General features: G+C 36.1%; 5 protein-coding genes across 9 annotated transcripts; 2 read left to right on the forward strand and 3 right to left on the reverse strand.

Annotated features, from left to right (window-relative positions):
- The first annotated feature begins 249 nt into the window (after positions 1–249).
- Positions 250–22,239, forward strand: LOC112050500 (sensory neuron membrane protein 1). Its single transcript, XM_024088777.2, has 10 exons — positions 250–319; positions 7,884–7,978; positions 9,715–9,878; positions 10,459–10,606; positions 11,479–11,679; positions 11,912–12,036; positions 14,055–14,323; positions 16,920–17,038; positions 17,479–17,604; positions 18,459–22,239. Exons 1-10 carry the CDS (start codon positions 271–273, stop codon positions 18,738–18,740), a joined length of 1,578 nt encoding a protein of 525 aa, XP_023944545.1. The 5' UTR covers positions 250–270; the 3' UTR covers positions 18,741–22,239.
- Positions 22,240–24,643: 2,404 nt separating this feature from the next.
- Positions 24,644–26,444, reverse strand: LOC112050701 (uncharacterized). The gene is made up of 2 exons (XM_024089031.2): positions 26,317–26,444; positions 24,644–25,723 (listed from the first exon to the last, which is right to left on the reverse strand). Exons 1-2 carry the CDS (start codon positions 26,323–26,325, stop codon positions 24,644–24,646), a joined length of 1,089 nt encoding a protein of 362 aa, XP_023944799.1. The 5' UTR covers positions 26,326–26,444.
- Positions 26,445–31,631: 5,187 nt separating this feature from the next.
- LOC112050693 (uncharacterized) lies at positions 31,632–32,596 on the reverse strand. Its single transcript, XM_024089019.2, has one exon. It carries the CDS (start codon positions 32,511–32,513, stop codon positions 31,689–31,691), a length of 825 nt encoding a protein of 274 aa, XP_023944787.2. The 5' UTR covers positions 32,514–32,596; the 3' UTR covers positions 31,632–31,688.
- A 4,051-nt stretch (positions 32,597–36,647) lies between these two features.
- Positions 36,648–80,498, forward strand: LOC112050485 (mitogen-activated protein kinase kinase kinase 4). Of its 5 annotated transcripts, none has more exons than XM_052883822.1 (33): positions 36,650–36,967; positions 43,522–43,628; positions 43,747–43,884; positions 48,215–48,300; positions 49,538–49,668; positions 50,308–50,484; positions 51,303–51,463; positions 51,656–51,771; positions 52,285–52,469; positions 53,263–53,396; positions 53,904–54,157; positions 55,318–55,522; positions 56,491–56,605; positions 57,562–57,674; positions 58,791–58,950; positions 60,073–60,240; positions 61,230–61,366; positions 61,843–61,956; positions 62,610–62,751; positions 63,276–63,443; positions 64,049–64,222; positions 65,174–65,353; positions 66,200–66,390; positions 67,201–67,282; positions 68,056–68,163; positions 69,615–69,723; positions 71,111–71,295; positions 72,578–72,745; positions 73,501–73,666; positions 74,307–74,429; positions 75,138–75,238; positions 76,724–76,903; positions 77,467–80,498. In XM_052883822.1, exons 3-33 carry the CDS (start codon positions 43,766–43,768, stop codon positions 77,515–77,517), a joined length of 4,503 nt encoding a protein of 1,500 aa, XP_052739782.1. In that variant the 5' UTR covers positions 36,650–36,967; positions 43,522–43,628; positions 43,747–43,765; the 3' UTR covers positions 77,518–80,498. The 5 variants fall into 5 exon arrangements, with proteins under 5 accessions (XP_052739781.1, XP_052739782.1, XP_023944524.1 ...); XM_052883823.1 differs by having other exon boundaries at positions 36,690–36,792; XM_052883821.1 differs by lacking the exon at positions 43,522–43,628 and having other exon boundaries at positions 36,648–36,792.
- Positions 80,499–81,619: 1,121 nt separating this feature from the next.
- LOC112050460 (choline O-acetyltransferase) lies at positions 81,620–108,531 on the reverse strand. The gene is made up of 11 exons (XM_024088732.2): positions 108,462–108,531; positions 107,871–108,062; positions 95,448–95,620; positions 94,526–94,712; positions 93,062–93,239; positions 92,138–92,316; positions 91,342–91,562; positions 90,382–90,504; positions 89,410–89,596; positions 88,180–88,380; positions 81,620–87,845 (listed from the first exon to the last, which is right to left on the reverse strand). Exons 1-11 carry the CDS (start codon positions 108,522–108,524, stop codon positions 87,630–87,632), a joined length of 1,920 nt encoding a protein of 639 aa, XP_023944500.1. The 5' UTR covers positions 108,525–108,531; the 3' UTR covers positions 81,620–87,629.
- Positions 108,532–121,387: the final 12,856 nt, after the last annotated feature.

Genomic DNA, 121,387 nt, shown 5'->3' on the forward strand with positions numbered 1-121,387 from the left:
TCATAATATTGTGGTGATCTTGGCACTTGTGTCAGCCTTATAATTGTATAATTACCTACTGATAACAAATTATACGTTATAATTATACGAATGATTATACGTTTATAATTCATCAATGACAAGTTTCATCATTGTCAACAAAGATGTAGTCAATAGTCAATAGTCAATGGTCAATATACATTTATTTCAATTATCACGGCAGAAGCCTCCAATCAGCCTTTCAAAATTTAATTATTAATTCATATTTTTAGGCACTGGTAAAGAACAGCTATGAAGCCGAAGACGAAAAACGATAAGGATTCAGAAAACCCTGTAACAAGTAAGTACTTAGTAACAATATAACCCGTATTAGAGATACCTCATTCGTACGAGAGTTAAAAAAGCGATGCGTTAGAACCCAGCGTCGGCAGGCGTAGTTAGCAAGTTACATTTTATTACATAATGCAAGTTATGGATACCCAGTTTGGGCGTAGCCTTTTGTCGAGTGAGTGATAGGGAGACCGATTTTATTTTTTGTTTTATTTATTATTCATGTAGTCATTTACCGTGTAATAGCACTTTTCGACTAGCGTATAGGTATGAAGTTGAAAGGTCTATTCCAACGCCCAAAATTGAAAATGCAACAACGATAAAAAAGTGTCGTGGTTTTAAAAACGCTGTCATAAACATAATTATACTTGGGGATGTATTTGTTATATTTGAACGCTTTATTAACGCATTTTTGGATTTTCTATTTAGGGTGTTGGAAATAGATCTTCATTTAAATTCTTACTGTGTTTGAACGGATTTTTAACATCCGTTCAAAAAGCTCTCGTGCGAATGAGGTCCCATCGCTAAGCGCAAAGAGTATATAAATATGAGTAGAGAAATATGAATTAATTTATCAATACATAAATAATGTATGTCTGTAATTTCAATATAACTGTGTTAATTGCATCTATATAGTTATTTACATGGTATTAAAACACGCACAAATTTCAACAGTCTGTCTGTCTGTTTGCGCGAATCACTAGAATGGCTAAACTTGTTTCACTGGATGATAGAGGTTGTTAGACTGGTTTGAGGGTTTCGTAGTGCACAAGAACCCTAGAAAGGCTAGAAATTGTTTTTTAGGGTTCCTCCGCTACGCGTAAATGAATTTTATTTACTCGTTTATCTCATAGTGTGGGTTATCGTTGGACAGGTATTTAAAAGAAAGGGGTCTTCTAATACTATTTTCGATTTATGTAACATAAAAGTTTTGATCCGTATGTAACATAAAAGGTTTTAAATGCTAAATTTGTTAGTCAAGTGTCCCTCCCCCCTTTACCAGCTAAACGGTTATTAATTAGGGATACGTGAAAAATATCACAGAAGAAGGATATATTATGAAATTAGAAAAAAAACTACAGCTAAGTAATAATTGCGATTAAATAGTTTTAGTCGACCAACTTAAAAAAACGTACTCTGAGCACTAAAATTGCGTACAAATTCCGTTTTAATTAGATAAAGTTGTCAGCAAAATAACTTAAGATTTTGTTAGAAGTAGAAAGCTGAAGTTTGGCATATTAATTACGTCTTTAAAGTGGTAAATGAAAATAAATAAAAGAACTTTTTGGGCTTCCTTACATGCAAAGTGAGGATGATGGGCTTTATATCGTCTATCTGATGGTGGGTATCGTTATCGGTATTTTTGTGCATTAAACAAGGGTTTAAAGTGCTAATTAAATCTACGGAATCCTACACTGCGCGTGGCCCGACATGCATTTGGCCGGTTTCATCAACACCATCACCATTATCAACCTATATTCGGCTCATTGCTGAGCTTGAGTCTCCTCTCAGAAAGAGAGGGGTTAGACCAATAGTCCATCACGCTGCGGATTGGCAGACTTCAAACACGCAGAGAATTAAGAAAATTCTCTGGTATGCAGGTTTCCTCACGATGTTTTCCCTTCACCGATTGAGACTCATGATATTTAAATTCTCGTGGAAGGATTTGAAAAGAACACGTGGACGTAGTCGCGCTAATTTTTACTTTTTACACGTAAGGGGCCCCTGTAGTCCGGGGGCCCCGTATCATAGATACTAATAATAATAATAATAATAATTGTTTATTTGCAAGAATACAACATTCCACTAAATTCCAATAGTGTGCAAATATATAAAAATACAAATAGTCACAATTACCAAATTAAATGAAATGAGATTAAGAAAAAGATAAATACAGTCACAATTACTAAATTAAATTAAATGAAATTACAAATAAAAAAGAAAAAATAACACCAATAGTCATAATTACCAAATTAAATTAAAAATAAAAAAACAAACTACAAAATTCATTATTTTTACAATTAACATTTTTACAATTATTATTTTAATAGTTCTTTGACATTATAGTAGGTTTTACTTATCAACAAGTCGTATAATTTTCTTTTAAATTGTGCCATAGGTAACGCTTTAGTATCTTTCGGAATGCGGTTAAATATTTTGATACACATCCCAGGACAATTCTTTAAGTATAATTTAGTTCTACTTCTAGATACGGTAACTATACGCCTCTGTATGACCCCTATTAGTAGTCTAAACAATATCTTCATTTGCGATTTGTTTATCAAGTTCTCATTATATACTTGTACATATGTATTCTGTGTCGTTACATAAAAAAGACGTGTGAAGTTGAGATAAGGATTTTTAAATAACAAAAACAAATCGCAAATACTAATAGGGATCATAGACCAGGCGCTGTGAGGATGTAAGTATGCAAAAATCGAGATTAAAAAACCACGCAGATTATGATTGTGCGTGTTGTTCCATTCTTATGTTTTACCCTACTTACATTTTGGGGCAGATTGTGGATTGTAAAATGCAAACGAGTAAGATTTATTATCTAATAAGAAATGTTGCAATATAATAATTATTACAAAATTAAATTTTAACTAACTATAACTAAAGATTGAATCGAGATCGGAGATTGATCTAAATTCATAAATTATAACTAAGATCGGTAATCGATCTGTTACATACTGTTACATAAGTTAAACCTAAACCTAATCTATACCTAAATAACAACCGATCGACGATCGACCAAGTGATGATCATCGCTAGCTCCTAACTTTAGAGCAATCCGCGGTTGACGTCAGTCAATGTACGCCGATGCTGCTAGGCTATTCTGTAACGATATTTTTAACTCGCAAGTGCGAGTTTCGGATTCGCCTCTATCTCTCTCTGTTTAACACGATACTTTAGAATGAGAAAGATAGTGGTGAATTTGGAACTCGCACTTGCGAGTTATACATCGTTAGATCTGTGCCGTGCTGATCTTGCACCTCGCGCAGACTCGGGGGCGCCCGGACTGATACACTCAGGCCAAAACACCCTTCCCGAACGGCCCTCTAAGTCGAGGCCCGAGTCTCTGAGGAGACGCCCTTAGAGAGTCGTTCCGCCCACTACTTTCTTCTGCCTTCGGGCCCCATCAGGCGATGCTTCTGCGCTCGCCCAAACCCCCCGGTGACGCCGCTGAGGTCCCATAAGGAGCCTACGGCACTTACACAATCAGAAAAAAAAAAAAAAAAAAACCTCGCGCAGATGGTACCATGTCCGAGGTTTATAGGCCAACTGTTACACGGCAGCTTCTGAGTTATGGTTGGACGTAATACCCTAGTCCCTACTCCCATCGAGTCAAGTTGTATGGTCAGTCCATAAAACAAACGATAAAAGATATAATAATAAATAAAAATAATAAATGTTTTTTTTTTCGACACCAAAGGGGATAGTTTAGTTTGCATACTCATATCCTCGCAGCGCCTGGTCTATCATGGTCAGAGAGTCTGACGATTACGCGTAATCTCTAAAATTATACCCACTTAATATTTTTTTATACATCATTGTTTCAAAACAACATCAGTGTGGGTAATTGTTATTATAATTTCCCACTGCTTGATGAATTATTTACTTGATAAATGAGTATATTACTAAATTATTTTAAAATTTATGTTCATATAATAATTGAAGAAAATAAAAATCTGTTGTTTTCCGCGGAAAATCTTTGCAGCAATTCTGTATCGATATCAGAATACCTATTTGATGCACTATAAAGCCTTGTTATTTGTCATAGGCTCTATTTTATCCCCGTATTCTCACAGGAACGGGAACTACGCTGGTGAAACCGCGTAGCGTCGGTTAGTTATTAGTTTTTCGCGGTTTCACCTCCGTGTTTCCCATTCCCGTAGAAATACGGGGATAATATATAGCCTATAGCCTTCCTCAACAAATGGGCTATCTTACACTGAAAGAATTTTTCAAATCAGACCAGTAATTCCCGAGATTAGCGCGATCAAGCAACCAAACTAACAAACAAACTCTTCAGCTTTATAATATTAGTAGGATTAATAAAATACAAGTAAATTTATGGAAAACCTAATAAAACGAATGTAATTCGATAAATTATCATTATTACAGATGTTATTACATGCCTTACAATGTAATACCAATTTAAAATTTGTATTAAGTTAAGATAACCAAGTCGAATTGACCTCTGTGATTTGTTCATTAATGATGTAATGTTTCCTATGAAACACTAGCAGACGCCCGTGACTTGGTCTCCACTCAAAAGATGAAAACTTAACTTTTTCCGAAACTTCTAACCATATTCATTTAAAAATCTTAATCATTCTGTATATTAGTGAAAGGTACAAGTTTTCGTGTTTCTTCCACTGAAATTCCTATTAATATCAGTTCAGAGTCAGTCTGAGCTGATACTAAATTACGGGTTTAAATATTTATTTATGCCACTGTCATGTAATGGGTCATTGTAGCACAGGTGTTTTTGTACAATTCTTCTCCTCGCTTCAATACAGCGAGTGCTACAATAACTAATTACGTACAGTACACAATCCTTTCTACGACCATGATAAAAAAACTAAAAGACTCAACAAAACTTGGTAAATATTATACATACGAGTTTATTTTTACTAATTGACGTTGGGCATGGCCTCCTTGAATTTTGTAGCAGCGTGGAAGAAATAGGGAAGCCTGCGTATTGTATGTAGCCAATGGACATGGAACTATTAAAAAAAAGAAAAAAACATTGTAGCACGGTTTACCCGTGTGGTAATGAACATTACCAAACGACCTGTAGGAATGAATAGCTTTGTGATATAGTTTAAGGTTTTTTAGCAGACTCAAAAGTGATTACAAAAATAAGAAAACTAATGTCGAACAAAGGTTATGATTCAAAACATTTGTTTGAACAACTTAATTAACAAATCAAACTGTAACCAAAATAAGACCCTAGAACGGCAGAGAATGACCTTGAGTGAAGTCACGCACTTGTGAACGATGTGTGTAGGGTTAAAGTTTTCCACTCAAGTCACTCTTCCCGCCTTTCCCAAGTTACCCATAAAGAATTAAACAACAAGAGATGTGGACTGCTCGAACGCCACGAGCACACTGAAGCCGTCCGTACCGGAAGTCGTTGCAACGCGCCGATAACAGGTTTTATATTAGACCAGAGGCCAGACGGTGATCAGTCCTAACTAGAGACCATTCCACCCAATTCCCGTGGTATAGGACACAGGTTCAATGGTGTCTCGACAGTGTTCCCCCCTCAAACTTTCCTGTAGCCTTCGTGAACCTGACAATATGCCCTATAGTGAGATCTGTCAGGTTCACTTCATTTAATGTATCCTAGAAACTCCCATCTTACCAGAGCGTACACGGGACACTCAGCTATAAAGTGATAGCTGGTCTCCTCCTCACCGCAACCTGGACATGATGGATCTTCTATGACTTTCATTATCTTCAAGTGTCTATTAGGCAGACAATGTCCAGTTGTCATGCCTGCTACCAGTGCTATGTTGGATTTGCAATGTAACAGGACTTGTTTTGTTTTCTTCTTGTCGAATGACTTTAGGAACATTTTCGACTGTCTGTATTTTGTCGAGCTGTTCCATCGTTTTATATTGACTAGATTACAAAAAGGGAGTAGAAAAATGATGTTTGTGTTTTATTAATTATCATGTAAAAACTTTAAAAACTTGAGAAAACACAGTTATTTGGAAATCACAGACAGATACTTTTATATATTACGAGTAATGATGTACTACATAATGGAATAATAAAAAAAAACTTGTTCTAAGTTATTAATAATAATTAATTTGTTATTACGCGGACTCGAATCGTTAGCTTTTGTTTTAAGTTCTTTGTAATTGTAATTAGTTATCTACATAGTACTTATTCATTTAAAATATTTTTTAAAAATATATATACATGCGGCGTCAGCTAGTTATATACATATATAACTAGCTGACGCCGCGCGGTTTTACCCGCGTGGTTCCCGTTCCCGTAGGAATACGTGAATAATATATAGCCTTTCTCGATAAATGGGCTATCTTACACTGAAAGAATTTTTCAAATCGGACCAGTAGTTCCTGAGATTGGCGCATTCAATCAAACAAACAAACTCTTCAGCATTATAATATTAGTATAGATTCAAATAATCAAAACCTCCACTGCATTTAAAAGACCAAAATAATATTGAAAATAGAAAACTAGGTATAAACAAATTAAAGGATTTTTTATTAGGTACGTTTTAATATTGAGACTTTTCCCCCCATATTGCACGTAGGTAAGGAACCCGATTTTTTTTATTTCCTTTTTACACATATAGACGTATTTAATATACAAACCGTTACCAAATCTCGTCTTTCTAGTTTCAACAGACTCTGAGTTATCGTACTGAAGACTTTATCTTTTTGATTAACAACGGAATTAGTATGCAATTTTAGATTTCCAATTACGTTTTTTAAGTTGGTCGACTATTACATTTTAAATAGCAATTTTTAGTTGGCCGTTATAGTTTTTTTTTGTAATTTCATTATATATATTTCGTGATTTTTTTCACGCATCTATAAATAACCGTTTAGCCGGTAGAGGGTAGAGGGCTGGAACACTTGCCTCTAACAAAAATTATCTCTTATAAGCTTATATTTTACAAACGGATCCCTAAATCAAATATGGTGGTAGAAGACCCTTCACAATTTTTTAAGACCTATCCAACAATACTGCATATTAAATAAATGAGCAAAAATAAATTCATCCCCACTTTACATTTAGGGGAGGTACCCTAAAAAAATATTTTTCAAAATTTTATTTTACGACTTTGTTCACATTTTAAATTTACATAGTTTTGCTAATTTACAGTTTTCTAGTAGTTATAGTATCTGCGCTAAACCGCGGACGAACTGACGGACATGACGAAACTATAAGGGTTCCTTGTGGACTACGGAACCCTTTTTTTTTGGAACCCGGAACACTGAATAAAACCCTTTTTTCCAGATGGGGAAAAATGCACATAGGAAATCTTAAAGTTAAACTTTTTTAAGCTAACCCCACGTCATATCCAAACTTCATCGTTCTCGGTTCATTTGTATTTCTAAGCCGAATTTTCCGACCGTGTGTGTTTATAATCTGTGATAGCCCAACTCACCTCATTATAGAAAGGCTGCGACTTTAATAAAAAAAAAAATATTCTTTACAAGTTAGCCCTTGATTGCAATCTCACCTGATGGTAAGTGATCATGCAATCTAAGATAGAAACGGGCTAATTTGTTAAAAGGAGGATGAAAATCCACACACACCTTTCGGTTTTTACACGACATCGTACCAGAACGATAAAAACTTGGGGTACGTTTTTGTCAGTAGGGTGGTAACTAGCCACGGCCAAAGCCTCCCACCAGCCAGACCTGGACCAACCGAAAACCTCAATGGGCCCATCTAGGGTTCGAACCCAGGACCTCCGTCTTATAATTCCACCGCGCACACCACAGCGCCACAGAGGCCGTTAAAATGTGGCCGTGATGCTGCTAATGATTGTGAAAAAATTACAATGATTCTCATCTTTTCAGTTAAGATCTACATATTGATTGCTGTCGGGTTTCTGTTAGTGATTCTTCCGCTGATATCGTTATTGATGGACACTCGACAACTTTTTATAAAATATGTAAGTAACTTTTAGTCATATCACCGCGTACATAATAGTAGGGGAACCGAAGAGGGGATTTTGCAGTTACTCGAGCGCGGCAGATGAGCATAAGGGAGTATACCTTGCACGTTGTTTAGTACCTTCAACAACCGTGAGCTCTTAATATTGGTGGGTACGTTTAGGGCAACCAAAACGCAAGAGTGTATAGTGTTGGAGTACTAAAATATATTTCACTAAAGAACGGTGTATTTTTACCCAAAATTTCAATTGAAACTTTCATGATTTTGTAGCCACCAGCAATTTGTGGTCAACATAAAGGTTAACTGGATTGTTTTCCAGGAGATTTGAAAGTGGATAGTTTGAGATGATCATTTCGAATTTCCATTACCTCGTATTTTTGCCGTTTGAGGCGCTAGTGGCGTCACTAAATGGCGTCTAAAACCCAACTAAAACCTGATATTTGAGTATGGATGATATCGCCTTACGGAGTAATTATACAAACCAATTATATCATAAAACATGTATAGACAAATTAAACTATTTTTTTCTATAATTTATGATGTTATATTTTTTCCGTAAAATGTATAATATCGGCCATAAAATTTTAGTTCACACGTGTTTTCGCTGAATAACTCGTTTACACACAACCTTGAGGCGGGCATAGAAGCCTATTGTTAATTTATACTAACACGTGTTTTTTTTCGTTTTACCTCTTAGAATGAGCAGTTCTTAAAAAAGGGGTTGATTTTGTATGCATTTTTCAATTCCCCATTTAAAAAAAAATGAAAAAAAAAATGCCCAAAAATTTGGCAAAATGTAAATTCGAAAAGAGCATCTCAAAATCAATAAATATTACCATGTAAAAATTTTTCGAAACTTCCGGAAATCTTTTTTATGAACCAGTTGATTGTACTATTATCTGCCAGTTTCAGGCTAAATCTATACTGACTTACTTACTTAAATATTAATATCAACGATCATAAAAACAATATAGTTTCCACACATTTTTGACAGGATTCGTTGAGCGCGAGTCTATTTTAATTTACAGATTTTCAAAAAACGGGATCTTTGTACTTCTAAAACTGAAGTTATATTTTGTAGTATTTATCTTATATGTCGGCTAAAGTTTCTGTTTGTCGTCGATAGCTTATTGGTTGCTTGCGTAACCGCAATAGGTAAAGTCGTCAAGTTTAATAAGTTTAAGGAAAGCATGGTTGAGTCTGCTAGTCATAATATATTTGGTTCAGGTTCAGAAAATCAGTTAGTGGTTTAAATTTACGTGTTTTAGAAAGAAATAAAGTAAAATTAGTCTGTACGCCGTAGAAGTAGGTGCGAGAGGATTGCAAGCAAAATCTCTCTATAACTTGCTTAAAGACCTTGGCCTCTCTAGAAGTGCAGCTAGTTCTATATAAAAACGAGTTTCTAAAGCTGCTCTAATAGGATCTTACCAAATTTGGATAGGCAGGGAGAACAAAACGAGCAGAGAACAGGGAGTATTGGTCGATCGACAAGGAATTCCTTAACCCTAGTCCCTACATCCAGTAGTCACAAGTCCTGGACTTTGCTCGGTGTTTTTCTCTCTACAACGCGATGGACCCGGCACCTGCACGATAAATTCATGGAATTCTAAGATATTCGTCTCAAATAATTTATTGAACACACAAAAAATATTATTTAAAATAAATAAAACTAAATTTAAAAGTTATAAAATAAACCAAAAGATGATTGAAGTGACCTTGATGGTATCTTTACAGACAACAAGGATTACGAAGGGGTCCGAAATATACAAGATGTTACACCAGGAGTTTCCTGGCGCATTTATACATGTATACGTGTTCAACGTCACCAACAGCGATGCCTTTATTGCTGGCGATGACAACAAGCTGAAGGTGGAAGAAGTTGGACCTTTTATATACCAGTGAGTTGATAAGCCTCTTCTTTATTTGTTTACATTTTTTTTTTACACAACCGTGAAAATGTTTGAAATGAAATTTATTTTTCTCTACATTATGAATGTTACTAGTTCCTCGATTACAGGTGGTATTTATTATTTATGTTATTGTAGAGGGGAGATATCAGTGTTGGTATAAATAAGAGGGTATTTGATGACTTAAGCTCAGTTGTTTGTGAGGCAGCGTAGACGTCATCACGCTGCTAGTCGCGTTAGTGATTTTGTGCAATAACGTTTTGTGTTGTAATTATTGATAGTGTTTTGTGTTGTGTTTATTGTTTATCATACATTGTTTAGTGTGGGCATGGAGAACTAGTCGAGCAGGGATGGTGAGTGTTTCTTTCTAAAGGGATTCCTCTTCTCAGAATGAGAGGGGTTAGGCTAATAGTCCACCACGCTGGCTCAATGCGGATTGGCAGACTTTAAACACGTAGAGAATTAAGAAAACTCTCAGGTATGCAGGTTTCCTCACGACGGCTTTCCTTCATCGTTTCTAGACACGTGATATTTTAATACAATGCAATGTAATAAATGCTTTGTAATTTAGGGAGTATCGAAGAAATGGGGACTTGCAAGTGGACGAGGAGGCGGGAGTCATGCGGTACACGCCTCAGTTGTGGACGAAGTTCGTCCCAGAAGGTTCTATTGGGGATCCTCATCTGGTCAACGTCACCGTGCCTAATTCTGCATTACTGGTAAAACGTCTGTTAAATATTTGATTATAAATAGTAGATAGTGTGTAAATTATACTTCACATCAAATGTCCGTGTTGGTTTGACGATCAAGTGACCAATGGTAGATTTAAATGATTAATGATATAGTATGGTAACCATCTACCGGTCCTTTCGGCACAGCATAGTACACGCGCTCCCGTGTTTGATGTTCGGAGTTCGTTTTTACTGGAGGACATCTACGAAATCAACGCTTGCTTTTTCTTAGTCACTTACACAAAGAAGCTGAAATCAAGTCGCCGATCACCATGTCCACCTAGCGCATATGTAGACTGAAATCGGTAAATGGAAACCATCCCCATGAGCTATGCTCGGAGTATCTCTGAGTGATTGAATCAGAAATAAGGAGATCCGCAGAAGTAACAAAGTCACCGACATAGCTAGACGAGTTGCGAAGCTGAAGTGGCAATGGACGAGGCACATAGTTCGAAGAGCCGATAGCTGTTCAGGAATCAAGAAGCTGGAATGGTGACCCCACACTAGAAAGCGCAGTGTTGGTCGATCCTCCACTAGGTGGACCGCAGACCGAAGAGCCGCTAGATGCTGGTGGCTCGAGACCGTGGTGTTTGAAAGTCTATGCAAGATGCCCATGTTCAATGTCCAGCAGTGGACGTCCATTAGCTGTCAATGATGAAGATGAAATTATAAAAGCAGCAAACATCTATAGACTTACGGCCAGTTTCTTCATCGTAAGTAACAGTCAAAGTAACGTCATAAAGCAAAAATGACGGTCTTATTCATAGAATAATAAAGTCTTCTTTACTTACTACTTTTACTGTTACTTTAGCTTTATATGAAGAAACTGGCTGTTATACTATCAATATTCTGTGCTTCAGGCAATGGCATCCATGCTCTCCGACCATCCGTTCTTCGCAAAGACCGGCTTCAATCTCCTCGTGAGTCGAATGCGACCCACCGCTCTGATGAACATGGACGTGCACAGCTTCCTTTGGGGCTATGAGGAACCACTCATCACCTTCGGCAACACCGTCCTGCCTGGATGGATCACTTTCAGCAAAATGGGGGTTTTAGATAGGGTAAGTCTATTGAGTCTATACCTATCAGTCTATTGAGCGTAGCGATAGGGCATACGAATTGAGGCGGCAACAAAGCGCCACGTTTCGAAAAACGAGATGTTTTGAATACTGCAATATGGGTATCAAATTGTTTTAATTTGATACCCATATTGCAGCTCATCATGAGGATTAATGGTAATGGTATGACCATGTAAAAAAATTACAATTATAAAAACGTTATTATTTTTCTCAGCTGTACGACCAGTCAAGAATTCCTCGAATAGAGTCTGGAATTACGAATGAGGACAAATTCAGAATAAAAAGCTTGAACGGCGTTGGAGGACTGGATGTGTGGGACTACGACAATCCAAGTAAACGGTAATTTTAATTTTTTTACAAGTTAGTTACTACAATCTCACCTGATGGTAAGTGATGATGCAATCTAAGATGGAAGCGGGCTAACCCCTTTCGGTTTCTACATGATATCGTACCGGAATGCGAAATCCTTTGGCGGTACCTATGTCTTTGCCGGTAGGGCGGTAGCCAGCCACGGCCGAAGCCTCCCACCAGTCACAACTCACAAATAATCACAAGTAAATCATACCACATTAAAAAAATTAAAGTGTCTGTTTGTAATTTTAAAACTAAAACGTAACTGTCTTTTCTCAAGTGCTTATAGCTAAATTCGATTCTAAAATGCAAATTAGCGAAATATTAAACTTATAGTTAAACAAATTTAATATAACTGTGTGACTGTATTTCTGTCTGTGTCAGGGCTAATCTCTAGAACGGCTGATCAGATTTTATTATTATTATTGATTACTTTTATCTCGGAAAATTACTAGGTTCCTGCGGGATTTGTGTAAAACTGAATCTCACCCTGACGAAGTCGCGTTAGTTATCGGGCTTTAAGATGTTGACTTTAATGATATAGATAATGTAACAACCTGGTCTGTAGGCGTAACACAGTGGCGTGCACAGGATGTTTAACTAGGGTAATCACTATCCTACTAATATTATAAACTCGAAAGTTTGTATGTTTTAGATGTTTGTTACTCTTTAAGGCCGCAACTACTGAACTGATTTGGCTGTAATTTAGAATGGAAATAGATTTTACTCTGGATTAACACATAGGCTACTTTTTATCCCGAAAAAAATCCACGTTTTCCCGAGATATGCGAAAACCTGATGATTTTGATGGTATAATGTTTGTTTCTCATTCTCGCCTCGGCTACTGAACCGAATCGCTTGAAATTTGAAGTAGAGATAGATTATAGTCTGGATTAACACATAGGCTACTTTATATCCCGGAAAAATTTGTGAATAACTAAATTCCACGCAGACGAAGTCGCGGGCGATTGTGATGTGGAAATTTCCTCTTTTGAGCGTCTCATTTTTCATGACCTAGTAACACATCTAACAGTATTTAACATCATTGTCCACTGGGCTGTCACTGACTCTTGAAGTAAACATACGTAATTTACTAAATATAACTAAGGATGCATGAGCGAAATTAACACCATGAATTTGACACCTTTGTTTATTCGTGTTAAATTTATATCTCCATCGCTAATGGAGTAGATTATGATTTATAATTTACTTAAAGTTGATCACAAAACATTCTAAAGTGATAATAAAAAACATAAATATTATTCTGCACAAAATTAGAAAATCATTTATTTTTAACCAACCAACCCACTTCAAAAAAGGAGGTTTGTGTTTATTGTTTTTAACTCCCGACGCATAAAGAGGGTTGTAATAAGTTTGACGTGTCTGTCTGTCTGTCAGTCTGTCTGTGGTACCATAGCTCCCGAATAGCTGAAGCGATTTTAATTTAGTTTGTTTTGAATGAAAGGTGACTTATGTGCGAGTGTTTATATATATGTTTGATGAAAATCGGTTGAGCCGTTTAAAAGTTGTGGAGGTAAAATTGGGGAAAAATAACCGAATATCTGCAAATATACTCGAGTGGGGTCTCAAACGAAGACGCACTGAAAGAGAATATTGATGCAAGTCATCGAGAGTGTAAAAATAATAATTTCATGACCTTCGGGGGTTTTTAAAAATATTGAATTTTTATTTTATTTTATTCACTGACGACGCATTCGAAGACGACGGTTTCTACGCGGTATCGCTTTTTTGACGGCATCCGTAACGCAATGGTATACGTATAATTTCAAGAAATTAAATATGACGTGTCTCAAACGGTGAAGGAAAACTATCGTGAGGAAACCTGCATACCTGAGAATTTTCTTAATACTCTAATGAAGTCTGCCAATCCGCATTGAGCCAGCGTGGTGGACTAAGGCCTAACCCCTCTCATTCTGAGAGGAGACTCGTGCTCAAAAGTGAGCTGAATATGGGTTGTTAATGATGACGGTGAATTTATTTCACAGTACACGTTGCAACACCCTGGAAGATACATACGAAGGGATAGCATACCCCCCAGGCTTGACAAGCAAAACTAAACTGAGAGTGTATCGCAATGTCTTCTGCCGGATGCTGGACTTGGAGCTGACAGGCTCTACTGCCATGGAGTACACCCCAGAAGCCTTCGTCTACAGGTTCAGTAACGACACCTTCAGGAGTGGGCCCAGTACTGAGTGCCTTTGTGGATCGAAGGGTTGCAGGAATGGCATATCGGATTTATCCCCATGTTTATACAGTTAGTATGATTCTACGTTCTTCCATTTTTTTTTTTTATTCTTTACAAGTTAGCCCTTGACTACAATCTCACCTGATGGTAAGTGATGTTGCAATCTAAGATGGAAGCGGGCTAGTTTGGTAGGAGGAGGATGTAAATCCACATCCCTTTACGGTTTCTACACGACATCGTACCGGAACGCTAAATCGCTTGGCGGTACGTCTTTGCCGGTAGGGTGGTAACTAGCCACGGCCGAAGCCTCCCACCAGCCAACCATTGAGTTTGTTTTGTTTGTTTTTGTTTTCAGAATGTTTGCCATATTTGCCATGTCTTTTAAATATGACCAATATTCCCATTCCCGTCCAACTAGTCGGGAAAGACTGTATTAGGAGTGGGTACGACAATAGACCAACGAGGTGGAGATCGAACCACCACCCCTCGGTGATGAGACCGACCGCTCTTACTGTTGAGCTATTGAGGCTATGAAATGAAAATGAAATCCATAGCTCAAAAGGAAAAAACGGCTGCCTTTACAGCGATCTCACCTAATGGTAAGTGACGATGCAGTCTAAGATGGAAGCGTTCTACGCGGCATCGTACTGGAACGCTAAATCACTTACCGGTACGTCTTTGCCGGTAGGGTGGTAACCACGGCTAAAGCCAGACCAGAATACTAATGTGTATTATTTGATGCTTCTCTGTTTCATCATCATCATCATCATCATCATTATCAACCCATATTCGGCTCACTGCTGAGATCGAGTCCCCTCTCAGAATGAGAGGGGTTAGGCCAAAAGTCCACCACACTGGCCCAATGCGGATTGGCAGACTTCACACACGCAGAAAATTACGAAAATTCTCTGGTATGCAGGTTTCTTCACGATGTTTTTCCTTCACCGTTTGAGACGCGTGATATTTAATTTCTTAAAATGCACACAACTGAAAAGTTGGAGGTGCTTGCCACGGACCGGATTCGAACACCCTCCGGAATCGGAGGCAGAGGTCGTCCACTGGGCTATCACGGCTCTTATTATCTCTTCTCTGTTTACGAAGTACTAAATACTAAAACAATACAAAGAGTGCCCGTTCATAATAACGCATATTTCGACTCTCTCATAGGCATCAAAACGTACCTACTTCTCGTTGACTACCTGGAAACGACTACAAGCTACGAGACTAGACTAGACTACCTACGAAAACCGGATAAAGTTTTTTATATACTTGATTCCTTTTAAAATCCAATCTATTTTTCATGACCCATTAAAATTCCAGGCTTATTAATATAATAACATAATTTATCGTCATATTTCTATCAATTTACATAAAACCTTGACATCACATCATAATGAATCACTTTGATATTAATTGGTTAAAAACCGGCCAAATGCGTGTTGGGCCACGCGCAGAGTAGGGTTCCGTAGATTAAGTTAGCACTTTAATGTAAAAAATACCGATAGACGGTGAAAAATTCATCCTCACTGTGTATGTAAGAAAGATACCCAAAACAAATTTTTTTCAAACTTTTTTTTTTTTTCATTTTATAGACGAAATTAATATAGATATACTTACTAATTTTACCTTTCTAGTTTTAACAAACTCTGAGTTCTTATCTTACTGACAACTTTATCTTTTTAATTAACACGGAATTTGTATGCAATTTTCGTTTACCAACTACGTTTTTGATAGCGATTGTAGAATTAGCCGTTTTTCCGTAATTTATATTTTGTGACTTTTTTACTACTTTGTTCACATTTGCAATATACATATTCATGTCAATTTACAGCTTTCTAGTAGACAGACATGACGAAACTATAAGTTCCTTGTGGACTACGGAACCCTAAAACCACTTAAATTCATTTGGTAGTAGGTAGGTAGTTAGGTAGGTACTTAGCGAATTTATCGCTAACAGACATACAGACAGAAGAGGCGAACTTTGATTTTATTATGTATATTTTCGAGATAGATAATCCCAGCTAATTTGAATGCATATAAATAAAGACATGATAGCCCAGTGGATATGACCTTTGCCTCTGATTTGGAGGGCGTAAGTTCGAATTCGGACCGGGGCATGCACCTCAAACTTGTTAATTGTATTCTTTTAAGAAATTAAATATGACGTGTCTCAAACGGTGAAGGAAAACATTGTGAGGAAACCTACATACTAGAGAATTATCTTAATTCTCTACGTGTGTGAAGTCTGCCAATCCGCATTGGGCCAGCGTGGTGGACTTACTAGTCCACCACGTAACCCCTTTCATTCTGAGGAAGCTAGTGCTCATCAGTGAGCCGTATTATGAGCATTTTACCGGCATTGCTCATGTAACCGTCATTGCACTGAATTAATATTGGACTGGGAACAAAAAATTCATAATAATTTTCACAATAGGTATCCAATATATAGAGGTACCTATACCATCAGCAAATTTTATATTTAAATTTTTGGTTTTTTGCGCAAAGGATCAGTCTAAGGATCAGTCTGTCCAGCGTGGAAATGCAGCCAGTATTCTTGCCCCATTCCACGATGATGTGGGCATGATTTGTATAAGGAATAGTTATTTTGATAAGTTAGCATAAGTTCGTATGTATTATTTCTCAATAAAAAAAAAATTGCTTTCAGATCTTCCTATGGTGTTATCTCAAGCCCACTTTTTGGACGCAGACCCTGAGCTCTACGAACGTATTGAAGGCATACATCCCAACCGACAGATACACGGCAGTCAGTTTATAGTTGACCGAGTAAGATTTATTTTATCTCAAGACCGTTCCTGTAGGAATACGAGGATAATATAATAGCATAGCCTTACTCAATAAATGGGCTATCTAACACTGAAAGAATTTTTCAAATCGGACCAGTAGTTCCTGAGATAAGCACGTTCAAGCAAACAAACTCTTCAGCTTCATAATATTATAAGTTGGTAAACAAAAAAATACACCTTCACTGAGTTTGTTATGGGCTCTTCTCGGAGCATGGCGCATTTGGAACCCTCGTAACTTTAATTTTAAGTTTTCTACTTTACTTACCACCATCCAATAATGACTTGACGTATCAAAAGTGCTTGTAAACTAAGCTTAGGTGAAAGAAATTAATTAATTAATTTTGAATTATGTCCACGCGGTAAACTTACTAAAAAAAAAAAAAGAAAAGCCATGCTTAAGTTATTCTATTATATTTTCAGATGATAGGCGCAGTTCTGAATACACATTTCACGCTTCAAATCAACGTGGATTTGCAAGACGTCAGTTTCAATTCAAAAGCTCGACCGTTCTCGAATATGGTGGTGCCTCTCGCTTATTTCAAAATTGTAAGTACCAATTAACTCCTCATCTACATGATTCCCAAATCAGGTTTGGACCTACCAATGCATCACATCATTAACGACTCATATTCGGCCCACTGTCGAGCACGAGTCTCATCTCGGAATGAGGTTTCCTCACGATGTTTTTTCTTCGCCGTTTGAGGTACGTTTTTAATTTATTAAAATTCGCAATATATAACTGTAAAATTGGAGGTATGCACCTCCAACTTCACGGACCGGATTCAATTAACGCCCACCGAATCGGAGACAGAAATTATATCCACTGGGCTATCACGGCTCTCCCAATTACTTAAAAAATCTTTTTAACAAAAAAATTAAACCGACTTTAAAATAACAAAACTAACTTAACTGCTACCTTTTGATCATTTTGAAGGTGGTGCCAAGCCGGTGACGTATCAATTAAAGCCGTCTCTGAAAGAACCACAGGAAAGAACTGTCTTTAAATCCCAAAACTGTATGATTAAGTTAATGCATCACTGTGTTGGCACCGCCTTGAAAGCGATCAGAAGTTAGCACGTACGATGTTATTTTTCGCTTTATAGTTTTGTTATTTTAATTCGGTTCAATTTTTTTTTGTTAAAAAGATTTTATTTTTCAGTTTTTAGTGAGTCCTAGCATAGTGAACGATACAGTACGGGAAATTTCGTTATTTTAATTTTAACTCAGAATTACTGAACTGATTTTCATTAAAATTAAATGGAACCAATCTGGAACTGTACTTTTTCAAACAAAAAGAATTTTCACAATCGGTTTAGTAATGACGAAGTTCGAGGTCATCAGCTTCCACCATCCACTTACACACATGAAGTTAGAGAAATTCGTATATTTTTTTATTCTAGATGCAAGCGGATATACCAGAGGAGGGAAAGGCGGTATTCAAAATGATATACTTCAAAGTTTTCTACATCATTCGAGCTATTGAAATAAGCAGTTTCGTGCTAAGCTTAATAATCTTAATGTATGCCGCTAAGTCGATGTACTGGAGCGTGGTTTGCTGTAGAGGAATAGGATATAATATATCTAAGAAAAATAACACTTTGAACATTGTACAGATTGAAGAGCCTCTGATGGATGAGAAGAGTTTAGGACAGATACGCGTTTTAGATTCTGATCATTATTAGTTAAAAAAATATAGTGTATTTCAAAATACGAGTAAGTAGCGTTGAATTCTGTAATGATATTCTTAAGCTGTGTACGGATAGCGCGTTCATCTGCGGATCTCCTTATTTCTGATTCGATCGTGCAAATGCATATAAATCGCTCCATCGCATCGAAACGCAATATACACATGTGTAATTTTTACACAGAGTATTCGATAACGAGATCGATGTTTTGCTGTTCCGGCTAAACAATCGATTATTTTTAGACATTGTTTTCATTACCAAGATTTATATAATATATTAAAAATACTTACAAATCGTTTAGTAAAGTAGATGTTGTTAACCGTTTAAAAACCATTGAACTACACAAAAAAGCACTCTTTACAAGACGAAAACGATTACAACTATGAAACATCGGTTCTTTTTAGAGACAGTTTTTATAAACGCGTTAGATCGTTGATCTTATACTTTGACAGCGAGGCCGGTCCCTATGTAATTATACTAATAGCATTAACAACTGAGTCTTAGGGCCATAAATCATTTCTCTATATCTATCTCGCTTGCACTTATGGGTCTTATGGAGCCGTCTAGTGAAGGGTGTAACAATGAAAGACATATTATCGATAAGTAAAGTTTATTATCGTATCTTGTTCACAAAATTAAAAAAATTAACAATATTTGATTTAATATAATACATATTTCATATTATATAATTATTAACTAAATAAAATTAATCTTCATCTGAGTCTTCATCATCAGAATCTTCGTCTTCTGCCAAATTTATTATATATTAGTATCCATAGTGCGCAACGAGTAACACATGAATGTATTTATTTAATTGCAGTAAACACATTTATAGCAAAAAAAATACGCAATGCAATTACATTAGAAACCGACCAATCAGAATCGTCCAAATCATTATTGACTCATCATTAGCACGTGCGCAGGTAGCCGTTTATCGATAATTAGGGTGCGCAGGTAGGCGCGCTGCACATTCCTATCTTTTTTGACTTTTATGACCGGACGACTCAGATGATAATGCGCATACTATAGTCGGAGCGTAAAATACGCGACTGAGTCGCGAATTGGTCTCTCTAGAGCAATAGTACTCAATCTTTTTCATCAAGGGGCCATTAACACATGTTAGTCATGGTGTCGCGGGCGGCAAACAATAAATAAATTATTTCTTAGGTTTTCGCAATAAAAATAATAATAGTTTTTTTTAAATATATATTTAATATTATAAAGCTGAAGAGTTTGTTTGTTTGTTTGTGTTGAAACTGAGGGAGACAAAAGTCTTAATTTCATTTAGTCGCACTGTAAACAACGAAAGTTATTTAAACAATACCTAAATATTGTCTACAATGTCGAGTTGTGTATTCAGGAGATGTAAAAACTATGTAGGTATTGAACATAAATATATAACGTAAGCAAACACAAAAAGGTGCATGTGTGAGCTCAGTGGAGTAGCTAAATTCGGATCACTTTTTGCGGTGATTTTGTAGGCAAGTAACTTATCTATGGTAGAAAATCTTAGACTATACCATTAGAAATACAAAATGCAGGGTCTTTTTTAAAATAATACATATTAAAATATTATATTAAGAGTGATGCATTTCTGGAGATTCATAGATTTGAATAATCAAGAATAGTTTTATAGTTTATGTTATTTTATTTAAATTTGTGTATAAAGGGCATAGGGCATAGGTTTCATTCAATTTTGAAACATATCCTTTATAGAGACTGCTTTTAATATTGATAATAATTATAAATATTGATTATTTATAAGTATAGAAAATTATACTTTATATTTTTTACTAGCAATAAGCCGTAGAGAAAAATATTTATTTCGTTGTAATAACAGTGATTGGTTAAGGATTATAACAGCAAAAGTTCAAAACAATAATTAGTTCTTGGGAAGGTAATTGATCATCATTATTCAGGCACGTAAAAAGATGTAAGTGCAAATAGAGTTTATCTTACGAAGGTTTGGTTAAGTTCATTGGCGTATCTAGGATTATTTCCTAGGGTGGGCCCAGGCCCACCTTAAGGGACCAGCCCCTGACATACCGCTGAACAGAGTTGACACTCATTATAGAAATGTCGTTTACAATGTTTGTGGTCGCTGGCCTCTGGAACGGGTCGACTGATTTTATTAATTTTTTTTTGGATATTTTGTATTTGGCGCCCATCATAGAATTTTAAATCGGTAGCCCAGAATTCTAGAGTGGGCACTGGCCCATTCTAGAGTGGGCACTGGCCCATTCTAGGGTGGGCCCGGCCCACCCGGCAAATCCGCTATATACGCCTATGGTTAAGTTGTGACTTGTGCTAATATGTTGTACTTGTACGTAACAAACGCGTTTATGTGTCTAATGTCTATTGAAAGAGCGTTAGAAATGCATTTTTTAATTTTGTTTTTAATACCAATTTAATAGCGTGGCGTCTAAGTATTTCTAACAACTTATTGTAACACCTATCTACAGGCCAAGTTCCTACAGCGCTACGCTCAAATACGAGTATCTACCAACATAAACTTCTCATCAAAAAAACTGAAACCATCCACAAGTAGGGGAGACTGAGGACACTTAATCCCTCTTTTGATTTTTGTCTCTAGAATTTATATAAACGAATTTTAATACGTTTTTGGACCAAAACAAAAAAAATTTATCTAGCTTCAATGTACTCTAACTTCGACTCAATCAAGTTACTTTTAAAATTACAATTGTCCAAAATTCATCACTCACTCACATCACAGGTCTATGTCATGTGTCCCCAGTATATGGGAGACTCGATCCTACCTGTCGGTTTTTTTACGACTTTGGCATCACATACAAATCAATGCTGCTATGTTAAATTCATCTACAGTAAGTGGAAATCTACAATTTTTTTATGTACCAAATCTCCCAAAAGGATCAATTGTCTTCAGTCTCCCCTGCTGTCTAGGCGCACTGTATCGATATTTTTAATATGTGACCTTGAAAAAGTATTTGGCATAATTATTTAATTTAGATTTTAATTTCTCCGTTTTTTGGAACCACTATGACCACCACGGTTTTGAGTTGTTTTTTCGTTTTGCTTTTTCTAAATAACTTTTTATATCTTAATTTTTTTTTTTTGTATTTCAGTTTTGTTGGAATTTTAGACATACTGTTACGCTACCATATTATCTCAAAATCTACTGAACCCAATGATGAAACACCTTAAGTTGGAGTAAACCTAACACAATTTTTTTTAAAATAGAAACTGATACGAGTAGAATTGATACCTAAAGTACATTTTTGAAGTCTGTATAAAAATATAATTCTAAAACAGCTGAACCAAAAGTTTATTTAAGGCCGTACTTATAAGTAGGTAGAACTTTAGAGTCGCTTTAGATATAAATTAACCAATGGAGTTGAATCAATATGAAAATCTCTGTGAAATTGTAAATATAATATTTAAGTCTAATTTAGTGTTTAATTGCTTTAATAAGTTTATTTTTTATACTTTGGTGGTACGATAAATGAATTTGAAAGCAGTGTTGTTTTTTATTTTTTTTTTTCCTAATTCTGATTATACGAGTATATAGCTAAACATGGTTAAAATAAAGTGAAGTGTAAATTATAAAGTTTGGCTTTTGGCCAAAATAAAAAAAATCGGAGTAAATTCTGAAAATTATAGTGGAATAACTGAGTTAAATAATACTTATTTATAGGTAGTAATTATTCACAAACAAAAAATAATTTAAAGAAATTATGAAAACGCATGTTTTTTTAATTTGTTTAAATGATTTCTCAATTTTGGCGGGCTATTTCAGTATCTACTACTACATTAGCCAGAATCTATCTATTTTTATTGCCATAAAATAACATAAGTATAAGAATAATAATTGTTTATTTGAAAAAACTCGGTACACAAATTGCAATGACGTCCTGACTAAGTAAGTAACTTAAGGTAACTTATCTCAGTAACTGGTACAAAACATGTGGAATGATGGCAAGAAAACTGGCTGCATTCCCGCGTTTAACAGCCAGAATGATGTTTTGCAGACTGCAGTCCAGGTTGTCTGCAGGTTTTGCAGACAGACCAAGATTTCATTTGTGCATATTCCGCCTTCTTGAAAGACGTTGAATTCAAACTATAATAATATACACCAAGTAAGTACCATATAGGTAAGTAGTAAGGCCACAAAGTTCGAAGAGCCGATGGACGTTGGGGTCCCATGGTGCTGGAATGGCGACCCCGCACCGGAAAGCGCAGTGTTGGTCGTCCCCCACTAGGTGGACCGAGGACATCAAGCGGGTTGCAGGAAACAGCTGGATGCTCGCGGCTCGTGACCGTTTTGTTTGGAAGTCCATGCAAGAGGCCTATGTCCAGCAGTGGACGTCCATCGGCTGATAATGATGATGATGATGATGATGATGATGATGATGATGATGATGATGATGATGATGATGATGATGATGATGATGATGATGATGAAAAGGATCATGATCTAAATTCTTATTTAACACACTTGTATTAATACCAGTTAGAATCCGTCTCCGTTTCACTACTACTTGAATACTCGTCGCTGATGCTTGATGAAGAAACCCTTACAAACTTTGGCTTTTTTCTCTTATCCCTTCTAATAATTCTCTTTATTTCATCCAATGGTGGGTGATTATGAACGACTGGTTCAAAAAATGTTCTAGCAGGAACGATTAACGGTGCTGCCATTGGTACAACTGGTGGCATCGGGCATGGATTTGGACACGACAAATTTGTGCAACAATCACTAGTTGAATTTTTTCCAAAAGTCCGTTTGTCCAGTGCATTTGTGTATTGTTCAATTTGCCAATTATACATATTCTGTTGGTTATTGTAACGATTCATTAAAACATCTAGCATCGATTGTCCTTGCATGAAATTTGCATACAACAATTCTCTGCTTATAACAATTAGAAATAGAAAACATCTATGCATTTTTCACACTTGAAACTATGTTATTGAACAGTAAGTTCTACGTGTTTTATACGATTGAGTACGTCATTGTGCATTGTGTTTTAGTAACTATTGTTGCGTGGACATCATAGTCCACTTTGTTTGAACCATAATTACAACTAGTTGCGTCGATTTTATGTAATCTTTGATTGATTGGAGAAATACTCTTAGAAACGTTGTACGTAGTGAATTGATGTCCTTTTTGGCGAAGTTTGTAGTGTCGTGGATTTCAATGAAGTGTCCCTAAATTCGATTCCCACCTAGGTTCAATATACGATTTTATATTTTCTAAATTAACTCAAGCCTGGTCTACCAGCAAAGAGAGAAACGTAGTTGAAACGGAAAATAGTTCTTTTATTGTTTAACTTTTGTATTACGTCAATGGATTTTCTAAAATTGAGATATTTATTAGTCTCATGGCCGTTAGTTTAAGGCCGTGATAACCCAGTGGATATGACCTCTGCCTCCAATTCCGGAGGGTGTGGGTTCGAATCCGGTCCGGGGGACGCATCTGCAACTTTTAAGTTGTGTGCATTTTAAGAAATTAAATATCACGTGTCTCAGGAAAAACATTGTGAGGAAACCTGCATACCAGAGAATTTTCTCAATTATCTGCGTGTGTGAAGTCTTTCAATCCGCATTTGGCCAGCGTGGTGGACTATTGGCCTAACTCCTCTCGTTCTGAGAATAGATTCGAGCTCATCAGTGAACCGAATATGGGTTGATAATGATAATGATGATTAGTCTCATGATGATGATTAGTTTCGCTGTCTCTCTTTGTGATGATGATGATGGACGCGCGACCGTGCTTTTCGATCAAGATGTTTATCACTTAGGTTAAAAGAATTAGAATAGAACACTTATTTTTATATGCTCATGGTAAAAAAATCATGGTAAATATAAACATACCTATAACTGCAATATAAATTAAATAATACGTCTTATATTTATATACAAAATTATATTATTTGAAAAGATACTGACAAATTACTGATTTTCTTTTCACCCGGAGGTCTAAAAATTAACTCTTTCTTGCCACTTTCTAAAACGTGGTGTGACGTTCCTCCTCTTAATAAAACTTTCTTGTAACGCTCAGGTTTTCTTTTTTCACTATTTCTGGAAACGACCACAACATTGGGTCTATTGTTTTCGTCTTCACCGGTTGTCACTTGCACTGTTTCATATTTTTTATCGACGAATTCATTTTCCTCAAGTAACTCTGCAACATCGTCTTCACTAATCTCAGTTTTAAATTTAACATCACCATTCTTAGCAATGTAGCTAAGCATCGGTTTCACTAACTCATTTTCACTGTCTGAATTCCGTAGATTTCTTCTAAATCCGTATCGTTTCCTTTTTTTATATCTTCGTCGTCTAATATAGTCAGATTCGCTGCTGCTACTAGATTCGGTTGAGTCTTCAGAGCATAAGGAACTTTTCCGTCCTCTTTTTGGTCTTTTGTACTTGTCCCGGTTTGGTGACCGTACCGGTACTGGTATTGGAGGAGGGAAAGGGACGACTACAACAGGCGGTGGACCCATAACAGGCATTGGAACAGGCATACCATATGCTGGAACCGGTGCTGGTCTGCTAGGCAAAGGTTCCGGTGCATCTTCTTTACTTCTACATCTACATTTCATATGGCACGGAGAACAGTATGAGAAGAATGATGGCGTACAAGATGGGTTACAAACACACGGCGGGCATGGAGGGCAGTTTTTTGGCCTCGGTGGTGAGCCTTGGCAGTAATTGGGCGGGGCAAATACTGGAACACCCACTGGCACTGGCATTGGCACAGGCACGGCTATAGCAATTCTCTCAGGCTTTTTTGTTGTCGTAGTCGTTGTGGTAGTCTTTGAAGGTAGCATTTCTTCTGGTATCGGACATGGTTGTGCAATTATTGGCATGGGAGCTGGCAATGCTGGTATAGCAAATATTGGCGGCGGGGGTGGTGGATACATTGGCATTGCAAACTGAACGTTAACCGGTTTCATTGCGTCCGCTATTAGAGCTATGAGTGTCCAGGCGTGCTTAAATTTCTGGAACGGAATTAAAATGATGAGATAGGTACGTCTTATTAGGAAAGGTGTTTTTATTTAATACAATATTAACTATATTATTATTATTAATCAATCAATCCATATTTTATGAATTGGATGAAAAGACAATATTTGATAGGTACAAGGGTACAATATAATGTCGTTGAGTTGAACAATGTTTAGTTTATCCTAAATCTGGCATGCAAAATTATTAAAAAGAACAATTACATAATAGGTAACACAATTACTAGTACTAGGTAGTATAATATGAAAAACACATTTTATAGCTTTACAATTAAAAAAATATGAATACCTAATACGTTCGTAATGTTTTTTTGACTTTGAAATTGCAATGTTTTAGTTTTTCTCATCATTACCCTTCCTTTGGCTCTGCCGTAGTCGGGTAAAAAAGTTTACCCGGATAATAATCGATTGCTTACATGTTTACCCGCCAATTGCTGGGGCCTATAATACCTTAAGGTGATGGAACTAATATTTTCGCATATATTTAGAAGTTTTTGTTTATGAATTTTAACTTTATTGAGCTCAATTTATACGTAAGTTCCGTAAGTGTTATAAAATAGGAAACTCACGCAATTCATTTTACTCCTGCCGTGTTATCGCCGTGTTTTCTCGCTCGCTGTTCGTTTATATGCATTTTACCTATTTCTTACACAACATACTCTCATTGTGAGGGAAAAACAACCTTTTGTGACGTGCGGTAAGCGTCTGAAACTGTTGGTGATATCGGTAATAAAATCCGATTTCGAAAGATCGATTTCATGAAAAATCTAATACAAATCTGGTGTCAATACAAATCTGGTGTCCTGGTGTTTGTCGTCGCACTGCTCCTCCTCCGATTTTATTATGTTTTGTGTATTTTGTCTTTTTATAAAGTATGTGAAATAATGTATCCTGTGTTTTTCTACCATTTTTTAATCGCAATTTTAGTATTTTTGTATTAAGGGGTAAATAACAGAACGTATGACGAGTAACCTTAAATTCTAGATTGAGGGCTTTTCTTTCGTAGTTTTATACTTAGATAGAGAATAAAAGTTTATTAATCTATGCTGCTACCAGAGGTGCCATAGGAACTTGAAAGTAATGTAGGCAACTACTGAATTTGGACCGTCCGTTTAATGGTCTATACCAGAGTTTCTCAAACTTTCGGCTCCACGAACCCCTGTAAATTTCCAAGTGACAGCGAACCCCTTACTAGTTAATAATCCCCCCAAGAAAAAATAATCGAGTGTTGAAGAAAATAAGGTTTTTATTTGAATAAAAGGTAACACATAAAGTACCAAAAGAAATGGCTTGTTTCTTGTCGTAAATGGATTCAATGTTAGGAGTAATTTTGCACAATTTTAACCTTAATTTTGACTATATATCAGTTATCAAGCCATCATCACGTCAAATGACGAACCCCTAGGGCTTCGTGTACCCCACATTGAGAAACCCTGGTCTATACTATAATGTAGGATTTTTTTTAACTTTACCTATCTAAGCAGATATACTCGTATTCTTCGTAATCGTAATATATTCGTGCAGAATACACTTCACACATACTCGGTACCATTATGGTCCTTCAGTTGTTTGACAGCGAGATACCGTCTGCCTATTTTATAAATCTAGGTATGTCTAATGACATGCTTATTTTTGCCACCAAGCAGCGCCGCAAGCTGTTTTCCGGATTGAAGCATATCCATAAGTATGAGTAGGTAGGTATAGTAGGTACCTATCTTTAATTGATGATATTACAAGCAGTGTGTCCTTAATGATTAATGAGGGTTAAAATCTATGCCTCAGGTTGGTAGACACAGCACAATGTCGGACGTGTTTCATATAACAAGCTCTGCAAAGTTATATACTTGAAATTTTCTTAGATGTCAATTTTAAACAACAATAATGGCTGACTATGAACCAAAAACAATCAGTAGGGTTGAGAAGTTAACCGCGGGCATCGTAACGATATCAAGTAGGTATCGTTATATCTGAAACAACTAAACTAAAATATCCGTTACTATACGTCATCTTAAAAAACGAATACGTTCCATACTCGTTTCGTTTTCCAACTTTTCAGTTGTGTGCATTTTAGGAAATTAAATATCATTTTAAGAATATATACACCAAGGAGAAGAAGTGAATCATGAAATACATGAAAATGTTGGATATAGTAATAATAATAATAATAATAATAATATAGCCTTTATTTCCAAGTACATAAATTACAAAAATTTTACAGTTTACATTTTTAAAAATTACAAAAGATACAAAAGTTAAAAAACATTAACATTTCATTTCATTTTGTTGGATATAGTAGCGACATTATTTCCGCATACGAATATTTTTGAAATAAAGTCAGTGGCAATTTATAATGGAAATTTTTAATTTTTAAATTGTTGAAGAAAACAATTGAGAAAAACAAAAAAGCGACAAAAATATTTTTCTATTGAATTAAAGATTATTATTTCTTTCTTTTTTTACCTTGGTTATACACCACTAGTCCAAATGACTATGTAGAACATAATTGGAATTAATGTACACTTACTGTCTGTCTCTAATTATAATTCGTAACATTTTTCTAGCTCTAGAACCTACTAAATTTATTACCGCATAATGTCATCTATTCAAAAACCTTTGTACTAAAGTTTCGGCCCCTTGTACATCACTATCTCTCAAACTTCTTTATATAATATCCTAATAACTCTGACTATCACGATTTACGTATACCAGAAAAATAAAAATCTCACCATGTTGCGAAACAAAATAATAAATTTTTTTCCATTAGTATTTCAAATCTTTTATTTATTTTTCTGATCCAGCAATCATAATATTCAAGTCGTATTTGTGTATTGTTTTCTTTATTCTTAATTTAAAAATTTTGCAAGTGGTTGAAGAATCGGTTTATCGGTTTTTTAATAATTTTTGATCGTGCTATATAATTACAAACATTCGGGAGCACTCGCGCCGCGATCGGTTAAGCTCGGTTTAGGATGAGTTAACTGCGAGCAAAAAGTGCCACATTATCGCTTCCATGCTCACAGTGAGGTCGTGTCAATGTTTGTTCCATATCATCATTACTTATTTGTTTCGTTTGCAATTGTTAGTCTTGTTATTTATTTGTTGTTTGGTTGTTATATTATTGCTGATTGCTGAGTAGTGTATGACTAACAATAATATAACTAACCGAAAATTCCGACTTTCAGATGGGTGGATTTTAGGCTGAATTTCATATGGATTGATTTATTTATTAGGTATATTAAAAATATAAAAAAAAAATACTATGAAAAAATACAACCGACTTCAAAATGTTAACGTACCCACGAAACTAAAAAGGGAAAGATAACATTATTATATTTTCTACTTATTGATCATTTTGAAGTCGCTGCCAAGCCCGTCTGATGTTGACTTAAGTCGTTACTGAAAAAAACACATGACAGACAAAAATAATGTCTGAGAAACAAAAATCTTTACGATAGGGTACACCTTGAATTAATAGATTGAATACACTGGCTTGGCAGAAAATATAATGATATTATTTTTCCCTTTTTTAATTTCGTGGCTACGTTAATATTTTGAAGTCGGTTGTATATATTTTTTTAAATTATTATTTGTTTTTTCTCAATTAGGTCCTTCAACTATTTTAAAATCAAAAATCTCCATTTAAAATTGCCACTGACTTTATGAAAAAATATTCGTATGCGGAAATAATGTCGCTGCGATGTCCAACGTTTTCATGTATGTAGATTTACTTCTTCTCCATGGAGTATAATATATTCTTTGGTGCTGTGTTAATAAAGATACACATTTATTTTATTTATAAGCCACAAAGGACACAAATATTAAAATTAAAAAATATGTACATAATTATCGACAAGTTATAATTTCATGTATCTTTCCCGTCTCTTCAATTCATAGACAATCTAGCATTACGAAATGTCAAATTCGCAACATTTTCGTTAATCTGTAGAAATAAAACTTGTTGTGATTTCGTTTTTAGTGAAATAAATGTGATATAATAGTTAATTACAAGCAGTTTTTATGTAATTCGCGGTGTGCGCGTTAAATGAAGTGATGTGTATATAAATGATTTAGTTTAAACGGACGGTTTGTGAGAAATATGTGAATGTCGTGACGACGGATCTTTGTTTACCTTTTTTGCCATGTAAGGAAAAAAATACTATAGACATTAATACACTTAAGACATGGCTGTACGGTGTAATACTTTTGCCTTTTCCCTACGGGATAGAATAACGAAAAAGAAATAAAGACATCAAATGGGATAATGATGCAATCTAAGATGCCAGCGGGCTAACTTCTTAGGAAGAGGATGAAATACCACACCCCTTTCAGTTTCTACACGACATCGTACCGGAACGCTAAATCGCTTGGCGGTACGTCTTTGTCGGTAGGATGGTAACTAGCCAAGCCTGGATCAATTAAGAAAACTTCAATCGGCCCAGCCGGCGATCGAATCCAGGACCTCCGTCATGTAAAAAAATGTAAAAAAAGATTACTGAATATAATAACACTTTTTTTAATAATAAACCTGAATATAATAACACTTTTTTTTGGTTGAATAAGAATTTTATTTTCCTACATAAATCGGTAATCCAATGTTTTTTTTTACTATTGGATATGGCACTATCGCGTCGATACTGTGGCGAGCAAAGCACCCAATTTGTCTTAAACCGTTTAATTATATTATTACTTAGATATTGTCTAAAATGTTGAGTTGTGCGGAATTGCAAAAGTTATATATACAAATACATTTAGAAGGCAAATAAACACAAGATAAAATTGTAACAGTAGAGTAGCTGAGATTGGAACACTTTGTGGTGATTTTATATGCACGTCACAGAGTGTCACAGAGTAAAGACAAACATAGTGAGTCTTTACAAGCATCGTGGTGAAGCCCTTGAAACCCATAAAAAAACAAACGTCACGCGTCTCCTTGACACCCGCTTATACAAACATTTTTCATAATTTGTATTTCAAAATTTAACACTAATAACAATTACGTAAATTAATTTATAAATCAGTAATTACCAATAAAAAATACTCTATCTCTCTTATTTCTTTAGTTTTTGTAAACAGTTTCTAAAATATTTAAGCGTCGTGTTCCATACGCTCTATCTGCCTATTATTGATTAATCTGTGTCTATTTAAAAAAATATTTGACGTGACGTTTGACCATCTTGACATAATTTGAATGAATGATAAGACTCGAAAACTTCAGACAAGATAGTGTTGTACCATTAAACATTAAATCGTGTTATTGAATTTAAATAAAATAACTAATATTTTTTCACTACTCTTGCTCAAAGACGCTGTCTTATTACCGTTCTACAACGGGGCTAGACAGCCATTTTTTGCTCTTTATTCTTTCTCGTAGGGAAAAGGCAAAGGTATTACATCGTACAGCTATATCTTAAGCTAGACAACCATTTCAGCCTCTAGTGGTTGAAGTAGTTTTGTTTTTTTTTTTAATTTTTGTCTGGTACTAGTACAGTAGGTAAGACTATTAACCCTAATACCCTTTTTAAAACGAAAGGGGTTTTACTCATAAATAGAATCATCGTAGGTACATTAGGTAGGCCTGATTGTTTGATAAAATCTTGAAATTGGAACGAAATGCAGCGTTCTTGTCTGTGGAATGCGTTAATTTTTTTTTCATCTGATTTTTATTGAGTTGCGAATTTATAGAGCGAGATTTGGATGTACGGATGTGTCTTTGCCTTTTTTATATGGCAAAGTTTAAGGAAAGATTAAGTTTAAGATTAAAATTAAAGAGCCAGAATCTAAAAAAACAATTGGCGTGAATAAATAATTTATAGGTACTTGATTTTTCTAAGAAATTCATTGTGGCCGTAAAGAAGGTTAAAAATTAAAAAACGATGTCCACTTGTACAGTTGCAAAATATTTAATAAAAATGATAAAAACGTATAAAAATATGAAATAAAATTATTGTTTCCCTTTTTTTCTAAGTTGTTTTCGTTTAACGTTTTTCGTTTTATACAATTTATGAGGATTCAACTCTGTTTTAACTTCAATTTCTTCTACGGCTTTAATTAAGACTTTAGTATGCCCGTTATTATTTCCAGTTTCTCCAACGCTATTTTCAATATCGTCCTCTTTCATAGGAGATAAAGTTTCTATCGCATTTTTGTTATCGCCTTTACTTACTAACCAATCTTTAGCTTCACCTTTTGATATCTGTTTTTCAAATATAACGTATCCATCTTTAGTAACATACTGCAAAATCGGAGTAAGAACTTCATTGTTTCCTTGATGTTTCTTTCTTTTAGATTTGTGATGTCTGTTGGATCTTCTACCTATTCTAGGGTCTCTCCATAAGCCACGTTCGGAAGAGGTATCGGTAGAATCATCTGTGTCCGTTGACGAGTCAGTGTCAGTACTGTCTTCGTCGGAAGTATAGTATTTTGGCCTTCTTTTTCTTATAGGATGTTTGCGTTTTCTTGGTCTAACTTGATGTGATATTTGAGGATTTTTGCCAGATGTGTCGGGTGAATAAAATGGCATTACTATTACAGGAAGTTTGTGCGCTGGTCCTGGAGGCATGGGTGCCATTGGCATGGGCATGGATCCAGAAATCTGCCCAGACATCATTCCAGGTATTGATCCAGGTATTAGGCCAGGCATTCTTGGCATTGGAATCGGCATTGGTTGTTTACCTATTTCTGGGTTTGGGTATACGGGTGGCGAAAAAGGAAGCACTGTTCCTGGTAAACGGCAATGCATTGGTAAATTCTGTGGGAAATACTCCATGTTCGTTGGACATAATGGTAACTCGGGATCCTTTGCATTTATCAACACAAGACTGAGGCTTAGAAGCCCACGAAAAAGTACCTTACTCCACATATTGAACTGTAAAGAAGTAATAATAATAGAAATTGAATTATTTGAAAAAAAAATACATATTAATATTTATATAATATACAAATAATATAGAAAATAAATAAATGGTAAAAATATACAGTTTGATGTCGACAACATTAAATAATAATAAGTCTCTATGATAAATAATTGACAAAAATACCTTTATATATTTCTCATCAACAACCAATATGTTGAAATTTTAGGTGACAAATGGCATACCAAAGCAAGATTTTATTCCTTTATGTTACTACTGCACAATAAGAAAATAACATGACTCGAAACACTTGCTCTGCAAACTACAATACTAGATTTTACATAATTATTGAACAATGCATTATATTGTTCAATTCATTGGTTTACATTCTAGCAGCTATTTCATAATTAAGAATTAAGATTTTTCAGAGACAAAAAAAGCCTACGTTCTGCTTCAAGTTTCAATTTATTTGTACTTATACCAAAATTAATTTCAAGTGGTTTAGCTGTGAAAGGGTAACAGATAGAAAGTCTTTTGCATATACATATAAAATTAGTTAAAATATGGATTTCACAAGGTATCTAGACTAATATCGATTCATTTTCGATACATTCATACTCATCTTATTGGTAGGTACTTACTTAGAGAACTTATTTTGTTGGACTTATATAGTAAAATTCAAACTAGCTAGATAAATATTAGGTACCTACGAGGAAGTTGACATAATTATGCACCTGCTCTTTACATCACATCACAATGAGTTGTTAACTAATACCAATAATCCATTGTAGTAGTTTTCATAGTATTTAAAACGAAATAACGTATTGGGTTGAATTCACTTGAGAGTCGTCGATGTCAATGTTGAAACATTGATTAAGGTTTGTTAAAATTATTGTTCTTTTATTACATCCATTTAGGAAAATAAATACGACTTTTATCAAATTCTGTGTAATAATCTACAAAATTGGTTTGAAAATTTTCTATACCAAGTTATTTTGTGTAATGGAGATAACGGATTATTTTCAGTACTATTAAATTTAGAGACATAACATTTTATTGATTCAAACGAATTTCAATGAGAATTAAAAGATTATCATGTCTAGATGAGTAAATATTGCGCCAGAGTTTTTGTCAAAACTGTATCCGTAAGTATCTACGTAATCACATGCTTATCCAACCACGGCGCTCTGTGACGTAAAACCAAACAGTGATTGCGCTGGTGCTTAATTTTTATGTATATTTTTCAGATGGTTGGATTCTTGACTACACATTCTTTAGTGATGTACATAATTTTTTATCTTGTAACGAGCGTGATATCGCAGTTCTTACCTCCATTTTTCCAAAACCCTGCTATGTCAGGGGGAATGTCCCCACCCATGGGCGGTATGATGATGCCATCTCCCATGCAAATGACAGGCTTTCCTCAGCAACGGCTACCCGTAATGGTAATGCCCTTTCATTCCAAAGTCGCCGATATAAAATATATGAAAAGGAGGAAGAGAAAGCCAAAGAAGGTTTACACTGACTCAGAATCAATAAGCAGCAGTGATAGTGATAGTTCTTCATCAAGCAAAGAACATTTCAGAACACAAAAGCATAGGTATGTTATTTTTTAATTTACTGCTTAAAATGTCAAAGAGTAAAAAAAGTTCATTTAATTCGATATTCTAGCTGATATAGTAACTTTTTATTTAATCCTGCTTAATTATTTTGCTTTCTGCAATTTTGGTGAACATCTAATATTTTATAATATATATATATATACATATAATACACATAAAAAGTAATTTCATTTCATTTTATTATTCAGGCTTGGTCATAAAAAGAAAAAGAGACAAGTATTGACTCCAGTGATTTCTTATGTAACAAGAAACGGGCGTGTAGTCTACCAAAAAAAGATCAAGAAGGAGAACGCTAGAGATTGGTTGGAAGTTGGTAAAAGGAAAGTCCCGTCTAGACTTGTAGAAGAAGAAAAGAAAAGTGGTGAAATGACTATACGAGAAATGAAAAACAAATATGGACTAAGACATCACCATCATAGTCACGATGATTAGTTTTAGAAAATACCTGAATTATATTTTATATTCTTTTTGTACGTGCAATAAAAACTGTTTAAGAACAAAAATTTTAACTCAAATCCTCAAACTCAAAAATTTTACGTGTTATGGGGCTTAAAGTTATAAGAAAAAGTAAAATTGATGAGAAATCATTGAAACTTCTTCTCTTCTGATAGCTTTTACACATCAAGATGTAACTTGAGGGTTTTTCAATGAGATCTCGTTACTTTTACTTACCAGTATCTACATTCATAAATCCACCAATACATAAAAACTAGTGATACATCTTTCCAAGAAAACAAAAAGTATTAAAAAATCTGTCATTTTATTTCACAAGGAAGAAAAGGAATTTAAACTGTTTGCTGCTGTAGAAAGCAAATAAATACCTCTATTATCAGGTAGTAGGTAGTTCTATAATCTGGTACTACTAATAGTCCAACTATTACAACAATTTTTATTTTTTATTTTTAGATGCTCCGGATAATATTGATAACGTTTGTCTTTTGCGTGTTTGGTTTTAAAACTGGAATAACTTATCTTTCAACCATGAATCAAAATACGAATGACGTCGACGCTCAAGAGTCTGAATTCAGGACGAAGTATTATTGGCCTTGGCTACCAGGATATCATCTGGATTACCCTAGTAATGCTCGAGCACTCTTTTTTTATGGAAAATAAATACTTACATTTTCAAAAAATTATATAGTTTTGTTTATATTATAGAAAACCAAAATAGGTTACATAAGTTTAAATAAAGACAAGGTACCCACCTTATATAGAGTTAACCCTACCCAAGAGCTTTATGACCGTTTAACTTTATAGCTTGAATTTGTCGTGTAGCATTTTAAATTCGACTTCAAACATAAGCGACATAAGCAAAATCTTTTAAAAACATCTCCGTCCTGCGGAATATTCAGTTAAGCCTTTATACATTCAATCATAATCATTGGGTACTTATTATTAACAGCAGAAAAAGTACCTACGAGTATATTTCTTCAGAAGTTTTAGCCTTTTTTGTTTTTATTCTTTACTTATAAGTTTATTTTAAATATGTATATGTATATATGTATCAATAAGGAACAAGCGATATTCATAGAGGACGAGGAGAATAATATTGGCGATGGCAAAGCACATTACACCCGCGTGGTTCCCGTACCCGTGGGGATACGGGGATAAATGTACGGGAATAGTGCAGCTTTCCAACAGTGAAAAAACTTTTCAAATCGGTTCAGTAGTTTCAGAGCCTATTAAATGCAAACATACGAACAAAAATATGAACAAACAATCAAATCTTTTCTCTATAGAATTTTAATACAGATGATAATTATTATTCTGATTTTGAGTCTTGAGCAAAAACGAGTAACAACTAGGCATATATAGGCAAGTATTATTCTTCCTCCACGCACATGAAGCAAGGCCCAACACTATTCATGTGACTTGATGTGACATATTGATAACTTCATTTATCAATGTTCAATTTCATTCAGTTCATTCTCATTTCTCGCCAGGGTTCCCAACTTAGGGGTTGTCCCCCCAGATTTAGGGGGCAAATAAGTGAAATGGGATTTTTCTAGGGGTCTGAAATTTTTAGGGGTATTTTCAGGGATTTTTTTTACGCTTTAAGATTTTTAAATTAATGATAATTTTAATATTTCTTTCTTGACCTAGCGACTTATAACGATATATAATACTTTATTCTACAACCACTCTGAGGCAACTGCGGGCAATTTTCATCGAATAAAAAAATTGTTAAATTTATTCAGTAAGTTGAGTCTTCAGATAAAGACGTAATATTTCGTCTGTATTAAAATATAGATTTTTGAAACATATATCAGCATATTATTTCTAAATTATTATGAATTTCTATTTTTAGGGGGACAACTCAATAACTAAGGCGATTTTTGTGGTTTTTGACACAAACTTTAGGGATAAATATTTTGAAGAGTTGGTAACACTGTTTCTCGCTTAAAAAAAAATCAGTTTGACATTTACCGTTCGTTGATGAGGTGGTGCCGAATTATTTTCAATGTTTATACGCCGGCAAATAACGAAATAAGTTCAATTATTCGGTTTAAAGTGATGTTAAAGATGATTTCTGTTTGAACGTAATACTAATGTGTGAAAATCACAGCTCCGGGTGAGTTTTTACCTAAGTGCAAAGTAAAAACATGTAAGGTGACGCGGGAACTTTGTTGTAGATGTTGCGAATACAATTCTTGTTCCAAAATGGATACTAATGCGAACAAGGATTGGAAGAAGAAATTGGGCTTCCCAATTAATTACGATTCAGGCCAGAGTTCCGAGGAGGACTTGTGAGTTGCAACTTTTTTATTTACACTTGCGTAGTTTGATGAGGAGGTTAACACGAGTCCGATTAGGTGAAGGCCATACGATTTGAATTTAATCTGCGACAGATAAAAAAACACTTAAAAGTTAATAGGTAGGTACATAAACTAAAATAATATTACACAATTGTTGTTCCATTTTCAAATTCTGCCTAAGATTGTTTGAAAATGGAACCAACCAAGCATAATATTATGCTGCTTCAATGTGGGTTAGTCTTAGTGGACTTTGACTACCTATGTATAAAGGGTACTCCCACAGCATACAAGCAGCAGCTTTGGATATAAGTTCTAATATAGAACTTGCTCCAGTTCTAGAGGGGCCAGGTCTTAAAGCAAGGTTATAGAGAGATTTTGCTGGTAATCCTCTCACTCCTTTTTCTACCGCCTACAGACTAACCACATAGACCTTATTCTTCTTTCCTGGGCCTTTTCCGCACTTGGCCATTTGTGGTTGGCCGTTGGACGTAATCAACCTTTCGTAAGGTTGTAATATTTATTAATTCGTAATTATGTAAAAATACCAAATATTTTATACCAGCCCCAACCAGGACTAAAACCCAAGATCTCAAAATCCATGACAACTGGACCAAAGAGGAAACTATAAGAAGAAGAAATACTATATTGCACACAAAAATGCAGAAATAAATAAAAAACATTACAAATGAATAATTTAAACTAAGAATTAGCATATAAAGGTGGCCTTATTGCTATAAGCACACTCTTGAAATATGATATCTCCTGATTTGCACATGATTAATCTCTAAATGAGATTAGCTTGGGCAAAATAAAAAAAAGAAAAAACTATTCAACCAGGAGCAATATCTGTATTATACATTGTAATGTCATACCACGGCAGACTATACAGACTGATAGCGTCGCATACTCTCTGAGGTCTAAGGATGTAAACCTACCAACTTCTCAACAATGCGCTAATAAATAATTTTTATAATTTCTTAGGTCAAAAAAACTCAACATTGCGACAACTCAAACCCAGGACCTCATCATGTTAAGCCATATAAAATATATTTTTCTGCCAATCCAATCAAAATTAATTTATTTCTAGTATACTTAGTTTACAATCGCTTTGGAAACATCAAGATTGTCTATTTGTCTCTGCCATTGGTTTGGAAGGCAAGTTCTTCTGAGAAGAATTAGCAAAAAACTCAACAGTTGCTCTTTTAAAAAATCATATTACAATCCTTAGTACAAACAGCCTATACTCTGAAAATTAAATGCCTATTGCACAGATAAAGCTGGATTAGTGTATTAGGTAATAAAGATTACTGATAGTGGAGTGTGGTACTGAAGTGTTTGCATTGCATACATTAATGGGCGTTCTAGAGTGACTAAGTGATGCTATGATCATAAATCTCCATTATCATATGACCTTGGTATCTTTATCAGCCTATTTTAATTCCCCACTTCAGGGTTAAGTCTCCCCCCTTATAACTTAGACCCACCATTCTGCTCCAATATGGGTTGGTGGTTGATAACATCGAGGGCCAATGGCTAGATGTACTCTCTGAGTCAAAGTTGTACAGCCACCAACTTTCCAACTCTATATTAATTATACTCTACTAATACTCTATAGGACGTGACGTGATAGCCCAGTGGATATGACCTCTGCCTCCGACTCCGGAGGGCGTAGGTTCGATTCCGGCCAGGGGCATGCACTTCCAACTTTTCAGTTGTGTGCATTTTAAGAAATTAAATATCACGTTTCTCAAACGGTGAAGGAGAACATCGCGAGGAAACCTGCACATCAGATAATTTTCTTAATTCTCTGCGTGTGTGAAGTCTGCCAATCCGCATTGGGCCAGCGTGGTGGACTATTGGCCTAACCCCTCTCATTCTGAAAGGAGACTCGAGCTCAGCAGTGAGCCGAATATGGGTTGATATTAGAATACTCTATACTAATATTGTTTGTTGGTAAATAGTGCACATGGAGTATGGCTTTACTCCATGTGCACTGTTTACCAACAAACAAATTGGAAATGACGGTACTCAAAGGTAGAGACGAATATCTTAGCATTTCATGGATTGCCGGGTGCCGTGTCCATTGCGTAGTAGAGAGAAGAACTCCGAGCAGAGTCCTGAACTTGTGACTCCAGAATGTAGGGTTAAGGAATTCCGTGACGATCAATAAACACTCTCCGTTCTCTGCTCGTGTTGTTCTCCCTGCCTGGCCAAATTCGGTAAGATCCTATTAGAGCAGCTTTGGATACTCGTTCTAATATAGAACTAGCTGCACTTCTAGAGAGGCCAAGGTCTTTAAGCAAGTTATAGAGAGATTTTGCTGGTAATCCTCTCGCACCTACTTCTACGGTGTACAGACAAACAACTACCTATTATAACAATAATCAACATTTCACATGACGGTAATATCGTGAGCAAGGTCTGTATTTTGATTAATATATTTATTTTTATAGGGATGCCCCTGTTGATTATAGTAACACGACCTTGTCAGACAATAGCGATTGTGACTGCAATATCTAATTAGTAACACTAAACGCAGACATCAGGAAACAAATGGTGGTCATTCTTACACTTCTGTGTGCTTTGTATTTGGGCTCCTTTGTTTTATCTATAACTTGCAGACGCCTCGCGGTTTCACCCGAGTAGTTCCCGTTCCCGTTAGAATACGGAGATAAATATAGCCTATGACACTCACAAATAACGTGGTTTACTAGTGGTAAAAGAATTTTTGAAAACTTCATAATAATCATCAATTTTCAATATACAAAGTATTGACAAATAATTAAATGCTTGTAATAAATAAGACAGGGGTTAGAATATTCATGTACTATTACTATCGCTGGCTCGGAGTAGTAAAGAAAAATACGAGTGTGCTTTACACACAGACACAGCTGAAGTAGAACTTCTCTAGCTCCATCTATAATAATATATGAGAGGGACAGAGAAAGGAAATGTCCATTCAACTCACCCGATCACAGGTTTTGTAACGCTCGCGTCACGCGTCCTCCAGCTTACTCCACAAGTCAAGCGTGCATAAAGAAGTTTATTAAAAACTAGCCGACGTCCGCGACTTCGTCCGCGTGAAACTCGATGTAAATTTTCAACTACCCCCTACCTACCCTACTCCTAGCCTACCCTTACCCCTACCCTACTCCTACCTACCCCTACCTACTTTTCTGGTTGATTTTTTACACCTTGTGTCCGAAAAACTCAAATATCTTACGGAACCCTATTTTTTCCAAAATAAAATTTAGCCTATGTTACTTGTGGATAATGTAGCTTTCGAATGGTGAAAGAATTTTACCAGTAGTTTTTGAGCCTATTCATTACAATCAAAAAAACATACAAACAAAGTTTTCCTCTTTATAATATTAGTATAGAAAAGTTTGTCGGTAAACTTTGGATTACAAGTACACTGATGACATTTTAATAAGTTAAGCACGTTTATTATTCCAATAAGGTGTAGGTCTTGAGGTCGAGCAACGCACCGTCGTCGCACCAGTTCTGCTTAATGAACTTCACCTTGAGCGGGTGTATGCTAATGGACGTGAACTTGTGTGTTTAACTATACAATTCACTTGTATAATCTATGTCTATACTTCTATCTATCTATATATATAAAAATGAATTGCTGTTCGTCAGTCTCGCTAAAACTCGAGAACGGCTTAACGGGATTTATCTTATCTTGGTCTTGAAATGTTCGTGGAGGTGTAGGGAAGGTTTAAAAGGTGAGAAAAAATCAAATAATTTCCGGAAAAAGCCTAAAAACTGCCCTTTTCTATTTCCCATACAAACGTTTAAGAGTCAAGCGGTAGGGGTAGGGTAGGGGTAGAGGTATAGAAGAGTAGAGTAGGGATAGAGAATAAGTGCACTTATGTCAAAACGAAGCTTGACCGGGTCCGCTAGTACTAATATATAAAGCTCAGGAACTACGAAAAGGAAAGAATTTTTTAAATCGGACCGATTTGAAAAATTCTTTCAGTGTTAGATAACCCATTTTTGTCGACGAAGGCTATAGGCTGTATGTTATCCCCGTTTTTCTAGGGGGACGGGAACCACACGGGTAAAACCGCGAGGCGTCTACTAGTCATTCTACTTTCTTTACAATTTAGCCTTTGACTACACTCTTCGATGGTAAGTGATGATGCAGTCTGTGATGGAAGCGGGCTAACTTGTTAGGAGGAGGATGAAAATCCACACCCCTTTCGGTTTCTACACGACATCGTATACCGGAATGCTAAATCGCTTGACGGTACGTCTTTGCCGGTAGGGTGGTAACTAGCCACGGCCGAAGCCTCCCACTAGCTAAAAACTAACTGTACAACTATACAATTGTACAGTTTAACAATTGTATAGTTAAACTCACAGTTTAACAATTGTGTGTTTAACTATACAATTCACTTGGATAAAATATAACAAACTAGCTGACGCCGCGCGGTTTCAACCGCGTGGTTCCCGTTCCCGTAGGAATACGGGGATTATATATAGTCTATAGCCTTCCTCGATAAATTGGCTATCTAACACTGAAAGAATTTTCCAAATCGCACCAGTAGTTCGTGAGATCAGCGCTATCAAGAAAACAAACTCTTCAGATTTATAATATTACTTAGTATAGATCTATGTAGGCGTTTTGTTTAGTGATTAACAATCATTCATTACAATCTTCATTACAAACAAACACACACACCCACAACACACAAACAAACAACTTTTTTCTTCTTTATAATATTAGTAATTAGTAATTATAGTTCTTAAGCAGATCCCCTCATTTATTATTCGATCGCTCAGAGATGCCTCTTACCAACTCCCTGCAACTCGCTCAATATAGTTGTTAGCTTTTAGCGACATTTGTTCTGTGGTCTACCTAGTGGAGGGTCAACACACTGCGCTTTCCGAAGCGGATTATTCAGGCACCTTAGGACTCTCTCGCGTCTCTTCTCATTGCTTATTTCGATAGCATAGCCAGCATAGCTCGCTTCATCGCTTCTGAGTCTTCTTTAGAGGCCAGTTAGCGACAATTACATCACTCAATAGGAATGTATAAAAGTATTTCATACACCCGATGTTCGCACGATAAACGTCACAATTTTACTAAAATTTCCTATATTATCTTATCTCTTTGTCTTTCAAGGAAATCGACCGTTATCAGTTATCAATATAAACAAATATTCGTGCTATGAATGTGCAGGTGTCTTAAATTAAATTTGAATGGATTTCTAAGAATACATTATTTAAATGTAATTTTTTTAAGGAAAATTGATAAAATCAAATTTGTCGTATGTGAGTCACTTATTACCCTAAGTTCATACGAAATGGCATTATAATATAGTAAAATCAGCTGGTAGATATGATTGGAAAGTTTTCCGGGAGTTTTGAAAATCGGTATATCTTTACTAAAGTGTTTTTCAGAAAGCATGGGTACGGTGACAGTCCCCTGAATGACATTCATAATACGTACTATTATCGTGAATCGCAGCAAACTTTCAAGAATGAAACGAACTTTCACCCGCACCATCCTACATGAAACGAACTGTAATAGGTATTATATGTTTAACAGGTAATGTTTGCGATGTTGTAGGGGGATCTCTGGATCTACTAAACCGATTTTAAAATGTCTTTTACCAATAGAAAGTCACGTTGTTTGTGAGTGTCATAGGCCATACGCCATTTTATCACCATACTAGCTGACGCGGCGCGGTTTCACCCGCGTAGTTTGCGTTCGTGTAGGAATACGGGGATAATATATAGCCTATAACCTTCCTCGATAAATGGGCTAACTAACACTAAAAGAATTTTTCAAATCTGACCAGTAGTTCTTGAGATTAGCGCGTTCAATCAAACAAACAAACAAACTCTTCCGCTTTATAATATTAGTATAGATTACCACCGGAACGGGAATTCTGCGTTTGAAATCGAAGGGCTATAATTTATTAGAACTTGAGGTGCTATTTTCGATTTTTCAATTTGCCACTTAAAAAGTTGCGCCTAAAATCAGTTATAATTACCGTGTCATTCCTGATTTGGACCGATTATACTTACAGTCTGACCTCCAAAATATCATTTTAATAATCTTGCATCTTTATAATAATAAGAAGTGTAGATAATACATAGTTCAGAGGGCCTAGTGGCAGTTTGATACTGTTACCGTCACGTAACGTAAACGCGAATTTCTAAGGAATTGAAACAGCGCCATCTAGTGGCCCTACTGCATAACTGTTTCAATTCCATATAAATTTGCGTACACGTCAACGTGATAGTAACAGTATGAAAACATTGAAAACTCCCACTAGGCACACAGTGTAGTGTGTTGGTATGCCAAAAAAAAACTTATATCGTGACAACTGCACGCTGTTCACTTGTTTATGTACTTGTCTGCGGATTTCAAGGTCAATAAGGTATCGAAGATTCGTCTCAGTTGTAGAAGTGAGGGGATTTCCCATTACAATTAATTTTACTCATTATTTTTTAACCGACTTCAAAAAGGAGGAGGTTCTCAATTAGGTCGGTATTTTTTTTGTTGTCTTAATTTAAGCCATTTCTGATAGGACCACATGAAACAACACTGTCTGAAAAATCTAAATCTATAAGATATTCTCACATGGCTTGAATTAATACATCACCGGCTTAGCACCGCCTTCATACTGATCAGCAGGTAGAACATATTATGATGTTATTTTTCGCTTTTTAGTTTAGTGGGTACGTTTTTAGGTTTTGTAGTCGGTTGTATTTTTTTTATTAAAATTTTTAAAGATGTATTTTACTTGTTACAGTGACACAAAGGATGTGGTGATGCGACACTCGCGTCACTCCTCAGGGTATTACTTGGAGGAGAACGGAGACGGCTCCATGGCGGACCAGCTCGGCACCACGCCGCCCAGAACACGCATTAGAGACAAGGAGAGACGGAGGTATGGCTTTTCAGGTTAACACGTTCGCTGCTGTACTTTCTTCTGGTGCGGTACGAGGTTTTTTGACCCCATACCTACTAGATCTTTGTGGTGTGGTGCGAGGTCCCATCGACAGCTTAACCCTTGAATAAGCTAGACGTACGAGGTCAATTGACCTCGTACCGTAGCGAACGTATTAAACAAAAAATAGTTATTTATGCAACTCTGATGTAATGACATTGTAACACGAGTGTTTTTGTAGGTTGATTTGTTCAATACTAATAGAGTGCTACAATCGCTAATTACGTGCAGTGGCATACAATACTTATTTACGACCATGATGAAATAAATTAAAGAATTAACAAAACTTGGTAAAAAATATTATTGGCGTTGGGCATGGATGGTCTCCTCGATTTTTGTATAGGCGTGGCCTCCTAGATTTAATAAGGAAGTCTGAATTTTTGTAGGCAATGACATGGACAATGGGAGAATCGGCACCAATGTATGAAAACTATACCTAGGCGTATAGATTATTATTTTTTTTATTCTTTACAAGTTAGCCCTTGACCACAATCTCACCTGATGGTAAGTGATGATGTTATCTAAGATGGAAGCGGACTAACTTGTTAGGAGGAGAATGAAAATCCACTCCTTTCGATTTCTACACGACATCGTACCGGAACGCTAAATCGCTTGGCGGTACGTCTTTGTCGGTAGGGTGGTAACTAGCCACGGCTGAAGCCTCCCACTAGCTAGACTTGGACCAATTAAGAAAATAATAAACGGCCCAGCCGGGGATCGAACCCAGGACCTCCATCATTAAATCCACCGCGCATACCACTGCGCCACGGAGGCCGTCAAATATAGGATATAAAATGTAGTGGGATAGATATAATAAGGACACTATTTTACGTTACATCGTTATTTCGGTAAGATTGTTTTTGGGGTTTATCGTAATAATGTACTTAAATCTAGTTTTTTTTTATTCTTTACAAGTTAGCCCTTGACCACAATCTCACCTGATGGTAAGTGATGATGTAGTCTTAGATGGAAGCGGGCTAAATGCCAATTGTCCTTTTCACAGAGGTTTTACGTGGTTGGTCAGCACGAGACTTGGATTAAGGATTGACGAATTTATCTCTACGGTAACACCTAGTCTAAACATTAGGTACTCCATGACAGTTAGATAAAATCTACATTAACGCTAACGTTGCGAGCACTCATGTGATGCGATAAAAGTAACTCAGCAATATGTAATCGATTGTAGTGTAATAACTAATAGTAAACTAAACGAGGTAACAATGAACGCCGCGGAGCGCAAGGTCGTAATAATAGAGTACTGAAAATACTGTTTTATCATCCGTCTATTTTTGTACAGATGATGCCGATCGGTTTAAGGCTGTGACCACACTACACGCTTGATCACAACGCCGATTGTAGAAGTCGCCCCTAAAAATGTCCTTTACGATCCTGACTATGACAAAACAACCAACAACGCTTCCGACGAGATAATCTCGTGAATATAGATGAAATTCATCTAATGGCGGCACAACCGGAAATACCGCTATCTCTTCTATCTTTCTAGCTTTGGTACTAAAGAGATGGGACTGCGACAGTTTCGACCCCATTGGACGAAATTTTGTTTTTATTTCGCTTCACTATAGTACGATTATTAATGATTGACTGTCTGTCACTGAAATAGTCATTTTACTGACTGCAATTAATAATCCTACATACGATTAATCTTAGCACTTAGACAATTGCACTTGTCATTTTACTGAGTGGAAATAATAATCGTACTATAGTCGCATAATGGGTCCACCGGAAACACAAACATAAGCTACACAGCGTCTTCGCTGGAGAAGACAAGGCTCCCGATATCTGACGTCACCCGGACGTGGGTTTTTTAACTCTTGATCTCATGGGCACCCGGACTGATACACTCAGACAAAAACACCCTTCCAGAACGGTCACTCTAAGCCTAGGTCCGAGCAGAGGAGACGCCCTTAGAAAGGCTCCATCAGGCTATGCTTCTGTGCTCGCCCAAACGGCACTCGGTACTTACACAATCAGAAAAAAAAACATGACGTAAACTTATAGACCTAGGGTCCAGGAAAAGGAGGACTATATTTATTCATGACAATATTGCTCAAACTTATCAATGCAGAGAACCATGGTGATAGAGAGACAGACTTTGGTGCATCAGAAAAAAAATATTTATGACACCTAAATTTTTTTTTAGGTAAGTGGTAACCTTGTCGGATAATTTTCGTTGGTTGCCGCAAAAAGTCTTAAAACATCCGAGAGTGGACCGATATTGAGTGTCGCATATATTTCGCCACGAAAAAGATAAAGAAGTCTAATACGATACTGACCGCTAACCTTCGCTAGTCGGAGAGGCGCTAGAAGAAGAAGAAGAATATTTGTTTCGCCCTGAGTCCACCAATCCGCACATCGTGGTGGTTCGAATATCCCTCTAGTAGTGAGCCATGGAAATAGGCTGATAATGATGATGATCATAAATGCCATAGTTTTAAGACCGAAACACAAATGTTTGGCGGTAGAAACAAAAATAGCGTTAGGGTATTTCCTCGCATTAGTACTATTACATAGAGCCTAAAACTTGAAAAAAAATTAAAATCGTTCTGCATCTGATAGTACGTCTGGTGCCTAAATAAATTTCAAATATATTGTGTTGTTTATCGCGATTTGATTTTTTCGCGGAAAGTATAAAAATTATATTAATATTCAGAGTATCATGAAATTCTGAAAAGTAATGCCTATGAATACGCAAATTTATTTCTATACTATACTCTCGTCTTGAATACACGTCGCGTCGTCACTTATACGATTTAATCTTTCTTATTACATTCGATTACAATATAAAAAACAAAATAAAAATATTGAAAAACCCACGACCTTAAAACTTAATTGAAAAGGATAACCGACAAGACAGAGAGAATATCCGTCTGAAATTGATTAACCAAAGATTTGCAGTTTTGTACAATTTGAACACTACGTTTTTTTTAAAGAATATTTGCCATATCTTTTAAATATGACCAATATTCCCAATCCCCTGCAACTAGTCGGGAAAGACTGTATTAGGAGTGGGTACGACCATAGACCAACGAGACGGCAATCGAACCACCACTCTTTGATGAGCTATAGAGGCTAGACTTATATTGTACCAAACGAGTAAGTCCGTGTGTGAATAGTTAATATTATTAATGACATACACAATTTGAGAAGGCCTTAATAGGGCACATCAATAGCTCTATTGTGGGCTCATCAAATTGCGTATGTTTGGGAAACTCAAAAGAACACTCTTTTTAAAAGGCAGGTACTTTTTATTATCTCTATAAACGTACAGTCTCGTCTCGTACATGTTTGCACTGTGACGAGTCACAGACGGATATCAGTACAACTGATAACGTTATCAGCTCGCAGGCTGAGAGGACGCCTATCTAATTGCCCCATGAGTGCATACAATTACCGGCACTCCACTGTATAATTGTGATGGGGGATGTGTTGCGAATAGATTGTAGCAGAATGGCTAATTAGTACACTTTTAAGCATGGAAACCGAACTAGGGTGGCCAGGCGTCAGGATAAACCTAAATGGAATGAACTGTAATTTTTTTGATAACCCTAAAATAAGTTTTAATAACACTGCGTTTTTTAGTCGATCCCCCACCAGGTGGACTAACATCAAGCGAGGCGCTGAATGTAGGCGGCTCTGAATGTTTAGAAGTCCCAACCTACAAAAGGCCTATGTCCTGCAGTGGACGTCCATCATTTATATGATTGATTTGAGCCTGTTTGAGTTCTCGTCTTGGCGTCAGGATGTAGGTATTTTGGGTTACTGACTTGAAAAGATGAAGCCTTAATAACTCAACGATTTAGGGGCCGGTCTCCCAGAAGAAGTCATGAGTTCTATCGACTGATTAGGTGGTGCCGGTCGACTATATTGACTGATTGCCACGTCCAAAGCCTGTCCCAGATCCGCCCTGACAAAACGTCAACCAATGGCGATAAAGTAGTCACAGTATTTTGTTCCAAGGCAACGAAAGAGATAGCGATATTTCCAGTTGCGGTGTTATTGGTTGATGTCTATTTCTCTTTACGATATACGTCCTATGATCGCATGTTACCTACAGGTAGGAGCCCCTTATGCGCTCTCTGTCTTTTATTTCCCATCATCATAAAAGTGAGAGTGCTTACTAAATCCGGGGTCCACTCTGGTCCCTGAGGTATTTGGAGTCAGCTAGCTCGTTTTCGGAGAAAAGATTTTCGTGTTTAAAGGTAAGGTTTTGAATATATTTCGAATTCTAAAAAATCTTTTTCTCTTTCAGGAATGTATTCCTGGAATCCGGATCCAATCTGCAGAAGATGCTGGTGGAGGGTTCCAAACTGGATGACGTGCCTGCGCCGCCCCCAAGTGAGATTTCTTTTTTATTGAACGACGAGGTAACTGTTGATTGGTATCTCATTTGATGCTAAGTGAAGATGCTCGGCTGTCCCATTTCAAAATCTAGTAAGGGACATTTTTTTCAAAAATGGTTTTATTGCATAATCTTGCTAATCTAGTGAGTCCCCACTATCTCTAAAAACACCAGCAGCGAAAGATCAATAATACCAGATATATTTAAGTATCAATACCTAGTATGGCACATCATTAACCGCGTTGAACCATGTAAAAACTTAGTAAGTCACTTTAACCATTTCAAAACCTAGTAAGTATCAGAGACTTACTAGGTTTTTGTATGGTCGATGCACCTTACTAGATTTTTAAAACGGTCGAACTCGCAAAAAGATATAGAACCCCACCAAGAGTTAGACTATTTAATGAAAAAGTTTTACTACACAGGCTTATATGCGTAATGTACTTGGAAGTGGTGTAAAAGGTTATTGTACTTATAGACCTAACTGGTTTCTACGCGGTACTATACGGAACACTAAAACATACTCGTACTACTGTGCCATGCCAATAATTAAAGTATAATATTTACATAGTATAAGGCCATTCTCCTTATCTGTCTGTTTATTTGCTAACCGCTAAACCTTTATCTTTGTGATTAGCCTGCGACTTCGTCCGCGTGATTCTGATATTTTTCTGGGGCTCTCATTATGAAATTGTAAATTTCGAAAAATTCTGTCTTAGCTGTCATTATATCAGTGTGCCAAATTTTAGCAATCCGTTCAGTGGTTTGAGCTGTGAGTTGATTGTAGTGCAGACAGTACCGGCTGACTTTCATTTATATTAATTTAATTTTGATTAAAAAAATAAATAAAATAAGTTGTACTTGTGCAAATCAGGGAGTCGCTATTATAGAAAGATAAATATTTTTCATTCTTTCTTTCGAAAGATCAATGGCATTCCATGGATTATTATTATTATAGTGTGACAGAGAAAAACTTCGAGCAGACCTTGGTAATCATACCTTGGTACCACGTGTGTACACGGGGCACAAGTTCCTAAGGAGCTCCTTTATGACATTTCAATCCTCTTCTAATGTTACCAAAAAAGCGCGAGCAGATCCTTGTTCTCCCTGTGCAACCAAACTTGGTAGAATTTTTCCTTGAGAAGCGTCGGATAACCGTTCTAATTCCGAAGTTGTTGCAGTTCTAGAGATAGTTATAATATTAGTAGTAATGAAACGAATTGTTGTATTTAGCACGGCCCATCAGAAGACGATCGGAGCGGAAGCTCAACATATCCAAGGAGCGCGACTGGAAGGACAGCCAGAGGGAGCCCAGAGCTGATTCTCTTCCCTCGCCCAGTCCTCAGCCTGCAGTACCCACGCTTGTAAGTTTCTTACTTTATGTTTTTTTTACTAATAACAATCCAATGTAATAAGAGAATGTTGAAATATAAAAGATGTGGTGACTAAAATCAGGTATGCTTTGGTGGTTTGGGCCCTTAATGAATCAAATGAGACAAACAAAAGGCATAAAGCGAGGTTGAATGGAAATGTTAAAAGGGAAAAGGCCAAAGCGAGCATTGCTAAACCAAATACTGGACACTCCAAAGGCCAGGTCAAGAGCACTCTAAACTAATGAACATGTATGAAAGGATTGATGAGAATGGAAGAAGCAAGCAAAGAAGGGATATAAGTGGAAGGGCGTGGTGTCTTTCTAATTGAATTAGAATTCAATTCATCTACAAGAAAGAGGCGTGATGTTGATATGTCCAAGCAATCCGCCTGCGTTGCAACTTGGACCTATTTTTTTCAATGACTAGTTAGCGCTTGGTTGCGACCTCACGCGAGTAATGATGCAGCATCTTGATATGCTGATATGATATCTATAGATATCTGGTGTGCCTCTTCCACCGACTTCTGACGCATATAAACTAACCACATTGTTGTAGTTAGGGTATCTATTAGGTCAATATATTTTTTTCATTGAAGGCTAATTAAATAATTAAAATTATATTATTTGTTAGGTGGAGTCGTGCAGTCGCTTCATGTCCCTCAGCTCTCGTCTGAAGTGCCAGGCGGCGTGCGAGGACGTGCAGCAGCGAGGAGACGAGGACGAGCTGCCCGCCAGCAGGGTCAACTTCCACAACACTTTCAGCATGCTCATCAATATGGGCAACATTGAGAAAGGGTGCAAACGCACGGTGAGTATTCAATGACCATTCATTACATACTCGATGGATAGTGATGAATTTACTCTGCTTATTGGTTGGATACAGGCCTTATAGAAACTCCTCAACAAAATGGTCCAGAAGGGGAAATCCTTATGGACAGACACCTCAGTGAGCTTAGTTAGTGCTAGGCTTTTGCCAGCTAAAATTTTCCTGTCGCTCTGTTGTCCGTATACCCGCCTTGTAAACGCTGTAAAAAATACGTTATTTTGATTTTCTTACAAGAAAAATCTTAATAGCACAGCCTGGAGGTGGAAAGATGGCGGTGTTGGCACACCCCCGTGCCTAGGAGAGTATGTAAAGGGGTCGATCCAGCGCCACCTTAACTAAAGGCGATCTGTGACACTTTTAATTTCCTCAGTCTACCTAGTGGGCAACACTGTACTTGGCTTAGTACATTTTGGGAGCCCAACGGTTCATTGGGTCTTCCAACTGTGTACCGTGTGTGTGTGTAATTGTTTACCCTACATTAAATACATTTCATATGCAGTTCCTTTCATTTTGAAGGAGTTCAGTGACTGGTGAGTGGAAACAGAGATTGGTTTGTCCAAAGGATTTTTCGGACACTCGAAATTAATATAAACTAAAATATATCGACATCAATTAGTAAAAGCTAAGTTTTAAATTTCCCAAACGTAATTAACGCTGTCTTCCATTTTGTGACGTCACTAACACACTTGATGACTGTCATGGCCGACAGGCGTTTTGGCTCGTATTGTCAAAAACACATTTAAAAACTAAAATTTTAAAACTTTATGAAACATTTAACAATACTTCTGTTGTTCGTTCAGATAAGTCGCGAGGAGCAGGTGTGGCAGAATGAGCTCAAAGACCTGATATGGTTGGAGCTGAAAGCCAAGCTGGCGGGGCGGACCCTCGGACAGCAGGACGAGTTCCTGTGCTCCCAGCGCAGCATGATCCCCTCCATCATGCAGAGGATCCATGAGTATAAGTAAGTGCCTTTGAAACATGAAGAGCTTCATCATCATCATCCTCCTCACCATCCTCATCACTGGTTTGATGCATCAATCCATCTGGGAATTCTGTTGTAGGGCCGCAATTTCGCCTTCCCAACGTCCATTTTACTGCTAAATCCAAAAGCAAGGTGTCTTAAAAATCAATCATATTGCAATTTGTATTCTAGGTTCGAAAATCCAGATCCTTGTAGAAATCGGACACGACTGCTGGCTCCCATTGATGGATCAAGTGAAGATCTTTCCCACCCACTAGAAGAATATAATCCAGATCAAAATGGCGAAGGTAAGCGTGCAGATTTATTTATTTAAATATTTTGTTTGTTTTAAATATTGTGTATAAAAACCGTTTTAGAACCAATGAAATATTGAGATTGTTGGCCCATGGCCTCATATAACACTCTTTGGTCATTAGAAAGAGCTGGACACAAAGAGTTCGTATCTTTCATCTCTTGTTCTTTAAGTCCATCCATACCTAGTGGTGCAATGGCTGAAAGTAATTTCTTCCAGAATTGTCTGCTGCGTTTTTAAACGCAATTCAGGACAGATCGGTAGCCTTCACATCTGCTTCTATGGACTGTTTCCGAGTAGCCTTTGGCCTGCCACGCCTTCGCTTGCCTTATCCAGGTCATCACTTGAAGGACATCAAGCGAGTAGCAGGGATTCGCTGGATGCAGACGGCTCAGGATCTTGATGGTTCGAAGTCCCTACAAAAGGCTGCCTTGTCCTGCAGTGGACGTCCATCGGCTGATATGATGATGATTAGTATCATCATCAAATAACTATGAATCTTTTGCAGATTATCTCTTCGGTTGTGTATCATTCGACTGCGAGCGCTGCACTACCGCAGTCGGTATCGCCATGAAACAAGTGGCCGAGTTGCTGGAAGCGTACGAGGCGGTGATAGCTCTGTACCCGTCCAGCATCGCGGCCGCGGCCGAGCACCCCGAGCTCTTCTCCGACAGGACTGTGAACAGACTGAAAGTGAGTAGAGTTCAGTACTGCCGTAGTGCTGTTATCGCTATGAAACAAGTGACCGAGTCGCTGGGCGTGTTTGAGGCGGCGGTAGCGCTGACCCCAACATATGGTCCTTCGAGCCGGTTTACCCCGAGCTCTTCTCCGACAGAACTATGAACAGACTGAGAGTGAGTAGTTTTCAGTACAGTGGTTATCGTCATGAAGCAACGAATGAAGCAAGTGACAGAGTCGCTGGACGTGCACAAAGCGGCGGTAGCGTTGATCCCAATATATGGTCCTTCGAGCCGGATCACACTGAGCTCTTCTTCGACAGAACTATGAACAGGCTGAGAGTGAGTAGAGTTTAGTACTGCCGCAGTGGTTATCGCCGTGAAGCAAGTGGCCGATTTGTTGGATGCGTACGAGGCGGTGATAGCTCTGTACGCGTTCATACTCAAAAGGAGAAGCTCGAATGTCAAAACTTCATAAGCTGCTCCAGCTTTCAATTCAATGCAATTCAAGGAATATAATAATAAAATAAGGTAAGCTAGCGGATCGGATAATATTGCTCTGTATTTCGTTCCATCGCAACTAAAGACAGCAATATTTTCGGTTCGTCAGCTGGTCATCTTGGTACAAGAACTTACGCTAATGGCTTAATATATATACCAGATAACTGTTCTGGACAGGAATTAACAGAGTTAAAGTTTTTTATATGCCATGGAATGCCAATTTCCGTTAAAAAATGTCACCAATAAAGGTAGATAGTCTAGAAGGGAGGTATGTGTGCGAAACTTTAATCTTCATAATATATTGGCAGGCGATGTGTCTGTGGTACAACACGGCACTGCACATGCGTCTGAAGGTGCTGTCCGTCCGTCGCATGCTGCGTACAGTACGCGACAAGAGTCGACGCGGCCTGGAGCACGGCGTCTCCACGGAACCCAGTAGCAGGTCAGTGGTAAATGTTTTCAAAAGTGTAAATGTTAAGAAGTCCGCTTTTAGTCTAACTTCAGTAAATTCTACCTTTTGAACTGGTAATACGAGACATTAAAATCAGACAATCTTGATATTTCAAAAGTATTTACAGTAATCCTGTTTGAAATAAAAAAATTGAGTTGAACATGATGGACAGATGGACTCTCTCTCTGGTAGTTGTGTAGTGTAGGTGGGCACATGGTAAAAGAATAAGGCCTTAACTTGGTTGCTTGACTTGGTAAGATAAAACGGTTCTTTGTTTAGCTTATATATTCAACTCACTGTTTTCATTGTCAACCTTTTATAGAAGTCGTTAATATTGTTTAGTGATATTGATGTGTCGGTATAGAAGGTCATCAACATCCAAAATTTAATTATACCATTCAATCAAATCTGCGTTGTTTTTAATTGGAAAAGTATACATAAGACTGAATTTCAAATAATGCCTAAGTTTCATACATTTTAAAGCTTTGTGCTTCACAGAAAATCTTCAGTCAGCCAACGACCGTGCCAAGTTCGTTTCAACGTTAGCAATAACACAAGCGACTCCAACAACAGTGACTCTAGCGGACAATCCGACAGGAAATCTGATCATTCTGATGATCAGGGGAAAGAATCTGATGTGCAGACCAATGAAGTTATAGACGCAGTAAATAAAGAAGTCATTGAAGGCAGTGAAAGCAGAAATGAAGAAAAACGAGGAGTTGATATTACTGATAGCGGAATTGCCAAAACTGGTGAGTTTTTGCGAATAATGTATGAAGATGTGATCAGGGGCCAAACCACAAGCTCTTAAATCCGTAGCGATTCCATAATGTTTTTAACAATTCATACCCAGAGGGCTATTAAGTTTATTACACGATCGTTTCGTATTGCGATTTTGGAAGGTAACATTATTTACGCCCTTAAATAACCGCCCTTGTACCGCAACGCACTAGAACTGTTTTTGGCGCCTATTCTACTATGCCCAGGCTATGTAAATTATATAACGCACTTAGTCGGTCTATAGATATCCACAAAGACTCACCAAGGAATATGTCCTTGGTGAGTCTTTGTGGACAAGTGGCAGTGGCAAGTTAGTTTTGCTAAATTTGCTAAACTAATTTTTCTTTTTGTTTTTACCAATTCCATTTTATTTTTTGTATTATATAATATAGTATATTCAAATAGTAGTTGTAAAATGTTTCCTTTTCTTGTTACTGTAAAATGTATTATTTTTCTTATGTAAACTGATTTAATGTAATCGTCAATTTATTTTAATATTACGGAAATGTGCATGCCGTGTCTACCTTCATTTGATTGTGCAGAGCCTTGTGTTTGTGTTTTTTTTTAGATTGTATTTGTGTAAATGCTGCGACAGTCACAAATAAAAAAATAAATAAATAGAATGGAAAGATTTTGTAAAAGGTTGTAGTAAGCCCTGTATTCCAATTTTAATTTTTTGTGACATTTTCCTTGAGATAAATCATTGATTTAACCAACTCTGAAATATTTTATCATTGTTGAATAAAAGGTGTTGTTAGTGGGTAAAATTATGCCTCATGAAAAACCGTGCTTTGCCATTCAAACGAAATTCAACCTTTCGGCTTTATAAGTTTGGGAAATCTTTTTTAAAATTTATTTGCAAGATTTCGCTCATAGCACAGACTATAATAACTAAGCAAGCTTGTAAACTTCGTCCACCCTTAGACCTCTTTAATCCTACCCTATCGCAAAATCCCTTCTTAGCGGATACCTACTAACTATAGACTACCTCTTTGCCAAATTTCATCTTTGTACGTCAAGCGGTTTTCAAGATTTCGTGAGGAATGACCTTTAGTATTTATATCTTAAGCTTTTTTAATAAGTTTTATTTCAAACGCGTAACCTAAAACACACACGTTTTTTGTTTTTCTAGAGTGTGCTCTAGGCGACATGACACCCGAGATAGTGGTGTCGGAGACTTACAGCACGAATGACACCACCGTGTCCAGCGAGAGCGGCTACACCTCCGGCGAGCACAGCTACGAGCGCGAGGTGACGCACGACGTGTACGACATCGACCAGTTGCGGGACGTGGCGCAGCTGCGGCTGCTGGGCCGGACCGAGGTGTCTGCGTACCGGTACGTAACCAGTATATTCACTTAACTTCGTTACTGAGTCCTCGATTGCCCAGTACCTGAATGTCCTCCGCGAGCACAGCTACGAGCGCGAAGTGACTCATGATGTGTACTGTACGACATTGACCAGCTGAGGGACGTGGCGCAGCTGCGGCTGCTGGGCCGGACCGAGGTGTCTGCGTACCGGTACGTAACCAGTATTATATTAAGTGAAGTTCATTGTAGGAGTCCTGGTCTGCGTGTAGAGATGCGGAGAATGATAACAGAGGGCAGAGGTGGGAATAGAAATACGCGTATACCTGTCAATTAATGACATAGAGTTTGGCTAATGAAAGTAGAGACTGAAATCTACCGGCAAATTTAAAACCAAATGGAGGCCGTTCCCAAAACAATAGTGAAAATATTTGAATAACTCAAGTTTGATAATTGCAATTTAATTTTTTTTCAATATGTAGTAATGTTTTCACACATAAACGTTTTTATTACAGATTAGTAGATATGTTTTTGAATTTACCGGCCGATTTCAGTCTCTATTTTCATTAGCCAAATTCTAACAATACCATGCGCCTGCCACGCCATGCCGTTAGTTTTAACAGTGAACAGTTGTCAGTCAGCTGACAATGATAAAAAATGATGATCATGAGCATCATTAAAAACCCATGTTCGACTCACCCGTTGTGCACGAGTCTCAGAATTACACGGGTTAGGCAAATATGGACTATTTGCGCTGGTCCAATACAGATTGGCAGACTTCACTCACATAGAGAGTTAAGGAAGTTCTCAGGTATGCAGATTTTGTCATGATGTTTTTCCTTCACCGTTTGAGACACATGATATTTAATTTATTAAAATGCACATAACTGAAAAGTTGGAGATGCACGCCTTAGAACTCACGCCTTCCGAAACGAAGGCAAAGGTCATATCCACTGGGCTATCACGCCTCTGATGAAGAAAATTAATTTTGTTCACAGTGACTATCACTATGAGATGCTGAAGACTCAAGGCGTGCGACGCTGCATGATGTTCATGAACAAGATGTGCAACAAGCTGCTCAACAAGGTCTACCTTACTCTGCTGGAACCGCAGGTATTTCTACATAAATATGTAAACCATCTTATGTTTTATTTTAATAAGGCATGAAATACAAATTAATAATATAGTATCTACGAGGGATGAAACACAGATAAATTTGATAGTATTTGCCAACAGAAAGACAAAAGAGACTAAAGGAGAGGTGGTTGAATTGTGTGATTACGGTTGACTTAAGATAAAAGCTGCTCTAATAGGATCTTACCAAATTTGGATAGGTAGGGAGAACAACACGAGCAGAGAAGGGGAGTGTTGATCGATCGTCAAGGAATTCCTTAACCCTACATCCAGTAGTCACAAGTCCTGGACTTTGCTTGGTGTTTTTCTCCCTACCACGCGATAGACCCGGCACCTGCACGGTGAATCCATGGAATGCTAAGATATTCGCCTCTCTGTTGGTCTACATAAAGTGTCACATCAATTTTAAAGAGTTTAGTTTATTCAAAATTATCATTAATTACGTAGAAAAAAATACCCATCGATATCCTATTAAAAAGTGGATGCACAATCAGCGACCAAAAGACGTTCCTCAATTAAAGCCAAACACAACTTATTGGCACTCAATTCAAGTAGTCGCATTTACAAAATCAATCTTAAACTCAATCCTTAAGGTTGAATTTGCTCTGAATTTAGGATTTTATTGAATATTGGACTATATATAGGTCTGTAAGTATAATTTTCTTAACCAATAATTCTAAAACTGTCAAAGCAAAATTGACCAGTTTTTAAGTGAAATTATCTACATGATTGTGCGTCCTTTTATTATAAGAGGTCAATGTTTTTTGTTTATGTTTCATGTTTAAGCAACTATAATTCAATTTGAAATACAGTAACATTATAATTGTAAATTTTTTGAATTGGTCATAATTTAGTTTCTATGTACTGTGTTATAAGAACATACAAGAAGCGAAGGTGATTTCGAAAATTGATGCTTTGTTTTGTTTTATATGTAGCAAGAAGGCGTGGAAGAAGACGCGCAAGACGTTTTCTACGAAACCAAAGACACGGAACAAAAGACTGATACACATAATAGTTATATCATTAGGAATACTTATGAATTTCGGAGGTAACACCTTTTTACATTAATAAAATTCTCAATTTAAAAATACATTCTGATTATTAATAAGCCAGGCCTTTTAGTTCTGTGTTAGGGAGAAATACAGGACAAGGATAGGTTTTCAACTTGCCTCAAATCATGATCCTCTCAGAATGAGAGTGGTTAGGTCAATAGTCCACCATGCTGGTCCAATGCGGATTGGTAGACTTCACAGATATAGATAATTAAGACAATTCTGAACTGAAAAGTTAGAGATGCATACCCCGGCAAGACAAAGGCCATATCACGGCTCAAATACCTACCAAAAATATTGACCAGCTCTTGGGACTAGAACAGGCTGGATGGACCAGTATAATTTATGACCTTATTTATTTTTAAACTGTGGCCGCGTTAGGTCACAAATTACACTACTTTGAATCCAACTTGTTCTAAACTTGCTTGCCCGAATTCCACCCATCCATATAAGTGATAGTTTTTAAATGTATTTTTTTAGTTGTAACGTAATTGAAACAGATAACATAACATTTTTTGATAGAATATTAGCTATATCTTTTAAATACTCAGATTAACTACATAAGGACCAGTATCGGAATCCATATTCACGAACAAAATTGCCTGTAATTGTTTGAAAAAACGAGCTTAAATTAGGTATAAATCTTATCCTAAACTAGAAGTTGTTGACCGATTTTTATACCATTCAATTACAGAAAAAGGTATTTCTACGGAGCTCTTTAAGCGATCACGATTACAACTATGAAACGTTAATTGTATAGAAACAGTTTTAATAATTGCATTAGATCGTTGATCATATACTTTGTCAGAAAATTAACGTCTATTAAGGCAGGTCCTTATTTAATCAAGTTCAAATATGACTAACATTCCTATTCCCCTATAGTGTATTAGGAGTGGGTACAACAATAGTCCAACGGGGCGGGGATCGAACCACCACCCCTCTGCGATGACTCCGACCGCTTTACCGTTGAACTATTGAGGCTCTAATATCCCCCTCTTTAATATATAGGAGGGAGCGATATGTAACAAAATTGTTTTATGTCTTGACGCGCAAATTAGACCATCTGCTTGATCTATAAACTTTCAGTAAAAAAGTTACTGCAATTCCTTTAGGTACGGTTGCTGGTGTGAAGAGACGTTATCAATGCAGCTACCATCGTATAGGAGTCATTTCCTGCTGCTGACCAGTATTTGTATGGAGGCAGTCCACGACTACCTCTCGCTGAGGATGGAGGGCCGACCGGAGCAACTGTCCTGCCTTACTATCAAACAAGTTAGTCTGTTTCGATTATATTCCCTACAAGCGGTTACACACTGTCACAACGGGCAATGGAGTGGGCAATGGAATTTATGGTTATTTATTATTAAGTTTAATTTCAGTTATTAATTTAGATTATAAGGATTATGTCACACATCGCAGGGTATTGTCCTGGCTGACCTGGTGTACTGGAGATATTGTGATTTGTGGCATAATTTTGAACTAAACTCATTTTTTTTCTTTTCTTTTCTTTCTATGCTCGGAGTATCTCTGTGTGATCGAATAAGGATCTGCAGAAGAACCAAAGTAACAGACATTGATTAACGAGTCGCGAAGCTGAAGTGGAAATGGGCGGGGCACATATTTCGAAGAGTCTATGGTCGTTGGAGTCCCAAATTGCTGGAATGGCGACCCCGCACTAGAAAGCGTAGTGTTGGTCGACTCCCCACCAGGTGGACTGACGACATCAAGCAAGTCGCAGGAATTCGCTGGATGCAGGCGGCTCAGGATTGTGATGTTCTGAAATCCCTACAAAAGCCCTATATCCTGCAGAGGACGTCCATCGGCTGATATGATGATGACGATGATGAGAGCTTAAATGCTATCGTGTATTGTAAATAACAAAAATTTTATTATGCGGTTAATTTTGTTTGTGTTTATTAAATCATTATTATAGTTGGGGAGCCCGGGATGCTAAATTTGCAGTTACAGCGTCAATGGAATCGATTAGGTTTGGCAGATTAGATGATAGAAAGAATAAATGGTTATATTATACTTTTTTCGCTTTCAGCGGTAGGGAAAAAAAATACAGACTTTAAAGTCAATTTTTATTACTTACAGAAATAAAAATTGAAAATATTACAGAAATATAAGGGTTTTATTTTGTAACTTTGGAATCCTCCTATTCCATTACGTTACGCTGTAACCTGACGAGCTGGTTGAGTATATCTGAAGTTTTATTTTGGTTGCCCTTATCGCACCCACAAATGTTAAGGGCTCCCCTTATGTTCAACTGCCGCGCTCGAGTAACTGCAAAAATCCCATCTTCGGCTCCCCTACTATTTGATTTGATAAAGGCACAGCTTGGCAACACCGTGGGGCACAAGTTAGTATATAAATTAATGTTGTTCTGAACAGTTAATACACGAACTGAAGGAGGGTCTGGACATAGCAGCGGAGATGCGTGCCTCGTTCGCGCGTAATGTGGAGGCGGCGCTGCGGGGCTCGCGCGCCGTGCTGCAGACACGCAAGGATCTGCTCGACATACTGCACACCTTCGACGCGACGGTTGAGACTGCGCTGCAGGTGGGCCCATAACCTAGCTCTGAACACTACAGGAACTTAAGGAGAGTGCAGTGAGGTGGCGACTGTAGCGTGCCTTAAGACTAGTCTGTAATGAGTCTTATTATAACGCACAATGCTTAGTAAGCAAGTTTATGCTACACTGCCAAAATCGGGTTTGCGGCGCGGCAGTCACTCGTGGTCGCTTGATATTGGCACTCGGTCCCTAAATAAGTAGTCAGCTTAATATTATATATTTTCATACTGTAACTTTTTCACCAATTAAATATTATTTTGAACTTCACTATAATTCCTTGACAGTAGACACGCTCAGACCTTCTCGAATCAAATAAATCATAAATCGTCACGTATAGCGACCTTAGACTAATTACCTATGGACTTGCATCGCACCCAAATTCACCAATTATCTGCCGTTTTTGAGGGAGGAGAGGAAAAAAAACTAGCATATTGAAAATATGTGTATCAGTATATATATTTTGTTTTCTGACACTACACACAATTATAAATTGAAATCGCAATATACACACATGTAATTTTTGCGCACACTAATAAAACTTTAACAAACAGTCTTCTTCATCAACGGTTTAGTTACACAGAATATTCGGCCAAAATCGATTATTCTTGGATATTGTTTTTACTACAAATTTGATATAAATAAGTTTAAAAATACTAACAAAACTCTATCTTTGTTCTAAAAACCGTGTTGACTGTTTAATATAAGATTCAACTGCACAAAGTGGCATTTTTATGGAGCTCTGTACACAGCAAAAACAACAACAATGACACGCCGATTCTATAGAAACAGTTCTTATATCGTCGATCGTCGATACTAAACTTTATCTTCTAGAATCTAGAGAGTCACGTCCATATTTAATTCGTCAAAGGCGCAAGAATCCGTTTGAAATACTGCTCACCTTGTTGAGGGGAGGTCTAATGCTAACAGAAACCCTACTTTTTAATACTATCCAATAATATTACTAATGTTTATCCAGCAATACCTATCGTACCTTCGCACGATGTCAGAAACGGAAGCCCAGAGTCGGGCAACGCTAGCGGCCGAGTGGGCCTTCACCGCGAGACTGGCAGCGAGGACTCCGCAGGCCGCCGTGCTAGCGCCGCCGGCTTTCGCGTAAGTATGAACATCATCATATCAGCCTATGGACTTCCACTGCAGGACATAGGCCTTTAGTATCGACTAACATTACGATCCTGAGCTGCATCCAGCAAATCCCTGCGACTCGCTTGATGTCGTCAGTCCACCTGGTGGGGGTCGACCAACACTGCGCTTTGTAGTGTGGGGTCGCCATTCCAGCACCTTGGGACCCCAACGTTTTCTTTCGTTGGGGCTCTTGGAACTATGTACCCCGACAAAGCAGCTTAGTTTCGTCTATCTAAATCCAAGATGCTTAACACATAAAGATGACCATATGGGTGGCGTTGTTGCTAGGATTCGCTTTTTCATTGTTTATTATGTAATTCTAGAGATTACCCCCCTACAGTACCACAAACTTTGCCTCTAATATTAGTATAGAGTTAGGAACAAGGTAAATCTATGATAAAGAAGTTTTTGGCTGATGGGATGTAACTATTTTTATTGTTGTACAGAGACATGGCGTGCAATCAACTCAACAGAGTGCTGACAAGATTTGAGGACAAGTTCAAACAAGTCATGGAGCTCGAGAAAAATGAACACGAACACGAAGATCCCGATGATCAAAGGTGATACATATTTTTATTTTTATCTAGCTGTGTCCTGTAATTAATACCGTTTCTCTAGAAGTAGTATCCCAATAGCTTTATTGTATAAGGGCCGAACACAACATCGAGAGGTCACTGGATTATTGTCATACCCAATAACACAGTATTTACGGCTAATTGGAGGAGAGTCGGAGTATCTCTGCGGGATCGAATCAAAAATGACGAGAGGACCTTGAGAGAGGAGAGGACGAGAGTTGTGATGGGAAAGGTAGAAGGCAAACGGCCACGGTGTCCCATATCTCCAACCCAATAGTCGGATCTACTAAAAAGGCTCGCACCTTCACAGTGCTCTCCAAGCGGCTAGGGACCGTGTACGATGGAGGAGAATTATATGTGGAAAGATCCAATCCTCAGTCATTAGAGACCAACTGAAGATGAAATATTGGGTTTTCTTCTTTTCATGAAACTCTCGGTAATAACTTGATATTACAAAGTTGGTAGTGTAACGCCTCGTTGAGCTGTTGGCTTTGTCCAAAATTGTCCTTTCTTATAGGACATAGAGGGGGCTATATCTTGCTGTAGGTCAAATAATGGGTTGATGATAATGTGCAATAGTGTTTTTCTGGTTTTTGGGCTAGTGTGGTCAAATAAATACATCATTGATTGGTTCACAGATACATGGTGTACACGATATGCCGCGAGGCGCAGTGCGTGTACGCGAGCGAGCGCGAGGCGGCGCTGCAGGCGGCGCAGTGGGCGCGCGCGCTCGCGTCGCGTCTCGCGCAGCGGCACCGACTGCACTCCGGACGGATATTTGTAAGTTCAAACCCTCAAATAGCAGTAGCAGTGTAGCAGTGATTGCCCTTTGGAGGGCGCAGTTTTAGTTCCAGTCCTAGGCATGTGTAACTTTTCAGTTATGTGCATTTAACAAATTGAATACCAAAAGTCTTAAATGGTGAAGGATAAACATTGTGAGCAAACCTGTTTACCTGAGAATCTTATCTTAATTCTCTACGTGTGTGAAATCTGCCAATCTGCAGTGGGCCAGCGTGGTGGACTATTAGCCTAACCCCATCTGATTCTGTGAGAGAGACTTGCGCTCAATGCTCATGATGAAAGCCTCACGGCTCACTCACTCACACTACTCGTTTTGTCGGTTCGACGAACTCCTGAAGTGAGCCGAGTAGTGTAGCTAGGCGAAAAATATTTCTACACTTTCGCAATCGATTACTTTATCGAACCCATAGCGATACAAGGACTATGTGGGTTTGAAGTCGTGCGCGTGGGGCAGGAAACTTTTACAACTTTACAACCAACTTAAAAGCTTTTTTTTTTCACAGAACAGTCTAATAGCCATCAGAGATTGCCTGGCGCGTCACACGGCATACATCCTGGAGCGAAGTCGCGCCGAGGCGTTGTCGTCGCATGAACTGCCCAAGGACATACGCGACAGTATGGTGGCGCGAGTGAGGGAACTATTGCTGCAAGTTTACAAACTAGGTTTTGAGGTGAGTTACATTTATACAATTAAAATGCATAATAGTTATATTTATTTGCTTAAAACATTTACATTTAGTCACATACATTGTTAACAAATATTTATGAAAGTTTTTCAGCAGATACAAATGCAATAGAAAATTATTTAACTATAAATTGGTTGGTGCAATTATACGTTATGTATTCTCAACATCCAGTATTAAACGATCTTTAAAAATAATTATTATATTTATTTTATTTTATGTATATATTAATCAATCTCCCTGTCAATTATGGAGCAATGTAGATGTTTTGTTTCAAATAGTAATCCGGTAATGATGTAATGTTTAAATCAATTTAGTCTAAAATTTAATTTAAACTAAAAATTAAATCTAAACTAAAAAACTAATTAAAATAAAAATTTAATCTAAACTAAAAAACTATCATTTAAAATATATAATAAAGGATTACTATTAGGTTATTGAAATATGTTATTAGTTACTTAAGCTAAAGTATTTAGTATATTAGATTACATTTTCAGCTTAAATTCATTCCCACGTACACATATGCATGCACGTCACGTCACGCCCGCACGCATGCGTACTAACCGCACGCGCGCACGCACGTATGTTCGCAGCTGCACACAGAGTTGTACAAGTTCGCGCAGGCGCCGTTCAAACTGCGCGAACAACAGGCCCGCCGTATGCGCCCCTCCTCCCTCCAGCCCTTCCGCCCCCAGACCCCTCAGCTGAGGAGAAAGAGGCCCGAGACTATGCTCGTACACGAGACTTCGTCCACAGCCAATCCGATGGTAGGACGACGATTGCAGAAGCTTTTTTGGGTCAATTGCTTTGTTGGTGTAAACGCTGTGTTGGTGCAAATGTTTGCTGCTTGTGTTTGTCTATGGATTATTTTAGATTACGTATATTTGTTCACGAGACTTGTCTACAGATAATACGATGGTAGGTGGGTTGTCTATGCTCGTAAACGAGACTTCGTCCACAGTTAATCCGATGGTAGGACGACGGTTGCGGGAGCTTTTTTGGGTTAATTACTTTGTTGGTGTAAACGCTGTGTTGGTGCAATTGGTTGCTGCTTGTGTTTGTTTATGTATTATTTTAGATTATGCTTGTACACGAGAGTTGTCTATAGCTAATACGTTGGTAGGTAGTGTCTAAAGCATTGTGTTACTGGTTGCTGGTAGAAACGCTGTGTGTGGGACAAATGTTTGGTTCCGCCTTTGTTGATCTTTAATGTAAAATAAAATATATTGAAGTAAATTTATTGTAATCTAATGTGTTGTGTTTTGGAATATAATAATAGATTATATCCATACTAATACTATAAAGAGGCAAAGTTTGTGTTATAAATGATGTTATTTATGAACTTCTCGTGTCGATTTGTGTTAGAGTCACTGCTTACAAAATTTCGAGGTCCTAAATAAGAAATAGGTCTGGTTCAGTTTAAGAATTTAAGACAAAACCAACGAATTAATTTAAACTGCCTTAAAATTCCGAATTGTTAAATGACGGAATATATTGTAACTTTATAATGTGTATAAGAACTGTTATGTATGTTAGGGCTAGTTTCTCTTATTGTTGTTACTTGTTCTTCTGGGCTCATTCTTGTCTTTTATTACTTCAAATTGACCCCAAAAAGTGACAAAAGTAGACACAGTACTCGAGCATTTTAGCACTTTACCTAATGTTAATTAAAAAACTACAAAAAACAACGTTTTTTTTAAATAATGAAATTGTTACAGATTCACAAAGAGCTGCACAGGTTCGTCAACGATGCACCACAGAGTAAACAGTTTCCTCACAGGAATGTGGGGGGTTCTCCGCGGAAGGTCCTCGGTAACCCTCGCTCTCTGATGAGGTCTGAGAGCATCGGAGAAGAGGGAGAAGCGAGCGTTATTGATGATAACACTTTTGTCAGTCCGGTGAGAATAAATGAACTTATAAAAGTCAATGTAACAATAATGACTCTGTAACTTTAAATTGATGTATTTTCATATTTTGTTTATTTTTTGTAGTTTTGTTTTTTTTAATTAAATTATTTTTTCAATTTTTTTTTATTTACTTTTTTTTCTTTTTCTTCACAAAATGGGAATGTAATTTAAAAACCCGTAGATTTTTTTGTCTTAATTGATAGTTTAGTACGCCTAGCATGCTTCAACAACATATCTAGTGACGAAAAAAGAGTTGCGAGGGGACGAAAGAGGGATCGATATTATAATATCTTTATAACCTGACGCACATTTGCTTTTAGTATAAAAGTTGTGAAAAAAAAATATATAATGTTAATTTTATTGATTTATATTATATTTAAAATATTGAATGATTATTGTAACGTAAGCTAATAAACAAAAATCTTTTGCACTAAAATATTTCTGACTAGCGGACGCCCGCGACTTCGTCCGCCATTAGACCTCTTTAATCCAGCCCTTACAGTAGTATCGCTGTAAAAATGGAGTAACTTCTCCCGTTTTCCCAACATTTCCCTTCACTGTTCTGCTCCTATTGATCGTAGTAGCGTGAAAAGTATACTATAACCTGCCCAGGAGTATGAAGAATAATTGAACCAAGTTTCGTTAAAATACGTCATTTTTGTTTCTATAACGAACATACAGACAGACAGCATTTTCAGCATTAGTATCGATCACTAATCACCTCCTGATAGTTATTTTGGAAATATATTTCACGTACAGAATTGACCTCTACAGATTTATTATATGTATAGATGACATTGTTACCGTCAGCTCTAACAAAGTATTGTTTGTGACCAGTCTTTGAACAACATCGAAAACCTCTTATCCGGGTCAAAGTCCGCTCAAGCAAAACGAGCGGAGTTGGACGAGCCTACGCAGCAAGAAGCGGAGTGGGCCAAGCGGACTGCGCGAGCGGTTGTCGAGTTCGCTCGCTGCTGGATGACCTTCGTTGTTGAGCGGTGTGATCGGGGACGCGGCTTGAGACCTAGGTAAGATCATCATTATTAGCCTATTTGAATGGCCCACTTCACGGTTAGCCCTAGCGGACTGCACGAGCAGTTGTTGTGGTTCCTCGCTGCTGAATGATTTTTGTTGTTGAGCGGTGTGATCGGGGTGTGTGTGTGATCGCTTGCGGCCTTGATAAGGTCACCATTATTAGCCTATTTGAATGGCCCACTTTACGGTTAGGCCTCCCCTGGGAGAGGGGATTTAAAGTTTAGTAGGCCTAGCGAATTGGGCGAGTGGTGGTCGAGTTCGCTCGCTGCTGGGTGACCTTCGTTGTTGAGTGGTGTGATCGAGGACGAGGCTTACGGCCTAGGTAAGGTCATCATTATGTGAAAGGCTCACTTCACGGTTCGGCCTCCCTTCACCTTGGAGAGGGGGTTTTGAAGCTTAGACTTACCTCGCTACTACAAATGCACGTAGTTAAAGACTAAATAATGATAACTGGGATCGGCAACTTAACTTGTTATTTAAAAAGGGAGGAGGGTAAATGAATTAATATGCTCTGTAGTCCCGTCTCCAGTTTGCGCCAATTATTTAGAATTACAGGCTTGTTTAAGGAAGCTAGGAATTTAGTTTTTAAATTTAAGTGATGGCATAATTATTTCTTCCTATATCTTTGTTATCAGCGCCTACCCCTTGAATTTCTAGAACGGGTAGCGATGCTCGAGTATTTGGTACATAGGCTTGAATATAATAATATGACCAAGTTTTTGAGGTAAAAAGGATTTTACCTTTACAGATACAATTATTGTGCGTATTATCATTTTTAAAAATATTTTGTATATTTACTACAGATGGGCGAGTCAAGGATTAGAGTTTTTGATGTTGGCCTGCGATCCCTGCAACACGAAACATTTGAGCGATGAAGAGTTTGAGGCAAGTTGTTACAAAAAAAATTGTCACTTTGTATCTTGAATGTTAAAATGTGTGATAAACTATATTGACATCTTAAGAGGATTCACAGATTTGGGCTAATCAATATTCAGCAAATTATCAGCCCATATTTGGCTCACTGCTGAACACGAGTCTCCTCTCAGAATGAGGGGTTAGGCCAATAGTCACCACGCTGGTCCACTGCGGATTTACAGACTTCATATATATAGAGAATTAAGATAATTCTCAGGTATGCAGGTTTCCTCACGATGTTTTTTCCTTCCCCGTTTGAGACACGTGATATTTAATTTCTTGAAATGCACATAACTGAAAAGTTGAAGGTGCTTGCTCCAGACCGGATTCGAACCTACGTCCTCTAAATCGAAGGCAGAGGACATATCGACTGGGCTATCACGTCTCTCATATATTCAATAAAGTATATATAAAACACAAAAAATATTGTGCTTATGTACTTTATAGACTGAAATCATCCAACCGCCATGTGCAAAATTATGCGAAGATTTAAATTTTTTGAAGTTTTTTTAAAAGAAAATATAATAGAATTTCAAAGAAAGTTTCGGGCGTTCGCTAGTGTATTTAATAGAAGAACTCTAGAAAAGTTTAGTTAACTTAAACTTAGTTTGCTTTTTTTTTAATATACTCAGAGTCACAATTATCCGCCCACTTTAATATACTTGCGTCATATTAAAGTGGGATAATTGTGCCTCTGAGTATAGAAAGATGAGATGTTTGTTAGCTTTAGTTTTAACATTCAGGATCTGAAGCAGCTGATGGACGGCTGCATATCGCACGTGATCGGCTCTCGTACTCCGACCCCCACCACTGTGACCCCCACTCCACCGCACCGCCGGCCTAGGATCCATGTAAGTTTTCTACCATGAGCTAAATGATCATAGAATTCGGACTTCCAAAGGTTGGTCACAATTGACCTCCAATGGGGATGATGACTAGGTTGGAATATATTGATTTTTATGATACATTTGGATAAATATGGTCAATGTTAACTAATTTATAAATAAAAAGCAAAGATTGTCTGGATATTTGCAAAATAAATGAGATTATAAAATTTCAAAAACTATTAAAATTTTTTTATCGTAATTAGATAAAAATTTATACAGTTTTAGCTTCCTTACATTAAATGGGACATTTTTTAATATATGAACTATAAAGATAAACGCACAAATAACAAAGATATTAGTAATTTTGTTTGAACGCGCATACAAATCTAACGATCATTACATTGCCTATGACGTCATTTTTTCGAGCCATTTTGTATGGAGCGTTTTTCAGGGATCCGCGGCAGCGCCGCAAATCTGACTCTTTAAATCCCTGTAGCTCCGAAAGTAATGATCGCAGACATCCTGTTCCTTTTACAAAATTGCTTTACTATTAGTATACTCTTAATTTATATACAATTTAAAAAACTGTCATCATCCCTATTGGCCACTTTTATTGGAGGAATAACTTTCAACTTTAACAATGTTTTTTTAAGCAGAATAATGAAAAGATAATAATTTTAAAATGCGTTAATTATCCCTTCCTTTATATTTTCAAACTCTTTACATTCTAATTCTTTAAAGTCTAAATCCATAACCATAAAAAAACATAAAACAATAACGCAGATAAGTTAAAAGCACAATATGACAAGTAATAATAATCAACTGTCACTGTACTGTTACTCCAATATCTTTTTAATCTCCGAGGTAAAAGGAAAGCTGTTGTAAGTTCGATGTTTGTCCGTCAGTAGTATTGTAGCTCGCAAACGGATGGACAAATTTCTATGCGGTTTTTAGTATTTTTTAGGCGTCATTGCACAAACTAAAAAGATAGTTGAGGGACACACAGATAAATAACATAAATAATTAAAATAACAATCGTCGTTATCAACACATATTCGGCTCACTGCTGAGTTCGTATCTTCTCTCTGAATGAGAGGGATTAGGCCAATAGTCCACCACGCTGGCCCAATGCGGATTGGCAGACTTCACACACGCAGAAAATTATGAAAATTCTCTGGTATGCAGGTTTCCTCACGATGTTTTCCTTCACCGTTTGAGACTGAAAAGTTGGAGGAGCATGCCCCAGACAGGATTCGAACCCACACCCTCCGAAATCGAAGGCAGAGGTCATATCCACTGGGCTATCACTACAATAACAATCGCTCTTGAATAATGGTGTCAATTTTAAATTCGAATTTCATAAACATTATCAATCATTCAATTACGGTCAGGTAATGCATCATAGCTTGTATGAAGCTGGCAGATCTTCATTTCATACATATATTGCTTAACCGGTACATCCTTCTCGTAAGCAGAGTCCTCTATCGAGTACAAGCAGTGCGAATAGCAAGGAGAGCGCCTACCCGCCCACCCCGCCCAGCGAACACGACGGACCTCTCAGTCTGCACAAGTTTGAGGATACCTGTGAGTATACCTTACCGTACCTTATCAGCCGATAGACGTCCTCTGCTGGACATAGGCCTCTTGCATGGACTTCCAAGCACAACGGTCAGCGGCTCCCTGCAATCCGCTTGATATCCTCGGTCCAACTAGTGGGGGGTCGGCCAACACTTCGCTTTCCGGTGCGGGGTCGCCATTCCAGCACCTTGGGACTCCAACGTCCATCGGCTCTTCGAACTATGTGGTCAGCCTATTGCCACTTTAGCTTCGCGACTCGCTGAAAAATAAACTTAAGCTGACTTCTATACAAAGAATGACCACGAAGAATGGTACCTATGGATAATGGTACACAATACATCCAAACAAATCCTTGATGCAAAAAATTATCTAGGCCTTTCTTTCACCAGACAAGGCAATTTGCGGCATTGCAACAAAATGTGTATTGGCAAAATATCCCTAATTTTTGTATACTATACTGATATTTAATAGATGTAAAGTTTGTGGTATTTATAGGGGGCAATCTCTGTAATACTGAATGGATTTCGGAATTCTTTTACTACTAAGAAGCCACGCTATTTGTCATGGGATATATTTATCTTACGATAACGGGAACTACGCAGGTGAAAAACTGGCGTCGGATAGTATCATCATCATATCAGCCGATGGACGACCACAGGACATAGGCCTTTTGTAGGGACTTCCAAACATCACGATCCTGAGCCGATGCGTCCAGCGAATGCATGCGACTCGCCTAATGTCGTCAGTCCTACGTGGTAGGGAGTCGACCACTACCTACTACTTTTTAGTGCGGGGTCTACGTTCTAGCACCTTTGGACCCCAACGTGCGGCTAGTATAATATATATTTAAATAGCTGAGTTTAACTATAGGTATCTTCCTACGTGACAACTGGCTTGAATCGTTATCGCAACAGTCGGTTTCATATTATTTTGTCCAAACAAACTAAGCGAATAGTACTTGTAGAGCTTACTGTGCCGTGGGAGACTGACCACAGTATAAAAGTGAATAAATATTATGACCTAACAAATATATGTATAATATAAATATGAGAGGATTACCAGCAAAATCTCTCTATAACGTGCTTACAGACCTTGGCCTCTCTAGAAGTGCTATATTAGTTCTATATTAGAACGAGTATCCAAAGCTGCTCTAATAGGATCTTACCAAATTTGGCTAGGCAGGGAGAACAACACGAGCAGAGAACGGGGAGTGTTGATCGATCGTCTAGTAATTCCTTAATCCTACATCCTGTAGTCACAAATTCAGGACTCTCGGAGTTTTTCTCTCTGCCACACGATGGACCCGGCACCCGCACGGTGAATCCATGGAATGCTAAGATATTCGTCTTTCTCTAAAAGGAAAATGCAAATTCTTTTCCCTCTGCCTCCTTAGTACACAGCAAGCGGGTAATAGAAGCAATACATCGTCTGGACGAGGCCAGAGACGAGAAGCTGCAGCAGTCCAAGTCAGTCGGGAAGGTTCTGGAGTCCACGGTCAAGAGCTACGAGCCCAAGTTGCGCCAACTGACTTTCAAGTGGCAACGGGGCCTAAAGATTGGTGCTGGCACTTTTGGCAAGGTACGTGTTTTCTGTATTAGTTTTAATTTTTTTTTATTATTATTTTGAAGTAAGCTCTTGAATACAATCTCACCTGGTAAGGTAATGGTAAGTGACGATGCAGTCTAAGATGGAAGCGGGCTAAGTTCTTAGGGAGAAGAATGAAAATCCTTTACTTTAGGTTTCTACACGACATCGTGCCCTAACGCTAAATCGCTTGGCGGTACGTCTTTGTTGGTGAGGTTGTAACTAGCCAGGGCTGAAGCCTCCCACCAGCCAGACCTGATCCAATTAAGAAAATCTCAATTGACCCAGCCGGGGACCTAACCCATGACTTGTAAATCCATCGCGCAACGCATTCATTACAGCATGTCTTGGGAGTTTGGGCGAGCACTGAAGCTCTGCCCAGAGATGAATGTTAAAACGAAAACACATGAGCAATTACACGGGTCGAGACTGATGGAGTTTTGGGAGCTAGTGAGATAAATCATCTTGCCTGTATGCACTTAGACAGGGTGACATAAGAAATCGGAGAACTCGTATTAGGGATGATGATACTTTTTTAAATTGTATGTTAATTAATTATGCTAATAGTAAAGCAATTTTGTAAAAGGAACAGGGTATCTGTGATCATTACTTTCGGAGCTACAGGGATTTAAAGGGTCATATTTGCGGCGCTGCTGCGGATCCCTGAGAGATGCCCCATACAAAACGGTACGAATTAATGACGTCTTCATAAAATAATGATCGTTAGATTTGTATGGGCGTTCGAACAAAATTACTAATATCTTAGTTATTTGTGCGTTTATGTTTATAGTTCATTTATTAAAAAATGTCACATTTAATGTAAGGAAGCTAAAACTGTATGAATTTTCATCTAATTACGATAAAAGATTTTTATTCAATTTTAAAATTTTATAATCTTATTTATTTTACAAATATCCAGACAATCCTTGCTATTTACGTATAAATTAGTTAACATTGACCTTATTTACCCGAAGTAACATAAAAATCAAAATATTCAAACCTAGTCATCATCCCCTTTGCCGGCACATCCTACAGTGTTTAACACGTTCGCTGCGGCACTGATTTTTCTGTACTTTTTTTGGTGCGGTACGAGGTTTTTTGACCTCTTACTAAAACGTTGTATGGTAGGGTACGAGGTCGATCGACCTCGTAACTCTTGAAGTCACTAGATAGTACGAGGTCCATCGACCTCGTAACTCTTGAAGTCACTACATAGTACGAGGTCAATTGACCTCGTACCGAAGCGAACGTGTTAATGAAATATTTTTGGTTGCAGGTGTACACGGTGGTGAACACGGAGAGCGGGCAGTTGCTGGCTATGAAGGAGCTCAGCATCGGCGCGGGCGACCGGCGCGCGCTGCAGCGGGCGGCCAACGAGCTGCGCGTGCTGGAGGGCATACTGCACCCGCACCTCGTGCGCTACTACGGCTGCGAGCTGCACAGGGTGAGTGAAGTCTGTGTGAAACTGTTGTATACATTAGTCACACACCTACACACACACGCACACGTATACACACGCGCACACCCGCACGCTCGCACGCACAAACGCACCCACAAGCTCGCGCGCGTGCATCCACACACCCGCACCCACGTACGCACACATTACGTTATGTGCCATTTCCCGCACCGCTAGAGTTTCTCTCCCAGGGCAGCAGAACGCACGCGTTCTTTGTTAAGTCTAAATTGTATTAACTCAAAGCGCCAACTGTGAGCCTAAGCCATAAATGTATCGCAACTGGGTCTTGAAGTGTGCAAATACGCCATCTACTGGTTTAAATAAAAAACATTGTTTTACTATGCCTGTAGATGGCAGCACACATCGAATGATTACAAATTTCCGTTTTTTTTTTTAAATACTAGCAGACGTCAGGAAGTTTCACCTGAATAGTTTCCGTTTCTGTGGGAATACGGGAAGAACCTAACCTACGACACTCGCAAATAATATGGCAAATTATTTTTTAAAATCGGTTTAGAAAATCCAGACCCCTACAACCCCATACAACAAACTTTATCTCTTTATAATATTAGTAGAGATAAAAATGGTGGTGACAGTTTGTGTGTGTTACTCAAGAGCAAAGTTCTCTGTATTTAAATCCATAGAATTAAAAAGTAGAATAGTCTTAAAGGAATATGTCGTTATTTTATGTTACCTTGTTTAATGAAAGTTAAAAAATTAAAATTGTCTTGTTACTCTTCCAGGAAGAAATGCTGTTATTCATGGAGCTGTGCGTAGAAGGCTCATTAGAAGCGCTTATAGCCACTTCTGGGGCCCTCACAGAGCATACTACTAGAAAATATACCAAGCAGCTTGTAAGCGCGGTCTCAGAGCTGCATTCACGGTCTATCGCGCACAGGGATATTAAGAGTAAGTATTTCTTTTCCTAAGGGAGAGAGAGGAATATCTTAGCAATCTATTGATTCACCGTGCGGGTGCCGGGTCCATCACGTGGCATTCTCACCTGATTGGTAAGTGATGATGCAATCTAAGATGGAATTGGGCTAATTTGGATAGGAATTGGATAAAAATCGAATCTAGAACTCTAAATCCCTTGGCGGTACGTTTTTGTAAATAAAAGAAAATTAAAATTCAACCGACTTCAAAATCACAAAACTAAACTAACTAGCGAAAAATAACATCGTATGTGCTACCTTCTGATCACTTTGAAGGCGGTGCCAAGCCAGTGGCGTTTATTACGCCACATCACGGTGTTTTGGCACTGCCTTCGTGAATATTAAATAGAACCAATTTGGAACTACACTCTTTCAAACAAAAAAATAATTTTCAAAATTGGTTAATAAATGACGAAGAACGAAAGAAAAAAAAGAGGAGGATCTCGACGATCCTCCTCTTGTTTTTTGAAGTCTGTTAATAAACGTTTAGTAGCGTTGCCGGTATTCAAGTATTATTTGCCGGCAATTATTATTTATATATTTTTTATATGAACAATACTCCTGTTCCCCTAGTTAGACAAGCTCCACAATTAGAATTTGTATGACGTTCTCAGGTGGCAACATCTTCCTCACAAATGAGGGTCACTGCCTGAAGCTGGGAGACTTCGGCTGCGCGGTCAAGATCCGAGCCAACACCACCGCGCCGGGGGAGCTGCAGGGCTTCGTTGGCACACAGGGTGAGTGGTCCATCATCATCATCATCATCATCATCATCATCATCATCATCATCATCATATCAGCCGATGGACATCCACTGCAGGACATAGGCCTTTTGTAGGGACTTCGAAACACCATTATCCTGAGCCGTCTGCATCCAGCGAATCCCTGCGACTCGCTTGATGTCGTCAGTCCACCTGGTTGACCAACACTGCGCTTTCTAGTGCGGGGTTGACATTCCAGCTCCTTGGGACACCAATGTCCATCGGCTCTTCGAACTTTTGTTTTTTTTTATTCTTTACAAGTTAGCCCTTGACTACAATCTCGCCTGTTGGTAAGTGATGATGTAATCTAAGATGGAAGCGGGCTAACTTGTTAGCAGGAGGATGAAAATCCACACTCCTTTCGGTTTCTACACGGCATCGTACCGGAAAGCTAAATCGCTTGGCGGTACGTCATTGCCGGTAGGGTGGTAACTAGCCACGGCCGAAGTCAGACCTGGACTAATTAAGAAAACTTTAATCGGCCCAGCCGGGAATCGAAACCAGGACCTCAATCTTGTAAATCCACCGCGCATACCACTGCGCCACGGAGGCCGTAAAAACCATGAACTATGTTCCCCGCCCATTGCCATACGAAATTAATATTTTTTATATTAGATTTGATATGAGTCAATTATCCTTTCGGACTGAGGGCAATAATTAATGTTGTTAACATTGTTGTTGCAGCGTACATGGCGCCCGAGGTGTTCATGAAGTCGTCCGGTCACGGTCGCGCGGCCGACATCTGGTCGCTGGGCTGCGTCACCACTGAAATGGCCTCCGGGAAGGTGAGCCTTACTTAACTTAATCACTTCAGTACGCCTTTTTTTTTACGTGGGAAAATCCTCATGGATACCTTGCCACGGGGAAGCAATAAGGTTATGTCAGACTTCAACCGACTAAAACACCATGGTGTTCCGACTCGCCGCCTGATGACTAAGCCACGGGAACATTTTATAAACTACCGCAATCACTTCAGTACGCCTAGCACATGTCAATGACATACGTCGAAACGAGACTAAGAAATTGTAGATGTAGACCAATAGCAGAGAAATAAAAAAAAAACTTGAGAGGTGTCAAGGGACACCTGGATGGAACGAAGTTCGTTATCGCAATCGGATTCACTATCGCAATCGCTATTGCTATCATCGCTACCCTGGAGTTCACCAACTGTCTCCAGATCACGGCTTACAACTATAGGAAAAACATTACCCTCATGCTCATGCGTGCACATGCATTAGGGCGCGGCCGCACGCATGTGCACGCTGTTGGCGGCCGCGCACACAGCAGCCTGCTGCCCCTCGGTTGCGCACCTTTCACTTTGGTATTGAGACGTAGGTACATAGTGCTGTGTGTACCTACGTCTCAATACTTACGACTGTCTAAATAGGTGTATGTTGCCCCGCAGCATACAACTATTTAGACAGTCGATCTGAAAGAGTAAACTCCATTTGTGCGTCGGAGCTGACCTCAAACCAATTATTGTATAGGACCTGCCTCGCTTGACGTTAATTTTCTGTCAAAGTGTATGATCAACGATCTAATGCGATTATAAAAGCTGTCTCTATAGTATCGATGTTAAATAGTTGTAATCGTGTTCGTCTGTTAAATAACTCCGCAAAAATACCTTTTTGTGTAATTGAATTGTGTAAAAAACGGGCAAAAACTTCTAGTTTAGTATAAGATATATACCAAATCTAAGCTCGTTTTCCTCAGAAAATTACAGACAATTTTGTTCGTGAATTCGGGTGCGATACTGGTCCTTTTATAATTGGTCTGAGACTACAGTTATACATGCTTACAGTCAAATAATGAAAAATAAATAAATAATATATTATATAATTAATAAATGCATTAATTCAATTAGTAATGAATTATTCAATTAATAAATGAATTAACTTGATTAATGAGTCATTCAATTAACAAATGAATAAATTCAATTAATTTAATTAATCAATATAACAACATTCAAACTTTAACACCTAACATGACTTTTCCCAAAGCTGCTCAACTTAAATGATGAAAAAAAATCATAATTTGCCTAATTATTTTAAAAACTAATAAAATCCTGAAAATAAATAAGTCTAATACTTAATTACAAAGTATCGTCAGTATTAATGTTATAATAGTATTATGATCATGCATTATTATTATTTTTACTTTGACTTTAATACAGGTCCTTCTATAATTGGTCTGAGTAGCTGACACACACTCTTTTACTTTTAATAGATTTAATATAATATTGTCTAAATACCCTATTGTTTACTCCCCAGCGCCCATTCTCCGAGTACGACAGCAACTACCAGATAATGTTCGTGGTAGGCATGGGCGGGCGGCCCGACATACCCGACGCGCTGTCGGCGGAAGGCCAACAGTTCTGCCTCAGCTGCCTCACGCACGACCCCGACCTGCGCCCGCGCGCCGAGGCGCTCAGTCTGCACCACTTCTTGATGGTAAGTCATCACTACTAATTAATTTTATTTATTTTTGGAGTTTATTTTTCATATATAGCCCCCGGTATGAAAAAAATGTGGGTGAACATACACGAGTAAAGTGTCTGTAAATAAAGGGTGTGTGTATTACAAAGTAGTTTTGGGGTGGTGCATAAACTTTTATGTTATGATGGAAATAATTTCTGATAAAAGCCGTTTTTTCTACTTAAATTCATGACTGTCGGTTAAATACTAACTTAAAGTTAAATTTGCTCTGAATTTGGGAGTTTATTGAATATTGTAATATTTAAAGGCCTTTAGGTATAATTTTCTTTACCAATAATTCTAAAACTGTCACACCAAAATTGACCACTTTTTAAGTGAAATTTTGTACATGCATCCTTTTATTATAAGAGGTCAATGTGTAGAGTGTATTTAGTTACGCTTTCGCCACGTTGCATGAGTATGCTCATTAACTATATGTAAATCAAATAATGAATTTTTATATTATACTCTTATGATTGATTTTATTTATTGAATAATATTATTATTAAGAGAAAATTGACGATGGGTTTCTATTATAGGTAAAATCGGATGACGACTGCAAGTGCGAGCCGGCTTACCTGATCACGTAGATCTAGATACTACTATTGTACTAGCCTTGTAGGAATGTGAACTCTATTTATTGAGGCACAAAGTTCATATTCCTCTGCAATCGCCGCCCTCGATCGCTAGGCTCATTGAATCTGTTAATGTAGGAATGTAAACACTATCGACTAGAAAATAAAATTCAAATTTGTCTCGATCACCGTTCTCGGTAGCTAAACTCAATAAAAAACAGCATTTTTTTTTTGAGAAGATTACTTTAGGAATGTAAACTCTATTCATTGTGTAATAAAGTTCAGTTTCCTTTTTAATTACACGCTCGTTCGCAATCATTGAAATTCAAAAGAAATTAATCTGTTAATATAGGAATGTAGACTCTATTTAATAGGAAACTAAATTCAAATTTGTATCGATCATTGTGAAATACGAAAAAGTTCTAGTACCTATGTTATTTTAGGAATGTGAATTTCATTGACTGCGGGTAACTAAGTTCAAAGAAATCATTAAAATCTTTTAATTTAGGAAATTGAACTCTATTGACTAGGTCATAAGGTTCCTTAGGTCCAAAGACAAGGAACTCTTGGCACATTGAAATGTAAACTTTGTTGCGCATTAAATAGAGATTATTTTGCTGTCACATCGCCTCGAGCATTGTTTTTAAACTCGCTTATATTAATGTGTGTGTAAATTTACTGATTAATAAAGTTAAGTTGTATTGTTAGAAAAAAAAAATCTATTATGAGCCTATACAATCAAATTGTAAATTTGAAATTATGTTTACGGTTATAAACCAAATTGTAAAATAAATTTAAAATGAAATATTTAAATAAAAACTTTTAAACATTTTATAACGATAGTAATAGGTTAATAAATTTTATAAATATTTCCAAGATAATTAATCAGCAAATAAAGGGATTGATTTGATATATACTGATATATATATATACTTTGTGTTTAGGAAATATATTATGCGAAGCAATAAAGTGTAAAATGTTCTGTCCAAATTATATAATCATATGTATATATGTGGGAGAAATATGGCCCAGAAAATTAAAAAAAAAAATAAAGTAATAAATTTAATGAAATTAAGAAATTAATACACCACTACTTAACATGCAAAGTAAATATAAAAAAATACGCTCGGTGTTTTACCCCACTGCGTTTGGAAGAGGTACTTCTGATTATTATTATTTTTTACTTTTATTTTAAATAAAGTCAAAGTAAAAATAATAATAATGCATGATCATAATATTATTATAACATTAATACTGACGATACTTTGTAATTTAAGTATTAGACTTATTTATTTTAAGGATTTTATTAGTTTTTAAAATAATTAGGCAAATTATGAATGATGCATTTAAGTTGAGCAGCTTTGAGAAAAGTCATGTTAGGTGTTAAAGTTTGAATGTTGTTATATTGATTAATTAAATTAATTGAATTTATTCATTTGTTAATTGAATGACTCATTAATCAAGTTAATTCATTTTTTAATTGAATAATTCATTATTTATAGTAATTGAATTAATGCATTTATTAATTATATAAATAATATATTATTTATTTATTTCTCATCATTAGACTGAAAGCATGAACTGTAGTCTCAGACAATTTATAAAAGGACCAGTATCGCACCCAAATTCACGAACAAAATTGTCTGTAATTTTCTGAGGAAAGCGAGCTTAGATTTGGTGTATTTCTAAACTAAACTAGAAGTTTTTTTCCGGTTTTTACCGACGGAAACGATTACAATTACTCTTAAACATCGATACTTTATAGATAGTTTTTATAATCGCATTAGATTAAAAAGAACAGTAACGCGAGCGAGGCAGGTCCTATACAATAAATGGTCTGAGACTGTAGTAGTGCTATAACAATGTTTTTATAACTTGACTGTGTGTTTCGAATTCATATCTATCTCTCTCCGTGTAAATATATACGAGCACAAGAGATAGAGAAATGTTGAGACGAATTTGAAATTTGAATTTGATAAGACATCATTACATAACTAGCGTTAATTGTTGACGAAAAAGATTGATGAAAACTCAATATAATTAATATCTATTATAAACGTAACTTAACATTGTTAATAAATTCAAAAAAGTATATACTATTTAATATGTTTATGTAATATTTATTATGTAAAATGAAAAATAGTGCCATGTTTTGTTGAGTGTTTATCTATTTACATATTTTGCTGTTTATTATGTTGTTTATTATTGACAAAGAAATAAATATAAAGATATAAATATGAACATAAATATATGTATATATATGAACAAACGTAAAGGAGATCATTCACGCTCCATACATTTCTGGGCTCTTTTTGGAAAGTGCCGGCCAACAAAAAAAAATGGCACGCCTCGTTAGAATTAGCCATTTGGAGCAATAGCTAATATGGCATAAAAGTTGTAGGAGGGCTCTGAACCAATTTATACAGGTTCGACGATTCGTTATTTCCATACATTTTGTCAATTTTCAAAAGTTCCCGCCAAGAAAAAAACTGATACGTATCGTTAGAACTGCCCATTTGGAGCAATAATTAGTATGGAACAAAGATTGTATTTCTAGTTTTTTATTCTTAGCGGGCACTTTTAAAAGTTGACGAAATGTATGGAAATAACGAATTATCGAACCTGTATAATTTGGTTCAGAGCCACCTGACAACTTTTATGCCATATTAGCTATTACTTCAAATGATTAGTTCTAACGATTCGTGCCATTTTTTTTCGTTGGCCGACACTTTCAAAAAGGGCCCAAAATGAATGATCTCCTTTATTTTTAATCGACGTAGTTCCATAGGTATTAGAAAATATTGTGAATGTTATTATAATAATATAATTATGAAATTAAGAGAAAATTAGAAAAAAAATATATTTTGTTCTTAAAAAGTATAAACTGTACATAAATACTTTCATAAATGGTGTTTGTTAAATAAGTACATGTTTTTAAAACAGAACAATTTTAATGAAATGTATTATGAAAAATAAAATTTTGTGGTTAAATTAAATGTTTTATTTCTCGCTAATTCTTATCAACTAACTTAATTTTAAAATAACTACGTTATAACTAACTAACAGACAGATACTTCTAGCTTTAGGCTAGTTGACACTTTTTTAAATGGTCTTAAATAGTTCATTATCGTTCTACTGGACTGAAAAAAAAATCACATTTTTTTGAGACGTTTTTACATGAAAATTTTAGTTTTTAAATATCTTTTTGGCATTACGAGCTAAAACGCCTGTCGGCCATGACAGTCTAAATTTCAACTGTTTCACGACGTCACTATAGAAATCCCATACAAATGGAGCGTTTGACAAAAATTATAATAGTTCGACTTTTAGTACATCAAGTGTGTTAGTGACTTCACAAAATGGACGACAGCGTTTTTGACGTTTGGAAAATTAAAAAATATACGTGATATTTAAATTAAGTTTTATAAGAAATCCTTAACTTTTATTAATTGATGTCGATATATTTCGGACCATTTCCATTTTGATATGAGTCAACTACCCTATTTGATTTCAATTCGATCAATTTAATATCGGGTATAAGCACCTAATAATCAAGGTTTTTTAAAAATTTTGTTTCTGTCAGTGTTTTCGTCCGGGTTAATCACTGGAACGGCTGAACCGATTTTAACGAGACTTTCACTTATAAATAATTATTGTCATAGAGCTACTAACAACATAGAGCTACTAATACTAGGCTACTTTTTATCCTGGGAAAATACCTGGTTCCCGTGGGATTTTAAAGAACTTTACGTGGACGAAGTCGTGGGCGTGCGCTTGTTCGTAATAGTAGTTTATGAAGTAGTACACAATGAAACGGTTGCATAATTATAGTCATTATTGTCATTATTATCAACCCATATTCGGTTCGCTGCTGACCACGACTCCCCTCTCAGAATGAGAGGGGTTCGGCCAATAGTCCACCACCAATGCGGATTGGCAGACTTCCCACAGGTAAATCTGATAATTAAGAAAATTCTCAGATATGCAGGTTTCCTCATATGCCATCATACTTTGAGATTTTATATCTCGACATCACAAAAAATACCTCAAGGTATTTTTATGAAAAAAAAAGGCTGACAATTGCCATAATATGGCCATGATAATAAAACGAAATAAATAATTGTTTGATAGTTTATTAGTGAACAACATCGAATTGACACAAATACCTAGATACATTCTTATAACATAGTGATATGTTTCATTACATTCCCTGCTACGAAGTCGAACACGTTACAATTTGTGCCACATTTCTACACATTTAACATACAGCATGCACCAAACTTCCAAACCGCTCTGTCTGGCATCGAAACACGTAGAACCGCCCAATCAGAGCAGCCTAGAATATTGACACATACTATACGTACCTAAATATAATATGTAAATTATTTTAACCTGGCATTCATACATTGCTCCAGCAAATTAAAAGCGCTGAAAATTAATTCTGGCGCATATTCATAGACACTACACAATAATATATGATTAAGTTGACGCGCCAAGATAAAATAATCTACACATATTAAGGGTTATTACCTACATTCAAAATTTAAACAGCCTCTAGTAGCGTTTTAATCATACAGTTACAAATTGAATTGAACAATGAATGAATGAAACTTTAGTGCACTAATTAATATCAATTTAAATATTTTAAACGAAAAGATCTTCAATTTATAAAATAGGACATTTAAAAAAATAGTCATTGAGAAATTACTATAATTTATATTCGGTCTTATTGATTTAATAACACAAAGTAACTCGTAAGCATGTTTCTAAATACATTTTCATATTAGAATGGAACTGAAAAGTAATATTTCAGTTAAGTCGTAGCTTTTTATATACTCTGATAGGTAAGTATCGAACAAGTTATTTTTCGAATTAATTCCTAATAAATATGATAACATAAATTAAAACTTTTAGTTTTTAATAATATAATAATTAATACATAGACTCATAGATAAGGTAAATCATCTTTTTTTTTAATTTTCAACAAGAAATATAAATCCTCTTATTTTTTTTTAAACAGGTATGACTAGAATTTATTGGCGAAAAAATTGCATTGGAACATTTTAAGCTTGGCTTTCCTATCAAACTACACAACTAGTTAAATAGGTATATAGTTTCAAGGAAACCGTTAGGTACATTGGCCTTATATTTTAAATTCAATGAGCTATATTTACCGCTACCGCTAGAATAGTTACTACTATTATTTACTTAGTAAATACATTTTAGTGACAGCTACAACATTTATATTGGTGTGTGTTTATGTCTGTGCCACATAAGTAGGTATATATCTCAATACCTGTACACATTGACTTACCTAAGATTAGGATAATGGCCTGAAAAATTTTCACCAGCCGAAATTGCCAAGTAGCGAAGAGTCAACATTTTTATTTATAATCTAAACCTAGTAAATATCAAATGTACCCTAATTTTAACTGAATATACTATATGACAGGCAAAATACCCGGATGAAATTTAACTTCAAGCCATAATTTTGTAACAATAATGATTATTTTATGAACAAAGTTCAATTAATTAATCAATCAATTGTTTATAGAACAAAAAGTGACTATCGCAGTTCATCAATGCATAAACACGTATTACAAATGCGTTAACTTTTATTATAAATTAAATACCTAAATAGGTACTTTTAAAATATTCAAGTATTAATTTTTATTTAACTTTAGATAAATCATTATAAAATACGCATTATCTAACGCAATGAATGTAAGTAGATATCATTAAATACATTATAAAATAAATCAATTACGTAAGTATATAAGTAGGTATACCTAAAAATATTATGATTAAAAATGTCGTAGAGAGACACAATTAAATGCTTATTAACTATTTATCATAAGTTACATTTTGATATGTATCGATTTCTTAATACTAATTTTTTGATATGTTTTTGATATTCTTGGTCATGTCATACATGATTGACATTTTGATATGTATAAATTTACTTAAGTCTATACTAATAGGCAGTGCCGTGCACCCCACATTGCAAAAACACTGTTTACCCTCAGGGTTTGTTTGTACAACCATTAATAATGGTTGTCCTCCTCCAATCATTTATATATTTATGCTTACCTGCTATGAAAAATTGTGCACGCCACTGCCGATATGATAATAATGTTATAGCCATAATGGGTATATAAATATCGTAATAACAATTTCGGTTTGCCTACGGAACAATTAGATACCTAGGTCCTTTTCTTCAACATCAGGCCGAATATTGTTTGATATCCATTTGGCTATACCATTACGCATATCCGCGTTATCTACACACAAATAGGATATATTATTTTATAACGAACTATAAATATAATACTAATTTTCAATAACTTTTATATGATTATGTTTTTATATAAAATAAAAATTATTGAGTAAGTAAACTACTATGCAGCATAAAATACGAACCTACCAATCACATAAATAAAAATATTCATCAATACTCTAAAGACATTAAGTTATAGCTACCTTTGAATTATGAAATGATTTATATAAATAGATAAAGATCTAAGCAAGCATCAAATAAAAAATATGAAGAATTACATTTTGATTTTAGTTCATATTATTAAATTCCATTATGATATATTTTTAAATAGGTAATACCTATTCTGATACCACATTTAAATCTGCAGAAATTCTTTTAGAAGATCGATAACAACAAATCTAGAAATGTTAACAGGTAGGTCTAAATAAATTAATACCATACTAATAAAATATTCAATGATAATAAACATTTGTATTAAAAAGCAATGTGAATGATTCACAAGCAAATCTAATTTACATGCCTAAGATGTAGTTATTAAATACATTTCTAATAGTTATGTTATCACCACAGCATTGACTAAGTTTTGCGTATTTTTATACGCTACATTTTATATCTAATAATATATTACTTACATTAGATTCTGCTTTACAATTTATAATACCTAGAAAGTTATTTTTTATTATAGCAATTAGGTATACCAAAATTGTTAAATAGTGAGATCACGTCAAAATACTAATTCATAGTATAGTGGTCGAAAAACGATCGTTAGCCCGCATTCTGGGACTCCCCGAATGTTGAATAAATGTTGCGTTTGTAGCCTCATCAAACAGTTAACGCAGTATTCGCATACTTTTCAGCAGCATATATTACCCACACTTCGCATGCGGGCCAAATATTTGAATTTGAACTACGAAAACGTTCTTGCATGTTTTCTCATAACATGCGTAAACAATAACATCTTCCGCACATGCACGCGGATCATAATGACCAATGAAAACAGCCATAACTAATTAATTAGGCATTCGTTTATCATGTTATTCTTTGCAGTCAACTAAGTATTACTTTTTTATATAACAATATGATAAAATATGAGTATATTCCCAACTACCTATATTGCAATGTGTTTAAATTTCAACAATGTATAAAATATATGGATAGGAATTTCGTATTCAATACTAGTTTTTATAGGATATCTTTTTATAGGTACCTACTTGTTTAATTCAATTAATAGATTAAAAAACCTGTGTACCTACAAGGTACCAACATATAACTTAATTAAAAAATAATAACTAATAAATGGAATTCATAGCTACTATGTAAGAGTATGTACCTAATTTAAGTTTGTAGATATATTAAACGAAATAATCGAATTACATACAAAAATGATATACAGAATATACAAAAGCAATTAATTCTATACAAAAAATAACCGACAGTATTAACAATGATAGCATAAGACTTAAGCCACGGCAATAGATTATAAAATATTTGTTTCAGCTTTATATTATTTTTTTTGCTACAACATTAAAATTTCAACTATAATATTACCTATTGTAGCTAACACTGAGCTAAAAATCTAAAATTTAACTTATTTTAAACAACTACAAAAGTAGTACCAACCTAGTTAATAATAATTGTTGGTAATTTATAGTGTTATTTAAATAAGATTTTGCACCTAAATATTATTGACTAGGGTCTAAATAATATAAACAAAAATCTAAACTACCTACTGAAATAGATTTTTTGTTAATCAATTTCATGATCAGTTAATTTTAACGGTTGATCAATGAATAAGTGTCGGTAATCAACAATAAATAATCAAACGTTTCAATATTAACGTTAAATCATCGTTGATGTTATCACGAAAATGTCTGGAAAAATAAAAAATCGTGAATCGCAGTTAAAAATAATGCCTTTAACTTATTAAAATGTTCTATTTGATTCCTCAGAATATGTCTGTATTCTGAGTTTGATTCATTAATTTTCCTACATTGTAGATCTACATAATATGCTATGCTTTAATATAAAAGGTAAGATATTTCAAGTTGGTAGGTCCATTTTTGATATTTAACGAGTAAGTCTATAAATAAATGATACATTTGCGCGTTTACTTATTTAAGTACCCATGTAATATATTTTTTTAAATTTACTACCAAATTACTTATGTTTAGTGATTGACTCAAATTGGAAATCTCTCAAATTAAATTACAGTTTTAATTTGATTATGATATGTATATTTATGAGTTTATAAAAATTTACTTATATAGATATGTAAGAGATTATGGCGACCCTAATATATATAAATCGCCTATAAAAGTTACATGTAATACAACGATAAATATTTATTTCGAAGCTAAACTCGTTTCTTTGTAAACAAGAAAATTTGCTTTGACAAGATTCAGTCGTCAAATGATATGTTTAGTTTCATTAATTATATTTTAAACAGTTTATACATATACTATTAGGTATATATAATTTATCTTTATAAAAAGGGCTCTTGCCACCATAAATATTCCTGCGCTAATCGAGCCGTTAGGAATCAGTCGGGATGATGGCAAGAGACCTGATGGATTGACGCTGGTTCCCTGGGAAATGGGGCGGGCCCTAATGTGGGACGCTACATGCGTCGACACATTAGCACCGTGTCATATCAGGGAGACAGAATCAAGACCGGGAGCCGCAGCAGAAAAAGCTGAAACCGGTAAGTGGCTCAAGTATGCCTCTCTGACAGAGAGTTACATATTTGTACCTTTTGCCGTGGAGACCCTTGGGCCATGGAGTCGCAGTGCCAAAAAATTTTTCCGTACTATTTCACCGCGGCTTGTTGCCTCGACTGGTGACAGAAGGGCTGGCTCATTTTTTGCGCAAAGGATCAGCCTGGCTGTCCAGCGCGGAAATGCAGCCAGTATTCTTGCCACCATTCCACGTGGGCATGATTTGTATAGTTATTAGGATAAGTTAGCTTAAGTTCCTTATTGTATTCTTTCTCAACAATAGACTACATTTATCTTATTGGATATAGACATTTATCATATATAATAGAACTACGAAGACACGCAGATATTTTAAAATTTTAAAAGGTTTCCTTATTTATATCTAACATTACATAAAAGTATGCAATAATAAATAATACAATGTAACATTTATATAGATAGAGGTATAAATATGCTATTTCTAATATAATATATAATATATTCATTAAAATAATTTTATTCAATTTGCATTGTTGACGAAGTTCCTACAACATTTAATTTGATAAAATTTATAAAGTAGACGTAGGTATATGTAAAGATGCCGGATAGTTGCACATTTTTTTGATTAACAGCCATAACGAATGAATGAAAGTGTAGATAAATATAAATATCAATTTTCATTGGCGTAACTATACCATTTGAGGCCTGTGGCGAAATAATTGGATATGTACCAGAAAATCGTCACATTTTTTTAAAAATTAGATTACTCTCTCGGGCGAGAGCGCTTGGCCTCTCGGGCCCCTTCGAGCCATGGGCCCTGACTTTTTGCCAGCCAAGGCAGGGAAACGCTTAACGTTGCTAATGGAGTATCGTAACGAATTTCAGTCCCATAGCTACATATTTTAAATTTTCGAACCGTGAGCGATTTTAGAAAGAGAATCGTTATGTAACATGGCTAAAGCAGCTGCCACCAAATATAGCTTGGCAAATTCGTTCGTAACACTCCCTTACTTCCCCGCAAGCACGATTTCACACCAAGCGTAATATTTCCCCTCCGTCGCCCGCATATCATGGGAGTGTCTTCAACGAATTTTCCAAGTTATAGTTACGCCACTGATACCTCACAAACTCTTTTACCAATAATAAGTTATTAATATTTAGCTCTCAGTTTTACGGTTCTGAAACATCAGTTTCATGGAGTCCAAGGCTTCTTCTAGTGCCTGTCGGAAGGCTTCCGTGTTGGTCACGCTGGAAGATATGAAGGAGGAGATGCAGAAGATGACAGAGTCTTTCTTTGGGTTGTAACTACAGCCGTACCCGTCGGGGACGACGGCGCCGTAGCCCATGAATGTACCATCCGTTGTTGTTGCTACCTGTAACAGGAGATTAGTTAATCTATTTTTGTCAGAAGCTTCAAAAGTGGATTTAAAAAATAAGAAAAACAATGTGGAACAGGTTCTGATTTATAATATTTGTCAGGACAACTTAATTAACAAATCAAACTGTAACCAAAATAAGACCCTAGAATGGCAGTGAATGACCTTGAGTGGAATCCCGCAGTTGTGAACGCCGTGTGTAGGGTTAAAGGATCCTTTGACAGTTAACAACCACTCTCCTTTTCCACTCAAGTCACTCTCTGTAACCATTGGTTCAACTAAGCATTTAGGTATACTGTGGCCTATAGTAAAATAGTAGTGTATAGTATACCTGACTGGTGCTTAGTTTAAACTCTATCATGCGACTGTAGGTCGAGTCTGTAAACATCTCGGGCAGCTCGCCCAGGGTCTCCCTGGCTGCTTCCCGAAGCCCCAGCAGGTGGTTGTCGATACCTCGGCCCAGGATGTTGGCTTCCATTATAACTGTTTGCTTGCGAGCCGCTTCTTCGAATAACTCCAGCTTCTTTTGCTCCTGGAGAATAATCAACCATAATTCTTAAAGCAATACGTGGTTTAGACATCAATGTTAATAGCATAGCTGTTGATTAGCATTGCATTCCTTGGAACGATTTTATTTTTCGCTTTTTGGATTACCTAATTTTAGCAGAGTCAGAAGTAATTACAAAAATAAGAAAACTAACGTCAAGTAACCCATAAAGAATTACAGAACAAGAGACGTGGACGGCTCGAACGCCACGAGCACACTGAAGCCGTACCGCAAGTCGTTGCAACGCGGCGATAACACTAATGCATTTTTGGATGTCGGTTAATTTTTTTTAGAGTGACCGTAAACATTTAGTATGGGCAATTTTGTTTTTAATTACAAAATTACTGAACCGATATTCGTTAAAATTAAATGGGACCAATCTGGACGTATACCTACCCACCCTTTCAAACAAAATAATAATTTTCAAAATTAGTTAATAGCTAAATGACGACGAAAGGGAACAAACATTATAAAAAAGCACGCGTCAAACTGAAAACCTCCTATTTTTTGAAGTCGGTTAAATAATAATGATAATAATAAAAACATTTATTCATCCAAAACAACATAACATAAATAATAAAAAAACATGAGAATTAATACTAACTTAATACTAAGGCTTCGGCTGAATGGGGCGCTGCCTCAGCTCTATGCTACAGCTCAGACGCTAACTGTAGCGCTGATTTTCAGGCATGACCCCAGGGTGAGCTCACGGACTGATTGGGAAAGCGTTGCGTCGTTTATAGCGAAGGACAAACATTAATATTATATGCAAAAAATAAATAAAAAATAAAATAAGATTACTAAACTACAATAAGGATAAAAAAATAAATAAAAAGAACAACAACTGTCCTGCAAAATATTTGGTTATTGTTTCTGTAGAACTAAGAGATGTTCTTTAATTATTTTTTTGTAAACAGTAAGAGATTTAGCTAGTCTAATTGGTGGTGGTAGGTCGTTCCAAATTTTGCAGGCTGGCAGGTTAAAAACAAAACAAAGTGAGGATAGTAAACTGACCCCATATAAGTTGAAGGAGACCTTCCTCTGGCCATCCTCATCAGCCTGCGGAGGGGTGTCAGCAGTGCACATGGCAGCCGCCCAGGCGTGCGCCGCGCTGTGCGCCGACCGAATGTTGTCGACGCGCCCGTTGTGGAAGCGACGGAGAGATGCCGACTCGTACGTCGACACCAGGTAGCCGTACAGCCTAAATTATAACGTATTTATTTATGTATTTTCACGGTTTTATAGTTGACAAAACTACTACCTACAATATATAGTCTGGCAAGTTCGTTGATGACAATCCCATGATATGCGGGCGACGGGGGGAAAAACTTGCGTGCCCCCCGGTCCGTGTGGGCCATCGGGAGTGTTACAAACAAAGTTGCCAAGCTAATTCCACCCGTCTCCCGGCAGAGGATGATTTTCTCTACAGGGCTGGTTGGTAAAAGTCTTGAGGTTGTTCAATGGAGTTTATTTGCTATTAACACAAATTACAGCCTACAAGACGTGTTTGAAGTCCAGAAGGGAAGAAAGATAAATGGTTCTAGTGATGTCATATAATTTACAATTTCGTCACTTGATATTGAATCCAACAGTCCGTCAACTTGAGACATTTAAATGTTAGTCATCACGTTCCTGTGGAAAATCAACAATGCTCCAGCCTGGAGTTTGTTTGGCGGTACAGAAAATGTCAGCAAACTTGGTCGGGTCGTCGGGTCCGATAATATAACTATTATTATAAATACAAATGTAATTTTGTTACGCTTTTACACCTAAACCAGTTAACAGATAAGTCTTTCAAGAATGAAAAGATTATCTACGAGTAAGATAGGGCTATATTTTATCACTGCCTTTCCACAGGAATGAGAACTAGAGTGGTGAAAGTGCTGTTATGAAGTTGCTGGTTAAAATAAGTTCACTTCAAATGATAGTTTAGTTAAGATTGACGTTCTAAAAGTACAAGGTCAGTAGTATGTACAATGCACATACTTGTAGTAAGCATATTGCATAGCCAGCTGTATGTAGACGTCGGGACTGGTGCGGCAGGACTTCATGAACTCGCGCCCGTAGTTGCGATACGTGTACACCTTCAGATCTAGGTTTGATATGGTGCTGGAACAATAACCAAGATTGGTTTAACTAACTATTTAGTTTGTAAAACTGAACTGAAGATGATTTTTAAGCCATTTGACTTAAAACATACCTATTGCTAGAGGGAAATCGAACTTGCAGATATAGATGACCTGCAAGTTTACTTAATCATAAGTTATTAAATGATAAGTTTTAGCCAAACATTTACCTTAATTTTTGGACTAAAACTTATCATTTATTATCGCATGGTTTGCTAATGTTAATTTAAGTATTTATATGACGTTTAAAGTTGCATATATCTTAGTCCTTAGTGATTACCATAGTTCATCGTCATTTTCAATACAAGAGGCGCTGCTGTAGCGTTGACGTCTATTAAGGGGCTTGTTTTACTACCTAACACTAAATAAATCGGGTCTCAGATGGGAAGCCTTTAAAGAGTCGTTCCTCCCATATCTTCTGTTTCTGCCTTCGGGCCCCATCAGACGATGCTTCTGCGCTCGCCCAAAATCCCCGGTGACGCCGCGCCATAGACTCCTTAATTGAACCTCAGCCCATTAAAAAGCTTACGGCACTTACGTAATCAAAAGCAAAATATAAGCAGATAGATAGTTCACAATTTCCAAGTGCGTGGAAAATATTTACTATTTATTGGTGAGGTAAAGCTCTACACTTTATCTGGCGTTCTCCTTTATGTACGAGCTAACTGAAAGGTAATATCAAAACACATACCCGGAACATAACCCGGGGACATAACTCTGTTTTAGTCTAATTCATAGTGTTTGGGAATTAGAAAAAATCTTCGTAACGTATAAAATGTTGCCAACGAAAATTGATAGAAAAGCGATTAATCCGTCTTACCGATCGAAATCCCTTGCAGCGTGCTCAATAGTCCTTTGCAAGTCCACGGTAAGGTTCCACTTCATCGGCTGCGGCGCAGGCAGCAGCACCGGTGGAGGTGCCGGTCTATCCGACACTTCGGCTCTAGCGAGAGCTCTCTCGGCCAGTCGTATGACTGCCACGCCCTCTGCTGGACTGTGCTCGTAACACATGCCCACTGTACCGTCCGATGATATGATCAACTGGGACAAAGGACAGAAACACATTTAAACCTAGTATTAATTGAGGAATCAGCATTTGAAATTGTAGTTTTTCAAGTTTCGATGAAGTCTTTGTTTCTCTGAATAGATTACTTGGTTTAGTTAGGTAAGGTAGGTAGTTCTAAATGTAAAACATCTTACAGATTCAGTTGCCTTGGTCTCACCGAAGGAGGGTCTACGCTCCAAACCTTTAACTCCTAAAGGAGGTTGAAGAAAGAAGGCGTAAAACATGTGGTGACTTTACAAGCTGATGATAACTTTTTGTAATATCTGGATGTTATAAGTACAGATTTTACAGTGGAATTCATAGCCATCCACCATAATTCAACATTCTATTTCAAATGGCTTCCCAAGGTAACTGAAGTTTTGGTATCTTTTGTCAGTATCAATAGAAATAGTGATCTCAAAAGCATTTACTTTGTACATGGCTAATGTCTACTTATGTGCAGAGTTGAGTATCACAATTGTGATCTCAAGTTCGTTATTAAGGAACGTCTATCAATATGAGCCTTAGTGTATTAGTATCAAGACCCACTCCCGGTCTGGCCAGGTGTTACCTGCACAGTCTTGTCGAACCAGCGGTTGGCGGAGTGGTGCCGGGTGCCGCCGCCGTGCATGGCGCGCAGCAGCGCGTTGGTGTCGGCGTCCAGCTCCGGCCTGTCCCCGCCCGCCTCGTCCACGCACATGATGCACAGCGCGCGAGACATCAACTCCAGATTGGCCCGGTTGTTTTCATCTAGGGAAAAAAACCACTTGATTGTTTAAGGAAAGTAAATAAGGTCATATACTTTTCATAGGACTTTTCATATCTACTCTTTAAGCATGGATTTGGTTCAGCTAATATAATTTTGCGTGATGGTAAGAGTACATGCAGCTGGTGAATGAAAATCCATATGTTGAATATGCCTAATCTAACCTATGGTAGGAAAAATACTTTGAGCGACATTTGACGGCCTCCGTGGCGCAGTGGTATGCGCGGTGGATTTAAAAAACGGAGGTCCTGGGTTCGATCCCCAGCTGGGCAGATTGAGATTTTCTTAACTGGGCCAGGTCTAGCTGGTGGTAGGCATCGGCTAGCTAGTCTTTACCTACCGGCAAAGACGTACCGCCAAACGATTTAACGTTCCAATAAAAAAAAAAATTTTTTTCATTATACTTATAGGTCAGCGTTTGGCTGCAATCAATCCTGATAGATAGCGATGATGCAGTTGCCTAAAAGATGCCTATTCATTCTTGACTTAAAGATACCCATGTTGTAGGTGGGGAAAACGGAAGCTGGAGGGCATTCTATAACTTAAATTCGCGAAACATTGCGAACAGGCCTACAAGGAACTAAGCCGTTTAATACGTTTTCAAGGAATGATAGTTACGTAATTAGACTACCTTTAGGCTTTACCCCACTTTACTTTTATTATAAGCTGATACACTAACTAATAATTCATTATAAGCATTATTTCCACAGATCTGAGTTAGATACCTACCTCTAATAAGTTGTTCCCTGGCTTTAGCCCACTGGTCCCTGTTCATAGTGGTCAGTATCCCGACCCTGGGCGCGGGAGGGGATCCTGCAGCGTCCACCATCGCATGGAGAAGTTGAGCTTGTATCTCTCCAGGAGTTAGACGTCCTCGGTCAGCCGCCTTCACCGGAATCGGGTAGAACTGGCAAAAATAATAAAAATTGGGTCTTTACACTCTTGTCAAATGTTGAAATTTTTGTCATCAATAGAAATCTAAGTATATTATCAGGCATATAGATTTCGAAGAATGCTTGGCGTACAAAGATGAATTTTGGCAGGAAGGTAGCTTATAGTAAGTAGGTGCCCGCTAAGAACTGATTTTGCGAGGGCGGACGAAGTCGCTGACGTCCGTTAGTTCTACTAATATTATAAACGCGAAAGTTTGTATGGATGTTTGTTTGTTTGGACATTTGTTACTCTTTTACTCTGGATTAATACGTAGGGTACCTACTTTCATCCTGGAAAAATCCATGGTTCCCGCGGGATTTGTGAAAAACTGAATTCCACACGGACAAAGTCGCGGGCGTCCGCTAGTAGGTTATAAAGCTCTTGGAAAGCCAGAAAATTCTATTAAAGTAAACGAGTTTTGTAGACTTTAGTCTCCGATAAGTAATACAATTTTAGTACCTAACGTATCTCAAGATAGCCAAGTTTGTAACATAAAATATTAAATTCCGAATCCTCAAAGGGTCGTAATTTAAGACTATCTCAAAGTAGATTACATTGCAGTTTCAATATCTTTCACTGTAAGTTTTTAAATCCTATGTAGAAAATTTTATACGCCTAGCTATAATATCAATTTGCTATGGTAATGGTAAAAATGTCCTTTGCGTTTTTATTAGGTACATTGTCTAATAATGCAGCTCCGTTCGCGTGAAAGCTAGTTAGTAACAACTTTTAATAACCTCGTTATTGAAACAAATTGGGAGGAATGAAGTTAACCAAAAGTTGTTACTAACCAGATGTTTTTTTAACTTAACAGCCACAATGTCTTACAAAATACGTGGTACATAATATCTCGTTCCGACGCTCAGAAATTACCAGAATCAAGAATTTTCATAAATAAAAAAGTTGAGCGCCTTATCGAGATGAAGCTACTCACGGAAAATTAACTTGATAGCACCTAGTCAATTGTAAAAATGTTGCACGGATCCTGGGCTATATATATTTTGTGCCAGAAAAACTCTTTGTCATTGTTGTTTATCAGTTTCGTCAAATTAAATCAAATAGTTCTTGGAACGTCCATTTTTGGGCATAGGCCTCCTCATCTCTGTCTCTCGCCAACCTTGTCCAGGTGGTCTCCGCTGCGTTGGATGTCGTCTCTTCACGTGGGTACCAGTGCAGAACTTTCTCTGTCCACCATCCGTCCGTCCAAGCGCCATTTTAGGAGACACACTAGTTTTCTGATAAATATGACATATTACTTACATAGTTTCTGCAGGCAACGATCACCAACTCTTCACATTCCGCAGCATCGCCAGGTCTCTGAGGCAGCTCCAAGCGGTCCTTGCCAACCTCTGGTATGCGACACACGCCCAGAAGTCGGTAGAACTGCTCCATGCACAGCGGTTGACCTTTCTCGCGACTCGTTGCTCGCTCTTGTGGTAATTCGCCTCTATTTAAGATCAAACGATTTGATTTTATGAAAGAAATCCCATGACAATTTAACATTCTTAATTGATAGCCTAAGAGATATGAATTCTGCCTTCGATTCAAAGGGTGTAGGTTTGAATACGGTCCGGGGCAAGCACCTCCAACTTTTCAGATAGGTATGTGCAAGTACAAAATTAAATATCCCGTGTCTCAAACGGTGAAGGAAAAACATCGTGAAGAAACCCGCATACCTGTATTTTTTCAAGCCAATCCGCATTGGGCCACCGCGGTGGACTATTAGCCTAACTCTCATCCTGAGAGGAGACTCGTGCTCAGCAGTGAGCCGAATATGGGTTGTTAATGATGAGGATGAATTGATGATACATCGAACACTTCTATGTGTTACTGATTAACTTCTGCTATTTCTACAATACATTTCAATCATATACAAAAACTGCGATTAAAAGATTGCAGGTAGCATTTTATTTTAACGGCTCACTATACCGCCAGCTCTCTCTCGTTATAGGAGAGGTGATGTGGAGCTTAGACCCGCCACGTAAACCTTTAAGATAGACTCATCATCATCATCATCTTAACAGCCGATGGACGTCCACTGCAGGACATAGGCCTTTTGTAGGGACTTCCCAACATCACGATACTAAACCGCATGCATACAGCGAATTCTTGCGACTCGCTTGATGTCATAAATTAAAATTGACTGATAATCATGAAATGTTAAATTTAGGCTACTTTTTACCTGTCAAGCATTTCCTTATAATCGAGTAAGTCATCGATGTATAGAGCAGCTAGATCAGCAACTTCGTCGATTTTTGCGAACTGCCTCTTTGGGAACACCATGCCGGGGTTTGAGTTGATAGGTAGTGGCGCACGGACTTTCAGGTACATGTCGTCCAGCCACCAGTCCGTCACCTAAATAATTCGTTTCGTTTTATATAACTAATAATAAAATATGATAAATAATGTCATAAAAATGCCATCTATTTATAACTATAGATATGGAATTAAAAAGGAGACAGTTGGCTTCCTCGTAGTACGCTTAATCTAAAATTATTTTAATTATGTAAAGCAGGTCACCTACTGAACCGATTGTGTATAAGTATCTTGTGATTACGTAAAGGGGCCCGTACTGGGCCGAAAATGGTCCATGAATGGTTCCAGAAAATGACCATTTTCATCATCATTATCATCATCATCATCAATAATATTTCACTTTATAATAATAAATCAAAATCACCAAAAATTATTAGAATGCACAGTTGTAAATATTTTGTTAAATGTATGTTTTTTTGTTGAAATTGTAGATTTTATAATGTTGTTCATATCTTTATTAAGCAACCGACAATCAAACTGTGATTAAACCAGTTTATAAATAACTGATATTAATATCATTGTAACCACAGTACATATTATAGCACTTATGCTGCGCATGTAACAGTTCATTCTTCAAATCTGGACCCTGGGCAAATCAACAAAAAAAGATTTTATCCTATTATTTAATGAATATATTTTGATTTTTTTTCTTGTAAACTTATAAATTCAAAATAAAACACGAAAATAATTTTAAAATATCAATTTATGATTTTTTTACAAAATTAAAAATAATGGTTATAAGGCACAGTGGGACTTAAAAAGAAAATAGTTCTTCTTTGTCGCTTTGTTGGTTTTCTTGTTGTAGTGGTTGTAGGTGTTCTTCCAACTATATAGCCGTCATACCAACCACTTTTCTTAAAATAATATAATGGATCTATGTACGGGTTTTCATCTAAAATAGTGGTTTCATAACTAATTGGAAAGTAAGTAGCTTGTTGGTATTGAGCATTGCGCAGATAATTTCTCACATAATCTACGCGGTCTCGTAAAAGCTGCGGCGTATTCGATGAAGGAATTTGCACAGGTCTTTCGATAACCATGTCAGTAGGTTTGTTAGGAACAAAAATAGGAAACGTTTCTTTTATATAATTAACTTTTTCTCTTAATGATAAGGCATTACTTAGGTGATGTGTAATGAAATCTTTTCTATAGAAATCATCATCGTTAGTAAAAAATGGTTGCATAGGTCTGGATTGTTCTCGATCTCGTTTCATAGCTCTATCGTCAGAATGAGGACGAATGCCATGATGTTTTGTTATGACAGTGGCAATATTCTTGTTATGATTATTTAAAGGAGGTTTCGATATTGTATGCTTCACATTTCCGTTTAAAGTCTGCTTCAAGAAATTAGTTTCCATTGAAACGACTCCTCCATTCTTCTTTGGATTTCCCAATCGTACTCTATTTATAACTTTTCTGTGTGGCTTAGATGGGAATTTAATAAGGGAATATAAACTGTTTTTTTCATTAGAAGTCCTCACCCTTTTATCAATTTGTTTTTTTCGGTTATTAGTTACCTTTATTTCTAGTGGAGTTTTATGTACTGCTTTCCTGTTTGCAATATTTTCCTTTTTCAAATGAAGTGAAATATTATTATTTTTCCCCAATTTATGAGCAGTTTTTCTAGTTTTGTTTTTGGGTATTACTGTTGTTAAAATGTTAAAACTTTTACTTTTAACTGCTTTAGGATGATATCTAACATGTGATTTTTTTGTTACTCTGTGATCGTCTTCTGTTGGTTTGTATGTATTATATTTTATGGTCTTGAACCTTACAGTTTTTATTGTAAATCCTAAAGATTTAGTAAAAACACGAGGCGTAATCGTAAGAACTAGCGATGTTTTAAAAGGAGTAGCATTTTTTTCATTTAATTCCTGATACTTGTTGTTTATTTTAAATGACTTATCTTTTTCAATACTGACTGGGAGGTTGAATCCTAAAAATTTATTTTTTGATGTAGAACTCGATAACATTTTTCTCGTATTTATTTTTTGTCGTTGTTTATTCATATCTAAATTACTGTCTGTTGTTACAGTACTATATTTATTTTTATGTACATTTCGTATAATAATTTTCTGTTTCGTATAATCTTTTGAGGTAGCAGGTGTCATTTTAAAATTATGTATTGACTTATTTCTTGGCATAAAATGAGTAAACGTGGGTACCAATGTAGTTATATTATCAAAACTTGTAAAAGTAGTAGGGATAGCAGCTGAAAAGTTTTTTCTTAATTTCGAGATGTTTTTTGCTGTAGATGTATAATAGTCGTGTATTTTAATTGGTTTATTTTTGACATTTTTTAAATTGATATTCATAAACTTTTGGGCTATAATTTGTTTTGACTTGAAAATATCTTGAATATTTTCAAATGTTTGGCGATCTCTTGAGTTTTCTATTTTATTCCCTATAACTGTAATGCTTTGATTATGCGCTTGAACAGGGTATTTGGACCATGTTTCGTATTTAACTGTACTCTTCCGTTTACAATCTGTAATTCTTTTGGTCGATGGGCTTGTAGTATCGTTATTTACTTTAACAATTGCTGATGTCACATTAAAATTTGATGTTATGGTATACTTTTCTTTTAATAAATTAAGAGTTTCTACAGGCAGTTTTTTGCTTTGCTCTTCTCTATAATTATTATATTTGTGTAATAAAGAGTTTCGAAAAGATTCACTATTCAAGTTTACTTTTTCTTTTTTATGTAAGAATTTATCATTTTCTTTAGCAGGTTTGGTGCTTATTTCTATTACACTACTTAAGTTTGGGGGTATTTTAGATTTTAAAATAAACACTGAAGAATTCTTTGGTACTTTAGGGTTCTGCGACATTGGGCTTATTTCGAAAATACTTGTTGATGTTATTAGGTTTATTGGAGTACTTATAGTTTTAAATTTCGTTGTACAGATTTTTGTATTAAAATACTGATTTGAAGTGTAATCTGTTAAAGTAGAATATAAAGAGTCGATGTTTCTGTAAAATTTATTAGCAACATTGCTATTTTTCAAAGTATCGCTTATTTTTGTAGTTGAGTTAAAAGTGGTATTGGAATTTGAGACAATTGAACTAGGTAAAAATGTAATTGAAACTTGGGATGTTGGGGAACGTGTATATGTGATTGGGTAGCTTTTTAATAAATTACTTATTGTGAAATTCGTATATTTTGATACTAAAGGAATATTGATGTGGTTCTTGGTTTTTTCTATATTAATATTAGAGAAATTCGTTAAAGTACTATTAAAATTTGTAAGAGAAGATTTATCACTATACATAATTTTTGTAGCTTTAGAGAAAGATTTATTTAATTCGTTATTATACTTTTTGGTACTTAATTCCCAAAAATTTATTATTTGTTCCTTTACGAAAAATGATTTTTGAGTGACCGTGGACGCGTGAAACTTAGTAAAAGAAAAGTTACCTCTTAGTATTTGTGGCATTATTTTAAAATATTCAGTTGTTCTATCTTGCTTTAGATAAGTATCACCAGTGCGGCCGTTTTTTTTTGAGTCTGTTATATAACTGTTTTCTAATTCCGTTGATGCTTTTGTCACAATATCGTTTCTTTTGTTTGCTGAAAAACTGTGGTTTTGAGATATTAATGTAAGCTTAACATTAGACGAATTGGCCTTATTATATCTGTATGGTTTAACTTCTTCTGGTGATATTATAGATTTTTTATGAAGAATATATTTATGTTGTTTATATGTCATTGGAGCTACCTGTGTCGATGTTATACCTGGCAAATTTTTCAATATGGTTTCATTTTCTTTTCTAAATTTGTTTTTTAGCATCATTGATGGCATGGTAAAGATTGAGGATTTTAGTACGTTTTTATTTAAAGTAGTAAATGCATTTTTTTCTAAATAATTGGTAACAGTTTTCAATGAATTCGAATTTGATTGTATTCCTTCAGATCTTTGGTTATCAGGAATATTCTGCTTTGCGTAATTTCCGCTTTTTGGTATTGTGTTTAACATAATTATATTTCGGGGGTATTTAGGCACAGTATTATTTAACTTTAGTTTAGATTTAAATGTTGTAGACTTCAAAATCATTTCAGTTGTAGTATTAAATTTCTCATTTGAAGTGTTTGCACTACTTCTTAATTTGATATTATCTTTGTCGTCATCCTCCGGTGTGTTAATTTTATATTTTTCTGTCCTTCTATTCATCATTGGTTCGCCTATTATATTTTTAATAGTATTTATGGTACTGTTCTCTGTGAAATATTGCTGCTCTACCGTACTGCGATAAGAAGAAACTAAAGATTTGTTCGGCATTCTACTTGTACTAAGCAATGATTGTCGGTTAGTGTCTGTTTTTATTGTTGGAGGCAACTGGTTCGTATCGTATACTTGTTCATTCTTTTTGTCAAAACTATTTGAGGTTAATAAAGAAGATTGATTTTCTTTGTTTGATACTTTTGTCGGCGTTAATATTGTTGTAATGAAACCTAAATCATTTATGTTCATTTTGATTGCACTATTGTTCCTACTATCTGTTTTTGTTCGCAATAAAGTAAAAAAATTTGGACTTAGACTCTTTGACTTTAACGCTTGAAATAAACTGGTTGTAGTATTTTTACCAAAATCAAGTTTTTCGGATATGTTTCGAACTATATCAATATTCAGTGTTTTAGGGAATTGATTTGAAGTAGTCTGATTTAATGCTGCCTTATTGCCATAAATAAATTTCTCAGACATCGGTATCGAATGATTCGTGTACATTTGAGATGACATAGGTATGACTGAGTATGAACTGAAATTAATAGATTTAAATAAATAATCCATAGTTGGCAAAGTCAGTGTAGGTTTATTTGTCATAAAATTTGTTCGTTTAATATTTTGTAAAATATTTCTTTTAAGATAATTTGTCGTTAATGATGGAGATACAAAGCGGTTTTTATTGCTTGATAGCTTAGCCAGCGTTGATATTGTTGTTAACAAATCTAAATTAGTTATCAATAAACTGCTTTTTTGCTGCTGTGCTGTGTTATTAGCCTTAGTAACGTTAATATATTCCTTAGACATTGATATTTGATGTTTTGTTTGATTGTATATTTGGGATGAAGTTGGTTTGAGTAAATATGGACTGAATTTAGTAGATATAAATATTTTTTCTGTTGTTGGCAGACTTATTGATTCAGTGGAGCGTTTGTATGTATGTTTGGGTGTCAAAAATCTTGCATGCTTAATATTTTCTTTATTCTCTTCTTTAAAATTATATGACGTTAATAAATTATTTAATAAAGTATTTCTATTGTTTGAGACTGTTGTTGGTATTAATGTTGTAGAAATGAAACCTATCTTATCTATACTTATTGTTGATACTCTACTTTTTCCTCTATATCTTTGTATTTGCGATGAAGAATAATATTTTGGAGTTTTGCTTATATTCTTTGAACTTATCATTTTAAATAAACTGGTAACAGTAGTATTTATATCAATCTCAAATTTACTAGACATATTTTGAGGTAGATCAATATTCTGTGTTTTAGATATTTTAAATAAACTCATTGTAGTATTTTTACCAAAATTAAACTTGTTAGTTACATTTGGAGATATATCGACATTGTCTGTTTTATTAAACTGATTAGAAATCGTCTGAAATAATGCTTCTCTATTGCTATTAATAAATTCCTCAGACATCGATGTCAGATGTTCCGTTTCAGGAGAAATTGATACGTCTCTGTGTGGACTGACTTTTAAAATTGGCAAAGTTATTGGTTCTCTAGAGGGATCAAATGTATGTTTGGGTTTTAACGATTTTGTCAGTTTAATATTTTGCTCATTATTTCTTTTAAGATCATATGTCGTTAATAAAGGAGATACTGATCGATTTTCATCGCTTAAGACTTTTGCCAGCGTTGACACTGTTGTAAATAAACCTAAATTATTTAAATTACTATTTATTAAAGTACTCTTTTTATCATTTGCTTCCACGAGTATTTGTGACAAAGTAAAATATTTTGGCGTTTCTTTTTCAGTATTTGAATTTAACATTACACTTACGGTAGTATTTTTAACAAAGTCAGGCTCAATGGTTATATTTTGAGATATATCAGCATCCTTTATTTCATCAAATTTGTTTAATTTATCAAGATTTAATGTTGCCTTAATGCCATGAATAAATTCTCTAGCCATCGGTATTGGATATTTCGTTTGATTGTACATTTCAGGTGAAATTGTTACGAGTGAATATGGACTGGTTTTCGTAAATTTAAATACATTTTCTGAAACTGGCAAAATTATTGATTCTCCGTAGTGTTTGAATGTATGTTTGTTTTTCAAAAATCTGGCCTGTTTATCATTTACTTCATTATTTTCTTCAAAATTATTTGTTGTTAATACAGGAAATAAACTATAATTGTTTGAGTTTTTTGACGGTGTTAATATTGTTGTAATGTAACTTAAATTATTTATTTGTATCACGCTACTTTTTCCTCTATTTGTTTGTGTTTGCGATAAAGTAAAATATTTTGGAGTTTTACTTACACTTTTTGAATTAAACAATATAATTGAACTTTTTGTAGTATTTTTACTACCTTCAAACTTATCGGTTACATTTTGACATATAACATTTTCGGTTTTATTGAAAATATTCTTAATTAACGCTGCCTTATGGCCATGAACAAAATTTTCTGACATTGATTCCGGATATTTTATTTGATTGTACGTTTGAGGCGTAATTGTAACGACCGAGTATGAACTGTGTTTTGTAGTTTTTAATAAATTCATAGTTGGCAAAGTTATTGTTTCTCCAGAGGGTTGAAATGTATGTTTGGATTTCAAAGATCTTATCATTTTCATAATTTCTTTATTATTTCTTTTAAAATCGTCTGTCGTTAAGAAGAAAGATAAACTTTCAATATTTGAGACTTTTGTCGGTGTTAATATTGTTGTAATTAAACCTAAGCTGCTATTTCTACTAACTGTTTCTGTTTGGGATGTAGTTAAAAATTTTGGAGTTTGAAGAGAGTTTGGACTAACTATTGTAGATTCAAATAAGTTTTCTTTTATTGGAAAAGTTATTGATTCTTTGGAGAATGGGAACGTATATTTAGGTTTCAAAGATTTTGTCAGTTCAATATTCTGTTGATTTTTCTGTTGAATAAACTGCTCAAACATTGATAACGCATGTTTAGTTCGATTGTATATTTCTGGCGAAATATGTATAACTGAATTTGGACTGACTATTGTAGATTTATGTATGTTTTCTGTAGCTGGCAAAATAGTTGATTTTTCAAAAGATTTGACTACATGTTTGGGTTTTGAAAAATTTATCAGTTTGTTGTCCTGTTGATTATTTATTTTAAAATCATTCTTTTTTGAGGAATATGGTATACTTTCATTGTTTGAGACTTTTGCCAGCGTCGATATTGTTGTAAATGAATCTAAATTATTTAAATATGTTTTCATTAAACTACTCTTTTCATCATCTGTTAGTATCTGTGATGTAATAAAATATTTTGAAGTTTCACTTTCACTATTTGAATTTAACGACTTATATAAACTTATAGTAGTATTTTTATAATAATAAAACTTATCGGTTACATTTCCAGGTATATCAAAATGATGTGTTGTAATGGATTTATTCGAAATACTCTTTATTAATACTGACTTATTGCCAGGAATACATTTCTCAGGCATTAGTAACGGATGTTTAGAATGATTTTGAATTTCAGAAGAAAGTGGTTTGACAGAATGTAGACCTACTTTTGAAAATCTAAATACGTTTTCTGTAATTGGCAAAGTGAATTCTTTAAAGTGTTTAATTGTATGTTTGGGTTTCAAAGATCTAGCATGTTTAATATTTTGTGCAATTTTTCCTTTAAAATTATTTATCGTTAATAAAGGAGACAGACTTTTATTGGTTAAGAATTTTTCCGGTGTTGATATTGTTGTAATGAAACCTAAATAATGTAAATTGTTTTCCGTTAAACTGCTCTTCTCATTATCTGCTTGATTTTGTGACAAAGTAAAATATTTAGGATATCTACTCTCACTATTTGAATTTAACACTTTAAATAAACTGTTGGCAAGATTTTTATTAATGTTAGACTCAATTGTTACATTTTGAGATACATTCTCTGTTTTATTCAATGTTCCTTTTTTGCCATAAATATTTTTTTTAGTTATCGATATTAGATAATTCTTTTGATTGTAAATTTGAGGCGAAATTTGAATTGCTGTGCTTGGACTGACTTGTGTTGATTTAAACAAATTCTCCATTGTTGGTAAAGTTATTGATTCTCTGAAAGATTTGATTGTTTGTTTGGGTTTTGAAGGTTTTGTAATTTCAATATTTTTTTTATCATTTCTTATAGAATCATTTGGTATTAAGAAAAAAGTTAGACTCTCATTTGTCGGTGTTGAAATTGTTGTGATTAAACCTAACTTGCTATTTCTACAAGCTGTTTTTGTTTGAGATGTAGTTACATATTTTTGAGTTTGAAGAGAATATGGACTGACTTTCATAGATTGAAATATGTTTTCTCTTATTGGAAAAGTTATTAATTCTTCGGACAATCGGGACGTGTGTTTCAAAGATTTTGTAAGTTCAATATTCTGTTCATTATTTATTTTAAAATGATTTGTCGTTAATAATGGAGATAGTGAGCGACTTTGTTTGTTCGAGACTTTTACCGGTGTAGATATTGTTGTAATGAAACCCAAATTATCTAACATATTTTTTATTGAACTGCTCATTGCATCACCTGCTTGTATTTGTGATGACGTTAAATATTTTGGAGTTTCACTTTTACTATTTGTATTTATCATTTTAAGTAAACTGATGTTAAAGTCAGGCTCAATGGTTACGTTTTGAGATATATGAACATTCTCTGATCCTCCGTTGAATATATGTTCGGTTTTCAAAGATATAGACCGTTTAGTATTTTGTTCATTTACTGTCTTTAAATTTAAATCTAACATTTTAAATAAATTAATAGTAGTATTTTTTTTAAAGTAAGACTCGACGGTTACATTTTGTGATATATCAACTTCTTCTGTTTTATAAAATTTATTCAAATTAAATGTTGCCTTATTGCCATAAGTATAATCTTTAGGCGTCGTTATTGAATTTTCCTTTTGATTGTATATTTCAGATGGAAGTGATATAATTGAATATGGACTGGCTTTTGTAGATTTGAGCACCTTTTCTTTAATTGGCAAAGTTATTGATTCTTCGAAGCTGTTGAATGTATGTTTTAAAAATATGTACTGTTTATTATTTTTTTCATTCTTTTCTTTAAAACTATTTGTCGTTAACAAAGGATGACTTTCACTGTTTGAGATATTTGTTGGTGTTGATATTGTTGTATTGAAACGTAAATTCTTTGTATTTATTTTTATTACATTACTTTTTCCACTATTTGATTGTATTTGCGATGAAGTAAAATATTTTGAAGTATTACTTTCACTATTTGATTTAAACTTTTCAAGTAAACTGGTGGTAATATTTGTACTAAAATCAGATTCCTTGTATACATTTTGATATACATTGATGTATTGTTTTTTATCATATTTATCTGAAATACTCTGGTACAATGCTGTCCCATTAACATGAATGAACTCCTTAGTTATCGATATAGGGTTTTGAGTTCGATTATGCATTTGCAGTTGAATTGGTCTAACGGAGTATGAACTGACTTTCGAAGTATTTTCTATAGTTGGCAGAGTTATTGAATTTTTGAAGGGCTTGGATCTGTTATGTTTATAATTTGTGTAATCATGGATCAATTCCAAAGATTTTAGTTGTTTAACATTTTGTGTTGTTAATAAAGGAAAACGATTCTCAGAATTCGAATCTTTTACCGATGTTGATAGTGTTGTAATGAAATCTAAAGTCATTTTATTTATACTGCTCTTTTCACTTACGTTTCGTATCGAAGAAAAAGAGTTTATTGTTTTACTTTTACTATGTGTATTTAACATTTTTATTAAACTGATGGTAGTTTTTTTACCTAAGTGAGATTTTTCGGTTACATTTTTAAATATGTTATTTTGTATCTTTAGTGATTTATTTGAAATATTACATTTCGATGAATCTTTGTTTCCATTTAAGAAATGTTCAGCTATCGGTATGTGATGTTTTGTTTCATTGTGCAATTTAAGTGAAAATGGTATGACTGATAAATTACTGACTTTAGTTTTGTGCAAGTGGTCATCATCGAGTATATTTGATGTTGTATTACTATTTTCATTGGTCTTGTGTTTATATCTTAGTGTATTATCTTGATCTGGAATTTGTACTATATTATCAAAAAATGGAGATATTTTAAAAAAAGTCTCTTGCATATCGGAAATTTTTGAATCGGTCTTCGGCAATGATATATTATAAAAGTGATTAATTGGTGATATTTTCTCTGTAGACCAATCTTTTGGTCTGTTTCTCATAAAGTCCGTTTTTTTGATTTCTATAATTTTCGATTCTTTGTTTGCCTCTTCAGTTGTTGTACACAATGTCTTCTCCTCGTCGTTCTTGTTTGTTCTGTATTCATTAGATGAGGGAATCTTATTTGATAAATTATATTTTGTAGATTTCAAAAAGAAGTTATTTTCTGGTATCTTTACAATGTTTTCTTTAAAAGAATCTCTTACAACGCTAGACCAGGCTACATCAGCATCAATACTTGATAAAGTGGCTGAATCGTCATAAATAGCATCTGTTAAATATTGATCGTATTCATCTTTTATGACGGCTTTATCGAGTATATCTTTACGATTGAGTTTAACATTATAAAGGTTTATTAAGTTTTTTATTTTTGAAATAATGTTTTCGTAACTTTTTGTTGGCTTTGCTTCACTATTGTATTTATAATGAAAATCCTTGCTTTCGGCTTGAATATGATTTTCACATAATGTTAATAATGACTTATTGCAGCACTGGTTTGGGAAATTTCTCAGATTTTGATTAGTCAAAACATTTATGTATAATTTTGTAATTCCTTTTACACGAATTAATTTGAAATTTGTAATGAAATTCTGCTTTTCACTTCCTGTTAGGAAAATATACAACGAATACCGATGACATTTATTTACAGTTTTGATGCGCTCATATTCGTGAGTAAACATTGAATCTATAATATGAATATCTACTAGTCCATTTTTATTCACTTCCTTAAGTACTTCATTAACATTGACATTATTTAAATTTTGTTGAGTATTCGTGTTATTTACAAATAAAGGATTAAATGTAATTAATATCATTACATTGTGCTTTTCGTCATTGACTTTAATTTTTTGTTTGTAAATTGGATATTTCTGTATTGTATAACTATGATTATTTTGACCATTGATTAGAGTGTCATATAACAATCTCTTCTCATTTTTTTCCAAATATTTAATCCCATTTTCATATTGCTGCTTTGGTATATCATCTTGGACATTTTTATATAAATAAATTTCAGCAGAATCATTCGCAATTTTAGCTTTACTCTCTTCTAATACTTGGAAATCTGTACAAGTGCTATCATATATATTTTTGTAAAAATTAATATCGTTCACATAACTTGATCCATCTACAATGGGTAGCAAACTTGTTTCAACCTTAATTTTTTCTTGTTTTGCAAGTTTATTATATAAACATGAACATAATTTTTTTATTAAATCCGACATCACATCACTAGCTGCTGCATTCACTGCCTCCAATGCTTTTAATTGAATAGGATTATCTCGGAGAATAGTCTGTGGACTCAAGCCAACATTTTCCGCCACAGTATTAAGAAGATAAATAATTACGATGAAATTTCTAACTTGTAATTTCATTTTAGAGGTACAATACGCTTACATTTCGCCAACATGTTTGTTTGATATAACAATGAAATTGCTGAAACTGTACAACAATACGACTAACGTTACACCACTGTTATGAGTTATGAGTTGGTAATAGAAACGTGGTTATTGTGGCCGATAAGGTGCTAAATGCTTGAAAGAAAAATAAACTAACATGTTTTATATTTCGAAGTAAAAGCTTCCAACAACTTAAAATTCTAGAATCCAATTTTATAGAGGTAACGTCCTTTTTATTCAAGTAAGATTAATATTTTACTAATATATTATAAAATGCAAAAGATAGTATTTAGTAGTAGTATTACTTTTTTTTACTCAGAATAACAGTGTTACTATGCTTTGATTCAATAATTGCGTTTTGCACTTTGAATTCGCTTCTTTAAACTCGTCTCCGACACGATTATATAAAAAAATCATGGTTTCCTCTTAAGCTATATATCAAGATGTATTATAATAGAAAGATACAAACGTTTAAAAAATATCATATGCAAGCTCACCCAGTTAATCATTTCTTTTTGTCTTTCCACAAGTTTCTCCTGCATTTTGGGGCCGAGGTCCTCTGCGAACCTCTTCACCAGCTCTTGTGTCTTCTCCAGCTGCTGCGGGCTCACGACCACCGCCGCGAACTGCAGATACGAGTCCAGGGTCGGCTGCAGTTCCGGCACGGGCAGTTTGGCCACTTGCACATACTGGGTAAAGACAGATAGATTTAGTACGCGGCATATAACATGAACTACACGTTAAACATGTGCGATTGCTAGCGTCGAGATATTAAAGCGAGTAACCTCTATCATCATCTACTGGTTTAGCTGGGAGTAGTGTTGTCTCGTCTCGTCTTGTTTACGTGACGTACCTGTAAGTTTTTGTCGTCGGTGCCTGGGTACTGAGCCACTTCTTCGGCAGCGACAGCAGTGACTTTCTCCATCTACTGGTTTAGCTATAGGTGTTGTCTCGTCTTGTTTTGTCTTCGTGACGTACCTGAAAGGTTTCGTCGTCTGTGCTTTCGGCAGTGACATCTATGACTCTCCCTATCTATTGATCTAGCTAGGAGTAGTATTGTCTCGTCTCGTCTCGTCTATATTACGTACCTGGAAGTCTTCGTCGTCGGTGCCGTAGACCTGGGTACTGAGCCACTTCTTCGGCAGCGACATCTGTGATTCTACCTATCTATTGGTCTAGCTAGGAGTAGTATTGTCTCGTCTCGTCTCGTCTATATTACGTACCTGGAAGTCTTCGTCGTCGGTGCCGTAGACCTGGGTACTGAGCCACTTCTTCGGCAGCGACAGCAGTGACTCTCCCCATCCTGAAAACAAACCAATCCCGTTTTTTTTTATATCTACTTACTAAGTATTCAATATTATATTTTAAATATATGAACCTACTTATACGTACCTAACTAGTTAAAGAAAATTAAGAACACTATAAGTATGATTAATTATAAAAAAAGGTTCGCGTAATTTCGTTTCGGTGATTTACTGACCCAAAATAGCAGCAACAGTTTTATTCTGTTTCTCATAACTCATAAGTGAATTCTGAATACATTTCTACCTCGTCTTCTTTCTCTATCTATACTATCGCGTTCGACAGAGAGAGACAAAGACGAATCTGAAACTCACACTATAGTCATTCGTCGTAACAGCGTGCTAAACAAACACACAGAGCATATATAGCTAACGCTATCAAGTACAGAGACTACGTAAATAGCTAACGTACTAACGCTACAAAGTACAGAAAATACGTCATCAACCAAGAAAACGCTGGAATTTTCCCTTTCGTTCAATAAAAAGTTAGTTTTCCACAAGACAGTATAGGGGTTGCAATAATAAACAAGCTTGATACTCGCACTCGTATAGCCAACCTTCAAGAGTAATCCTGTCTAACGCCACTCTATTGGCAATATCCTGTGGGAAATAGCTTTCGCTGTGTATTAAAGCGAATTAGTTTGTCGATCTGTTTGCATATTCGTTAACTAAAAGGTAGAGGGCGAATGGAACGGCTTTTATTTATCTACCTAAGTACTTTAAAAATCGGTACTATTATGAAATAAACGTCTACCTCCGCCGTGTTTGTTTGTCCGTCTATTTGCGATAAACTTGAAAACTACTGAACGAATTTTCATGAAGGTTTATGAAGGTATATATTTATCAAGCTTGTGTAACCCTTCCTCGTGAATCACTCTATGTATTGCTGAAAACCGCATGAAAATGCCTTCAGCAATTTTTGAGTTTATCTCAAGCAACATTCATAATAATATAATGGGTCTTACTCAGGAGGGACGAAAAAAAGTGATTTTCGGCACAGCATTTTTTTGGCGTCTAAGGTCAGAAAATTAGCTTTACGTCTAGCTTAGGTCGTTTTTTTATTGATCTAAAACGGGCCAATCATTCTAATATTATACGTTTCACAACTTCTAAACTACTTAAAATGAAAACAATTGTTCTTGAATAATCTATACTCTATACTAATATATAAAGCTGAAGAGCTCGTTTGTTTTTTTGATTGAACGCGCTAATCTCAGGAAATACTGGTCCAATTTGAAAAACCCTTTCTGTGTCAGATAGCCCATTTATCGAGGAAGGTTGAAGGCCCCCTTTTCCTACGGGAACGGGAACCACGCGGGTAAAACCGCGTGGCGTCAGCTAATATAAAGTAGAATGGTAAACCAAAAAAGAAAGGACAATGTGGGTCAGCTATAATAAAATATTATGCTATTCAATACATAAAATGGAATTGTTTAATAAAATAGCGGAGATAACTCAAGTCAAGGCTCGAGACCGAACACTCATTGCTCTGGGGCTCCACACCTGACGTTGAGCGATGACTTGATCGAGCCCTGGGGATTTAGAAAACTTTACTCCTACTTTACTAGAAAACGATGGTAGATAGCCATACCATCTTGTCTTGAGCTGATATTATCATCTGGCTTTGTTAAAGGAGGATTCGATGTTTGATTCATTTGCACGAATGAGTTGTTTGTCCGCATGCTATAAAATTAATTATGTCCCAAAATTGCCATAGTTGAAATTAAAAGTACCAAGAGACCCAATAATATAAATGTACCTTACGATTGTTATGTTGAAAGATATGAACAGAAATCTAGTATTATGTTATGTTACTCAATACAGAATAGCCCCGATATCTACGACCAAAAATACAATTTATAATTAGTCATAGAGCCTCAATAGCTCAACGGTAAAGCGGTTGGACTCATCACCGAAGGGTCGATCGCCGTCCCGTTGCTTCTAATACATTCTTTCCCGACTAGTTGGGGGGGACTGGGAATATATATTTGTCATATTTAAAAGATATAGCAAATATTCTTTTTTTTTAATTTAGTCAATAAAATCAACTCAAAAGCAGATAGTTTCATCGTGACGCATTAACTTATTTTTGTCTAGGGCAAACAATGTTTGGAGAGTGGGACCCTTTTATATTTTTTTTTCATTTTGTTTTTTCGTTATTTCGTTCAATTATTTCTCATTAAGTTATTTTGATGACTTTTTGACGAAGGTCCAGGGTTCCATTCAGGGCAGCGTAGAAACCGTCAGAGGTATTGGTAGAAATAAACTTGTAATTCTTCCAAGTAAGCGCGCTTCCATCTTAGACTGCATAGTCGCACTTCACATCAAGTGAAATCGCAGTCAAGGGCTAACTTTTGTATTTACTTTTATATATAAATTATTTTTTTTGTATGTGGGTGCCACAGAATAAAAATGATCCAGAATGAGTCACGGCCTCCGTCGCGTAGTGGTATGCGCGACAGATTTACAAGACGCAGGTCCTGGTTTTGATCCCCGGCTGGGTCGATTAAGGTTTTCTTAATTGGTCCAGGTCTGGCTGGTGGGAGGCTTAGGCCGTGACTAGTTATCACCCTACCGGCAAAGACGTACCGCCAAGCGATTTAGCGTACCGGTACAATGCCGTGTAGAAACCGAAAGGAGTGTGGATTTAGTCCTCCTGCTAACAAGTTAGCCCGCTTCTATCTTAGACTGCATCATCACTTACCATCAGGTGAGATTGTAGTCAAGGGCTAACTTGTAAAAAATTAAAAAAAAAAGAGTCAACAAGCAGCGTGGTGAAGCCGTGAAGAAAAAAAACGTCATGCATCTCCTTGACATCCGCATATACAAACTTTTTTCATACTTCGTTTTTCAAAAAACACTAATAACAACTACGAAAATAATATATTACCCAATCAATAATTATCAATAAAAAAAAACTCCATCTTATTTCTTTAGTTTTTGTAAACAATTTTGAAAATATTTAAAAACATATTACGCCTTTTTTTGTATAATATTGAAAATTGATGCGACGCTTCTTGTTGTACTGTCTCGAGAATGTATTCGTTTTCTAATTTTGTATTTGGAACGGCTACGCCTAATATTCTTTAATCTGTGGTTGGTGCCTGAAATAAAGATGATTTATCAAAACTTTTACTTATATACTGGAACACAAAATGACCTCTCACGATTCGTGACCCGAATCGTTCCTAACCCTCTTACCCCAACTAGTCGACTACCAATATAACTGTAACACCGCACAATAATTTAGTTTACCAAGTTGCGTTGGCAATCACTCCAGTTTGAAACTATTTCGCCTCGTTAACATTATTTGTATTATGGGTCCGATCCTTGGTTGCTATATCTCTTTGTGACAATTATTATAGACTAGCACACGCCATGAGGTTTTATCCGCGTAGTTCCGGTTCCTGTAGGAATACGGGGATAAATATAGCCTATATTTGCCCAAATTAGGGTAGGATTCAAATGCTGAAATAATATTTTAAATCAGTCCTTTAGTTAGTAGAGCCTATTCAATGCAAGCAAACAAACAAATTACAGATACATAATAGATATCAAATAACACATAGCCCATTTAGCCATTTTAACTTCAAAGAAGACCTCCTCTCAGGACCTTCGTCTTGTAAATTCACCGCGCATACCACTGCGCCACGGAGGCCGTTAAATTAAAAACATACATCAAAACATTAAAAAAGTGATAAAATTAGTAAATATTCGTGAATTTTGTTAGTATTCATTGCATATTCCCACATTTTTTGACTAAAATCGTCTATCGGGTCTTTTAGTGATAAAAGGAAATTTAAATTTTGTTGTACTGGACCCAAGTCAATTCGCATTGTATAAAATTGAATTGAAACTCTCCGTTGGTCTATAACTCGTTTCGAATCGTTTCAGTCTAGACTTACGAGTAGGTAACTTTATTTAAATCCCATCTTAAAACGTAGACGGATAACATTTTCAACACATATTTTAACCGAATTCAAAAAAGGAGGTTCTATTTTTGTTTATTGTGTATCATTATCATCATTATCAGCCGATAAACTTCCACTGCTGGACACAGACCTCTTGCATGGACTTCCAAGCAACTATGCAACCCGCTTGATATCCTCGGTCCACCTAGTTTGCCATTCCAGGACCTTGGGACCCCAACGTCCATCGGCTCTTCGAACTATGTGGCCTGCCCATTGCCACTTCAGCTTCGTGACTCGCTGAGCTATGTAAGTTTATTATGTATGTTCGCCGATTATTCAAATGCCTGGGCTATTAGAAAAATTCTATTACTGTTTGAAAGATACTCCTTAGATGGTCTCGTGGTGTCTACACTATTTTATTACTGTTCACTATTTTATTATCAATCTATTAAAATAAACACTAAATTAATTCACAAAATGTCATTTATCTACTGCGTGATATTTACCTGTAAGCATCTGATGACATTTTACATAGAATCTCAATTTCGTAATGTCAACTAGCATACGTCAAAAATAGTGAATAACCCCGCAGATCTTGAGTACTTTCTTATAGTTAACATTGAGTTTCTAGACGTTTCTGTCCACTGATATTTTTTGTAATTGCTTGATTTACTTGGCTAAATAATATTTGAAATAGTGTGAATTAACTTTATATTCAATTACCTGTTAACATTTAATTTACTTGACCGTTCCTGAGAAAATTCTAGGCTTTTTGCATTTCTACTTGCCGACATTTCCGTCGGCTAGTCCCGGTTATTATTAGCAACATCATCAGGAATGTCTAAGTTCCATACATCGCCTCTCCTTTCGGCCGTTGAAATAGGCTGATAATGATTTATAATGATGAATAAGGAGGGAGGCCTTGCCCTGTATTACGCATTTGAAATAGGCCTATAAACAGGATATTAGATTAAGAACGATGAATAAGCCAAGAGTACCAGCAGTATCCAAATAACACGAGCTCCCTGCGGCGGGCGGCGCGCGGCACACCTGGCATCGATCCGCGCACCTGCGTTGCCTAGTTACGTAGCTACTACATCCCGCGCCGCACACCACACTGCTCGAGAGAGCGGGAGCGGAAAGCGTATCTTTAATTGTTACGAGAGAGAACCTGCGTTCAGATGTACCTCATTTAATGAAGGCTGAAACATTATTAGCGGATGCGTCTGCCGTAAGTAAGCACGACAGCCAATGATAGATCTTGGACTGTGGTGACTTTAAAGTAGCAGGTGTCAAGGGTCTATAATACAATAAAATGTTATTTTTATATTTTCTTCTTTCACAAGGTATGAAAAGGTTGCCACATATTTTTTATTAAAATAAAACTAAAATAAAAAAAATCTTGAACTTTCATATATTTACAGTATAAGCTCTATGGTATAATATAATAATTTATGTAATAGTTAATTTGGTTAAACTTTAAATGTTAGCACATTAGTAGTTTGTTCTTATATTACACAAGAACCCCAGATTGGGTGAACACTCCTCGAAAGATGTCCATTTGCTGTGCTATTTGATACCAACATGGGACAGCTGTTTTTTTTAAATTTTGTCTTCCTACCTTGCCGTTTATTTTTTATAGTGATAAATAATTGACGGACGAAGCACGGCCCACATGATGTAGATAATTTTCCCGCGGTAAGTGGGAAAATTACCTTTAAACATAGTAACACTTCGCTAAGCATACAAGAGAATTTCATACAGGTGCAGCCACCTAAATTGCCTGTAATTACACCGGCAACCATTCCCTTCAGAACGGAACACAGCAATGCTGATTGACGACCAAATCAATTATGAATATTATTTCAACGGGTACATACCACGATAAAACGACAAGACTTTTAATGTCGATATTTCGACCCAATTGCGTGGATCGTGGTCACGGCGGGACAGAAGTTACGAGATGCGAAATTGACGTTAGCTGTTAGGGCAGAATCGATATAATCTCTTTCTAGTTCTTTTTCTTTTTTCAATAACTTCGCGTTCTTGGCTGTTTAGGCAAACCACACTCACGACATCGCTTTAATTATTATTACCCGTTTAAATAATATTCAAAATGTACAACCACGAAATAAGTTTAAAATCAAATCAATTATTACGGTAATACTTCTCCGGACGATCTCTATTACAAAAAGCTCTACATAATAACCGTATATCCTCTCCGCTCGTCACCGTGTCCGCAGTGTGACTGCATCACACGACACGCTAGGGTTGTTTAATTAAATCGCAGGGTTGACCAGTTTTAATCCGACAGCTATACATCATGCATGACCGTGAAAGCTTTTTGATGTTTTTTAGAAGTAACAAAAAAAATATTTTCACGAGGCTTGACTCAATTTAAGAATGTATATTTTTGAAACTCAGGTCTGGTAGGATTCGGCCTTGCTTGTTATCGCCTTGTTGGCAAAGATGAGAGAGTCTGGCGTGCTGGCACGATACTATAAAAATCAACTATGCCATAAGAACAAAACTTGTCAAAATATACCAATTCCCGCAACTCAGTTCTTCTACCGTAAAAAGTTGTGAGATCTATGTTATACCAAGTCGGTTACTTTATTCAGTACCTACTTAAGAGAACTTAAGATATAAGCTAACATAGTGAGCTAACATAGACCTTGTCAATCGTTATCAACCCATATTCGGCTTACTGCTGTGCTCGAGTCTCCTCTCAGAATGAGAGGGTTTACAATGCTGGCCCAATGCGGATTGGCAGACTTCACACACGCAGATAATTAAGAAAATTCTCTGGTATGCTTGTTTCCTCATGATGTTTTTCTTTCACCGTTTGAGACACATGATATTTAATTTCTCAAAATGCTCTTCTTCTAAAAAATTCTAAAACCACTGGTTCAAATTCAATGAAATTATTGTTCAGCCGTGCCTTTTCTTTTGCTCGACTTGGCGGGGGCTCTACCGTGTCCCCAGATAGTATATTAATAAGCTGTACACAAGTCACAATCCATGTTGGCATCCAGCCATCTTAGAATGCACCAATGTTATGTAGTACTATAATAGAACGTTAAGTAACGTAATTTTGTTGAAGTAACCATGTTAGATGAAAGTTAGATTAATAACCATGATTGAGAAGTCGGGAGCGTCTGTTAGTTAAAACAATAAAAACGATTGATAATATATTACTAGTTATCAGCGGCGAAGAATTCATGCAAGCTGATTCCCGCCGGATTACCTTTAAAATCTATGCATATTCATTATTGTACTGTTTCTCATACATTTATGAGACACCAGAGTTAGCACTACGCTGAATGAATTTCCTTTTCTTTGGGATCTCTTACCTTAGTCTTAATTCCATCCTTCGCCACTGCTAGGTATATAGGTATGGAAATTAATTCGACGAAATTGGTTTTGTGATTACTGTGGATGTCTCACGTGTAAAGTTGGAAGCGAACCGATCCCCGTGGGAAACGACACCTTGCTAGATACAGGGGGTGTCAGGGGGTGACAGGGGGTGCTACCCCCTACGCAGTGTTAATGTAAATTTGTGTCTCCCGCCATGTTGGTATATTATCAAGGTTTTATAAAGTGAATTTTTTTGCATAATATTTTTCTCTCATTAAAATTTTTAACAATGTTAATAATACAAAATATTATACCGATTATCACTGACAGGTATATTGTCGCCAATATACCTGATATAGTGCGGTCAGTAATATCAACAATTATTGCGTCGTGCAATAATTGTTGATATTACTGTTCCAAATGACGGTAATTGGTCCTTGCTCACGAGATTACCGCCATGTGGAATGTTGAGTCAACTATTATTATTCCGATAGTTGTTTCAGTCAATAGTCTTATAGCGAAAAGCTTCGACCAACACCATAAGAAGCTTTCGCTTAACTGTTAACAGTTTAACTGATCCAACCGGATCAGTTAAACAGTTAACAGCAACCGGCAGTCAGGGCTCCAGAGTGAGGAACCTCCTCACAATACGCTTCGTCTCAAGAATCACTGCCTTCTGTATCCGACCCTTGATCCAGGAAATAAACGGAAGCTTCTTGCATCATTATAATTATCAACCTATTTCGACATTCTTAAATTAAACCCACCACACTGCTTCAATGCGGAATTGTAATAAGCTCATGACTAAGGGCTCCGTAAGGAAACAAGTCCGCATACTCCAACAATATCACACGAGTTTTAGTCTTGTTTATATTTCACTTTGTCAGTTTTTTAAAAATTCCGCGGGGATCATAAATTTTATCGGGATTTAACGTAGCGTATTACTCAATAGCCTCCTGTATTTTCAAAGAAAGACCTATTAAAATCATTTCAGCCGTTCAAGAAATTGATTAGGACAAACAAACAAAGAAAAGTTTTAAAAATGTTCACTTTCCTACAGTATTCGAGTAAATAACTACTCGTAATAAATACTTGAGAAAACACAGTTGCTTTGAAATCAGACATTTCATCTAATATGTATTGATGTGTTAATTATTATTATAATTCCGATTTAATTCAAGGTCTTTATTCATTAATTCGTTCTTGCAACGATGCACAATAAACCCTCGGAGTCGAACGTGCAATGTATTTATTTTACTCTGCTCTAGTGTACTCGATCGAGTACATAGGTATAAATTGGTCCACTAACTAATTAATATAAAAGCACGTACCGTCAAGAGGGATCGAGGTTCGCCCTCAAAGGATTGAGTTAGTTTTGAGAGGATCGAGTGCAGGAGGTATGAGTGCGAGAGGGCACGCAGCCCCGGTATTTGCGCAGTTTCAATTACATCTGCAAAGGTACAGTTTGTTTTGTTTATTTGTTTAGTACAAGCTTATTTGGGATGGGATGTAATAGGGTTACTAAAGTTTGTTTGAATTTTCAAAAAGTAGGATTTAGCGTTAACTTTATTGCATACTATCGGATGCCCGTGACTTCGTCCGCGTGGAATTCAGTTTTTCACAAATCCCACGGGAGCCATAGATTTTTCCGGGATGAAAGTAGTCTGTTTTAATCCAGAGTAAAATCTATTTCCATTCAAAATTTCAGTCAAATCGTTCAGAAGCCGCAACGCAAAGGAGGAATAAACATACACACGAACTTTCGCCTTTATAATATTAGTGTGATTTGGTTTTTTTTAATGCAAAGTTAAACTTTGACTGTGGTCTCGTGATGTTAAGAGACGATGCAGTCTATACGATGAAGTGATAGCTTAGAAAGTACAAGTTTTATAATTGACTTCAGACTTTTTGACGGCCTCCGTGGCGCAGTGGTATGTGCGGTGGATTTACAAGACGGAGGTCCTGGGTTCGATCCCCGGCTGGGCCGATTGAGGTCTTCTTAATTGGTCCAGGTCGGCAGTGGCTAGTTACTACCCTAACGATAAAGACATACCGCCATGCGATTTAGCGTTTCGGTACGATGTCGTGTAGAAACCGAAACGGCTGTGGATATTCATCCTCCTCCTAACAAGTTAGTCCGCTTCCATCTTAGATTACATCATCACTTACTATCAGATGAGATTGTAGTCAAGGGCTAACTTGTAAAGAATAAAAAAAAATTGAAGCGGGCGTGAAGATGGTCCAAGTTACGAAACTGCCTCTAATGTTTCTACATTAGAGAGAACATTAGAAGAGAGGAGTGATGATGATTACTGATACGTAATCGTATATCTTCTCTGCCAGTTAAGGGTTAAACATTTTGTAGCACTAAGAAAATTGGTATCCAATATTTATAGCCAACAGTATTTCTTATTCGTTTCACGGCCTCACGTTTAGACATCTCTCCCATTCCTACCCTTTGAAGTCCTGCGAAAAATGAACGGCGATAAATTTTTTTATCATTACGCCAATAGGCGGCACGGGGTCCTGCCCCGAGCGGGCCATTACACTTTTATGGCAGTTTAAATATTTTATAGCTTGTTTCTTGGAGGGTGGACCCTTGTTAAATTTTCACGCACCTCCGACCCCGGCCTCCCCTTATTACGCCTTTCGATATACACACTTCGCAGGTTTTTATGGCAATTACTTTTTTGACGATCAATCGTAATCATTATAAACCTTTGTGCGGTGTTCAGTAAAAGTTTTAAGCCTGTTTATTACGAGTATGTACTCGAATTTCAGTGTATGATTCAAAACATGGGCTACTTTATCGTTTTTCATCGTATTTACGATCAACATTGTTTTTTAATCGAAATAACTTATTTGTAGGTATTTTACGTTAAGTGGAATAGATCCTGATCCTGTGACGATGTTGGAATAGTACGTACAGTAAGTATAGTACGAAAACCACGGAGAACGACTTTGGAAGATGGCAGGTTTCAAAGTGTAACTTTTTGTATCTCCGGTATATTATGAGATTTCATGTTCCCAGTAGCCAGACCTTTATCAATCTATAGAAAAATATCGTTAAAGTTTAAACAATAAGGATCATCAGAGGCATAGCAACATAATATTGATTGATTGAGTTCCTTAAAGATTAAGGCGCTTGGAGGCCATTGAATCAGCTTTCACCTTCACACAGGTAGTAAAACTATAAGAAATTGTAATGTTGTCATCAATTGTAAATTATTATATTGTAGGATTTTTTAAAAGAGCAGCCGTTGAGTTTCTTGCCGGTTTCTTCTCAGCAGAACCTGCCTTCCGAACCGGTGGTAGAATCTTTACATATAGTCAACTGACGTGTCAAAAGTGCTTGTAAACTAAGCCTACTTGAAATAAATGAATTTTGAATTTTGAAGAATAGAACAAAGAATAGAATTGAACCTAGAATCACTCGCACATAAGTTAACCGTTAAGCTATTGAAACTTGACCGACTTGTTCTTGCCCATTACCTTTTTACCCAATTCTCCCCTAACAATTACGAATTATTGTATCTACAACTTTACCTACAGCAACAAACGTCGCCCTCACTAATTAGACTAATTACTATTGAAAACAACTTTACCGCACCCTACGGGCCCTTCCGACCCACCCCAATCGAATTTAAACCTAAATACCAAAGCCGCACAGTTCAAACTTAGTTATTACCACCCTTAATTAATTCTATTCACATATCAATGGAAGATAGACTCAAAGATTTAACATTCAAGGTTGATTTTCCATTAGCATTGGGAAAGTTTGCGAACCAAAGCTTTTGGTTAAGATTTAGCGATATTATACCTTACAGTTAGGTATCAAAGTTGAATTTTGTTTAACAGATTTAATAAATCGATTGATTAAGTAATTGGTTGATTTACATTGAAGGTGAGGGGGTTATTCGTGATAATGATCAAAGAATTTTCGTGTATTTTAAGTTTAAGTACTAGTTACTTGAAACTTTCATTACAAAGCTCTTTAAGAATCACTGTAAAATTTCTAAAAGTATTTATAAAATCTATTCTAAAAATTAATATTATAATGCAATAATTTTATTATATTCGAAATATAGATGTTGGTTTATCAGTCACACCTGAAAGGCTGAACGAATAGGGATAACATATATTACAGAATTCGGCTAAAAATAGAACATCAGGTTGTTTTTAACCGGATATCCCTTATCAGTCATCACTTTTGAAACGTCAAGTTATGTCATAATTAAATTTAATTTATTGGTGGTAATTATAGTTTAAAACTTAAAATTAAAGTTACGAGGGTTTCAAAGGTGCCTTGATCCGAGAAGGACAACAAACTCAGCCAAGGTTTATATTATTAATTTATATTATTAACTGCCCCAGTTAGCGTTAAAGCGAGTCGCAGGTATCCGCTGGATGCAGATGGCTCAGTATCGTGATGTTTGGAAGTCCCTACAAAAGGCCTATGTCCTGCAGTGGACGTCCATCGGCTGACATGATGATGATGATGATGAACTGCCCCAGCATTCTGTAAAGTTACAGCGCTGTGACATCTTTGGTTTCCATGGAAACGTCGTTGCTATTGACATTAAATTTTTAGTATCCCATAGAAATAAAGTTCAAATTCTAATAAATTCTGTTATAGGCGAATATTACATCGACGAGTATAAAATAGCGGAATCACACTGTTCTAATAACTTTAACCTTGTGCAACTGTGAATAAATCTATAACTACCACTTACGACTTTGTTCGACAGAAAAGGTTGATGTTAACCTCGCGTGGGCAGGAAACTTAAATATAAAGCGCCTTCCGACCCCAGACATGCGATGCGTGTTGCCTTAAGTATAATAAAATTCTATAGTTATTCTTATGGAAATCCCTAATAATGTTTTATGAAATTAATTTAAGTAGGTATTGCTTTATTTTTTGTTTATTTTTTTTATTCATTACAAGTTAGCCCTTGACTACAATCTCACCTGATGGTAAGTGATGATTTAATCTAAGATGGAAGCGGGCTAACTTATTAGGAGGAAGATGAAAATCCACACTCCTTTCGGTTTCTACCACGACATCGTACCGGAACGCTAAATCGCTTGGCGGTACGTTTTTGTCGGTAGGGTGGTAACTAGCCACGGCCGAAGCTAGACCTGGACCAATTAAGAAAACCTCAATCGGCCCAACCGGGGATGGAACCCAGGACCTCCGTCATTAAATCCACCGCGCATACCACTGCGCCACGGAGGCTTTATTCTAACATTTACAAATTATATTGAATCATTGTACTATTTTTGTTGTTCTTTGAGTCATGTATACTAAATTATACGAAGTGAAGTTGAAGTAATATTGAGTCAAGGTTAACCTAGATGAATTTTATCACAGGTTGTATTCTAGTAAAAGATTATTATCGGTTGCAATTTTTAAATACAAAAATAAATCAAAGAAGTCTTGTAATT

Source organism: Bicyclus anynana, chromosome 10, assembly GCF_947172395.1.
Source record: "Bicyclus anynana chromosome 10, ilBicAnyn1.1, whole genome shotgun sequence".
Classification (NCBI taxonomy): Eukaryota; Metazoa; Arthropoda; class Insecta; order Lepidoptera; family Nymphalidae; genus Bicyclus; species Bicyclus anynana.

What these genes read in the sequence shown, in the direction of transcription:
- LOC112050485 (XM_024088756.2), top strand. Translation starts at nt 36,882, where the DNA reads ATGGATACTAATGCGAACAAGGATTGGAAGAAGAAATTGGGCTTCCCA. An exon ending in AGAAAGGGTGCAAACGCACG is followed by an intron (nt 50,485 to 51,302) that starts GTGAGTATTCAA and finishes TTGTTCGTTCAG; the next exon opens with ATAAGTCGCGAGGAGCAGGT. An exon ending in TGCACTCCGGACGGATATTT is followed by an intron (nt 62,752 to 63,275) that starts GTAAGTTCAAAC and finishes TTTTTTTCACAG; the next exon opens with AACAGTCTAATAGCCATCAG.
- LOC112050460 (XM_024088732.2), bottom strand. Translation starts at nt 108,524, where the DNA reads ATGTCGCTGCCGAAGAAGTGGCTCAGTACCCAGGTCTACGGCACCGAC. An exon ending in CAGGGAACAACTTATTAGAG is followed by an intron (nt 92,317 to 93,061) that starts GTAGGTATCTAA and finishes TTTTTTCCCTAG; the next exon opens with ATGAAAACAACCGGGCCAAT. An exon ending in GGTTCGACAAGACTGTGCAG is followed by an intron (nt 91,563 to 92,137) that starts GTAACACCTGGC and finishes CCTTTGTCCCAG; the next exon opens with TTGATCATATCATCGGACGG.
- LOC112050500 (XM_024088777.2), top strand. Translation starts at nt 271, where the DNA reads ATGAAGCCGAAGACGAAAAACGATAAGGATTCAGAAAACCCTGTAACA. An exon ending in TACGACAATCCAAGTAAACG is followed by an intron (nt 12,037 to 14,054) that starts GTAATTTTAATT and finishes TTTATTTCACAG; the next exon opens with TACACGTTGCAACACCCTGG. An exon ending in GTCAGTTTATAGTTGACCGA is followed by an intron (nt 17,039 to 17,478) that starts GTAAGATTTATT and finishes TTATATTTTCAG; the next exon opens with ATGATAGGCGCAGTTCTGAA.
- LOC112050693 (XM_024089019.2), bottom strand. Translation starts at nt 32,513, where the DNA reads ATGGAGTATTTCCCACAGAATTTACCAATGCATTGCCGTTTACCAGGA.